The sequence below is a fragment of the Arvicola amphibius genome, chromosome 7 (genome assembly GCF_903992535.2).
Source record: "Arvicola amphibius chromosome 7, mArvAmp1.2, whole genome shotgun sequence".
Taxonomy (NCBI): domain Eukaryota; kingdom Metazoa; phylum Chordata; class Mammalia; order Rodentia; family Cricetidae; genus Arvicola; species Arvicola amphibius.
The window spans coordinates 114,415,156-114,559,334 of record NC_052053.1 but is presented as its reverse complement, the minus strand read 5'-3'; the positions used below and the strand labels follow the sequence as shown (position 1 = coordinate 114,559,334).

General features: G+C 35.1%; 1 protein-coding gene and 1 pseudogene across 1 annotated transcript; both read left to right on the top strand.

Annotated features, from left to right (window-relative positions):
* Positions 1 to 18,029: 18,029 nt before the first annotated feature.
* LOC119819322 lies at positions 18,030 to 18,563 on the top strand (annotated as a pseudogene).
* Positions 18,564 to 33,362: 14,799 nt separating this feature from the next.
* Lrfn5 (leucine rich repeat and fibronectin type III domain containing 5) lies at positions 33,363 to 130,406 on the top strand. Its single transcript, XM_038338130.1, has 4 exons — positions 33,363 to 33,414; positions 120,858 to 122,262; positions 124,801 to 125,513; positions 130,300 to 130,406. Exons 2-4 carry the CDS (start codon positions 120,878 to 120,880, stop codon positions 130,404 to 130,406), a joined length of 2,205 nt encoding a protein of 734 aa, XP_038194058.1. The 5' UTR covers positions 33,363 to 33,414; positions 120,858 to 120,877.
* The last annotated feature ends 13,773 nt before the right edge of the window (positions 130,407 to 144,179 follow it).

Genomic DNA, 144,179 nt, shown 5'->3' with positions numbered 1-144,179 from the left:
TATGACTTCATGACACTTCAGTCTGTTTGTCTGGTTTATTCTTGAGTATTGTTATTCTGTGCTATAGACTGCCCATTTGGATCATGACAATAAGACTGTGGGTATTTGTTGTTGTTTTTCAGGCTTTTTATAGCTTCCCAGCTGCACTACTTTGTTCTTTAAAAATGACACACTGCTATTTTTATCTCTTCATTTTTCCCCTGGGAGAATACCTATTTGTCAATACTTATCTAGAACACTGTGAACATTATCCAGAGAAAATGTTGCATATTAGATGATCAATTAGTGTTAATAATCTTTGAAAGGAAACATACTTCTAAATATTTGATACTGCTAGGTTATATAATAGATAACAATTCTTTTATTAGATCTGCTACAAAAATTGTTTCCATTAATTACTGGATAAAGGCTCTCTGATGACAGCTGGGGTAGTCATCAATCTGATGACAGGAGACGGTCAGTACAGGCTACATATCACTACTGTTAGGAGTCTTAGCTGTTGTCATCCTTGTAGCTTCTTAAGAGCTTCCCTTGTATCATGTTTCTAACTGACCCTCAAAAGCCCCCATTTCTAGTTATCTCTTTCAGTACTCTTCCCTCTCCACCCCCCAAACTCAATCCCTTAAGTTTCCATCCCCCACCTACATACTGCCAGTCTACTCAGGAGATCTCTTCTATTTCCCCTTCCTAGGGAGATCCTTGAGTTCCATCTTTTTCTATTTCCCATGTTGATTAGATCCATGTATGTCTCTCTTAGGGTCCTCATTATCATCTTGGTTCTCTGGGATTGTGAATTATAGGCTGTTTTTTTGTTTTTGTTTTATGTCTAAAAGCCACTTATTCATGGGGACAGTCTCAAAATAAGGGTCATGTAGATCTGCTGTGTCCTGACCATACATAAATTGCAGAGATCATCTGGCTATTAACCACCTCTGCTCCCAGTCTTCTGGGTGGAAAATATGTTCTTCATCTTTTTCTTGGAAGAGACCATTCTGTTGTTCAACATTATGGGTTTTCCTAGATTTTAAGTATGAGTACAGGTACCTACATGCCTGCTACAGACTTCTTCTTTCAAGATGTTGACAATACTAATGTCACTAAACAGTTCTGCCATTATTATCTGGATACAATAAAAAACTAATATGTGATCAAATTTCCACAGATGCTTCATTAATATTCTATTCATGCCAGTCTTCTTTCTAATCAAGATCCAAATGACCTGGCCTGGTGGTGAAGGCCTTTAATCCCAGCATTCATGGGTAAGGACGATGAATCTCTGAGTTTGAAGTCCCCCTGGTCTACAGACTGAGTTCAAGGATTATGCAGAAAGCCCCTGTCTCAAGAACTAAAAATTAAAAAAGATTTAAATGACTTTTATAAATTGCAATAAGTTACTGTTACTTAAATGTATTTCAACGTATGAACATTTATTATTATCTGTTTATGGCTTGCAAAAAATTCTTGAGAGAGGGAGTCTTTTTTGTTTTATATCAATCCACTCACACAAATTTTTATTCTTTTTATTTTGAAAGATTGTTGACTTTGTTTCTTACCGACTTATGTAGATTTATCCACTAATTAGACTAGACTCAGATTTGGATCAGCGTTGTTCACTGGTGGTATGCCAAGACCTGGATATCAGCATGCTTAATGAAGGAAATACATAGGAAAAAAATGTTCCATGTAGAGGGAGAAATAAACAACACATCATATTTGTAATTCATATGGGGCCTACATATCCCTCGCTATCTATCTGCCATCTTCTATATATCTGTCAATGTATCATCAATCTCTTGAGAAGTGGAAATAAATCTCAAGCTGATTATCTTATTGTGGTTTTGTGACCTGAACTGATGAGAGCAATGGTTCCACACAGTCACAGGTTGTAAACCACGTTTTTATTTAGCACCACATTTATACTGCATACAGGTAACTGCCAGAAGCAATCACACATTCATATTTTTCAAACTTTCTTAAATACTCAAATAATGCCTCCAAATGTAAAATTAAATGGCTATATCTACATAAGCTTATAAGTATATATTAGGAAACAGATTTAAAAGAGTGAGTATAAATGAACTTCATTCTAATGCAGAGATTTTGTTTCATTTTTTTACTTTGGTATTATGTCTTACTGTTTATTTTGCTTATTTGTTTTGCTATTTTTTGAGAGTTGGGAGGGAGGGAGAGAAGAAAAGCCTGAAGTTTGAGAAAGGAAGTAGGGAGGATCTAGAAGGAGTGTATGGAAAACATGATCAAAGTTTGTTTTGAGAATGTTTTTATTTTTTGTGAGTTTATTATTATCATTACTTAAAAATACCAATCCAAATTCCCACTCCCTCCCCTCCTCTCAGTCCCCTCCCTCTCTCTCCACAGACCCTCCAACCCCACCCCTCCAACCCTAAGGGAGTGCCATGCACCTCACCCTGTGGAAAGGCCAAGGTCCTCCCTCCTACATCTAGGTTGAGCAAGGTTTACATTCAAAGAGAATAAGATCCCATGAAGCTGGTATCTGCAGTAGAGACACATCCCAGTGTCACTATCAGTGGCCCCTCAGTCTGCCCCAGCTGTCAGCCCCCTTCAGAGGGGCTTGGTTGTTCCCATGCTCGTTCACTCACAGTCCAGTTAGAGTTGGTGAGCTCCCATTAGCTCAAGCAAACTGTCTCAGTGGCTGAACCCCTCATGGTCTTGAATTCCTTGCTCATACTCTCACTCCTTCCATTCTTCAACTGGATCTTGGGATCTCAGTCCAGTGCTCCAATGTGGGTCATTGCCTCTGTTCCAATCTATCATCATCCTTGTTGAATGAAGGTTCTATGGTGATATTTAAGATAATCATCAGCCTGACTACAGGGTAATGTCAGATCAGACACCCTCTCCTATATTGCTTAGGTTCATAGCTGGGGTCATCTCTGTGGGTTCTTGGGCATTTTTCTACAGCCAGTTTTCTTGCTAACTCCATAATGGCTCCCTCAATCAGGATATCTCTTTCCTTGCTCTCATATCTGTCCTTCCTCCATCTCAACTATTCCATTCCCTCAAGTTTTCCTCAACCCCCCTCTCCCCTTCTTTCTACCCCCTGCCTCCTGGCTCCCAAATTTTTGTCTGATTCCAATTTTCAGAGGAGTCTATATATGTTTTTCTTTGAGTCCACCTTATTACTTAGTTTCTCTAGGATCCTGACCTATAGGCTCATTGCCCTTTGTTTATGACTAGTATCCACTTATGAGTGAGTACATACCATATTTATTTTTTTGGATCTGGGTTACCTCACTCAGGATAATGTATTCTAATTCTGTCCAGTTGCATGCAAAATTCAAGATGTTATTATTTTTTACTGCTGAGTAGTACTCTAATGTGTAGATGGGCCACACTTTCTTTATCCATTCTTCAGTTGAGAGGCATCTAGGTTGTTTCCAGGTTCTGGCTATTACGATTACTGCTGCTATGAACATAGTTGAACCAATTCTCTTGTAGTATGATTGAGCTTCTTTTGGGTATATTCCTAAGCGTGGAATTGCTGGATCCTAAGTTAGGTTGATTTCCAGTTTTCGGAGAAACCGCCACACTGATTTCCAAAGTGGTTGCACAAGTTTGCATTCCCACCAGCAATGGATGAGTGTTTCCCTTGCTCCACAACCTCTCCATCATAAGCTATCATTAGTGTTTTTTGATCTTAGCCATTCTGAGAAGTGTAAGATGGTATCTCAAAGTTGTTTTGATTTGCATTTCCCTGATATCTAAGGAAGAAGAACATGTCCTTAAGTATCTTTTGTCCATTTGAAATTCTTCTGTTGAGAATTCTGCATTTATTTCAGTACACCACTTTTGATTTGGCTTATTTAGAATTTTAATGATGAGAATGTTTTTAAACAAGCTAAACCAAAAGCATAAATGATGTAAGACCAAAGGGAAGCCACAGAGACCAGAAGAAGGCTCAACACACTCATGATGCTATAATGCTAGAGAATATGAAACCAGTGCTTATTATACAAATGGAAACTGAATGAAGATGAGGGGTTGGTGACTGCAAAGCATTCATTTAGGTTAGGAAAGAAGGGAGTAGCGCTTAATGATGCAGTGGTGTGGGTGAGAAAAAGATGCCCTACTACCTCTGCCCTTTGCTACCCGTGGCAGGAGAAAGAGCTGGCCCCAGGTTCACAAGATTGAGAGAACTAGCCATGTGCTACCAGCCATAGCACACCCCACACCCCACCTGGGCAGCACACTAGAACTGACCCCGTTGTTGGGTTTCAGGTGAGCCAGCTCTGGGTGTGTGAGAGCAGGAACTCTGTACCTGAACCTCCTCCTCCGTGCCCTAGAGCAGTTAAGAGAGACGACCCTGCACCTTGGCTTAGCCAAACAGTACAATTGGTCCTGGTGATGAGGGGAAGCCAGAACTGAAGGCCTGAGAGCAGAAGGGTTGTCTCTGCTCCTTGCTGTAGGCTGCATTGGATAAAGTAGCTTAGGCAGTGCTGGAGTACTCACCCAAGTAACGAAGATGAAGGAAAGCTAGCAAGCTAACCAGCTCAGGTAACAGCCAGGATCAGAAGCAGGGCCATGGCCCACGCCAACATTCACCTGATCTATGAACTGTTGGAGCATATGAAGAGAACAAAATTTTGGATCAAAAACAACAGATTCTCCATGACACAGTAAAACAACAGGGTATTCAAGAGGGGCCCCAGAGAGGGATCATTATAGGTGGTATAGCAGAAACCAGAGGCCTCGAACCAGACCAATGATTCTAGGCAATGAATATTTGCACATGAAAATGAACAGAATAAGGATTAACTATGTGTCCCGACAAGCCACAATGCAACTTCCATAACAAGATTCCTTTTTCTTTTTTCTTTTTAGTTTTGTTTTGTTTCTTTGTTTTTGTTTTGTTTTTTCTTTTAAATTTAGTTGTTTTATGGGTGGGGGGTTGAGTTGTAAGGGCAGAGGGTGAATGTGGAAGGACAAGGGATGGGGAGATAAGTGGGATGCTAATGTGAAATCCACAGTAACTAATAAAAAAAGAACAAAAGAAAGGAAGAAAAGAAAAAAAAGAAAGTTAAAAGAACATGGGCAGAGAGCACAATAGCAAGTAGAGATCATTGATGTTTTCTGCCTCTAAATCCTGCTTCTGTTCTTTCCTTGAAGGCTCTCAGGGAAGGACTGTAATCTGTAAGGTGAAAATAAGACTTTTCCTGCAGTTAAAAAAGTTAGATAAACAATATGAAAGAAATAATTGATGAATTAAGGAAGCAGTCAAGAAATTTTGCAAAAAGCAGTGGAAATAAAAGGCATGCATGGCAGTTTGACAGACACAAAGGACTGTTTTACTCTAAAAAATGTAAACAATGCTATGTATACTCAACACATATTTTTCACACATTGCCTAATGTCCTACAAGACACTTAAACCTACAAAGTAGTATAAGTTTCTCCAAGAAAAATGTTTTAAAATTTGTATTGGATTTGTTTCTAGGTAACTTCGAAAATGGATCTGTAAATTGCATGCTATTATGAACAAATGTAATAGATTCTGGTTATGAAATTTGACAGCTAAAAATTGAAATAAGAAGATAAAAGATCATGAAATATCAATAAATCTTTAAAACTTGAGCAAAATTTCTAGTAATATGCTGTCTATTAACTCTTATCATCATGTAGCATTTGCAATGAAGAGGATGTGTTTGTCACAAGGCTTATATAACACATTTTATTAAAGGTTATTTGAGCTAGTATCAACTTATATTATCTCACATCCATACTACCATTTTATCTGTGTCCTTATGTTTTAGGTTAAAATATTTTCACCTTTAAAAAGATAAATGAATAATAATCAGGGTAGGAGGATAAATGAGTTGCAAAATATATTCATTATTATAGCTTGAATTAATAATTTCTTCATTTGCAGAAATTCAGGACATCAAATTATAATATCTAAATAGGGGGAAGCAGGGAGAGGAGCAGAGAAAAATATAGAGCTCAATAAAAATCAGCAAAAGATGGAAAAAAAAAAGAAGAAAGAAAAAAATGTTCTTCAACAATAAATATCCCAGCAGGGGTAGAATCGGAAAAAAAATCGAGTCATTGCGTCATTAAAAGGAACCAAAGAACATGATGAATGGATAGTATAATTGCAAAAAACAGTATGTGTGTACTGCATTGATATAGTCTCAGGAAAGTCCATCAAAAGAGAATAAAGAGTCTACACATTAACCTGCCAAAGGATAAAATTTCTGTAAGGTGGAGATGTTTTTCCTGAGTAATGGGGAGAAATGAAATATTAGGAAATCTGTAGGTAATAGATTGTCAAAAGAAAACAAACTCACCAGCATCTTTGGAGGTTATATATCTTACAATGTTGTGTCCGGGCTTTTAAATATATCTTTAAAATTTTTAATTTAAATTTTAATTTATTAAAATATTTATTATTTATTTATATTTTTACTATCCTTCTCCCTCTAAACTATAGGCCTTTTGCGTATATATTGTGGCTTCATTAATGTGCCTTTTCTTGGGCTGTTTTCCTTCTTTGTTGCCCTATTCATGTGTGTTAGTTCATATTTTATCTTACTATATTATATTAATTATAATCCCTTAGGAGCCTGTTTGCTTTTTAATGAGAGACAGGAAGAGTGTAGATAAAAATAGGACAGGAAGTGAGGAGGAACTTAGAGGAGTATAGGAAGCATAAGCCGTAATCACAATATATTCTATGATAAAAAGTCTATTTTCAATAAAAGGAAACAGAAAACATATAAAAAAAGAAGGCAGTAGGAAAGTCTGAAGAGAAGGCTCAGCCATTTATTGTATGTAGTGCTTTTAGAAAGGACTGAATTTTGTTCTTAGCACCAGTATTAGATCTTGAATCACAAATATGAGCATAATTACAAATAAAAATGAAATGAGATCTTTATAAAGAGAAATGTACTGATAGATTTACATCAACTCGATATAGGCCAAGATCAGCTGAGATGGGATGATGCTAATTTAAGGGATTGCCTCCATAAAATGGGGCTATAGGCAAGCGTGTAAGGCATTTTCTTGATTATTGATTTATGAAGGAGGGCCAATTGTGTGGCAGTTTTATCCCTGCGTTAACTGTCCTGTATTCTAAAAGAAAGCAGGGTGAGCAAGCTGGGGGTATCAAGTCAGTGAGCAGCACTTTATTGCCTCTGCGTCAGTTCCTGCATCCAGGTTCCTGCTTTGTTTGTGTTCTTATCCTGATTTCCTTCAATGATGGACTATGATGTGCAACTGTAAGTGGAGGAAAAAAAGGCCTTTCCTCCCCATCTTGCTTTTATCCTATAATCTATCAAAGCAATAGTAACCCCAACCAAGACAAGTAATCTGTACAAACAACTGATTATGCATGTAAAATATGTAAATGTTTGTTATTATACTATTTTTAAGTTATTTTCAGTTTTGGACTATTTATATGTACACATGTACAAATGTAATCCTTTAAGATTTCAAAACAAGTAATGCAAACTCCTTACTATCTAAGATAAAATTTTGGATAATACCTTAATAAATGACAAGAAATATGCATCTCAGTGTAACACCATTTGTACTTTTTATCTTATAGACCCAAGAGTTTAATAAATGCAAAGAATGATCATAAATTGATTTTCATTTGCAAACTTTAATATAAATACATATATATGATTGGCAAAGGATCAAATTAGTTAATAGATATGTAAAACTTCACATAGAAATATCTGCATAATCATATTGCAAATGAGAAAAGGTATATTTGGCAAAGTAAAATATAAAGCTGATCGACAAACTGTAAAGATATATTCAAAGGTATTGGTAATCCTGTAAATTAGGAGCAAAATAAGACTAGACATGACAGCTCAGCACTTGTTCCTGCAGAGAATCCTGATATGATAGACAGCACCCATAGCATTGCTTACAGTCATTTGAATTTTTAGTTACAGGGATTGTTGCCCTCCTGTAACTTCTGTAAGCACCAAACATACATGCTTATACCAATACGCGCAGGCAAAACCCTAATACACATTAAAAATTCTAAATTAAAAACAGACTTTAAACTTGAGATATCATCTCAAATATACCCACATTTCACAACCGAAATATCTATGTATGAATCAAATTATTTTTGATTACACTGAAAATATCATTATGCACATGACACAACAATGATTCTTCTTATCAGAATATAATAATCACATGGAAAATTCTTAATATGAATGGAGATGTTTGGATTCCACCACTACATTTGTATAGCATAAAAGTTAGAAACTCAAATACCCATGTGCAAATCAAGAAACATGTAAGTTAAGAAGTGTAATTATATAGGATAGTAGAACAGCAAAAATTAGTTATAATCAAATGACCCAATATATTTACTTATATTATTTAAAATAAATGAGATAAATTCTGTGAAGTTTGGTATAATAATTATATCCCAGTAAAGTTGGAAAAAAGTAGAGGGCACAAAATTCTAGAACATAGTTATATTTTGTGATTGGCAGACACAGAGGTCAGAATGTCAAATTTCCTCTTTTGGTGGAAGGTTGAGGTGCCCCTGCTGCTTTTGTGATCCTGATAATTTTGTCTATCCTTTGCCTCAACGAATTTAGTAATGAGCTTTACCAGAACAAGACCAAGGCCAAGGGATTTTGAAAGAATAAAAATAAAACCGTATCCATAAAACATTCCTCTAGCATAAAAGCATGGCTGTACCACCTTTGTAGATTCTCAAATACAACCTGTTCTCCACAGTCTGTGTGTTACCCATTTGTTTATCTCTAAAGCAGGGATCTTGTATTTTCATGTAGTGGTAATCCAAACACCATCACTTAACTGATATGAGTCATTTATTACTTCTAAAAGTCTCCATGGGTATTTACCTCAAATTATACTCACTGCTTTGCCTTCATGAATTATCTGTATGTTACTAAAATTAGAATTTATTTTGAACATCACTGATCTATTATTTTTTAATTTACAGACTGTACTATTATTTTTTTCATTAAACTGATAAAAACGATGAAACTCCAGTACATTTTGATCTGGTACATACTCATAAATTCTTGGACTATTTGTGTGTAATGTGAATTATGAGTGGAGAAAGGTCTGCAGAACCAGAAGTGTTTCCAGAATCCTCCTTTTTCCCCAATGAGTCACAAGCTTATTAAGAAAAAGAAATCCCATTTTGAACAATGCGATATAATAAAAATAAAATATATCATCCAAGTCTAGTGATTCCTCTAAGCATGTAACTTAGCGTTATTCTAAACTGATTTCTGAAAAATCAGAGGGATGCTAAGATCATATTAGGTATAATTTTAATTTTTTCTTTTATCCCTTCTTTGTATTGATTCTTAAAATTTTCTTCCATTAATAAATTTATCAGTAGGAAGATGGAAAAGATGATGGAGGAATAAATATGATCAAAATAATTATATAGATATATAAACTGTACTGAAACTGATGATTCTATTCAAATATTACACCAAAGTATTTTAAAAGCTCAAAAACATCATAAGCCTTAGTGCAATCATTTCCATAAAATTACTTTTCTTTGTCTAATTTCTCTTCCATTTTTTTAGTCTTTGCTTTATTTTCTCATCAAATCAATGTGTTTCCTAAATCCAATTTTTGTATTGCATTGAAAGCTCATGAGGGTATTTATCATTGTCTTACACTTTTTCTTTGTCTCCTAAGATTCTAAGTTTAGTATCTGAATGTGTCAATGCCTGTAAATTATCAAGGATGAAGCTTATGTCTATACCACATATCAGTTCTTGACACTGTGATTGTTATTTTTTTACTGTATGCTTATTTACCTGTATATTACGTTTAACCATGTCCGAGGCTTCTGGTGGCAAAAATACCTTTGCAGAAAGCTAAGACTTGACTTCTGAGGAGCAATGCATCTTGAAAACAGGCTTTGAAGCTATTTAGGAAACAAAGGGATGTGAGAATGTTAACCTGGTATGTTTTTAGCACACTCTGAATGCTAAATATTGTAGCACAGAAAGTATAGTTATCTACAAAGTGAGAGGAATAAAGTAATATAGTGAAATTAATACCGGATATTTGAAGAGATCTGGAAATTTGAATGTGTGACAGCATTTCAGATACTTGGCCTTCTCTTCTGGGAAATCAATACTGAACATTTTTTTTGCTCTTATATAACCCAATGATTTTTTCTTAGTACTTTATGCATGTTTCAAATGGGTTTTCTTTTACAATTAAATCTGTCTTAACTGTCACACCAGTTTTCACCTAGTATCTAGTATTTGACAATTCTTCAGGCTGATGTTTTCCACACATGAAATTCTCTTATGGACATTATCTACAAACATATTCTTTAAACCCCTTTAGTTCTACAAATTGCTTCAAAGGTAAAAGCTTCTTTTTATTTCTTCTGCCACAAACTTAACCCACCCACGAAGACAGTGACAGGCTCAACATCACTATAGACATTTCCAACACTTTATTCCAGAAATCCCTGCTTCTAGGCTCTTGCTCTTTATTTCAAAATATAAAAGTATTGTTACATCTCTTTTTCTTTCAGCTTATTGTTTGTATTCTAAATCAGAAGAACAAAATGTTACATTTAGCTCTTTTCATGTTAAATAAAATTTAGACATGCTAGTATGCATGTATGGGAAAGCAAACTAAATTAATGTTCACCACTATGAATAATTTAGGTTTAATTAAGTTAGTCACTTTGAGGAAGTAACCTCACATTAAAAATTATTATTATTTTATGCATCAAGTGTTTTACCTGGATGTGTCATGTGTACCATATGCACTGTGGTACCTGAGGAGGTCAGGAGGTGGTGTCTGGTGCTCTGGAATTAGAGTTACAGATGTTGTAAAGTGCAATATGGGTGCTGGGAATCTAACTCAGGTTTTCTAGAACAGTAGGCAGTGGCCTTAACTACCTAGATGTCTCTCCATACTAGAATGACCTTTTTGATTTCCAGTAAAGAAAAAATACAGTATCTGTTTTATTGAACTTGCATGAATGAAAAAGTGTAGATTAACAATAGGATGGTTGATGGATATAATTCTAAAGTATGAAGTTCACTGCCCTACAATTCAAAATATCACTGATATAAGTAGCCATTAAACTTATTAAATTTAGCCAACCATATCATTAAATGTCAAGTTAAATGCCTGTCTTTTGATTTGTTTGACACAGATTACTAAGAACAGAGACAAGCGTCCTTTAGCTAGTAATGAGCCAAAGTGCTCATTATTGTAACCATTTAATCTATATATTACCCATGCTTGCACATATCCTATATTTCATAGAATTATATAAAATATTTTCTCTTTAAAAGTTACATATTTAATCACTGATTATCAATTTAATTTAATGCAATATAGTCTCACAACATTTTACATACATAAATCAATAGGGAAGATTTCATCACTGAACTGAGCTGAAAAAAATAGACAATATCAACACAGTGTTTGCTTGATGTTTTACTAGATTTTAAAAGAGACCATCCTTTTACAGAGAACATACATGAAAGAATCAAAAACTTGCTACAGCCCCCTCTTCATAAGTTATTCATTTCTTGTATTAATTTGATGCATTTCTTTCAATGTATAAATTAAAAAAAATGAAATAAGTTGTAGATGGAAGTCTCTATCCTTCCTGGTCCTACAGCCATTGAGTCTCAAATAGACACATAAAGACTTATATTAATTATAAATTGTATTTTCTATTACTCAGGCTTGTTGCTAACTAGTCAACCCATAATTGTCATCTATATTTAGCCATGTGAATTGGTATCTTTTCTCAGTAAGGCATTCTCGACCTGCTTACTCTGCATCTGGCTGATGCCTTTCCTCCACAGTTTTCCTAGTCTGACTGTCCTGCCCCTACTTTCTGCCTGGATACTGGCCAATCAGCGTTTCTGCCTGGATACTGGCCAATCAGCGTTTCTGCCTGGATACTGGCCAATCAGCGTTTCAATCACCGCTACAAGAGAGAAACCTTAACAGTGCACAAAAGCAGTATTCCACAATAATAAGTTTTTTAATTAAAGCCCATTTAGGCTTTACTACGTTTTCTACAAATCTGTGTATGTTGAGATATCTGACCATCCTTTTTGGTGTCATGCTAAGGAGATTCACTGACCTATACACTGCCTGCACGCTGCATGACCTTTCCTCTCTCATTAACCTTGAAACCATTCGTCCTGTTACTGTCTTCATAGTTTTACCTTTTCTTGTATAAAATAGAATTGGAATGAAAACATAAGGTTTTTACACATACTGCTAAATACCTTGATTTCTTATAATTTGGTGATTAAAAACATTGCTGTGTGAGCTTTAGTAAGTATGTGAACGATCAACTTGTTTTGTAAATGCTTAAGCCCAAAGGCCCTCAATTTCTCATTGAATCTTAGGTTAACTGGTTAAAGCACAGGCAATTTGTTTGCTAAAGGGCTGAACTGTTTTTCCCACCTCAGAGTGACAGATGAGATTCTGAGTGTTTTCTATATTTATCAGTCTTTAGTTTTAGAATAGCCTTTAGCTATAGCTTTGTGCCACATTATTATGTGATTATATATACATATACACATGTGTATATGTATAGTATATATAATACTACATAAAATTAAACATGTATATGGCACTATCTTTTGTGTTTTTTTCCTTCCATATACATTTTCTGATGTCTATCCAGGTCTTTTCTCTATTTCAAAATATAATTAGTATATACTTACATGTTTGATCAAAGCAACCCTATTACATTCTCTCTAATTTCTTCTCTCTATTCACCCACCACTTTTCCCTCCCAATTTCATGTGCTTTCTCTTTATTAGTAATCTTGCTCTTTCAATCTTTCCACCCTTATTCTGCAATGAGAGATTCCTCAGCCTTGAGAGGATGATATAGATGTTCCATTTAAAACTGAACCTTACAAAGTCTCTTGTTTTCTGTATATTGACTGATTGTGGGTCTTTGTAATAATTCCATAGAAATTACTATTATAAAAACATCAGAAAGAAGTTTTTTTCTGGTGGTGGCTGAGAGATGTACTAACCTATGGTTATAAAGATAAGAACATTGGGGGGGAATTTATTATTATAATGTCATTTTTGCAGTAATATAGCACTACATTGTCACCTAGCCAGTTATGGATTTTTACTCAGGTAACGGTACAAGTATGGGTTCCATCTTGTGGAGCAGGATTTGATCCCAATTGGGAAATGGTTGAGTACTCACATAATATTCATGTCACTATTGCACCTGTGGGTATATCTTGCCAGGTTAGTTATTATTGTAGCTTTCAGGGTGCACAACTGGATAAAACTGTTGATGATTTTTTTAACCAGGTAGTATGCATAGAAATTTCTGGTATTATGAATGCCAGCCCAGTAGCTGTGAAGACTCCATATTGGTACCAGGTCAATTTATCCATGTACTATGACTCGGGTATTTGGTGCCTTCAGCAATATAATATTACTGTCAATTCCTATATTGTAGGCAAAGCAATGCCAATAACTTATAATATTTTGGAAAAGTCTATAAAATTCTTTAGATAAATCACTTGAAAAGTAATAACCCATTCCCAGCAATGCTTTTTATTTTATAACTCATGGTTTATTTAGAAAGTATTATTTTCCATTACAACTAACTTAGTTTTAACCTGTTTTATGTATGTAAATCTATATAATTTAGGCAGCTTCTATAGTAATAGGTTTCCACATAATATTTAGGGGATGGAGGGCACCAGAAGAATAGGGCCACCTGAATCAAATGAACAAGGTGTATATGAACTCACAAAGAGTGAAGCAGTAGGCACAGGGTCTACATGGGTCTGTACAGGGACCTCTGCATACATATTAGAGCTATTAGCTTAGTGTTTGGGGGTCATTAGTTTATTTTAAACTGAGTTTCTCTGTAGGTTTGGAGCCAGTCCTGGGACTAGCTCTTGTAGACTCAAAGAGATCCACCTGCTTCTGTCTTCCAAATGCTGGGATTAAAGGCATGCACCACCACTGCCTTGAGTAGCTTAGTATAGTTATGGTACTAACTGACCATGAAAATTAGTGTGTCTCTTACTCCTGTGCCTGTTCTAATGGGTCTTTTTCTTCTATTTGTTTGCTGTGCCAAACTTTGATATTATAGTTTTTGCTTTATCTTATTATAGTTTGTTTTATAATGTTTTCTTCTTATTTTTTCTCCGCTGGTTCTTTTATAAGGAGAAACAGAAATGGAGTGAATCCAGAGGGGAGGAGAGGTGGGAGAAAACTAAGAGGAGGAGAGGGAGGGGAAACTATACTCCATACCCATACTACATGCCACTGCTAGCCTATTAATCCACTTTCCCCTTCATGTGACCTGTGTTCTAGCTCCCTTTCCCATGGTCATAGGCTAGTTTCCTGCCTTCTCTGGGTACTTCAATTTAAGCACGTACATATCAAAAGATTCAAAGCTAGCATCCACACATGAGAATGAACATGAATGTTTGTCTTCCTGTGTCACCCTATCAAATGATTTTTCCATAAACATTTACATAATTTCATAATTTCTTTTTTATTTTTCTTTACAGATGAGTAATATTTTATTGCTACATGTATCTTTTTTCTATCATCATTATAAGTTGAGGAACATCTAGGTTGTTCTCTCTCACCTGAAATGATGGATTATATCCCCTTAAGCTATCATTCTAAATAACCCCATTCTCCCTAAAGTTGCTTCTTGTCACGTATTAGGTCACAGGAACAAAAACAGTAACTGTGGTAACTTTCTTACTTTGATTTGAATCTTGAAATCTTATAAAAGAGGTGAATGCATTTATTTATGGAAATGTTTGATGTTTTTCTTTCCTTTAAGCCTTTCTATTTCAGTCCAAGTATATCTTTAGTGAGGCTTTATTATTTTTAAGTTCACAGTCTTTAAAAACATTATTAATATACCCTCCTAAGTGCACAATATCCTTTTATAGTCACACTGTCTGGTAATTTTATATCTGACATTCATATGCATAGTTTGAAAATTGCTATGGAAATTATCCTATTATTGTAAGAGGTGTTATTCCATGTCACCCACATCAACCTTTATTCTTTACGACTGTTTTCACTGTGCTACCACCAGCCTATTAGTAATCGTATAACCTCCAGTTAACCTCCACTGAAACTCACTCTCTTTTGTCTTAACTTGAGTTTGTTTCTGATTTCTCTATACCTGTTGGATTATTTTATTCTTTATAGCCTTTGAAAGAGAAAAGAAGGGGGCAGGAAAATGAAAAGAGAAGAAGAGAGAAAATATACAATGGAAAATGAAACTAAGGAAAAACACTCTTGCAGAACACAGACACATTTTGTCTAAGTGTTTTTTAGAGAAATTCCAAATAAAAATGCCAGGTCTTATATCTTAGGAAAATGCAATGACCACTAGTCTAAAAGGAAATAATTTTTCTTTTTGAAGTCATTTTCAGATGATTGTCAAACACTGAAAGACATATCTAACTTGTCAGATTCAGCAAGATGAAAGGACTCTGTTTCGTTATTAGCATGTATTTTCAAGGCTAACAAAATTTAAAATTAGAAACTTTTTTTTTAGAATTAAATCTTGCTTCATTTTAGAACACATTTAGGTCTAGTTAGTTGTAATTTTTATTGATTTTTATTGATCTCTACATTTTTGTCTGCTCCCTCCCTGCCTATCCCACCCCCTTAAAACCTCCTCCAAGGTCCCCATATGCTCAATATGTTCATAGCAGCATTGTTTGTCATAGACAAAACCTGGAAACACCTAAATGCTCCTTGACCGAAGAATGGACAAGGAAAATGTGGTACATTTACATAATGGAGTACTACACAGCAGAAAAAATAATGACATCATTAATTTTGCAGGAAAATGGATGGAGCTAGAAAACATCATTTTGAGTGAGGTAACCCAGACACAGAAAGACAAGTGTCACATATACCCACTCTTAAGTGGTTTTTAAACATAAAGCAAAGAAAACCAGCCCAAAAATTACAATCCCAGAGAATGTAAACAGCATTGACGACACATACATAGATCTAATCTACATGGAAAATAGAAACTTTTGAAACATGTTAAAATTCACAGTTTTATTACTTTCCTGATATTTGTAGCTTAATTGTATTAATATGCTACAACAAAATCTGAAATAATGTACACTTAAATTAGATAAATAAAAATAGTGTTCATAAACTCAGATCAATGAGTTAATATTATTTAAAAGTATTAAGCCATATTGTTGGCACTTTAATTTGGAAATAGCTAGTAAAAATTTGAAAATGTATATTATAATGAATGTAAACACTCAATAAAAAATAAGTTATTTTTTAATTGCTGAGCATACATACACTTCAAGTAAATGTTATAAAAGAATTGCAGTCATAATCATATTTTCATGAACATGTACTCGAAATATATATAATAAGTATATATTAATCTAAACATAGAAAATTCTGTATGATTATTAATTTCACCTGCACATACAACCTTAGTAACATAGTATTACCATTGCAAGTCTCAAGTTATTTTTTCTTGAAATCATAACTAAGTTTTTAACTTATTTTTCTAGTATTTGGAAATTCCACAACACATTTTGATTCTTAGTAGAGCTCTTGGGAGCCTGCATTTGTGTGGGTTTCTGTTCTTGTGATAAAACATAATGATCAAGAGCAATGTAAGGCAGAAAGGGTTTCTTTCAGCTTCTAGTTGCCCACTACTGTCTATCATTGAGGGAAGTCAGGAAAGGAACTTAAACAGGTCAATAGTCCTGTGCCAACTGCAAATGGAGTACTGCTGCTTATAGACTTGCTCCTCGTGGCTTGCTTAGCCTGCCCCCAATAAGTTGGGCCCTCCCACATCTATCATCAATCAAGAAAAAAAGCGCCACATCCTCGCTCACAAGCCAGTCTGGAGAGGATATTTTTCTAGATTGAAGTTAACTCTTTCCATATGACTCTAGCTTGTGTCAGGCTGACATAAAACAAGTCAGAAAAAAAGCCCTTGAATTGCCTTCATTTTTTTGTCAAGTTATTGCTTCTTTTTTTTTTTCTTTTTTTTTTTTTCCTGGTTTTTCGAGACAGGGTTTCTCTGTGGCTTTGGAGCCTGTCCTGGAACTAGCTCTTGTAGACCAGGCTGGTCTCGAACTCACAGAGATCTGCCTGCCTCTGCCTCCCGAGTGCTGGGATTAAAGGCGTGCGCCACCACCGCCCGGCAAGTTATTGCTTCTTTAATAGCTCTAAATTGTTGCTTCAGTGGCTGAATTTGCTTTGTGGCTCTGCCTTGTCCTTATTTCTTAGCAAGAATGAGTCTAGCAGTAGTAATAGACTTATTGATCCAATCTCTGACATCTTTTCAGCATTCAAATTTTACAACCAATTTAACACACTGCCCAAAATTAACATTCTCAGATTAGATATTAAATGGGGGATTAAGAAAATTAATCTCTCCAGGGGAGATTATAATTAAGATTTGGAATCAGAAGAGGAAGCTGGCTGTTTGCAAGTCACACCTTAGCTATCACGCTTTCTCCTTATTAACTTGCATGGCTTCATCTGCTGTTTGCAGACAGTTGACATTTTACTTCATTGTGATTCACAAGTTTCATCCTAGCATGTCGTATGGCAACTATGCAAGGCTCATAGAGACAGAATACTGTGTTTTCTACTCCTTATGGGTGTATTTTCATTGATTTACAGGTGGGACCTAGTCCACTGTCTCAAAACGAAAACCTACAATCTTTCCTTAATGACAAGGTTTCTGTGCTGTGCTTCTGGAAATTAACATTAAGTTTTACCTTTCTTAACCTCCACCCAATGCACTAGTTTGCTAAAATGTGCCAGGATTGATGTAAATGCTAACTTTAGAGTTTCCCTGGTCAAATACCATTTCTTGGTATCAACTGCACCACATTCCTGTGCTGGAACAATTTAGGATGTTCCAGGGAATGCATGTCTACTCCATACTCCATAAGGCTGACCAGAAACTGGCATTAAGAGTTGGCACTAAGCTCTTCCTGTTATCGGCCAGAGGTGACCAGTGAAAATGGTTCGCTACTTTCTTGACCCAGAAAACCCTACAAAATCATGCAAATCGAGAGGATCAAACCTTCAGGTTCACTTTAAGAGCACCCGTGAAATGGCCCAGGCCATCAAGGGTATGCATATCCGAAAAGCCGCCAAGTATCTAAAAGATGTCACTTTGAAGAAGCAGTGTGTGCCATTCTGACGGTACAATGGTGGAGTCGGTAGGTGCGCCCAGGCCAAACAGGGTCTGTGGCCAAAAAAGAGTGTGGAATTTTTGCTGCACATCCTTAAAAATGCAGAGAGCAATGCTGAACTGTTTAGATGTAGACTCTCTGATCATTGAGCACATCCAGGTGAACAAGGCCCTAAGATGCGCCGACGAATTTACAGAGCTCACGGCAGGATTAACCCATACATGAGCTCCCCCTGCCACATCGAGATGATCCTCACTGAAAAGGAACAGATTGTTCCAAAGCCAGAAGAGGAGGTTTCACAGAAGAAAAAGATATCCCAGAAGAAACTGAAGAAACAAAAACTTCTGGCACGGGAATAAATTCAACATGAAATAAATGCAGATAAAAGTAAAAAAAAAAAAAAGAATTGGCACTAAGAGTTAGGAACAGCATTAAAAAATCTACCCCTAGTGATCTATTTTTACTAGCCAGACCCTAATTCCTAGTGCCAAAACAGGAGCCATTGTATTGGAGAGAAACTCAAACGATCCCACTAATGTAGGAACTAGACAAGGTTGTCCACGCTCTCCGTATCTATTTATTACAGTTCTGATATTCTAGCTAAAACAATAAGACAACAAATGGAGATCAAGGGGATACAAATTGGAAAAGAAGACATCAAACTCTCACTATTTGCAGATGATATGATTGTATACTGAAGAACAAAGTAGATTCATATTGCAAGTCATTTTCCATTTAACGTGATTATTTTAGGATAAGGTTATTAGGATAAGGGCATTCCATCCTGGATCTTAAAAACTTGCATACTATGTTAGTCTTCAGTGAAACACTCTGATACTTATGGAATCAAAAAAAATACTTCTGATTCACTGTGGCCTATTAAGTAGCTTTTGCAGAAACAAAATATTTTGTTTTTTCTTTAATATTAATGATTTTACAGAAGCGTGGGTTGCGATATTATTCATGATAATTGTTAAATTCATTTCTAAGATAAAATTGTAAGGTGTTCATAATATCTATTTATCAAAATAACTTTTGAAAACTAAAATCCGTATTGTTTATACATAAGAGATTGTGAACGGAGGCAGAGCAATGGAAGCTTGAAATAACAGGGAACAAACAAAACAACAACAACACCTATCAACAGTTTTAGTATTCTGATTCGAAGTTAAAAGAAAATAAAGTGTACATGAATCAGGTTTCAAGCGTACAACTCTAGGTACAAGTTTGATTAAGACACAAAACACTTTCATTCTGTCACACACTGTAGTGGAAATGCTCTACACAGTGCAGCTGGAATAAATTTGAGCCTCCATTAAGTATGTAAATATCTGTTTTCTAGTAATAGAGGGAATGGTCACCCGAAAGTTAGATGTGGTCAGGGAGAGGTCATGGCAAAACAGTTGGCTTGTTGTTGCTATTGTACAATTGGCTGTTAAGGGTTTGTGTGTAGGAGCCACACAAGCTACTTCGCTGATTTCTGTGATGTAAACGACTGGCCTTTCTGTGGACTCTTTTGGAGGGTATTTTCTTAAAACATTTAAGGTTTTTTTTTTGTGGATCTAGAAAATGTTTTGGTAAATAACTACTTGAATCCAATTCATATTTTTTTTTTGGAGTTTAACCTTTGACCTTTTCCCTTAGAGAATCATTTTTTAAACATATTTTACATCCCGACCACAGTTTTCTCTCCCTCCTCTCCTTCCAGTCCCTCACCAACACCTCCTGTCTGCCACTCCTACCCTCAATCTTTTCCACCTCTATTTATATTCAGTAAAGGGCAGACCTTTCATGGATTTCAACAAAACATGGCACATGAAGTTGCAGTAAGATTAAGCAACTCACTTTTTATTTAGGCTTGGCAAGGCAACCCAATATGAGGAATAGGTATGGAAAAGCCAAGAAAAGAGTCAAAGACAGTTCTTCCTCCTACTATTAGGTGTCCCACAAAAAGACAAAACTATGTAACTGTCACATACATTCGCAGGCCTTAGATCAGTTTCATGCAGGCTCCCTGGTTGTCAGTTCAGTCACTGTGGGCAGCTATGTGCCTAGCTTGGTTGATTCTGTGAGCTTTCTTGTCATGTCCTTGATCTTTCTGGTTCCTGCAATCCTTCCTCCCTGTCTTCCACAGTATTCCTCTAGTTCTGCCTAATGTTTGGCTGTGGGTCTCTGCATCCGATTCCATAAGCTGCTGGATGAAGCCTCTCTGATGACCAGGGCTAAACATCAATCTATGAGTACAGCAGAATACCGTTAAGCATACATTTTTATTTTTATTTTGTCAGTCCTGTTAGGTTCTATTCCAGGTCTCTAGGTGATCTAGCCTCTCTCGCTTCTGGTGTCACAGGCAGTGTCAGAAGTGGGCACACTCTTGTAGCTTGGGTCTGTGGCTGAACTAGTATATGGCCGTTCTCTCCCACAATTTTGCACCAGCACAATCCATATAACAGGACAGGCTATAGATCTGACAAAGATTATCTGGCTGGGTTGTTATCCCATTTTCTCCACTAGAAGGCTTCCTGGACACAGGAGATTATTAGTTCAAGTTATGTATCCCCTTCTGCTTGGAGTCTTAGCTCAACTCATCCTTGGAGATTCTTGAGAGAGCCCTTGCAGGTCTACATCACCCCAAATAGACCCCTTTTCCAGTCATCTCTTTCAGTATTCTCCACCTGTGTTCTTCCCCATCTGATCCCTCGTGTTCCCATTTTCTTTTGTGTGCTGAGACTTGTTTTGTGACCAAGTATGTGGTCAACTTTGGAGAATGTTGTGAAGTGTTTCAAAGAAAGTGCATCCTTTTTCTGTTTGAGTGACATTGTCTGTAAATATCTCTTAGGTCCATTTAGGTCATAGCATCTATTGGCTCCAGTATTTCTCTCTTTAGTTTTTGTCTGGATGATCTGTCCATTGATATGAGTGGGTTATTGATGCCTCCCACAATTACTGTGTAAGGTTTGATGTGTTGGTTAAGCTTGAGGAGAATTTCCTTTGCATATTTGGATGTCCTTATGTTTGGGCTTAGTAAATGAGAACTGAGACATCATCCTGTTGGATTTTTTTTTCCTTTGATGAATAAGAAGTACCCTTCCCCATATCTTTTGATTAATTTCATTTAATGTATATTTTGTTAGATATTAGAATAGCTTCACTGGCTTATTACTTGGTGCTATTTGCTTAGAAAATCTTTTTTTTAACCCCTTATCCTGAGGTAATGTCTATCGTTGATATTAAGGTGTATTTCTTGAATGCAGTAGAATCATGGATCTTGTTTTCAAGTTCATTCATTTAGTCGGAGTCTTCTTATTAGGGGATTGAGTTCATTGTTATTAAGAGATAACAATTTCCAATAATTTTTAATTCCTGTTATTTTGTTGCAAGTATTGATGGTTGTAGTCTCTCTCTGTCTCTCTTTCTCTGTCTGTCTCTCTTTCTCTCTCTGTCTCTGTCTCTCCCTCTGTCTCTCTCTCTCCCTCCCTCCCTCCCTCCCTCCCTGTGTGTGTGTGTGTGTGTGTGTGTGTGTGTGTGTGTGTGTGTGTGTGTATGTTCTTCTTTGGGTTATGTTGATGCAAGATTATTTATTGTAGGACTTGATTTATGAATAGGTATTGTTTATCTTTGGCTTTATCATGGAATATCTTGTTTCTCTGTCTAAGGTGATTGAAAGTTTTTCTGATTAGAGTAGTCCGGACTGGCACCTGTTGTCTCTTAGAGTCTGTAACACAGCTTTCCAGGCCCCTTTCACATTTAAAATCTCCACTGAAAAGTTGGTAATTCTAAAATATCTTCCTTTATATGTTATCTGACTTTTTTCTCTTGCAGCTTTTAATATTTCTTATTTGTTCTGTGCATCTAATGTTTTGATTATTATGTGACAGGGTCTTTCTTTTCTGCACCAACCTATTTGGTGTTTTGTAAGCATATTGCACCTTTATAGGCATGTCCTTCTTAGGTTAGGAACATTTTCTTCTAAAATTTTGTTAAATTTTTCTGGGCTTTTGAACTGGGAATTTTCTCCTTCCTCTATTCTGATTATTCTTAGACTAGGTTTTTTATAGTGTTCCAGAATTTCTGGATTTTTTGTGTCAGGAATTTTTTAGATTTGACATTTTTTATCAATGAATCTATTTATTGTATTGTATATTCAATGCCTGAGAATCTGTCTTTCATCTCTCGTATTCTGTTGGCGATGATCGCATCTGTAGCTCCTTTTAGCTTACATAGATTTTTCATTTCCAGAATCTCACAGGTTATGTTTTCTTGTTGCTTCATTTTCCATTTTCAAGTACTGAACAGATTTATTCATTTCCTTCAATTGTTCGGGTTTTTTTATTCTTGATTTTCTTGATGTTCTCTAAGGGTTATTGATTCCTTCCAATTTTTTAATTGTCCCTTCCATGATTTCTCATCATCATCATAAAATTGGATTTAAGGTTGCCTTTGTTTTTTGGCTCAGCTGTGTTGGATTATTTAGGGCTTGCTACACTGAGATTGCATGACTCTGGTGGTGAAATATATACTGATTATTGTTGTTCATGTTCTTGCACTTACATTTAAACAGCTGAATTTGGAGTGAATACCATTATGCATGCCAATGTTTGAATTTGTCTTTGTTCTTTGGAGTTTTCCTTTTTTGGTTTCTGTGTCCTATCTTGTCTTCTGGTTGCCATTGACTGTTGCTTAGTAGGGTGACTCTGCTTACGTTTAGGTCTGGACACCCAATTGCCTGAATAGCTTCTCATCCAGCAGAGGGATGATGTCCAAATTTGGAGCTGTAATTCTCACTTTTTCTGACCTATCCAGGGGTACTCTGATGTTTAAGATCTTGAAGGTTACGCCTCACAGGCTTAGGAAGGGCAGGAGATGGTGCAGGAGTGGCTTACTTCGTTTTAGGAGAATTGGCCTGGCCTCTGATGGCCTAGAAAGCTTCTGCCAAAGTTGTGGGCTTCAATATGGTGATGAGAAGAAGATGAGCAGTCGGAGTTTTGCTGGGAGAGCAAAGGCTGTGTGTGCGACAGTCGTATATGGGCTTTAGAATGCTGCCTGGCTTCTGGTGGAAGAGGAGGTTCTGCCAGGATATGGTTAGAGAATCGCTTAGTTTCTTCATAGAAATATTTAGCCATAAAAATAACAGGAATAAGAATAAAAGAACAAAATAAAAGAAAAAATAAATAAATAACCACTATCACCATGTACCAAAATGTCAGTTACCTAGATTCTCCCTGGGTTTGATTTGGCTGTGCTAATTTATTTCTTGTTATTTCAGATACACTACCTGCTCTGTTTTCGTGGTCTGACAGTAACAAGGATATAGGCTAAGGCTTTCTTTCAGAACTCTGCTCAGTCAATGGAAAGATTCTGGTGGTGATGCTGGCAGCATCTCTCTTGTGTGTATGACTTTTAAACATCTAGAGGGCTGTACTTCCCTGGGCAATCTCCTATTAGTCAAACTTATTGAATAAATTTGCAGGGTCAGCCATCACTAAATGCACACACAGACAAAATTAGTTGATGTTGCTGTTTTTAAAAAAGAATCACAAGCACAATTGTTTGTAACTACCTCCCAGAGAGTTCACATGAACAGCTCAAACAGAATGTAATGCAAACAGAAAGAATTGGGGAAAATATAGTCAGTAAGCAAAAGTTTATAACTGTGACTTATGTAGGCAGATCATTTTAATGAGTCCAAGATTCTAAAGAAAAGTGCATTTTACCACTTCAAATAATGATGAAAAATCACTATCAATTATGAAATGTATTTTAGAAAAGAATAATTAAATTAAATACATTTTATGATGCTTATAAATGTGGACATGTCTGTTCATTCTCAATTACCATATATAATCAATCATTACCTTAATTCTTTATTTATAAATGGTATGCATTCATAAATACCATAAATGCTATTCTTCATTTTAGAAGAATCCATCCATCAAGCCTACTGGATGAGGTATGGGTAGCATGCAGATTTTGCTGCTGACGTCTATAAAAAAAATTTACAAGAGCTTTTTCCAGGACAGGATCCAAAGCCACAGAGAAACCCTGTCTCAAAAAACAAAAACAGAACAAAACAAAAATCTCACGAGTGTTTGGATTCTAATGTTCTTAACTCAGTTGAGGGTCTGAGTATTTTAAATAGGAGATATTCTTATTGCTGTGAAAAACTGGATCTTTAATTTTAATGGCTCTATCAAAAATTGATCAACTATGTTGTTTTTTGAGGTGTTTTAAACATTAATTTACTAACCAATGATTTTAAGAATCCATCTATTTGGGTTTTATAAACAACCATTTAGTTCAATCCATGGAACAGCCATTAATTCACATATGGCATTAGCTAAAAACAAATCTTAATTGTGTTTTCAAATCTAGAACTGGGATTCACCATTGAGATTGCTTTCATTAATTAATCAAACATTAAATTATATCATAATACTATGTGTTACCTGTCATCAGTTATTAAAACAATTTCTTATGAAATAAAAAAGAATACCTGAGTGAGAACATTTGCAATTTTAGCATTTCGTACCTGTATTAAAAGTTCTTCCACATACTCTGATTTACATAGGATATGGCATCTATTAAGCTGAAGATATTCTTTTCAGTTTATGCACCCTACTTTTAGTTCAGCTGAATAGATAAAAATTTACAACTTCCAAAGTTATAAAGGTCATTAAAAGATTTTGATCTAAATATAGCAATTACGTTGAAATATTAAATATTGTAAACATCACTATTTATCATGGAGCAGTTAACAAAAGCAGCTTTATGATCAATCATGTGAACAATGTCTCATTTAAATATATAATTTTCTGGGTCTGGAGAGTTAAGAGGACTGGTATTTTTCCTATAGTCTTCCAGGGCGCCTGTGTTTTTTTCTCATACCCATGTCGAAGCTCATAACTATATATAACTTCAGTCAGAGGATTATCACTCTTTTTGGTTCAAGCAAGTACTGCATTAATGAGGTATACATCCATCCAGGTACTCATATATATGAACCAAAAATAAACAAAATATCAGATAATTGAAAAGATAAGAGTATTCTGGAGGAATTAATGTCAAAATAATTACTGAGACCAAAATACATGAAATATATGATTTTAAATATGGAAATAATATTCGTAAAATCTATTATTTTTCTCATCAATATTCTGTCATATTGAATATTATAGCGAATAGAACATTTAAGAAACAAAGGCTAATCTCTTTCAAACTTAAAAAAGACAGTACAGGAGGGAACACACTGTAATTTGTCCTTATGATATCATAATAATCTTGATTTTCCTACCAGACAAGTACATTAGTAGGATGGAGAAGTGGCTCAGTCAATAAAGTGTTTATACAAGAATGTACACAAAAATGGAGCTCCCTGGTATTCACAAAAAAAGAAAAAGGCCAGGTAAGGAGAGGAACATTTGTATATCCAGGTCTAGGTAAGTAGAGACAGAAGGAATTCAGGAATTCAGTGATCCATCAGGGTAACCAATCAGAGAACTTCAGGTTCACTGAGAGCCCATGACTTGAAATAATTAAGTAAATGATTAAAGAAAGAAGAGAGATGTTGAAGCCTCCACTTGTGAGTATGCACCTGAACATCCCTGTGCACATGCAAGAACACATACAGGAGGGATTGTGTGTTATGAACACTTATCGTCATAGAAACAAAAATTTATCAAATATAATTTGGTGTAAAAATTATTACAGAAAATTATTGATTGCTATTTATTTTTGGAATAAGGGTTAATTATTGGAAAATCAGTCAATGCAATATAGACCATAGACAAATATAGAAAATTCAAAACTTTATTATGAATATTCTCAATAACCTGTGAATCAAAGGAATTTACCTCAAAAGTATAAAAATTGTGCATGGAAAGAAACAAAGCAAAACAAAACATAGATACCATCATGCTCAATGGTGAATAACTGGACTAGTAGCCCAAACAATTAGGTAAGAAATGTTTTTGGGTAGCCATGCTTTCCTTGGGTGTGAATCTCCAGAAATCCTAATGGAGTTCAGAATGATACACTGAAGTTGAGACAAATATGTGATTTCAAAACTTTTAACTTGAAAAAAGATTTCATTTCTATGTAGCAAAACAGAAACAAATTTCCAGAAACCTTAGCTAATTACCTTTAAATTATATGATTATAATTTGAAGCATTTAAAAAATACTTTTTTATTTTAAGTCCTGTCATTTGTTAAACATTAGTCACATGGGTCAAAATACTCCATTATCTCTGTAGTCTTTTTGTACCTATTTTACGTTCAACTCTTTTTTATTTGTTTTATAATTTATAGTCATTTCCTAATGTGAGAATAGCTTTTTCTAAAAAATACCTTTTATGTTCTGAAACTGAACTTTTGACAGAGCTTGCAACCATATTAAAGATATGTCTTAAGATCATTTAACTCTATGTACTCAATCTGTTTTTCAAATGTGGACTCAGCCTGTTTAAATTTTACTTGCCTTCCTGGAAAAAACTAGTCTTACTATGCTTTGTACTTCCCATGTAATCAACTTCTTCATGCCAAATGAACTGTCTGCCAACTCAAAGTGAGCTATCTTAAATTATTCACTCTTCTTTTCTCCTGATGCAGAGCAATGCCTGTGTGTGTGTGTGGGGGGGAGTATTGTGCATGAACATGCACATAATAAGTAAATATAATATCATCTACTTAGAAGCAACCTATTAATAAAGGTTGATGACATCTGTTCCCAGTTCTGAGTGGTCTTCTAGCTCACTAAAACAATTTTTCCTTTATAATCTATTTAAAATATCAATTAAGATAATATTTTTATTACTTTCTTTTACTAAAAGCTGTGTGTGTATGAATGTGGGGGTGGGGTGGAGGAGTTGCCAATAAATATAGAGCAAAACCTTTTATTAGAGACAGATGGAAGACACAAGTGGAGAAGCAGGGATTTTAAATTTGGGCTCACACTCTTTCTTTCTTTCTTTCTTTCTTTCTTTCTTTCCTTCCTTCCTTCCTTCCTTCCTTCCTTCCTTCCTTCCTTCCTTCTTTCTTTCTTTCTTTCTTTCTTTCTTTCTTTCTTTCTTTCTTTCTTTCTTTTTTTCTTTCTTGTTAATATAGCATATGCATATCCAGAACACAGAGTTTTTATAGTTAAAGTCCAATTCTGGTGACAGATTTTATTTCTTCACTAAGCTAATGGTGAATTTAATGCTTTTTTTTTGTGCCTAGCATTCATTATTTGGGGACTAGCATGAAATTTAGTGAATGATTTAACTGTGAAACCAATGTAGATCTGTCAGCTCTTACTGTTGTCTGACTGCAAAGTCCTTCACCTTGGCTAGTGGGTTACTAAGCAACAGCATCGCTAAGTTACTACGAGCGTGTTCACAGGAAATTACAAGTACAGCAATACAATTTTTAGGTCATCGAGATTTATGTTTTATTGAACTGCTGAACTCTTGCTGATAGAGGGAAGGGATGATGAGTTGTGCTAATTTTCATGTGACATTTACATCAGTATATGCTCCAGCAGGAGCACTAATTTATTTGTCATTGGATCTTGGATGTGGGCTATTATTTGTAAACATTTTCCCGCAGCAAATATTTTGTGCTGTTTTTATTCACTAACACAAGATTATTTCCATTTTTAATCAGTGTCTCTAATTTAATTTTAAAAGCACCTAGGTTTAGCAGTGTTCTTGCTGAGAACGTATGTTTTAATAATAGTGTTTATGCAAATCTTGATGATCATTTTTGGCTGGAAAAACTAACTCACATAAAAGAATTTTCAAAGTAATTTTGTCTCCTGTTTGAATTATTTTAGATTATCTTCCTTTCTTTTTTCTGACATACAAATTTGCTGTACTGATGGCTGAACTAAGGCCATTTAGTGAATGCTGGTTATAAGTATATATTTTATTTTATTTTACCCTCTCTTTAAGTGCTGGGATTATAAACATAGGGCATTACAGTTGAATAAACCAAGTCTTGAGTTTGAATAGTCCACCAAAGATAATGGCTATATGAAAATTGTACTTCCATAATATTTTCAGTAAGCAGTTGAAAGACAGTGAGAGGTTGTGATTCCATTGTTCATAGGTTTAAAAAGCTGGCTTTGTGCAGCAAGAAGATTAAACATCCGAATAAACAAATGTTCACTTTTTAATTAACAGGAATAAGCTTACCGTTGCTACTAGCATAGGCAAATCAACTTCATGTCAATTATAATATGAATGTCCAGTGTGCTGGGCTCATGAAGGTTCAGATTTGGTGACTTTAAAGGAAGTGGATAGTAAAGAGTATGTCATTGTTGTCCTTATAGATTCCAATGGGCTTCTTGTTTGCTAATGTGTTATAGTTATATAGTCTTAAGAAAAAAATATTATGAGCTCTGAAAGGCACAGTTTCATAACTATAATACTTTGAAATAATTAATCATTTATATATATATATATGTATAACAGCAATGATTAAAAGGAGACTGTGTATATGGAAAGAAAAGGGATTGATGTAAATAAATTTTTATTAAATAAAAATTATAAATAAGTATAAATGAATAGTGACTATTGTAGTTTTACCCATTATTTTAGGTTAAATCAGGATTTAGACCCCACTGCCACTAATAATAGACTCAAGTCAGTCTGTAGTTTCAGGGAACTAATGATCATTTAGTGATGGTATTTTAGACTCATAATGTAATTAAGGATGCTCACTTTGGAAGTATGTATCCTAATAACTTCTAATGCATTTCACAAGTTTTGTAAGTTCTTCCAGAATTTATTGTTATTGAAAATGATTATTAGATGGGGATCCCTGTTTCTTGAGGATACATGAATATAATAGGTGTCAAATTTTGTAAGACTGTCAAATGATCAAAGCTACAGGAGAGTGGAATAGAAACTAAGTGATCAGAATTCATTACAAGATATTTAATTTCAATATACACTCGAGGAATAAAGGGAAACGTTACATGATAATGTAGTAATGTGACAGTTTCATACTCACAAACTCAATTACTTCTTTTTACTACTGCATTTATCTGTATATGTGAATATTACAGTAGAATCTATGTAAATTTTGTATTATGACAGAGAAATACCTTAGGCTGCTAACAATACTAAAGATAATGTCTGTAAAATCACAATTTGGAGGTGAGAAGATGACTGAACAGGGAAGAATACTTACTGCTCTTCTAGAGGACCTGGATTTATTTCTGGAACCCACATCATATAGTTAATAACTTCCCGTAATTCCATTTCCAAGGGATCTGACACCTTCCTTCCTCTATAGTCAAATGCACATACAGCATGCACATAAAAATATATAGTCACACACCCTTGCACAAAATATACATAATAAATGATGTTCTTTAGGTTTATGTATTAAATTGGGTAATACCATTGTTTTAGACCAATGATGACATTGGAAGATATATGTGAAAAAATGTGTAAATTTCTAGGAGGTAAGGAAAGAGGGGAAGAAAGAGAGTTGCAGTGTAGATATCATTGGTATATCCCAACAAATTTGTGAACTCATTCCAGTACCCATCTCCAGATGGTCCATGGCAGTTTCCAGGAGTACAAACCCATTCACTGAAACTAAAATATGGAACTCTGTAGAGTGTTCATCCAAACTAAACCACAATCCTTTAACAGTTTAACAGAATCTTTCTTTACATCATGTTATAAAAGCCATCTTGTGTGTAAGCAGAGACTGTTCGTTTCCCAGCCGCCCAGACCCAAATAATAACATAGAAACTATATTAATTACAACACTGTTTGGCCAATAGCTTAATCATATTTTTAGCTGACTCTTTCATCTTAAACTAACTCATAATAATTATCTGTGTAAGCCACATGGCTTGGTTCCTTATATCAGTGAGGCATTCTCATCTTGCTTCTGCAGTATCTGGGTGATGACTGCAGACTGAGCTATTCCTCTTCCCGAGAATTCTCCTCTTTTGGTCACCCTGCCTATACTTCATGCCTTGAAACTGACCAATCAGTATTTTATTAAACCAATACAAGTGACAAATCTGTACAGGATAGAAGGCCATTGTCCAATAGTACTTGTGGAGGAAGTTGGTCCTAGGGGAAAGACATGATTCATTAGTTACTTATCATGTGACCTTGACCAAGTAAATTCAGCATTTACTTTATGTAGCAGTCAAAGAAGAACATGCAATCACCTAGTGTGATTCTTGAAAACCTGAGGAAACATATGTTTTATGATCTGGGGAACATAGTAAAATCTTAATACAATTTATTGCAGGAAAAAATGCTTATCCCACATAAATGGATCTTTCCCTTCAGAACTGGAGTTTGATGGAGCAGTATGACCTTTCCTGAGTTGGTTGTAGACATTTTGAGAAAACAGAATGCTGTTGACCTTCGTAAATTCCTCCCTTTAGATTAGGATAACAATCTGAGGCATCTATACTTGTCACATTCGTGAAAGGCTATACCATAGAATGACATAACTTGAATTTCATTTTATTGTATACCATATCTTTACAGAAGAGGCAGAGCCATGATTAGAACATCAGGGACAAGGTTACTCTATGCCATAAGCATTTTATTTCTGAGGTTTATGCATGCATTCACAGACATGTATGAAATACATGCACACAGCATAAAGTGTATCATTTCTAGGACAACAATCTGGGAAGCCTTAATATCTTTTAAACAATTGCCTTTTTAGTGAATGGATTTATTTACATGAATAAAATATTAAGTTAACTATGTAAAACAAAATGGATTATTGTTCTCTAAGACATTAAAGGGAGCAGGCAAAATTTGTTGCATTGTCTGCCTGTATATGTCAGAATCTACATACACTGAGAATTATGTTTTGCTTTGCAGGGAGAGTCACTTTTAAGTTATTTTAATTGCTTTTTTTATCAATAAAGCATGTATGTATATAAAATTAACTTAAAATATCTATGGAAACTAATAAATGAGTAAACACATAAGAAGTAATTTATGGTTGTTGGGATATAATTGACTTGGAGTTATATAGGTGGTACTTCCTAGCTATTATATAATTCCAAAAATTCATATTTATTATATTAATTTGAAAAGATACTGAATATTTTAATGGTTCATAAAATATTAAAATAAGCTAGATTTACTATTATATGGTTTTATAGTAAAGCATTTTTTATTTTGAATTTTTCGGAAATTTCAATATTAAAATAGAAAATTTCACTATTGAAAACCCTGATGTAGATAGGAATTTTATTCATTTCGTGTTGTTTGTTATGTGAGAAACAATAGCAGTGCTATGATAGTCTCTGCATTCACTAGTTTATCTTACAGAGTTTTGATGTTTTCATAACTTTCCCATTATATCCATGAATGCATATAGGTTGCTTTAATTATATCCATCCCTGATTTCCTCCCTCCAATTTCTCCCCTATTCCATCATGATTTTTCCCTTCTATCTCCATGTTCTCATTTTGTAAACACAACATGTCTACTTTATTCTACTATTAATAGCGATGGATGTAGAATCATCTATTAGCTCCTGGCTGGCCTCTCAGGGGTGAAACTACTGAAGAATGCTGACTCTCTCTTACTCACTTGGAAGTCATCATTGGATAAAATGTCTCATAGAGGTGTGGGGCTTCATACTCTATCCTTGTTAAAATTGTCTGACTTAATCTTGTAACAGTCTTGTGCAAGAAGGCAAACCTGGGGGCCATCTGAGTACCTATAGTAAAACAATGGAATCACTCTCTTAAGTTGAGATTTATACTTAGGCATGGTAAGATTTGTTTATAATCCTAGCACCAAGGAGGCTGAAATGGGAGAATCAAGGTTTTACAGCCAGCCAGGGCTTTATACCAGGGTCCTGACTAAAACAAACTCAAAACAGAAAACTTAAAAATTGTTCCATTTATCAAAGCTTTAATATTGGCTTCATATAAACATCATATAAGTGAATTTAAATCATATTTTCATCTTATATTCATTTTTATTATAGTTTTAAAATAATCTGTGTTTATGCTTCTTTGGATATTTATCAGAGTCTAAGTCAAATTAAAATTTTAAAGATATTTTAAAAATCAATTGGTCTACTTTAACAGTCTTAGGTTTAAATATTAGCTGAAACTTTATTTATTTTTATTTTGGTTTTTCAAGACAGGATTTATCTGTGTAGCTCTGACTGTCATGGAACTCTGTTCAACAGGCTGGCTTCGAACTTACAGAGATCCTCCCGTCTATGCCTCTTGAGTGCTGGGATTAAAGGCATGCATTACCACAGCCCGGTTAGCTGGAACTTTTATACAGTTCTTAGGCAAGAAAAATTTAAATGTTGCATCCCACACAGGGTGACAGTCAATCCTCTGAAAGGCTAAGACATCGTCACACAAAAGACACTTTAAAAGTACAAATATGGGGGAGGGGAGGGAAGGGGGAGAAGGGAGGGCAGGGAAGAGGGAGGAGGAGGGGAGGGAACGGGGAGGAGGAGGAGGGAAGGAAATGGAAATTTTTAAATATAAAAAAAAATAAACCATGAGGAAAAAAAAAGTACAAATATGAACTTAAAAATGCAATGTATATGAGATGTTTATATGTAAGTTTTTTCCAGACATGAATGTACTGCAATATTGATTTTGCCCTGGAAAATAATGCAGTTAACAATTAAGTCTGTTGTTCTCTATGACCAGACAGGGCTATGATAGATTTGTTCCTTGCTATATCTAATGCTATATGTATGTATTTACGTGGTACATAGCAGGACATTATTAAAGATGGGTGAGTTATATAGCAAAATGAATTAATTCAAAGATAAAGAATAGTATGTGGGATATAATCATTTAAGCTACCTACAGTTTTGAGACTCGCCTTCCAAATTAAAGGCAGAGTGTTGACATATTTATTGGATTGAGAACATATTGCACAATTCATTTTTATGCAAGTATATTTGAGTTCTAATTAGTGAACGTCCTAATATGAGTCGTGATTGAACACACAATTAACAGCAAATATTTCCAGGTACTCTAAAAGCTTTTTTGATGCCTTTTCTTTGTTCTGCTTGCCTCCTCTGAAGAGTTCCTGTATCCTTTCAGCCAGTTGTTGAGGAGAGATGTAGCAGCTGACCACCCTTCCCTCTGACACCATTCTCAGCACCAGCTTTGGAGATGCGTTCACCCTGTTGGTCTTCTGCAGTAGCCAGGCCGAGTGCTGACTCCATGGTAGTGAGGAACTCTTCAGGCTCCAGAAGTAAGTTGCAGAATTCAGTCTCATCATTACCAGTAAAGCATAAAGATACTTTTGGATGTTTAATTAGAAATTTTGCAAATTGACAGGCAAAATGAAGTCAGAATTATTCATTATTGATTGCAAATATTTTTTTCTCTTTGTTTTGAGTCCAATATTTCTGGTTATGAAAAGTCTACTTGTTTTTGTTGCTATTTAAATGCTTATAAGATTTACAGTTTTGTTTTCATATTTGCAATTTGTATGCATTTCAAGATACATTTCCTCCTCATGTCACATAGACAGTGTAAAGGTTAAAATAATTTTGTTACTAAACAAACATATTCTCAATGGCCAGGTACTGCACCAAACTTGCTTCAGTGAGTTATGAAGACAAGAGGCTATGGGTAGAGCAATGGGCTGGTATTGTGAATAATAATTTGCCTGATTGGCTGGCTTATGGAATGCAAAGATCTCTGTCTCTTCCAGAGCTTAGGAAAGCCTATGAAAATGCACATTAGAATTTTTAAAAATATGAAAATTACATATAGGAATACGAATTGTAAATAAAATATTTGAACACTTGGCAAACTATAGAACACAAAATCTTCATATATCAACCAAAGAAGTTTCCTACTCTAGAATTGTATATGATTTTTCTAAATTCTAAAGAAAAAAAAAACAAGTAAAGACATTGTTTTATTGATTATGTTTATAGGATTTAAAATTTTAGAAATTTTTTTCTGGAAAAATAAATCTTTTCTAAACCATTGATTTGCCATTTTTCAAACTTTATTGTTTTATTTGAGATATTTTCCAGTCTTTTAAATACTATATATATGTGTGTGTGTGTGTGTGTGTGTGTGTGTGTGTGTGTGTATGACACATATATGTTTTTCAAATAATATATATGTCCTTGAAGTAATTTATAATAAAATACATATACACAACACATAAATATCTATTATTGCTCTAGGAAATGTATCTTTCCCAATGTCCAATCACAGAAAATATTTGTGAGTGTATTTTTATAAAAAGCTAAGGTTTGTTAAAGCAATTACCTGTATTGTTATATTATTAAATACAACTCGGGAGTCAGATATTGAAGTATAAATCTAAAATATCCACAGAGTAACAAAAAAGGATCAGTTGACCCTACATTTCCCCCTTCCCAGATTTAAAAGGCTGTGAACCTCAGTCCCTCCATATTCCTGCCTGTGTCTCTCTCTATCCTAATCTGGTTCTGCCTAAAACTCTAAAGCTGATTCTTGCTGGATGAATGTTGATTCTGCCCTCTGATTCAAGGTTTAGTTCTATTGGTAGTGTCGGGAGTGTCCAAATGTGATCAAAATATCCCACAACAGTTTGACATATTTTCAGCTGTTACCAGCTATTGTGTGTTTACCAAGTAAAATTATCATGAAGAAAGTGAGAATGAGATGCTTCATAAGCATAGGTTAACTTAGCAATGTATTGCAATGCCAGAATGACTCAATTCAAATATCTATTTCATTAGTGGCAAATAAAGATTAGCGTTAATAATTTCTGTCTTTATTATGCTACTAATTATGCAAGATGAAAGCAGTCAGTAAGAAGTCTGTTATTGCTTTCATAACCAAAGTAGTTAGAGAACTACATTTAAGATCTAAAAAGAACATTTCTATATTGGAAAAAAATAAAAAGATTTGTTATAACTAGTTATAACACAGAATATGCAGTTGACAAATTAAAGATCATTTTTGTAGCATTTTGCTTTGTATATTTGATTTATTCATTTACCACTAATGCATGCTTTATTTGTTTATTTTGATGCTTGTATTTGTTTTTTAATTGCTGACCCTTTTATTGAATAGACCACTATGAGAAAGATATCCCCAATTTTTACCTTTTATAAATGCAAGATCATATCTGTACCTGAGGTAATATCACAGATTTAAGAAAAAACAACAAAATAGTTAATTATTTCATTTAAATTTTCTACTGATAAGTTGCTCTTGTTCTCCAGGAAAGCATTTAAGTTTAGAAAAATTGTTAGCTAAGGAAATATATTTATGAATGTGATTCCCTAGTATTAATCACAGAAGAATAAATTCAAACATATTTTCATATACTAGCAGAAACGTAAGACCAAAACTTCTATTTAATTAATGGGGGTGGAATGCTACAGGGGAATGTTTTATATACTGAAAACAATAATTTTAAGTTAATACTTAATACAGTTTTTTTTCTATTTGTTTTTAAGTTACAAGGCTGTTACTTTTAAGACTGGAAACCTCTTTTTTCTTTCTTCTTTTTTTTAATCTCTTTTTTCTTTCCTTCCTTCTTTTTTTTACTTTTCATGATTCTTCTTGAAATAAGGAAAATGTTAGCCTGAAAGTCCTGCATTGAATTTAGTATCTTGTAAAAAAAAAATGCATTCCTAGTTAAGAGCTAATATTAAATGGTGTCTTGAAAATTCATACATCTTGCTAGTATTTTTCCTTAAAACAAGTAGAATTGTTTGAATAGGAGCTCAAGAATTATGTAGGAAATGCAGACGTGGAAAGTAAAAGCAATGGAATTCTTTTGTAGTGTAATACAATGCAACCCAGAGTGGCTGAGGTGACCACTGTTGTTCTAGTGATATTTTTCTCTGTCATTTTAGATTTTTTTTTCTGCCAGCAAAAGCACATTTTGTTCATTCCACCTCTTCCTAATTTATTTCTGAAATAAAAGAGGCTTGATAAAACTCAAAGTTAAACATAATCATTTTTAATAGAAGGTGTTCTTATGTAACTACACTTATGTTCGTACATGTATATGTAACAGTGACTGTTAAAATGTTCCATGAATGCATAATACCAATTATATCTCCATAATCTATTATACCTTCTAAATATTAAGACTACTTTAATGATAATACTTTCGAAACAAACTACACATTTAAATTTGTTAATTATACCCTACAATGATATTGATGCTTCTATGTATATGTGGTGTAATGTGATGAATATTTCTATTTAGTAGAGCTATTTAATGAACAGAAGTACCACTCTGCAATTTATTTGTTTTGTTTTGTTTTGTTTTGTTGGTTTTCAAGACAGGGTTTCTCTATAGTTTTGGATCCTGTCCTGGAACTAGCTCCTGTAGACCATGCTGTCCTCGAATTCACAGCTATCCACCTGCCTCTACCTCCTGAGTGCTAGGATTAAAGGTGTGCTCCACCACCACCTGGCTCATTTTTTTCTTTTAATAATTTTTTATGAGACTATAAACAAGGAATATGCTCAATGAGATAGATGCTATTTTTGCATGTTTTATATATATATATATATATATATATATAAAACATATGATCGGCATAAACAAACAAAATTACGATTATCAATAAGACAACTTTAATACTATAATTTGGGAAGCTTACCTAATTCTATGAAGTGAAGATCAATTAGATTCAGTAATTTCCTAATTAAGAGCAGAATAAGAACATGTTAAATCATGCATTTCTCAGTACAAAAGAAAAAAAACAGATTCTCAAAGAAAGCCAACCTAAATCAGACTCTATCAATGGTATGTTCACTATATATCTTCCCAGTTACTTTCAATAACATACAGCTAATTACTCAAGTGGTTTGGACCAAAAGCTTTAGAGGAATCTTAGTTACTTTCCAAGTAGAGCCATTTTAGATCTTGGCCTGTCTCTGAAAGGCAATGACAGAGTCATGCTCTTATGAAGCAAGTTTGGGTACATGGTGCCAATCTCTGAAGGGACGAGGGAAGCAGAGATGGACACTCACTAACCTAAGGGATCAGCAAGTAGCAGGTGCAAACCTCAAGACAGAGAATTCCATTTGGCAAAACATGACACTTCTTTGCATTTGACAAATGGCACCTCTCACCTACCCAATCTGGTCCGATTTTTCTACAAAAAACAAGAGTCTGAAGCAGGTACAAAAGAATATAATTCAAAATTCTCATTATACCACAAGTATACACTTGTAGGGGAATGAAGACAACACCGCAGAGAGGCAGCTACCATGGGGTAAATAGGAAGCGAGAAGTAGAAATTGTCATGTGCCTTCCATGTGGGAAATAGCATCACCCAAGATAATAGAAATTGATCCATTGTCAATTGAATTTGTCTGGCTTGCAGATAGATTTAAACCCTAGACTGTTGTTAATGAGTTGATGTGTTGTCCTTTTGAGATAAAAACCCCAGAAGCTGGAATGACAATGCACTGTCTTCCAAAAGCCCACAAGGGTTGAAAGTAGAACTGAATGTGTCTTGGCTAGCAGATTTTGATACAGGAGTCTCCTGTTTTCTGTGCCTCTGGTTTGTGTTGGCCTGCAGCACTGCTATTGCTGGATTTCCTACAAAGCAGTGCCCTGTGGAGAGGTCTGCACAGATGCTCTGCCTTTGCAGACGACTTAACTTTTAGGGCCAGAAGAATTTAATACACTAGAGGATTACTCCCAACACCGGGCATTCAGTGAGTGGAAGCAATCCTTATTGTCAGATATTGGCATTGAAATAAATGAGGAAAAGCCAATTTATACCAATTCAACCTAAGGCTATGTCTGTTACCCTGACAACCACCCTGTCCCTATAGTTAACTCCCATGTATCAGTGTGGGGAACTGTGGAGCATATGTCAGATTTAGAATATTCTGGGTAAATGGATGCATCTCTCATCAACATAAAACAGAGTGTGGGAGGCATTGCATCAAGAACATTGACAGTCTAACCAAGGACTACTTTTAGTGAAAATCCTTGCCTTACCATGAGCAAAAATTCAGAATAAAAGAATCTGAATGGTATATTGATTAAAACCTCCAGCACTTCCAGTGATTTCTGCCATGAAGGGATAGACATAGAATCACCAACTGAAAACATTAAGAATATTTTAAAAAATTGAATACTTGATTTTGAAGTGTTAAGTTGAATGGCACAGTTAGATTCAGTAATAGAGTTCTGACGCAAACATCTTTCTAGAATTGTTAAAGAGACGGTAATGAAAGAAGGCAATACAACATGCCGTCACGCTTGCTGACATGTGGGCCCTGTTTGGGCTGTTCGCCAATGATACCACCTCTGTCACTGCTGAACACCCACACATCCTGGATAGCTGTAACATTGTATGGTGGTAATTTGATTTCATGTCCAATTAACCTCACTTTTGGACTTGGTAATATACCAAAAGTAATTGAATTGGCATAAGAATAAATCTGCATGATATATTTGACATCCCCAAGCCAGGGGCATTAGCTTTGGCTGTAGAGATGATGTCTCAGTGTTATTCTCTGTTCATCTATCTTTCAGAAGCTTTGTTTTTGTTTTGATTGTTTTGCTTGTTTTTGGGTGTGTGTGTGTGTGTGTGTGTGTGTGTGTGTGTGTGTGTGTGTGTGTTTTGTTTTGTTTTCTGGCTCTTTTTTGTCTTCCTCCTGATGCCAGGTAAGCTTAAATATGTATTAAGATAAGCCTTCCTTTTAATAACTTGCATGCACATAGAGATTACTGTGGTAAATTTTGAATCTATAGCAAGTTGTTTAAATATCTGAAAACAAATAATATTTTAAAATCTACTTATTTATGACTTGAGGATAGAGTGCCCTTAAACAAATAAACATTATTTCAATGATATCTATGGTTGTAATTCTAGCACAGAAATAATTCACAATTTAAAAACCTGACTTCAATATTTATGAAGTAAAGATAAATGCTAACATAGCAATAGCTTTCTCTGTCAAAAGAGAACTTGTAATGTAGTCCTCACTACATTACATGAAATTATAAAATGAAGTTTCTGTTTTGTCCAGTTTACATGGTTAGACCTTTCCAGTGTGTCTTATATTCATGTTTAAATAAAACAGTGGGTTTCACAAAGTTTGGATTGGGTTCATTAAAGAATGATTCTGTATGACATACACAGATATAATGAGAACACATCTCTGGCACTGATGAATGTTCTTTATGTAGTAAGATGGATATTCTTGCTTGGGAAAAATAGCATCAGAAAAAAGGTCATCAGATATAGTGATTCACAGTGAACCATGATAGATATCTGAATTGGTGGGTAGGTCTGTGTTTCTCTATCTATCTTAACACAAGCTATGATTTTATTCAAAACATAGAATGTTCAGAATGTTTAGTATGTCTTAGGAATGCTTTTAGACTAGGCATCTAGCTGGCTGTCTAGAGACAATATTCAGAAATGTGGGCAGTTAAAGCTATTGCGCTCACAAATTTAATAAAACCTCGGTATGGAAAGCGAAGACTGGTGATGAAAATGTTGAAGGAAATGTCATGCAAGATTGCCAAATATATCTGATTCACTTTTAATCTTTCTTTATAATACCATTATAATTTATTTTTGAAGACAATGTCTATGAGAATTAAGTAGATTTTTCTGTTCTTGTATATTTTAAAGCACAAAATTGTTTCTTCTATATATTTGAATATATGTTTTATATAAATAAGAAAATATGGATTCACAGCTCTTAGAGTGATGATATTTTCTGATTCACCTTCATTAATCAGTTTCATTATGAAAAACTCACCTTGATACATATGGTTCTTTGTATTTGTATCTTTAAAATATCAACAAGGAAAAGAGCAAGTAAATAGCAGATTTACTATAAAAGTTTTGACATCCTTCAACAGATGGGTAGACAAAGCAGTATGGTATGTATACAAAATGAAATAATATTAAGCTCTACATAAGAAATAGTCAAAGCTGTTGCAAGAGCTAATAAGATAGAGAAAAGAAGTTGTCGTGTTAAATGAAATAGGTTGGGCTAACCATGTGATCTCACTGATATGTAGAATTGCTGAATTGTGAATGCGAGAAAAGCAGTAAGTAGGATGATGAAAATCTGGAGTCTGAGAGAAAAAAAAACAGCAGAAATAGCAAATATTAATTATTAAGTACTGAGATTTCATTGTATAGATGTAGAAAATTACACTCCATTACTATAGAGCATGGTTACTGTGCACAGCTGAAGATTATTTTCATTTCAGATTTCAGATCTGAGTTACCAAAATTTGAAAGTTTTCATTATGGAGAAATGACAAAAGTTTACGGCCATAGCATAAATTAAATTGAACGTTATGCAACATCTTAGCAGAAACATCACAGGGAATCTGATATTCATGCAGTCTTGTACTTTTATGCATTAGAAAAGCAAATTGATAGTGCTTATAAGATCACTCTGCAGGTAAAGTGTTCACACCTAGTGACGCAAATTGTATCCCGCATTGAAAGGAGAGAGTGACCTAGGTGTAGTGACACATGCCTTTAATCCTAGCACTTGTGAGGCAGAAGCAGGCAGATCTCTGAGTCTGAAGCTAACCTGTTTTTTTTTTTTACTTCCTTCTCTTTATTTCATTTCTTTTTTTATGGTTTATTTTTTTTTATATTTAAAATTTCCATCTCCTCCCCTCCTCCTCCCCCTTCCCTCCCCTCCCCTCCACCCATACCCACCCTCCCTCCCTCTCCAGGCCAAGGAGCCATCAGGGTTCCCTACTCTATCTGTTTTTTTTTTTAAGAATGAGAAAAGTCAGAGATTCTCATCTTCCGAATGTTAAATGCGTTGTTAAATGCTCCTGGCATACAAGTCTTTTCACCTGAATGTTAATTATAAATGAAGCATTTCTGTAATTATGAATGAATAGATGTTTACTGAAATTTGAAACAAACAGAAATGTGGAAATAAGCTTCACTGGAATTATACACTTACCACACATATACAAACATCTAAATGACTACATTTTATGATCTAAAAATTGTAAATGTTCTGGCTTAAAGGATAGCTTCATTCAAATGCAAACTAAAGACATTATTCAATGCTTCCATTGTTCTATTGTTGCATTTTATTTGTTTCATATTTTAAATAAATCTTTATACTATTTGAAATACTACTACATGTATGTTTTTACTTCCTTTATTAGATTGAAACCTGTTTGTCATTCCTTTATTAATCAATTTACTTGACTCTTAGTAAGACTGAAATTTTTGTAAGACTGATTTATTTTTCCCTCAGATGTCATTTTTGGTCCAATCCTAAGCTAGTTCGAATTTTAGGTATCATTCCTACAGACTCATGGGAACTTGTTGAAAAGATACATAATTTTTTTTTCATTCTAAACTCTTTGTGGATTTGTTTGGTCCCACATGTTCTTCTTAGTCAATAGTTATTGTTTTAATTTTAGAAATGTACAGTATTATTAAGCATTACATTTCATATTTGTGGATGGTGATAAAATTCTTTACACCTAAATGACTCAGGCTGGTAAGATACAGGTAACAGACAAGACAATTTCTGTGATAACCACTGACAGGAGTCACCATAGATGAGGTGAGAAGAGGAGGACTAGATGCCAGAGCCTCTCCCCATCCCACAGTGGTTCACACACAGTATAGTTAGAGTGGGCCTTGGGACATATTTCTTCCGAGTTTTAAATCTCCAAGAATCCTTCATTATCTGTTGAGGGGTGCCCATGCTCCTGGGAGAGACTCCAGGTGTTCTGTGTGAAACAATGTCACCTTGTACTCTATCGCTGTGATGGCCATAGAGTGCTCTTTCCCTGGCATTGTGTTCCTTTCCCTGGGCAGTGTTCCTGACACTTAAAAGTGTTGTGGCTCTGTGGGCTTCGGTTACCTGTATCAGTAAACTAGTGAGACCATTTAAGACTCTGCACTGGCACGGTAATCATTTTGTAAACAGTATTGATGTAATCATTAATTTTTCATTATTATGTCATGAAATGTTTTAAGAGACAATACAGTGACAATGGCAGTCTTGTTACTTATAAAATATGACTTACTAATAAGAACCTGTGTGGCAAAAAAAAAAACCAGTCAAGATTTTAGGAAAAGTCCATTTAAAGCAGAAAAGCTGTTGACTGCTTCATTTTGTATTTCTTTAATATATGCATGTTTGTGTGAGTGTGTGTGTATACATCTGAGCACACTCTTGTTATTGTGAATTAATTGAGCTGCCCTTCTTTAACACAGAAGAAATACATTTTGCAACACAGTGACTATTTTAAACTTTTTTCATTCATTGTGCAATATACAGATTAAATTGGATTTAGTATAGTTCAGTTCTGTTTCATTGTTTCTATCCTAGTAACTTATAGTCTCAATATTGTTTATTGAAGAATCCATCCTTTTTTAATTAAGCTGAAATTTAAATTGTGACATGCACATTTTTCATATATGCATGAACATATCCTAGTCTGTTATTCTATTTCATTGCACTGTTTATCACATCTACATAAATAGCATGTAACAATGCAAGAATTCTATTAGTCATGTATGTTTCCATTGATTATAAAATGAATAATCTGTCCCTTTTGTTTATTTTTGGCACTGATCAACTAGTACTGAGCATTTAGTCTTTCCTTTCAGTTTTCATAGTAGACAAGAGTATTTAAAATTGAATTTTAAATTACCGGAGTCATGTGTTTTCCTTACTTACATTCATTTGTGACGGGATATTTTATTATTTTCAAAGTAATAGTACCTCATTGATCTTCTTCATGGCCTATAATGAGCCTTATCCCCTACTGTAGCTGGCATTCCTGTTGCATTTTGTCATATGTATAGCTAATTGATGTTTTGTGACTGGGCTTTTATAATGAGGCTATCTTTTGGGACTAATGAGTCCCGGCCTTCAGCTGGATGTTGGGACTAGTGAGTCCTGGCCTTAGCTGCCCTTCCCTGCTAGAACCTTCTAATTGAAGTTACTAGAAGCTGTGCCTAGCTTAGAGGAACAGAGGATGGGATTTTCACCTGTTGGCCATTGACTGCAGTGTATTTAAGCCTCCATGGTGCTATTGAAGAGGGACTTTGGTACCAGTGTTTAATGGTCTGAGTGTCAGTCTGTCTCTGCGTGTGTATCCTCAACCGCCAGCACCTTTCCCGAAGCTCGCTAACTGGGGTCTAACACATAGAGTGCAGACGGGGGCCATGGTGCAGGGCAGCTGTATTCTGAGACTGTGTCTGACAAGCTATTCTAACTTTTGTCACTATGTCTTCTAAAGAGTTCCACATGGCATTACTACTTCCAATAATTTCTAGTTTACCCACGAAACAGCCACGTGTAATGAAACATCATGCCTCGCTTTCATGTGTATAGTCATATACAGTTATATCCCAGCTAAGACACATTTAAATGAAATTCATTGCATGTGCATTTAGTTGTATGTGAAAAAGCTATGATGACATTTTTCAGTGGGATATCATCACTATTGAATAGGAGCTCTACTAAAATGATAAACATAAATAAGCCAAATAGTAACCAAGATGACTCAAGTTTTCAATAACTTTTCTCTTTTTTTTTGCTATTAATTAATTAATTAATTTGAGTTGAGCCTGTGTTAAATAGACTTACCTACCGAGGAATTTACTAAGAAGCCCAAACAAGTCTAAAATATACTCCGCCTCCTTATGTCTGGTTTAAATTTTCTATTTTTTTTTTGTTTTGTTTTAAATTCTGGTTTAAGCCTATGGCCCCACACATGTTAAATAAGAATTCTAACTCTGAGCTTTACCTCCAATCATTCTGTGGCTTTAAATGAGCTAGTTTTGTGTTTTGACATCATTCATTGCTTGTGGAAGTAATCTGTTGCTAAGAACCAATGTTATTGTTATGTAAGCCACCTTGTCCCATGAGTCATCTCTTACATAGTGAATGTTGTGCTGTAATGATTTCAGTGGCCAGCTTCCACTTTTATGGCATCTAATGTTGGAATTCTGCCACCGAACTCTTTTTCTATGTCACTAAAAGTTCCTCCCAGCTCTACTGCAGCCAACATGAAACCAGGATGATAGAAATTCACAGGCTCTACTCTTAGGAAGGGGTGTCATAGATAGTTTAGTGCCTCAGGACAGGATGGTATTTGTTTTAATTCACTTTCCGTAAGTCATGACTGTACTCTGTTCTTTAGAAAAAAGTTTTCTTGGTAATTAAATTGAATCTATAATAAATTAAAATAGCATGATCTGTTTCCGTTGTAGTCTAATTCTAGAAGGAAATAGGAAATATTTTAATAAGCAATTACATATATAAATGTACTTTTTAATTAAATAAAATTTCAGAAAACCATGCATTTTCTTTGCAATTAGAGGACTGGAGGCTAAGCAAAGACTATTTCTATAACTATTTTCTAGCTCACGTTGCTCTTTATTGGAATTTATTTTTCTTCAAGGCTGCAACTTTCCAAACTTATTACTGTTTGGGACTAACTTTTTATATTTGAAATGCCTTGCTTTTATTTATTTGGTCTTATTTCTCCTTATATAGCTGTCTATTCACAACAGCAGGTGCTTATTTTTGTGGTTTCATGCATTAGACAAACTTTCAGTGTGCTTATTTTATTGCCACATATAATAAGAAAGATTTATGAAGCTCATGCACATGTTAGAAACTATAATGTGAACAGATATTCAGCCATCACTCAGCAGATGATTATCATAAGGCCTTGCTCTTCAATCTTCATTTTTCTTCTTCTCTAAAGCTAAATGTTTAATAATGGTTTCTGATAGAGAATATCTTGTTCCCTTTTAGAATTTTTTATAAGACTACTTTTATGACTAATATATATCTGTTGCATGCTGGTGTGATTAATTATATTGTTTTTATTCAAAATTCATATTAGCCTTGTATGCATGGAACATATTCACTTGGTGATAGGATAATTTTTTGTATGCATTCAGTTTTCCACTGATAATTATCTTAATGAGAGGATAAATATAGATCTCAGTGCATCCTGGCCAAGTGTATGACAACAAACTATATCTTGAGATCCTATGCATGGATTTAGGAATATGGTAAGACTGCCATATAGAATAAAGTATTTAGAAATTTTTCTTAATTTAATTTTTCTCTCATTCTAGATGGAAGTCCTACTTTGTTCAAAAATAAGATATGCTTTCATGGTCTGGATTCTTTCCATATTTTTGCTTTACGTTTGTTTCCCTATAGTTTGTGTATTGTATGTTATATAGGTAAAGTTTCATTTTCTTTCTTATTGACCTTGATTCGTGAAGACTGCTGAACTTAAAGCATCTGTCATTTGGTGATTAATTAAAAATAAAAAACACTCTGCTACATGTTTCTTATTTACTTTTGCTTCATATAGTTCTATTTACAAAGTGTTTATTCGTGATACTATTTCTCAGTACTCATATAATCTTCTTAGCTTGTATTTCATCATCTGAATAGTTTATCTTAATATAATGTTTTTATTGACCTATTTTATGTTTAATAATTATGCCAAGTACTATGTCCAGTTGATTCAATCAAAGACATTCCTTTTCATTATTCCCTTATTTTTAAAATTCTCTTCTTATTAGTTTCTTTTTGTTTTATCTTCTCCATGTTGCAGGGACCATAGCACATTAATCCTAGTTACTTAGATTTTTTTCCACGATAACATCAAAAACCTAAACTATTTTTTCTCATTCGCACATTGTCTCTTAGATCCTTTCTCTTGCCTTTCTCATGAATATTGTTGTTTATTTTTAATATCAGATGTTTCGTCTGTAGTAACCTTTAAGGTGATATATTTTGTTCAATTAGTTACATATAGGTTCTGGTTAAAATATTCTGTCATTTTACTAATGACTAATGAATCTGAGTGACTGCATGATTAGTGATATTTTGGTTTTTTTTTTTTAATTGAATGTTCTTTAAAGCATTTGCCAAATTTTTCAAACAATAACATTTTTACTGATATATAAAAATTTGAGTGTATTTTGATATAGGTGTCAAAAATGTCATATCTTACTCAGGAGTGCTTTCAAATTAATCAGCAGAAGTCCCTAGATTTTTTCCAATTTCTGTTTATCGGTGTGTGTGTGTGTGTGTGTGTGTGTGTGTGTGTGTGTGTGTGTGTATAGCTGAAGTATACAATGTGTATGTCGACTAGATGACCACATAAGGGTCATCAAGAGTAACATTACCCATGTCTTTTGTTTTGTTTTGGTTTTGGTTTTGTGTGTTTTTTTTTGAGACAGGGTTTTTTTCTGCAGGTTTGGAGCCAGTCCTGGAACTACCTCTTGTAGACCAGGTTGGTCTGGAACTCACAGAGGTCCGCCTGCCTCTGCCTCCCAAGTGATAGGATTAAGGGCATGCGCCACCACCGCCTGGCCTTGCCCATATCTTTGATACAGGGTCTATCATTGGCCTGAAGTTCAGACAGCAGCCTAGACTGACTTTCAGTCAAGCTTCAGGAATCCTCCTGTCCCTGCCTCCCTAAGGCTTAAATTATTAACCTACCACTGACTGAGTTTTTACATAGGTATAAATCTATAGCGATGCATTTCTCAGTCATTGTTTTTTTTTTAAATTTACATTCATTTCAACATTATCTGTAGATACCCTTTGGGGCATGCCTTTTTAATGCCATCCTTCCTATGTGGTGTGTTGAGAGCCTGACATTCCTGTTATGATGATGCAGCACATGATGGTATGTATAGGTAGGCTTTTTTAAAAACCTTTGTTGACATTATTTCCTTATAGTTATTATGCAGAAGATAATGTTGTGTCTTGGCTAATTTTTCTAATTATTTAACTGAGAGCTTGTTAAATTTCAATCATGCATCTCTTGGTTTGTGACGGTTTAAACTGTTTTCAGCTATTGAAGCCATAATTACTTCAATGCTGTTCTTGCTCCTTTCTTCTGTAGGGCACTAGTGACAAGTATGGTTCTTTGACAGCTTTGCACCACACTGACAGGCACAGCGTTGTGCAGCTTTGTTTTTGTTCATTTAATCTCTCTGTTTTTGTTTCTCTCATTGTCTCATTTTGGATCACTTTCACTACTATCTTGCTGTTGTCACAAAATATTTTTTATTCTGTCTAATTTGCATTATATTTCATCTTGTGTGCTATTCATTCTGTGTATGTACATTGTTCACATGTAGTTTCTTTTGGTCAGGTCTCTCCATTTGGTAATCATGCTTCCTCCTCCCATCACCTCATATCTGCTTGCTACTGTGGCTCTCATATCTTCATCCTTAAATATTGTGAGTCCCCATTTGCAGTAGTAGTTTCTTAATTCTTGCATCCTTGGTCTTTTTTAGCAAGACACCATGCATAATAAATTAAATAAAGACTAAATTCTGGGAGATTTTCCAGTACATCTATCTTCATGCCTGCTTAAAGCTCCCTGTATCCACTTCTATCAGTTGTTGGTTGAAGGGTCTATGATGATAATTAAGGTAGTCATCAATCTCATTACAGGGGAATGCCAGTTTAGGCACCCTCTCCACTGTTGCTTAGAGTCTTAGCTGGGAACCTCCTTTTGGATTCCTGGGAATTTCCCTAGTGCCATGTTTCTCGCTAGCCCTGTTCTGGCTCCCTCAATCAAGATCTTTCCCTTTTCTCCCTCACTGTCCTTCTGCCTTCTGAGCCATCTACCTCACTTCCTTTTTCCTGTTCTGTCTACTCCACCTATCTAAATCTTGCCCTATCAAAAAGCCAAGGCAGTTTGTTTATTAGCCAATGAGAATCCTCCATCAGTTAGGTTCATTTTAAACATAATATAGTAGAAATTCATGATGGGCAACAGGTTTTCCTGACCCTGCCAGCTTTAAATGGTTAGTAGTGATTGAATAATTTTCTCTGGTGAGAATGAGAGCATTGTTTAAAATCCACAGGAAGAAAACAGCATTTGCTGTTGAGTGGAAGGAAGAATTAAAATGGTCAATTTCTTTACATTCTCAATCAATTTTTAGCTCTGATGAGACTGTGGAAAACTGGGTGTGTTAGACAGCATTAGAGGGTCCTCACTAAGATGTACTAAGGACAGGAGAATGGGTGTGTACAAAGTGGGAAGAAAAAGAAATCATATGAAGTTGCGATTAAGAACTGGGGAAATGGCTCATTAAGTAAAGTTCTTACTGTGTAACTATGAGGACTTGAGTTTGTATCCAAAACATCATCAAATAAACAGGGCATTGTAAGGCAGGTTTACAATTCACACCTGTGGGAGAGTTCCTTGGAAGTTCCTGCCCTAACATTGGTTGAGTATCCAGCCTACCTGGAATAGTAGGCTATGGGGTGAGTGAGCAGCCTGCCCTGGAATGAATAAATGGAGATGTGACTCTCACTCCACATCAACCATTGTGGATGATTGCACCAGTACATGGGGAACACATGCATATATCACAAACACAAAAAGAATGTTGGGACTAATTCATATATTATAGATTTATTCATACACCTTTGCAAATCATGTAAATTATCTCTTAACATTGTCAAGTGCTGGTAACCACCTTAACATACACAAATAAAAAAAACAGTGCTAAATGAGAGTAGTATTAAAAGCAGAATATAAGCAAGGTGTGTTAGAAGAAAGGAAAAGACATCCATTTATAGGACTAAGCTTAAACCAGCATACTGGGAGCTAATAGGGATTTTGCAGTCAAGTAGCTTTCTGGAAGTAGTAGAGATTGGGATAGAGATGCACCAGTGGATGGAGGATTTGAGCTAAACTGACCCAATTTATTCTTGTTGAAAAGACAAAGGTTAGTTAGTTGTCTGGTTAACTATAAGTAATGAACAAATGTTGCTAGCATAGCATGTGTCTTAGTGTTGGTGTCAGGATAACCTCAGTCTTTACCCTTTTAGCTTCCTAATGAATAATAATCAAAGTAGTAAAAATATAATAATAGAATGAAAATGTTTGTATTCCGTCTGCAATTCTGGGTTTTAATAATCAGTCACCTTAAGAAATTATTTTAAAACCAATGACTTATCAGTAGAACAAATAACTTAAGCATTCATTGATTGTTTTGGCAGCCAGTAGGTTTGTATTTTTGTTTTATATATAAAGTTCTTCAAACCTATATGAAATAGCAATCAGCTGAAATTATAATCAAACACAAACAACAGAGCAGATGCATGAATTGCTTTTAATCATATTCTTGCCTTATGTGCCAATTCTGCCAATATATTTTTGAAGACTACTAGAACATGGGAATTTTCAAAATGTATATTTGTTAAATAAATAAATGAAATACTGTTTTGTTTCTGTTTAATTTTTAATTATCTTACAATGTTTTGAAACAGAAAATGAAACTTGATATAACAGCAGCAACCTAATACAGAGCTATGCATTTCCTTTTGGAAATGTCAAATCATTAATTTTAAAATTATCATTATCTTAGCTATTATAGTAAATATCTTTAGGCCATTAGTTCTGGTAATGGTTTCATTGTGGAATGTGGAAGGAAGAAAAATCAATGTGAACCATGAAGCAACTGAAGGATAGCATTTCTAAAATTAGCTCGGGAAAAAAATGCAATAAATAGCCAATGTATTTTAATTTAAATAAAAATTAGATTACAGCATAGTTCTTTGCCTGCTTTGTTCCTACAGGAGGGTTTTGTATGTCAGCAAATGTTTCATATATGTGTATATATGTGCATACATATAAATATATACTTATATTTATTGACAGGAGAAAGAAGTTGGCCGGTGTTACCATTATGAATGAAAAGGGAGTATGGGGAATATTAGATATAAACTTTTATATCAAAACACAGATTAAAATGTAGTAAGACAAGTGTATTCGCTTTATGTATGTCAGGTAATTGAAAGCCCTTGTGGGGCTCCTCAGAGCAGTGTTCTCTGTGCTTTATTTAAATTTAGTGTACACAGTCTAGAATAAAGAAGGTGGAAGAAAACAGGACCTGGTATATGTCCCACCAAGAAATTCTTGGAAAATTTAGAAAATTGTGTGTGAGGGGGCATGAATGTACATGTCTGTATATGTCTTTATGTATTTGTGTGCATCTGTGCATGCATGTCTGTGTGTATGTGTCTGTACATATTTGTGTATGTATGTGCATGAATGTATGCATGTATGTGTATATGTGCATGTGTGTATTGACGGTGTGCTGATGAATGTGTGTACATGTTTATATAATTGTGTGTTTACCTCTGTGTATGTACTTCTGTGTATACATGTGCTTGCATTCTGGTTTGAATGAGAATGGCTTCCTTAGGCTTATGTAGTGTAAGCTTACCAGGTATTGGAACATTTTGAGAATGATTACAAAGTTTGGGCTTGCTGGTGTAGGTTTAGCCTTGTTGGAAGAAGTGTCACTGGCTTTGAACAGTGCTTCTCAATGTGTTGGTCATGTCCCCTTTGGGGTAGCATATCAGAATTTTATATTATGATTCACAAAGCAGTAGAAAAATTACAGTTATGAAGTAGCAATGGAATAATTTTATGATTTGGGGTAACCATATCATAAGAAACTTCACTCAAGGGACATAGCATTAGCAAGGTTGAGAACCATTAACTTTGTGGTTTCAAAAGTCCATGCCAGTCCCAGTATCTCTCTTTTTGCCCGTTGCCTTCAGATCGGATGTAAACCTATCAGTTACTGCTAAAGAACTATCTAGGTCTGCGTCACACTAAGATGATCCACGAAGTAGCCCCCTAAAACTCTAGATATCACCAAATTAATGCTTTATTCTATCCTTTGCCTTGGTAATGCTATCTCCTCACAGCAATAGAACAATAAGACAGTGTATGTGTATTTTTGTGTGTGAATGTGAATGTGTAGATGTGCATGCATGTGGAGACCATGGCATATTGGGTGTCCTCCTTTATCATTTATCTTGTTTTATTTTATTCAGGCAGACAGGGAACATATTGAATATAAAGCTTGTTTTTTTTATAGATAGACTATTGGCCATTGAGGTCACAATATCTGGCAATCTTCAGTCTTGTTATAGAACAGGGTTACAGATATATGATCTATATACCTCTTTTTACATGCATGCTTGGGTATGCTCGTGTGGCGAACACTTTCCCTCTGAGCCATTTGCCAAGCCCCTTTAATAACTTTTAATTGCACAGCACGATGTTGATATTGTTTTCAGCTCATGAATTTCTTCATGAAGATATTATAAATATATATGATATAAGATATTATATAATCATATAGTACTCAGATAAGCCAGTCAGGTATAAGTCCCACTATCTATATCCTTAAAGAATGTAGACAGATTCTCTGGGTGCCCATAATGGAATGTGAACTTTAAACAGTACATTAAGTCAGTCCCTGGATCATTTTAGTCATGCTCTCATTTGCGAAATTCACTTCCGTGCATCACAGAGATGAGTACCGGATCCAGGAGATCTAGAAGATAAGCCCCCAGTGAGCTGAAAGATAGCCCGCTGTGTTAATGCTGCTAGCTCATGCAGGAGCCTTCCTGCCATTGCAGGTAACAGGGACATTTCAAAACTGGACAATTTTCCTTCTCTTCAGCATGCAGAGAACCTATATTCAAGAGCCTCCACTCTGCCTAGACAGTTTACCACTCTTCCACAGGGAAGGTAATGTATCAGCTGTATTCTGCATTGAAGGGAAAGTACATCGGCCTATTTGTGGTGCATAGTGCTGGAACAGCCAGTTGATCTCCATGAAAACATTGCAATAACCACGCTATTAGCTTGGAAAACTCTTTTCAAACTTAACTTTCACAGATAAAACTTCAGAAGACAGGAATTTCGGTCTTTTCCAAAGCCTTGCCCTTATTCTATTAAATGTATATATAGTCCAAGTCCTGTAGTTAGTTATTTTTGGCTCCAGAAATGTTACTCCCCAACCCCTTACTGATTACTCAGATAAAAGTGCTGATGATACAAGATTCAAACAAGTTACTTTTTTATTGTTTATTTTTCAAATTAAAATAATAAAATGTATGGTAGTGCTCATTTTCATACATATTTATTTTTAAATTAACTCTCTTTTTAAAATAAAAATAGTGTCCATCTTATTTTGGTAAACTTTATAGTACAAAAAGACAACAATTTTAAAGTACTCAGTCATTTAGCATACTGATAATGTTGTAAAACCATCACTTTAATGTAGTTCCCAAATTGTTATTGTCACCCACAAAAGGCATTAAGATATAAATTCCCTCCTAGGTGAGGGAGAGTCTGTTTTCTTTTTCTTTTTGAAATTATAATATAATTCTATTTTTCTTTTTCCTCTCCTCCCTACAAATCCTTTAAAACATGCCATATCTTTCTTCACTAAATATCACACACACACACACACACACACACACACACATGTATATATGGATATACACATGTGTTTCTAAATATAACATGTCCAATCTGAATAATACTATTTTATATATGTTTTCAAGCTGACCATGTGACAGTGGGCAATCTACTGGCATACTTGAATCATTTTTCTTACTTTCTCTTCCTTCCTCCAACCCTTCCCACAAAATCTATTATTTTTCAGATTCATGGTCTACGTTCTTTTAATTGTAAATATACAATTATTTGTATTTAGACATCCAATTGGCATCCTCTGACCATGGGAAGATGTTTTCTTCCCTGTTCTCAGCACGCCACAGTTTCCTGTATTTGATTTTCTAGGGATGAGACATTATGAATTTTCCCCCTTTCGTGTTCACACGTCTATTGGTGTGGTCCTGGCAACACGGCTGCTAAATATGTTTGTTTTTGTTGATCTTCTTTCCGTTTCATCTCCACCATTCCTCTATCCTTTGCTCTTTAGCACCCCATCAGTACCAAGTCTGCAGTCATGCTGCATGTGATCTATCACTTCTGCTCTTCCTTCAATGTCCTCTCCAGTTTATATCTTTCACACTCACAGACTTCATATTAAAGGTTAGTATCTGCATTTGACAGCGAACATGTGATATTTATTTTTGTAAACTATTTTCCTAATATAACAATTTCTCCAGCCATCTATTTTTCTTTATTTCTTGTTGAACATAATTTCATTTTGTATATGGACTATGTTTAACTCAGCCATTCTTATTTTGATTTACATCTAATTCTGTTTCCTTTCTATTGAGGATAAAGCAGCAGCCAACACAAGTGTGCAGATATCACTGTGATAGCATATGCACTCCTTTGGATATGTCTCAGGGGTTGTGTAGCTTCTATGGATCATAGTTCTGCTTTAAATGTCTTTTGGAACCTCTACACGGATTTCGATGGGGCTACCTGTAGTAATTTATGCTCACATCAGCAGTGAATAAAGGTTCCTCTCCAAATACCAGTGCTTGTTGAGAAGACAAAAAGTGTAACCAGTATGGCTGTTGAGGAAGTTTATGTTGTCAAATAGGTCAAAAAGAGAATTAACTAGAGATTGAATATATAATCTCTTCATATTCATGTAACATTACACAGAAGGGAGACCAGAAAGGAAAACTGATAAGAGACAGGGAAATGGAGAATGGAGAGAGAAGAAAGTATAGGTAGCATATATTTAAGGTATAAGATCTTTTTGCAAAATATTGTCTTTATGAAACTCATATTAATATAAAATTGGTTCATTGAAAACTGAAGTACTAAATTCATCAAGCATTATAACTAGCACTATACTTTAGAACAACTATTCTCAACCTGAAGGTCATGACCACTTTGGGGTCGAACCACCCTTTCATCGAGTTGCCTAAGACCATCAAAAACATATCAGTAGCAAAATGACATTCTATAGTAGCAGTGAAAATAATATTATGGTTGGGGTCACGACAACATGAGAAACTATATAAAACTCTATATATTCCTCGGCATTAGGAAGTTTGAGAACCACTGTTTTAGCAGAAAAAATATGATATTAAATTTGATTTATGTAAAACAGGAACTAATTTTGTTTTCTCCAACTCTGCTACCTTTGTAAATGAGAATCCAAACTCATAGCAGAGTCTTTTGTTTTATTTCAGGTCTGTAGGTGTTTTACTTACATTCAGTGCCGTCTACAGAGGTTAGAAAAGGAGGCTAGATTACCTGGAACTGGAGTTGCAGATATTTGTGAGATATGGTGTGCACAGGGACTCGAACCTGGGTCCATTGGAAAAGAAGCCAGTGCTATTCTCCAGCCCAGGTGCCCAGGTTCCATTTTTAAATTTCTTGTCTTCATTTTTTTGTGTGTTTTAGATGTTTTGTAAACTCTGGATATTTACTCTCCATGAGCTTTGTTTATGAAAGATTGTCACTGTGTGAGCTCTGCTGATTTTATATTTTTATTTATTTAACCTTCTTGTAAATAGTTTTTTAACTTTATGAGTTCTCACTTGATTGTTAATTATTGTCCTTAATTATGGGTGATAGAGCCCTAGTCAGAAAATTCTTCCCTAAACTTGTATCTTGTAGGGTATTGCTTTATTCCCCTTAGAAGTTTCTGTGTTTCAGGTTTCCCATTGAATTCTTTATTCAAGCTCAAGTTGATTTTTGTTCAGAGTGATAGATATGTCTCTACTTTCATTATTGTACCTGTGTATGTATGGTTTTCTTTGTTGAATTTGCTATACTTTTCATAGTGTGTATTTTTGGTATCTGATGGGTCTAATTAGATTCAGTCATATTTTGATCTTCTATTGATCTACATGTCTGTTTTCATACCACTACCATGGTAGTTTTTTTTAAGTGGTCCTAACATAGCTGGATCTGTTATGCCAATCCTTGTTTGATGATTTTTGGACTCAGAATTATTATGGCTATCCAGGGTCTTCTAAGCTGTTATATAAATTTTTGGACCAATTTTTTTTCTTTCTGTGATGAATTAGATGGGGATTGTGTAGGAATTTCACTGAATCTGCAAATAGCTTTTAATTATGATCGTTGTCACGATAATAATACTACCAATGATAAGCATAGAGGTCTTTTCATTTCTAGTGTTTTCCTCAATCTCTTTCTTCATAGATTTCAGATGTTCATGATCACTTTTTGTGCCCTCCTTGGTTAGGTTTATTTACTGATGGCCTTTGAGGCTAATATATATTGGACTCTTTTGTGATCTCACCTCAGCATCTGCCTTATGACTTTATAGAAAGGATACTGATATTGGTAAGTTGTTTTGTATCTTGACATTTTGTTATAAGAGTTGATCATTTTAAGATGCTACCTGATGGAATTTGAATGTTTGGAATGAATAAGGTAAACTCATCTATAAATAGAGATTTTTGACATCTTTTCCTATTTGCATCTTGTAGTGAGGAGCAGCAGGCTGGGTTCCTGCCGCCCAGCTCCCAGCCACCTGGCTCGCTTATGCTCCAAAATAACAACACACAAACTGTATTCATTTAAACACTGCCTGGCCCATTAGTTTCAGCCTGTTATTAGCTAATTCTCATATCTTGCTTAACCTATTTCTAATAATGTGTGTAGCACCACAAGGTGGTGGCTTACCGGGAAAGATTCAGCATGTTGGACCTGGTGGCTGGCTTCATGGCGACTGTCTCAAGGAGGAGAGGCATGGTGTCTGACTAACTTCCCTTCATCCCAGCATTCTCTTCTGTCTACTCCACCTATCTAAATCCTGCCCTATCAAAAAGCCAAGGAAGTTTCTATATTAACCAATGAGAGTCCTCTATCAGCATCTCTTTAATATCCTTCTCTTATCACACTGTTCTAACTATGCTGCAAGGACTAACTATATCAAAAAAGAATGGGGAAAATGCACATCCTTATCCCTCATTTTCCTGGGATATATTTGAATTTTTCTTAATTTAGTATGATATTGGCTATGATTTTACCATACATATATCTATTTGTGGTGAAGTATATGTTACCTCCCTCTATTCTTATTATCCATAAAACTTTCATTATGTAGGATTTTGTAAAATCAGTTTTCTACATCTACTGGAGTGATTAAATGACTTTTGTCTTTAAGTTCGTTTATATGAATCATTTAATGACTTAAGTGTGTTGAATAATTTCTGCATCTATGAGATACAGCTACCTTGATTGTGGAGGGTGATTTTTTCTATATACACCTATATTAACTTGCATATATTTTATTGATGGCTTTTCTGACTATGTTCATTATGGATGCTGACCTGTCACTGCTTTTTTGTTATTAGTGAATTTATTCCTGGTTTTTATATGAGAGTAATACTAGATTTGTAAAAGAAGTTTGGAGCTGTTTTTTTTATGGAAAATATTTTATATTGATTGTAATTCCATCTGATTGTGGGCTTGGGTGTATTTATTCACCAAGCTTTATATTCCTCTTTTTATGGGTATGTGTAAGTTGTTGCTATCTTTTTAGATTAACTTTGTGTTTCAGATGAATGTAGAAATCCATCCATTTTTATTTAGATACTCTATTCTAATGGAGGCTATGAGGTTATGTAGTCCCTTAAAACATTCTGAAGTTCATGTTGTTTTTTAAAGCTTCCCTTTTCAGGTCTATCTCTGATTTTGTTAATTTGGATCTTCTTTTATTTATGTTTTTTCTTTTTCTTTTTAACTGAGCTAAAAGTTTGTGTTCTTTGTCTCTTCACAGAACCAGTCCATAGATTGGTTGATTCCTTGTCTTGTTTTATTTTCTTTATTTCATTAGTTTCTGCCTTTGTTTTTATAATTGTTACTATTTTTTCTGAATTTTTTCTTAATTTTTTTTCTTATTTTCCTGTCCTTCAGTTGTTTAGAATCCTTTCTTTGTACTTTTTCTGGTTACTTTTAAATATAGGCACTTAGAGCTATGTATTTGCCTCTTAGGATTGCATTTAATGTGTCCCAGAGGTTTTACTATATTGTGTTTTCATTTTCATAATAATTCCAGTATGCTTTTTTTATTTCTTTCTGGATGTCTTTGACTCATTCATCATTTACTAATGTATTGTTTATTCTCCATGAGTACGTGCAATTACAGGGGTTTGATTACTATTGAATTTGAGCTTTATTGCCTTGTGGTCAGACAGGAAACAGAGAGCTATTTCAATCAAGATTTGTTTTCTGTCCCAATATGTGTTCTATTTTAAAGACACTTCCATGGGTTATTGAGTAGAAAGTTAATGTGTGTGTGTGTGTGTGTGTGTGTGTGTGTGTGTGTGTGTGTGTGTGTGATTCATGCCCATGTCTATCAAACCCACAATTACAATGCCACTTATACATACTCTTAGCTTTGGTCTTTGATCATTTATAGAAGTCTGCCAGAATATATGTTTCCTATTGGAATTTTTTATTTATTCTCCATGTTTATTCCATCATCTAAAACAGTATGTTTTTTTACAGAAGGCTCTAGATTTTTTTTAATTTTCTTGGTAAGACATGTTTTCCACAGTGACTGGGAATGACTGGACCACTTTTGAATTGGCCCCCACCATGGAGTTTTCTGATGGTATTGGATTGTCTTGTCTGTCTTTTGGTGATCTGCATTCATTAGTCCAATGTCCTGAGCCACTTTGGTTTTTTTCACCTTGGTGCAGGTAAAATACTGAGAAATATGCTTTGCTTGACAAATTATAAGCAATTAAATCAATTCTGTACATGGAGCAAGAAGCCCAGAACTCACAGGCCAGGAGAACAAACAGGAAGCTACACAAGTTGCCATGTGGCAAAGCATTTGGCAAAGCATTTGGCAGTGGGGGAGGGGATGTTTGCAAGCTTGGCAAATTGCCAAGTTTCTGCAGGCAGTGAGCTCCACTGTGGCAGAGGTAAAAAAGTAAGGCAAGCAGGCAGGGTTGGGAGACTGGTTAGCCAGTCCACCCACTAGGTGTGGAGTCCAGATCCAGGTGGGCACCAGATGAAGAAGCACACTTAAAAGAAATCCCACACTAGCTTAGAATTGAATATAATAGAGGGCTATTTATTTAGGGGTAGACTCACAGATCCCAATCCTCTGTTGGAATGGGGAACAGCAACCAAATCTCACATTCAGAAAAGAGGCCAGATACGCGCTTTACATCAGCATATCTAGTATAAGAGGCTGTGCCCAAGTGGGTGGGTAACTTAGAGGCTACGGGCAGTAGGAATTCCTACATCATAACTATTAGCAAATTATTTTCAAACTTAAGACAGTGGCAGATTTACTTGTCCTTCTAAGAATCTCAGTCTTTATTCACTGCTCATCAATAAATGATTCTCTCCATTTCCATTTCCTGAGTTTTACCCCATTTTCAGTTTGTTTTCTATTATTTGTTTTCAAAGAAATAATCATGTGTCTCACCTACAATAAAATTAGATACCTCTGGACTTTCCATATTCTACTTAACATAATTTCATAATTGTTATTATCTTCAAACTTACAATATATAAAATGAATGGGGTATAAGGATAGTCAAAAATTTGTTAAATAACATTAATATAATGAAAATATTCTTTGATATTTATATTCAGAACATTTTCCTACTTAATACTAATCACGTAAACACTGGAAGAATCATGGAAATATTCATTAGGAGAATGGACCTAATCTAGGAAATGAAGGGAATTGAAAAAAAGAACCACCTCTCACAGTATAAAGAAGCAGGTGTTCAGTACCTGTAAATTGTGAATGAAGAAAGAAAACATAGTATCAAAGCAAAAGAACAGATAGGAAATCAATTTGTAATCTCTAAAGTGGCTCTATTCCTTGTACTAATATACAAATAGTAATTGAAAGTGATTGGAGAGGTAGAAGCTACAGTTACTAAATAGTCTACCTAAGTAGGTCTACAAATCACCTACAAACCCCTCATGTTTACAATTTAATCCCTCTGGGTTAAAATAGAGCTTACATAACAAATACTACAAAGTATATCTAAATATTTCTTGCTGTATTCCCTTAGTCTGGTCCAAAAAAAAAAAAAAAGGCTACTTTTTATGCTAAAGTTTTTCTTCTGAAATTCAATAAGCATTAATTGGGTATTAGTTTTAAATTAAATGGTGGAAATATCAACATATGCTTTTCTCTAAAAAAAAAACCTTCAACTGGCGAGACATGCAGTGCACATAGGGAAAGCCTATACAAAGGTATTTATAGAATCTACTTAACTGGAAAACTCAGTTCTGAAAACTAAATGCACTTAAGGAGGTTGTCAGCAGGGAAATAGATCAATGGATTCTCAAATACATCAGGAAAGGCAGTCTTGCTATGAACCAAGGGCTCTGCATCTTTCTTGACTGCCTCACAAAGTAAAACGCCTCATTGGCCTAGAAGCCGAATTCCTCCAGTCTCAGGCTGATGCCATTAGCACACAAAAATCAATACGGCTCAAGTAGTTCAAGGCAGAAAAGTCTGAGACTAGACTTTGTGACTCTACATTTCAAAGTGCTATGATTGACTGTTTATTTTCATAATTTAATGACTATGGGAAGTTATTTTTCAATTGACATTTGGAACATAAATCAAATATTAAGGGAAGAAAAGGTATTGCTAGTGGGCAGAACCATGAACAGTTAACATCTGGCCTCAAACTCTGGATGTCTGACAATTAACTTTTAGCCCTAGGATCTTTTGTCTCCTGAGTGCTAGCATTTCAGGTGTGTGCTACCACACCCAGATTCTATACAGTGTTAGGAATCAAATCAGAGATGTCATGAATGCTATACATATACTCTACCAAGAGATCTACACCCTAGCTCACCTTAGACAAACTTCAAAGGAGGTAAAGCTGTTCTTCAGTGCTCCAGACTCCAAGAACTGGATTGGTACTGTTGAGACATAGCTCCTCAAGAACTACACAGCTATTGAATTCTCATCTCTCCAGTGTGAGATAACTTGTGTTGGGCAAGTTGGATCACATTCTGTAAATCAACCTTGTGTGTGTGTGTGTGTGTGTGTGTGTGTGTGTGTGTGTGTGTAAATATATAGTCCCATTCTTCCAATTTAAAGATTTCTATGGGTGACCCTGAAGAGAATATTCTTTCCAGCAGTCACAGAGTTAAAGTTGTCTAACATCAAATCCAAGAAACCACGCTCTCATTATAAGATAGGCTGTTCTATAATGGAACTTCAATTCCCCGCTCGAAGAATATTTAAATAAAAGGAACTGAATGGAAAATCACGGGATCCTGGAACTTGTGATAGAGGCATGTGAAGGGCTGTGAGGAGCCTGGGGATTCTCACATCTCAAGAGTTTATCTCACTCAAGGATGCAGTCTTCCAACAATTAGCAGAAGAAGGATTAAATAATAAATTAGATAAGGTGGTGTATTCGGTGGATAGTTACCATCTTTCTCCAGCCATCTGTCAATGCAAAATGTGCCCATGAACAAAGGGCCAATGGTGGCAGAGAGGAGGTTATTTATGATCTCGACAATGTGAACTTCCATTCACTAAGGCTGACTTGGATATATCTCCTTCTTACTGACAGCTCCTCCAATAGTAGAGACCCAACCCTGAATTCTGAATATGACATCATTCCTCAGGGTAAATGACCAGTGACTTTGTGGCAAGTAGACTGCATTAAACTTCTTTCATGGATAGAGTAACATTTTGTCCTTTCCGGAATAGATACTTACTCTGGTTATGGAGTTGCCTTTCTTGCAGAATTGATTCTAACCAGGGAGCTCAGTTCATACTGAGAAGTGCAGCCAACCCAAGCTTCTAGAAAACATTAGTGTTCCCATGGTCCCCACAATCCTAAAGGAGCTGGCCTGAGAAAATAGTGGCACAGTCTTTTTCTTTTTCTTTTTCTTTTTGTTAATTAATCTTTTTCATTTATTTTGCACACTGACTTCAACTCCATCCCCCACGTCCAATTCCCTCCCCCCACCTCCCTCTGCCTCCCACCCCTCTGTCACCACTGTGCAGAAAGGGGAAGGCCTCCCATAGGTACCAACAAAGCCTGGCATATCAAAGTGAGGTAGGACTAAGCTCCTCTCATTGCAACCCAGAATTAGAAACAGGTTCCAAAAGCTAGGCAAGGCATTAGGGACAGACCCTGCTAGAAGGACAGTCTATAATTACATCATCAGTTAGATGGCTTTAGCCTGTAGGACTAGAAAGGCATTCTCCAGAGGTGATACATGCTTTGATTCAATATCCTATAAAGTGGTTTTCTTATTGCAAGATTCATGGATCTAAAAATCAAGGATATAAAGTTGTGATGATTCTGCTATCATTTTGAAATTACTACTAGCCAATTTTGTGCTTCCTGATTCCATGATCTTATGCTGTGTTGGCTGAGAAGCTTTTTGTCCAAGAGGGTGGGATACTCCTGCCAAGATGTGGAACAAATATTCTATTGGGCTAGAAGTAAAGACTTCTCCTTGGCCACTTAGGAAGTCTCATGATCTAGGTCAATAAGCTTAGAAATGAATAACAGTTTTAGAAGGAGTGTTTGATCCATAGTACCTAGAGGAAATTAAGTTGTTTCTTCAAACAGAAGTAAGGAAGATTATCTTTGAAGTTCAAGAGATTCTTGAGGGTATCTTTTGCTATGATGTCTTGTGATTAAAATTAATATGAAACTGTAACAACACAATGTAGGCAGAATGACAAACAGCCAAAACCCAATATAGTTGGGTTTGAACGTTTTGTTCTTATGTGTTGACTCTGTTTCTGCAGACTTGGAAGGCGCAACAGTGCTGTGTTGCTGAAGTCTGCATGCCACTGGGGGGAGGGGTAAGATTATATAGCCTTAGCCTACTTCCAGTAATTTTTCCTCTCATTCACGTTTGCATGTAGGGATGTTCGCTCTCAGATTACTGCTTCTTACATCATGCCTGTTGCTTGCTGCTGTGCCTCCCTGACTTGATGGACACTCTCTCTGAAACAGTAATCCCAAACAAACTCCTAATTCTGTAAGTTGCTTCTGCACATGGTGTTTTAAGGAAACAGAAAATCAACTAATACAGGTGAAGAATTAAATAGATGGACACTAATTGTGAAACCATGGTCCTCATCATGACATTATTTGAAGATGATAAAACTTTTTAACAGGCCTGTATCCTTGGGGATTTAGATCATTGGTGACCTTGGCTCCAAACAGAAATTGTGGGAAATGGGACTGTTGCTCTTTCTGCTTTCAACCTGTCCTTGTGTCACAAAATCCTATGATAGTGCTTTGTGCTACTGTATAGGCCTACAGCAATGGAATCAAAAGGTCATAGACCAAACTCCCCAAACTTGCAAACCAAATAGTTTTGTTCTGCATAAGAATATCACTTCAGGTTACCTTCACTATAAAAAAAAAATAGCTGGCAAATGACCTTCTGTAGTACATCTAATAAAATCCCAGAGACGGTTATTGGAATTCAACCTGAAGGTCACAAAAACAAAACAGTCAGTCACTGGCTCTTACCTCTACCTCAGTCTGCAATGGCGATCTTGCCTCCAGGAATGCTCAGAATAAGACAATGCCTAAGAGCTTTCTCCTCCCATTTTATATTCTTCTCTAGTGTTGGGATTAAAGGTGTGCACCACTACTGCCTTTTTTCTATGGCAAGCTAGTGTGTGTCAACACTGCCTGGTCTGTAAGGCTGACCAGGGTGGCTGTTTTACTCTCTTATCTTCAGGCAGGCTTTTTATTTAAAATACAAATGAAATATTACTACGACCTTCTTCCTATTTGTGATCCATTTTTTGTGTGTGCTACAGTTTTCCGTATATTGTATGATTCTGATTTTTCTTTACTTTATTGACAATTATAACTTTATTATAATTCTCATTTCCCTGTCCTGTTTGTTGTGTTGTAATAGGTGACATTATTTCTCTTATATTAACACATACTATTGAGCATAATTTTCCATAGTAATTTTGGATAAAATTATATGTTAGGACAATTAAAAATGAAGAATCATAAGAGACCTATCATTGTTTTCTCAGTTGTGCTCATTCATTATAGTGGCCCATGTTTCTGATTTTTATCTTTTCCCTATCCTATCAAATTTTCTGTTTGCCAGTGATTCAAGGCAGGTCTGCTGGCAACCAAATAACTCAATGTTTTAATGTGAAAATCAAAACCAAAACTTTCATTCTTTTTCACATTTAAAAGCTAATTTCCCACAAGGAGAGGTGAATTTCACTTCCACGCTTGAGAAGATATACCTCCATGTTGATGGTTTTCTTATTTCTCCTCAGACTTTTATATAACTCTCTCTACTAAATCAAATACAATTCTTTAATTTCCTCATCTAAAACTGTTGGTTTCTGTCATGCTTCCTTCAGGATGGTTTCTTTATCTTTGTTTTTCTGCATATTTAAGTTGATAGGCCTAGGTGTACTTTCTGATCTTTTAGTGGTTTATCAGATTCCCAGGTCTGTGATTTTATAGCTTATAGTAATTTAGGAAATAGTTCTGTGAACACTTAAATATGTGCCTAATCCTTTCTCCATTTACCCTTCTCTCACATTTGTATTTTGCATATATTCTAGGTTGCTGTTCCACAGTTTTTGAATTTTTTCTTTTGTTTTCCTGTGTTGTTGCTGTCAGTATTTATTTTGTTTGAGTTTCGTTTTTAAAAACATTTATTGGACTGTTTTTAAATACAAAAAAGTTTGTTTCAGACTGGGCACAGTCTGCTATTAAACCTATTACAGCCATTTTCATTTATGTAAAGGGCTCTAACCTTTTAAGGCCTTTAACTTAATTGGTGGTCTTTGATTTTTCATCTCTCTGTTAATGTCCAGCTGTTCTCTCATGGTTTCTCTTTGTTTAGCAGAGATTTTATTAACATCTTAAGTAGATTGTATTTTTTTATTTTAATTTAATTCCAATCCTTGCTTTCATCCAACTTGTAATTTGTTGTTTTCTTCCTTTTCTGGAGCTTTGTAATTTCTGCTTGACAACGAGTCAAGAAACACTTGATGCATGAATACACTGTGAACAGATCTGAGCAAAATTCAGCAGCAAGGCATTACATCTTGGGAAGGAGAAGCTCTCTCTAACCCTGTGGATAGTCATTAGTGTATAGTGATCACAAAACCCTACATTGTGAAGTTCAAATGCAATCCTTTGTCTCTCCCAACCTTGAAGACAAGTGCCAAGAGTAGTTCATAGCTGTGCCTTTTGCTTCCATCAGGTCAATTTGACTGAAAAAAATTTCAAGAATTTAAGGTTTGATTTAATTCTTGCAAGGAAGAACAGAATGACTCTAATTAAATTAATTTTAAAGTGATTATTTTTCTCTTGTTATTCCTGGCAGAATGAGGAAGTATGTATGTATATATGTATGTATGTATTATAAAATTAACTTTGAGTCAAAATCACCTTTTCTTTTTAGTCAATGGGTTATCTCAAGTGTTAAGAGAACACTAGATAACAAATACCACTGCTGTTTCCACTATATTTTATCTTTCCTGTGTGTGTGTGTGTGTGTGTCTGTGTGTGTCTGTGTGTGTGTGTGTTTCTGGTTCTCTAGGGGGAAAGAAAGGTTAAAAACTTAGATTATACACATTCCCAATGAGTAAGTTTAGTAGAAATTTAAAACTCTCTTAAGTTTATCTGAGCTAAGAATCCAACAATGAACTAAGCAGCTACAGCTGACTTGCCTCTGGCTAGGTACACATTCTCTTTGAGTTCTATGCTCTATCAAACTAGGTTTCTCTGCATGAACTAGTTTTCTTGTGGCTATTTGACTACACCTCTACATAACCTATGAATTGGTATTGACTTTTGTGTTGTATGTTTTTACTTGTTCAGATGGAATGACAACTGACAAGCTTTTCTAAACAAGACTGGAATTCAAAGTTCAATATCATTTTGATTTGGGAATCAAACATCATGTTGTCACTAAATCATTTTCTGTACATTCATGCACTGTAGCATAAAGTTGGTTCAATTTCTTCTTTGTGAAATTTATTTATTCTTATAATTTCTTCATCTTTTTAAATTTTTTTTTTCTTTTTGTAGTTTTTTGAGACAGGGTTTCTCTGTGTAGCTTTGGTGCCTACCTTTCAACCACCTCTTGTAGACCAGGCCTACAGAGTTCGTGGGCCTCTGCCTCCTGAAGTTTCTTCTATTCTTTACATCATTATGCCATATAATGAATAGTTCTTTGACTATCTTATTCCTCTCTTGTTGATAACTGCTTTATTACTATTTTGTTTTATGTTTTATTTTTTATTTGATACCCATCTTTATTCTTGTGTCTCTTTTTCACATCTTTTAGTTTTAACTATATTAATTTTCATCCCTGGTATTATTTTGTTTCCAATTTCTTTTGTACATCAGCTTCAACTATGGTGAGAAAGCTCCCAAGCCTTGGGCAATAAAGGATGTGTTTCCCTACCCCTATGTTAGGTCTGGGGAAAGACTTTGAACGGCTCCATTTTGTTTAGAAGACTAATGGTTGAAACTTGCTTTATGATTCTTTGCTATTTCAATTAATATGTGCCAATATATTTGAAATGTTCCTTAATCTCTGGGTACACCAATTAGTTATACTCTTACAATCTTTCCAATCAAATGTGGTATCTTGTATTATTCAAGCAATAACTGATATGTGAAATATTTGGATTTTATTGGTTTTCTTTAAATTAGGTTGTAGTTTTTGTTAATTCCTTTCTTCATCTGTTGATGTGAGAAAAAATATGAATTGAAGAAAATGCTTTAAAATTAATTAACATATCATAGCTAATACCATTTCAGATCTTTTTTTACAGTAGTGATGATTATGCATTTATCTTAAAAATCACTCTCCTTCATATCTAAACCATTGTGGTTCTATATTCTCAAGTGGATGTTGTTATCATTCAAACTGACTTCATTAATAAATGCTCTTGTATTGTTTCTTTTTTTTTTTTTTTTTTTTTTGAATTTTCGAGACAGGGTTTCTCTGTGGCTTTGGAGCCTGTCCTGGAACTAGCTCTTGTAGACCAGGCTGGCCTCAAACTCACAGAGATCCACCTGCCTCTGCCTCACGAGTGCTGGGATTAAAGGCGTGCACCACCACCGCCCTGCTCTTGTATTGTTTCTTAACAATGAATACCTTCTCTTCCTCATATCAAAATCTTAACTTTCACCCAATTAGAGAAGCCTGTCACAGTCAGCACTCTACCTGATACAGCCACTAGTGAACATTTAGATGATGCTCAGTTTGTCTCTCCAAAGCTTCATTGCATATTCTTTAATAAAAATAGTATTTGCTGTGGTACTCGCTAGATAAATCATTTCAGTGTGTTTACTAATGTTGTACAAGTCATAAAATCTTATGGAGTGGTTATATACATGAAATTGAGTGCCAGATTTTTTGTATCTTGGTTTAACTAATACATAGTCATTTCTTGCACATATCATGTGACTAAGTATGCAGGTCTCTTCATTCATAACTATGAAAACCATAGTGAGTAACTAGTCGTTTTGATATCAATTAAATTAGTAAATGTCCTTAAGACATCTATATACGACATACTACCAGAGTTGTGATAGTTAAAAAAAACAAACTGAGTTTATACAGATGTAATCCAATGTTGAAGAGATGATTTTCTATCATCTTACAAATAGTTATGTAAACATTAATTAGCCTAACCTAGTTTGCAAATGTTAAATTAAAACCCAAATAATCAGAACACGGTGATACCCATGTATGACACGGGGATTAATTAAAAGTAACATAAAGCTTATTGATGTTGCCTAGGAGTTTGTTTCTTGTCTAGAGCTATGAGACTGGAGCTTATTTTGAAGCTTTCATTTTTGGTTGTCAGACTGGTATTTTCTGTAAAAGAACTGATATCTGAGGGCATTAGCACATAAGAGCACTTTGATATTTATGCCTCACAGTAGAATCTTCACATTTATTTCCAATTTAATAATTAAATTATAGGTAGTTCAAGAATATGAATTTAAATGCATAAGACATAAAATAGAACATATTTCCCAAAATATTGCCTCTCTGATTACAAAGTACAAATATCTAGCGAGTGTATGTTTACATGATACAGAGGATATCCAGCTAGATATCTTACAAAAAAGACAGTAGAATAATGCTTCAATAAATATTTCTGATGAAAATAAATGGCAAATGGAAATCTGACTGGCACATTCATTGAATGTTCTCTGATATCCCAGGCATGATCCATTTCAGCATTTTTCCTTCAGATACACTTCTAATACCATGGTATCAAAATAGTAGCCTACGTCTGTGTTTGACAGAATACAACTTCGCTGATTATATTTTAGTGACATCACATTATTCCCCCATCTCAAATTTAGAAATTTTTGTAAGTATTTATTACTTTTTATAAAATTAATAATTAATAAATATTAATAATTATTTTTGGATACACCAATATATTTTTATGTTTCTAAGTTTAGGCCCTAGTTTCATTTTTGGCTGTATTTTTATGCTTTATTTGAACAGTAAAAGGAAACATAAGGCTTGGTCTTGTTTGCTAGCCATATGTGCTTTCATCCGAAGTTTCAACTATTGCCCTTTAGACTTGCCCTGGCTTCAAGGTTGTGCTTCATGTGGAGAACTGGCTCATGCCACAAGGGGACTATATCTGTTCACAGTATAAAGAAATAAGTACCATTTTATCATGATCTAAAGTAAGTCAAAGGGAAATATGTAGGTCAACCTCTTCGGCCACAAACTTTTGTCAGATGAGATGGCAGATTTTAGATATAGAAAATTACTTCAGACTGAGAAATATTTTTTTGGATTACTTTTATCAACTTTCAACTTTTTGCTCTGCATTTTTTCGTTATTCTCGACTATTAATCAATCCATTAAGCTGTGTTGCCTTAAATAAATTATTATCACAGTTCATAACTTGAATTTTCAATAAATATTGTTTTTTTAGGTGCCAGATGTTGACTGAGGTTTATGTCCCACCAGGTCCCACATCCATTCAGTCCTAAAGAAATACACAGAGGTCTACATTAATTATAAACTGGATGGCCTAGTAGCTCCAGGTTCTTATTAACTCTTCTAACTTATATTAGCCTGTAATTCTTGTCTGTGTTAGCCACAAGCTTGGAGGCATTCTCATTCAGCAGGGAGGCATTCTCATCTGTTTCTTCTATGTCTGGGTGACAACTGCAGATTGACTCTTTCTCTTCCCAGAATTCTCCTGTTCTCATTGCCCCACTTATACTTCCTGCCTGGCTACTGGCTAATCAGCATTTATTAAACAAGTACAAGAAACAAATCCTTACTGGGTAAAAACCATTGTCCCACAGCAGCCAGATATTGAGTTAATAATAAAGGAATAGATATTATTTTCATTCTCCATAATTTCTGTCCGAAAGCAGTAGATCTTGTAGTGGTAAGGAATGTTACATTCTTAAGTTCTGGATGCATATTCACACTGCAAAATGAAGTAGAACAATGCTTACATTTCAACCTTCATATCATATATCCACTAGATATTGTAAGATACAGTAAGTCTGTGTCTTCATGATCACATTTCCATTTTTGCCTGACAGCCTGCTTTGCGCCAAGTATCATTTGAGTGATCATCGAGTGAAAGGCACTCACATTCACTCTCTTCCCTTGGTCTACTTTTTCACCCAGTGAGTTCAATAATTCCCTACCAAACACACACGTGTACCCCCATAACTCATGCTATTTGTTTTGAAACCCCCTTCTTCTTGGTGTTTCTCATGTCAGAAACTAAGTGTAACCAATAACATCCTCCTGCAACTAAATGCATTTGAGTTTACACTCAGTGGGCTATATTGGTGCTTCATAATTCATCAGGCTTTATCTTTATTATTGTAAACATTGACATCAGCATTTCTCACTGTGATAATTAATACCATACCTTTATATGAAGTTAAATTAATGACAAAATCATTTTTCTTACAGTTCACTTTAATTGCTATAAATGTCATCTATGACTTGCATAAAAGTAATTCTTGAATTTTTTCCACACACACAATTTCCTTACACCTTTTCATGAAATTTCAACTTACTCTAAAATTCTTTCCTGAAACACAACTTCATAAGAAAGTTTGTTCTCATATATCGTAAATTCCCTTTTCTCATCATCTACTCTTCGCACACATTTCATGAATTAATGTGACACATTCCCTTGCTCAGGTTCATTACATGAGTCTCTTCTTAGTTATCTAATAATAGAATCATTCCCTGTTTTCTCATCTTAAGTCATTCTGCATTTTTCTCTTATATTAATAATTTGCATGATTAAATAGTAAAATTTACTACTATTGTTTACTATTATCTATTACTATTATATATTTATATATACATAATATATGTATATAAAATATATTTATATATGGCATTTGATGCTTGGTGATTATGTTATATTCTATATAGAAAATATTTAAATGACCAATAATTTTATGTTCATTCAAGTTTTTAGAATTATAATGTATATACTTTTGAAAAAATGCCCTTCCTTTTAAATAAAATTAATCATACAGGACATTTTAAATTGATATTAATTTTAGGTACTGCTTGATTTTTTTCTATCTATGTATTTTACTTAATTGAGCAGTTACTACATTTAAGTAAGAATAAATTTTAGTCACAATTTGCAATACAGTGCACTTTTAACTTTAAAAGCTACCTGAAGTGGTTATATTGCTTTATTTGTTTACCTTTGCTTTAAGTTCTGTAAAGGTTTTATGTGTCTTGTTTGTTTGTTTTATTTTTTTGCATTCTTTTTATTTTTTTTTAAAAATTATTTTTACATACCTATCCCAGTTCCCTCTCCCTCCTGTCCTTCTGCTCCCTCCTCCTTCCCTCCATCCCACCAGCAATCACTCCTCAGAGAGGTAAGGCTTCCCAGGGGGAGGCAACAAAGTCTGTCACAACACTGGAGGCAGGACCAAGGCTCTCCACCCTGTATCTAGGCTGAACAAGGTATTGCTCCACAGGGAATGGGCTCCAAAAACCTGTTCAGGCACTAGGGATGAATACTAGTTTCACTGTTAGTGGGTCCACAAACTGTCCAAGTCACACAAATGTCACTCATATTCAGAGGACCTAGTTTGATCATATGCAGATTCCCTAGGTGTCAGTCAGTCCCGAGTCAGTGAGTTTCCACTTGCTCAGGTCAGCTGTTTCTATGGGTATCCCCAATTATGGTCTTGAATCCTTTGTTCATATTATTGCTCCTCATCCCTAATTTTTTTTTAAAAAAAAAAAAAAAACAGGTAGAGTGATCCTGTCTCATTTAGCCCAAAATGGCCTGAATTCACTATGTATTCTGGGTAACTTCAACCTCTTTTTTCTCCTTCTGCCTGCCAAGTCCAGCCTTGTTCATAGAATATTTTCCCATCTCAAAAATAGTTATCTATGCATCTTTAACAGTGTATCTATTAGAATGATTAATTTATTATATTTTAATATTTGCTATGCAACTCTTCTTAGTTCTATATTGTCTCAAATTCCATCTATCACTAGATTAATCTGTCTTTGTATATGTATATGTATGTATCTTTATTTACTTGTGTATTCATGAGAGACTGGGCATGCACTGTGTGCACATGTTTATCAATGCCAAAGTTCAGCTTCAGGTATTGTTCCTCCTGGGCTGTTCGTTTTAGTTTGAGACAGAATGTCTCAGTAATTTGGGAGTTAACCATTTAACTGGCTGGTAAATATGATGGATCTGTGTGTTTATCTCCTCAGTACTGGGATTATAAGCACTTTTATTCAGATTTTTCTAACATCCTATTTCCCATCATTTTTTGTATCTTTTTACTTAATATTTAGACTTATTTTCAAACTTTTACTCAATATATAGATTCTTATAAAAGTTTATTTTTACTGATTTTTATTTTCACTAGGAAACACAACCTTTCTATGTCATTGAGTATTTGAGCAGGAAAGCAGGGTTGCTGTGCTCATTGAGAAATAAAGGACATATCAGGGTAGTGAGATACAGGCTGAGCAGTGGGAAGTCAAATACCATTTCCGTCCATCAGTCAGCAGTTGCTCTATTGGTAAGTAAGCCTGAGCTTTAGAAGGACCAGGGAGAAAGTCTCCCAGCAGCAGCCAGGAATGTTAGTCAACCCCTGGAAGAAGGCTGTTGATGTTTGATTTGATGTTGGTGTATAGAAAAACAACCACATAAATTGGAAAGAAGGACTGAACATAACCTAAAGGAAGTAAATAAAATGTGGCTCTTGCTAGCACCTCTGAGTTCTCTTTCCTGTACTTTGAATTCTAATAGGTCTTAATAATAAAAACCTGGAGTCAAATATGGGGTGAAAGCTGAAAGATCAGAGAAGCAGAGCAGCCAAGCACTAGTTCTTATCTCTACGTAATCCTCAGAACCAAAGGGCAGGATCCTGTCTCCTTGAACCCTCAGATTGATTTGCCTTACGTCCTATCTCCTCCCACCTTACATTCCTTTCCCTGCCTAGCTGTATCCCTTCCTGTTTCCACCTCTCTAGTGTTGGAATTAAAGACACGTGACTCCCACTTATTGGGATTCAAGTTGAGAGCCACCACCACCTGACTCTATTTCTCTTTCAAGCTGGATCAATGAGTGTAGCCCACAGTGGCCTTGAACTCACAGAGATCTGCCTGCCTCTGCCTCCCAAGTGCTAGGATTAAAGGTGTGTGCCATCATTGCCTGGCTTCTATGGCTAACTAGTGTGACTAGCTCCGCATTCTGATTGTCAAGCAAGCTTTATTTGTTATAGCACAAACAAATTATCACCACACTCTCCCTTCATCCTTCCATGAGCACACTCACCCTTATTTCCAAAGGTAAGAATAATGACTCTCCCTGAACTCACTTCTGAATATTATTGGGTTTTTTTTGTTTGTTTTGTTTTGTTTTGTTTGTTTTTCGAGACAGGGTTTCTCTGCAGCTTTTTTAGAGCCTGTCCTGGACCTAGCTCTTGTAGACCAGGCTGGCCTCGAACTCACAGAGATCCTCCTGCCTCTGCCTCCCGAGTGCTGGGATTAAAGGCGTGCGCCACCACCGCCCGGCCTGAATATTATTGTTAGACATGAATATTTAACATAAGAATTTGGGTGAGGCGCAAAATGAAGACTATTTGAATGTTTAAGATACTGTTGGGCTCCTGCTTAGTTAGTTACCCAGAATTTAATTGTCAGTCCCATACAAATTGCTTTCCTGACTTTCTGTCACATGGCTTCTTTGGTCTGTATTGGATTGCAGCAGTTTCTGTCGGCTCATCATAGAACAGAAAAGAGGGGAGGCAGGAGTTTGCCTCCATCCTAGAAATGAACCTTTTAAGTCCGCACTGCACTGCTAATTCACGTTGCCCTCATGATGAGGATAATAGGCCTTTTGTGGACAGGCTGGCTCTCATGCATGAGGTGTTCAAAGTGACCAGGAGGCACTTTCATTTTCCAATTTAATGAAATCATTGCTGGGTCCCGAGGTAGAAATTGTCTTCCCTCTCAAGCCAAGATTCTTGGAATAGCAGAGTCAGAGCTTCAATAATGAGAAGCAAAGTTTCCACCGGAGGATCATTAGATGCACTAATGGAGGGAGCGCCTCACCTTTGCTCAAAATGGCTCCTGGATGTGTTGATGCTGCTTATGTGAGGAACAGCTCTGTGCCTTCTCCACTTTTCAGAACTTTCTCAATTCTGTCCTCCTCCGGAAGGCATTGCCCCAGACCCACAATATATTACCAGTAATATGGTAATTAGCTCTTCAAAATGTCAGTTCATTTTCCTCTGTCTCCACTGATTCAAAGGGCTGACAACCATAATAGTACAGCCTAATTCCGAAGGGGAAAGGCTTTTCCATCAACTCTATGATATTAATTTTTTGAAATTACTAATAATTTTAAATGAGCATTCAAAATAAAAGGCTTCTCTGTGGCACTTTCACATATATTTTCTATTGATGAATTCCCCTGTCCCCAATGCTCCACCTACCTCCTGCCTGCACTCTATATTCCTCCTTGAAAGCCTCATTTTTGTGTCTCAAGGGCCCCTTTCTAGTTTTCTGACCTCAAGTCAACTTTAGGTTTTGTTCTAAGTAAGCATCATGAACATGGATGCCTGAATAATATCCAGAAGGAATTGCTACTCCTCTAACATCAATATGCTGCTGGTTCTGTTTCAAAGGTAGGTTAACATGGTCAGCCCAGGCAATAAGCTTTTCCAATTCACATCGTCATACTGTATCAATGCTTCTGGGTTAAAATGTTCCTGCTGGCTTTTTATAGTTATTTTTAAGGCAATTTTTTTCAACAGGCATGTGAAAAGGAAAGTGCTTTAGAATGATTGGTTATTATTTATATCCATATATTCTGATCCATGTATAATTTATATTGTATATTTATCTTTTCATAAAATATTTAATTAAATATAGACATCTTCACACTATATATTCTGATTATGGTTCCCCTCCCCCAACTCCTTTCATATCCTCCCTAACTTCTCATCCATCCAAATCCATACATTTTTTTGCTCTCGCTCTCTCTCATAAGAAAATATTCATCAAAAATAAACGAAAAAGGAAAAAGAGCCAAAGAAAAAAGCCCATGAAAACCCACATATAGACAAGAGGCACACATTCACATGCATAGTAATCCCATAAAGTCATAAATCAGAAACGATAATATATAAGCAAATGACAAACATGTAAAATATGCACTTACAAGGCATTGTGAGAGAGTAAAACCTTCCACACTATCATTGAGTTTACTTTGTGTTGGGCATCTATTGCTTGGCATGGGATCTGCCCTTAAGCATAGTTTGTATATCCAGTGAGACTCCACTGTAGAAAGATGATTCTTCATTTGAGAATGGTTGTCACTGGGGATAGCTTCCGACTTTAGGGAAAGGGGCTTGTGTCCACTTCTCATCTCAGCACTGGGACCCCATCTGGCTTAGACCTGTGCAGATCTTGAGAGCGCTTTCAGTTTCTATCCGTTCACGAGCCATCAGTCCTGCGGTGTCTAGAAGGACTTGTTTCCTCGATGTCCTTCATGCTCTCTGGCTCTTACAATCTCTTGCTTTGCTCTTCTCCAGAGGCTGCTTGTTCATTCCCAGCTTCCCAGATATGAAATAACCACACAGAAACTGTATTAATTAAATCACTGCTTGGTCTATTAGCTCTAGCTTCTTATTGGCTAGCTCTTCTCTGACCAGGACTGCTTCTTAAATGTGACATGGCTAGGACTAAGGCTGATTTCATTTTTGACTCAGTCCAGACCAGCATGGTGGAGTTCCATTAACTGCCTCTGAGACTGCTGAGTGGAAGCCATCTTCTCTGTATTTGTTCCACATACTGTAGGAGGAAGTGTCATTGATGAAGGCAGAGCAAGGCACTGACCTCTGACTATAGCAGAATGTCATTAGGAGTCATGAAAAGTAATTTTTGATTTTCTTTGACTCGAGAGCTCAGACTAAAGATGAGAAAAAAATGAAACTATTTATACTTGCATTTGGGAATAATCCAATAAGTAACTGTGATAAAAAAATCTTTTCCAATTCTTGGTACTAGCCAGAATATTTAGCCATTTGCTTATTTTGCAGATATTTTCTTTTCCTTGAGTTGAATAAATTCTTGTATCGAGACATCTTTTTTGTAGAGTAAGAAATTACTAAGAGATGGGTCTTTTGTTCCCTCTTTTTGATAGATAGCCCTTTAGCTTATGTTTAAATGGCTATATTGTCAATATTTTTTCGGTTTGACTAGCGTCTTCCTGAGGGGGACCATAGCAACATCAAGGGACAGAAATGAAATGGAAACAAGCAGTGTGTTGCTCCCTGAGTAACAGGGCTAGAATGAGGGAGTATTCGTTCAGGCTCATAATCACTTGGGAAAGTAATTAGGCTTGAGTGAGTTTATCAATTTCTCACTCCTTACCCAGAAACACTGCTGTGGAAAAAAGAAACTCAAGCCAAGAATCTCTTGAGAGTTGAGTGATGGAATAGTAGAAAGCAATTGGTTACCCAAATTAGAGAACTGGGAAGTTGCTCTTTCTAACAGGACTTTGAGGAATTGTCAGTCCCATTTTGCAAAATCCCTGAAAACTTGAAAAGAGACCTAGGTAGAAGCTTGAGTACTAAATTGAAAAGATATGGAGAGAGTGGACTTTTCTTCTGGGAGCCAGCTACCATAAAGTACTGTTTTGTTGCTGTTCATTTTAACATTTCTCTTTTGCCTCTGTATTTCTGTGAGCCAATGCTGAGTACCTTTTGTCCTTTCTGAATATTCTTGGAGGCCCCAGTGTGTTTTCTAAGCACTATTTAACAGAGTTTAAATTTTATAAATTAATCACAGTGTCAATCACTTTCATAATTTTAATTATCTCAGTGAGTTGTTTTACTCAATGCAACTTCCCCCCCTTAGTGTGTTAAACAAAACAACCCTTTTACGTGGAAACCTATGTGAATAAGTTTAGTATTTAATATATGTAATATGTAATACACCAGTATGTTTGCTAAACATTCTCTTGATGGCAAGGATAGACATTTTGGAAAGAAGGGATTTGTTATGAAAATAAAGTTTTCTAATATAATTTTTGCAGTACTCTATGAATATCTGACTCATGACTTTCACAATAACTTCGGTAACATGGTTGCTGTGATCTATATTTCTTTTTATGTATATTACTCTGATTCCTTTTTCTTAGTCACCTGCTAACTTATCACCAGTCATCAAAATGAATTACAGCCAGCTCCCTATTATCTGGTAATTGTGAGGTACACTTTTTTATTAAAGGAATTTTAAGTGTATCCCATAGAAAACATGTTCTTAAAGGTAAGACTAGAGTTTTAGAAAAAATATAAAGTCATTATTTACCTTTATAAGAACAGCTGTAAATTTTGCTGAGAGTGCTGAACACTAACGCTACTTCTGCAGAGAGCCCTTGAAAATCTTCAGCTTTGTTCTTGTTGATCTAAAGGCCCTGTGAAAATACTGCTCTACCGCTGAAGAGGAAGCCTGTCTATTGAACTCCCCTGGCATCAGCTCTTTCGATTCCTAACCAGCAGGCATTGCTAAAGCATGCTGTGTGCTCATATTCCCAGCTTTGATAATGCAGAGGGGAAGAGGCAAAGAATCTCCAGGTCCAGACAGACATGCTGTTCTTGCCAGAAATAGTACTAATATCCTGGCTTGCTGGTTTATTATTAACTCTGGTTTTCTCTTATTCACCCATATAATCTCAATCTTTAATTCAATTTTATGATTAGCTAGGAGGGTAATGTGGGCATATGGATTAAATAGGCATAGTAATTTGAAAAGTCATTTTATTATAAAATATCGGTTTTTACCAAATAGAATTGTAGAGTAGCTTATTAAATTATGTACTATTATCAGAAAAGCCATATTCTAAACTTGACCAATGTGACAGAAAGCAGTTATCAAATGTCTACATGATTTCTTTCTTATGTATTTAAAATAATTGCTGTTACTATGCAACTCATGTATCATATATGTAAATTATTGACTATCCTTATATATCATCCTTCTCTTATAAGATGTTTATAAAATCACTGTTAATATATTGTGATCAAGATGGTGTTGGGTAAGATTCCTGGGAATCAAACAATTCACCAAAGAAAGAAGAAAACAAAATGTTGCTTATTCACCAAACTACTATCATAAGAGCTCAAATAACCAGAGAGAAACTATATCACCTGGAATTAGTATAACAATGTTAGAAGACACATTCATGATGACAGGAGGGGGTTATTTGCTTCCCTTTCCTCCATAGCAACCAATGCAGCATGGAGAATCAGGAATAGAGTAAACACGGCTTTTGCAATTGGGCTCCTTTCTACAGCAAAACACCCATTAGAGAAATTTGAGCCTCTAGACCTCTGGAAAATCAGACACCTGCTCTCATGTTTCAGCCTGTAATACCCCAACTAAAACATGAGTAGAGCCCTCTTGAGACACTTCCCATCATTATTCCTGGGAGACTGAGATATAGAAGCATAGCAACTGCCTATATAATAAGATTAGTTTATTATCCTTCTCCCAGTAAATGGCCACAATAAACAATAAAACTTCCCAACAACCATGGAATGGAAGGAAAGAAATACTGTCCTGGTACACATTGAGGACTAAGCATACCTAAAACTGGGAAGATCCTAATGGCCCAGTCTCTAGGCTGTGCCCAGAAATTGATCTTCTAGATATGCGCTGGAGCCAAGTGGAGATCTGCAGTTTCAACCAGCTCAGCCAGAAAAATGTATGGTTGCTTGCAACAGTCTGGGCCACAGTTTCCACTTAATGCAAAAGATACCCATAGAAGCATGGACTTTTGTCTATTCCAGTGCTGTCTTGGTTTAGGCATGAATCATTTTCTAGCTGCATCACATTTTTCTCCACCCATTTCCATCCTAGCCAGCACAATAGTGAAAAAGTAAAGTAAGCTTAGAACAGAGGACTAAGCCTTCCCTGTTTAGGTACTCCTACCAATGAAATTTTCTGATGCCCTAGCCCAACGTGGTGACTCTTTCCTGATGTTTTTAACGCATTGTTTAAAAATTTTAATAAGATTACATCATTTGTCCAAGTGTTTCCATGCTCCCTTTCTCACTCTCTTTCAAGTTTTAGTCTTTTTTTTTAATTATTGTTATATATGATTTTTCTCTTGGTGTGTCCACAGATAGGGGCTTCTAGAGTTTAAGCTTTTTATGGTCCTTTTCCATCTTATTCTGAAGAACATACCAAGGTGGACCAGGCATCAGCTTGATCTTAGTATATGCAGCAGCACTTAAAGGGTGAGAACACCAGCTTTGGGCTTGGCATAGATTTGGACTTGAAGATCAACTAATGCTGAAACGGTGAAAGTGTCCATAGTCTTAGATGGACTAAACATGCAGTTTAGAAGTGTAAAAACGATAGTCTTCCAGTCTCATTTAAAAGACCAAATACATACCAGTTCTTATTATAATACCCTAGGTAAAAAAGCATCAACCCTGGGAACCATGATCTTTCTTAATGGTTAAAATAAGGCTTTCAGAAAGCATCCATCCAGCATTCCATATGTGTAACTGATCAGAGAACTCAAAATAGCTAACTTAAGGAAATTTATTGAAATTTAAGAAAACAGAGAGAAATCATTCAAGATTTTTTTTTTAAAAAAAATCCCAATATCCTATTTACCATGAACTGACCTGTTCCTGCTATGGTTAGGGGAGGGTGCTTGTTCATTTACCAGTCACTCAGACTCCCAAAATAATTACACAGAAATCTGTACTAATTGCAATATTATTTGGCCAATAGCTTAAGCATGTTTCTAGCTAACTCTTATATCTTAAATCAACCATTTTCTATCAATCTGTGTGTTGACATATGACTGTGGTTTACTTGCAAAGTTCAGTTGGGCTCCAGTAGAGGTGTCTGTCTCCTGCAGGTGGCAACATGGCTTCTCCTCTGACTCCCCCAAATCTCTCTCTACATCTCTGTTTGAGTTTCCCTTCTGGATTTACTCTGCTAGGCCATTGTCTGAAAGCAGCTTTATTCATTAACCAATGAAAGCAATACATATACAGAAGGACTTCCCACACCATACTACCACCCTCCTCAAAACTGTACCAAACACCTATTCAAAGTACATACAACGAACTCACCTACAATCTAAGGAGTCTATACTAAAAGAAAATCATGAAAAAACATACCACACTGAAGATACAGAAAAGAAGGTAGGAATTATCATATTATGCCACATTACAAAAAGGTTGAAGTCAAAATAATTACATAAAAAGTACTAAGGAAAACCATTCTTTCATGACATAGGCATCAATTTTGTAAGAAGATGCAACTGACACTATTAAAGTAAAGCTTATATAAACAAGCAAATTGGACTAGAATTGAAAAGAGATCTTGCTGCAATAAAAATAGGTGACCCTTTACTTAATCTTGGTCAATAAACTGATATCCAAAAAGAATGTAATAAAGAAACTTATGGTTGTTCTAAGTTCAATGGCATCCTAAATCATGTTATAAAAAAAAAACCTAGCAGAAATTCTTAATTAAATATTTTTAAAAAGCAAAGATGAGAAGAGGAGATTTTCCCCATATTTATCATATGGTGAACATTCCACTGATAACAAAACCAATCTATGACAAAAATATAAGCGGAAAAATTTTTAAAGTTAAAAGCATATATTCTTGATGAAGATGGATACAAAATTCCATAGAACATTATCCACAGACAAAGCAGTTAGCAAATTAAAAAGGTAATTAGTTAAGATTCAACTCAAAGGTTCAATGATGGTCCCTAGGGAAATGTCTATATACAGTGTATCTACAGTTGAGTTTCTTCAACTTTCTAGATAATCAACCTCTTATCAGGCATATATGTGTGATATTCCACTCTGTAATCTGACTCTGCACTCTATCAATTATTTTTCCTTTATTTTCAGGAACATTTTTACTTATTTGTAATTTCATTTGTCCATTTTGATGTATTGTCCTTTATTTTAGAGTTATTTTAAAAAAGTCTTCCTAATATTGTTTTCATATTTCTTTATACTGTTTTCTTAAGTTCAGTTTTTATTTTAAATAATTTAACCTATTTTAATTACCTTTCATAGAGGATTATATTTCTTCTTCCTATACCTATCAATGTCTCTATCATTTTTATTGAAAATTATCAAGAAACTCAACTAAATGACAAAATACATTCTAAAAAATCTGATAAAATGTTCAGTTTTACTTGACATTTATCAAAGGAAAATATTCATATTGTCCCAAAGCATACTCAGCAGTGAGAATGACAATGTATTGAATGAACTCTGCATTCCCAATTTTATTTTAGCATTAGACTGAATAACATAATGATGTATGTATCTGTTAGCTCATGAATGAGTTGAGACAAAGTAGAGTCCAATTCAATATAATCTATTTACTTATCATAAAGGTGTCAAATTCAATTATTTGCAGTGGGGCACATGGAGTTTGATAGTATTTTATTAAGGGACTATGTGAGGCACAGAAAGACAAATATTGCATGGACTCAGTCATGTGGTTTCTAACAAAGTTGGTGTCATAAAGGTTGATTGCAGAATGATAGATCAGGGACTAGGAAGAGAACATGAAGTGGGGTATCTGGAGAGTATGATTAACAGGTACTAAATTATAGTTTTATGACAGAAACATATTCTCGCATATATTTTGCATATCAAGGAGTCTAAAGGTAATGAAAACATATTTATAACATATGTCAATATAATTTATATATTATATAATCACTTTAAGGAAATGATATATACATAGGTATAATGTATACATGTTATGTATTTACGAAATAAATGTTTATGGAGTTAAATAAATTTATCCTGATTTGAATAACGCCAAAGTTTATTTATATCAAAGCAGGGTAATTTTTGTCATTACAGTGTAAATTTTAATGTGTCAATTAAAAATGTTAGGATAGAAATGTTAAAACCCCTAGTAGTTAAGTTTATTTTATGCTTATCTTCAGATATGCTATTCCTAAATGACATTTGACAAGGAGCCACAAAATGACGTCAATTATTATTTAATCATATCTCTTAAATATTTTAGTATAGCATGCATGAAATCTCAAAACTAAAGATGTAGAATGTAAAATCTTTTACTGGGGCTTAAGTGCAATTTAAAATAGCCCTTAACAATTATAAAGCCTCTGGTATAGCACTCCCACACATAAATATTTTCTGTGCTCATCAATAATGAATACTGTTTTCCATCCTCATTCCCTAAGTGGCAAAAGTTGTAACCCTGCCATTGCATTATCGTGTACTCCAGCTGAGAGAGCCCAAAGAGCCATTTCTTTCACTGGAAGGCAAATAAAATATTTCTTAGTGAAAAACACTGTTATTTTATTTTACACAATTAGCTCTTATTGATATTAAATGTTGCAATACTGTGGAGTTGATTTGATATACTAAGCCTGAGGTAGAATTATTTGGGATTCAATTAAGAAATGAATCCACATAATGTTGAGAGGCATTTTGAATTGTAATACAAACAGGAAGAAATGTTCAAATCACTTATTCGATATTAAGGTTTATATTTTATTTAACATTTTTGTTATTTTTAAATATTTTTAACAAGGTGCAGAGACAACCTAAAATATAGAAGAACATATCACCACACTTTAATTTTAACAATGAGCTCATGTCTAAAATACAGAAGAAATACCAAGAATGTAATATAAACAATAAACAAATAAAAATGGTCTAATTTTATAATAGGCAAAAGAGAGTTTTCTAAATAGAAACAAGTTTTGGACTATCATTTACAGCTACTGAACTGTAATATGCAAATCCAAAAACACAGAAATAAGTGTTTTCCTTCACAATAACAAATATGTAAATGCTTCAATAATATATAATCACACAGCAATGAATAAACAAAGGATCCAAAATACATAAATTTATTCCTGAAATCATATAGTATTATTAGATGCTAGAGAAAGCATACAATAATGCTTTATCATAATGTCCTTATTGAAAACCTGACCTGAAAAATTTATTCCTAGAAAGATGATTACTAAACATTACATAAGTATCGTAGTCACTGATGAAAACAGCCTACTTTTAGAGCAAAAGAGTCATCATTTCATGTCTCCTTTTCAGACTCTTTTACAAATCTTACTGCTTTAAATGTTTGTGTGTGTGTGTGTGTGATATGCACATGTGTATACAGTGTTAGAGGGTTTGAATGTTTATATGTCTGGTTTCTTCCAGCCAAGAAATATTTTAAGAATTTATACATATATTAAATATGCCATATTTTGTATATTTGTATATACATTTTGTATATTTGTCCTAATATACACGTACTACTAATACATGTTAATTAACCTTATGAATATAGCAAAACTCCCAAACCATTCCTCTTGGTGATAGTGAATATTTTTACTGCACTGGCCTTTAGGTAGTCTTGTACTTATCTTTTTAGATACTGTGAAATCTCTTCAGATGAGTTTTGAAAGAGTAGAGTTTCTAATTAAACTTTCATTTTTGTCTCAAAGACTAATGAATGGTAGTTCACAATGATCTGTAGTGAAAACTGGTGCCTCTTCTGGTGTGTAAGATAGATGCAGGCAGAACACTGTATACATAATAAATAAATATTTTTTAAAAATTTCCCAAATATCATATTTATATATTTGTGTGCATGAACTGTTACACAGTACATGTGTAGACTACAGGATACATCTGTGGAGGTCAGAGGACAACATATAAGATTTGATTCTTCCTTCCATTATGTAAGTCTCAATCAAACTCAGGACATCAATTTTGACAGGTGCTTTTACATGCTGAAAGAATTTTGAAAGTTGATGTGGGTTTCCCTTTGTATTCTGTGAATAACATTGGTTAATAAAGAAACTGTCTTAGGCCTGCACAGGGAATAGAGTAGGCAGGGGAAACTAAACTGAATGCTGGGAGAAGAAGGAGGAGTTAGGGAGAAGCCATGAAGCCCCACAGGAGACAGACTCCAGAACTTTACCTGGTAAGCCACTGCCTTTTGGAAATACACAGATTAATGGAGATGGGTTACATTTATATGTAAGAGTTAGTCAATAATAATCTAGAGCTAATTGGCCAAGCAGTGATTTAAATAATACAGTTTCTGTGTGATTATTTCAGGGCTAAACCAACAAGTGGACTCCTCCAACAGAAAGTCCTTGTCCTTAATATTTGACCATAGCCATTTAGTCTGAAGTGCAGTATGTGTTAAAATTCTAATTTTCTGATGAATGGTACTGTTGAGTTTACTTTTCCACCATAAGTTAGTCATTTGTATCCCTTCATTTGAAATATTTTGCTTGTATTTATTGAGATTTCAATGGGTATATATATATATATATATATATATATATATTATAAAATATTTATTCATTTATTTTGTGTATATGGGTGATTTTCATGCATGTACATTTGTGCACCATGTTTTTTCCTGGTATCTGATGAGGCCAGAAGAACACCTTGGGATTTGAATTACATCAGTTTATTTATGCTTACAGAAAATCAAGGTACTCAGTTTTTATTTTCATCTACTTTGCATGCATTTAACTGTTAAGCAGTGAGAAATATGATATCAACAGGTTTAAAAGATAAAAATATCAGAAGCATTTGAATCTCAATAACATTAAATTTGTAACAGTTCTGATTCTGGAAGATAACATATTTGCAAGTGGGTTCCGTACCCCTTCATTAATTAATATGCTTACAAGTCTTAAGGATTGAAATGTGTTTTAGCTGCATGGTTCACTGACTTTGACACTATTGAAAACTACCAAGCTCCAAACCATACCTACATACATATAAATAGTGGACAAACTAATATACAAATACTGCAAGACAGCTTCACTATTAACAAAAGTTGTGTTTGTCTACACACACATTTACACACATAAAAGCAAACACATGCTCATTACTACTCAACAATAACACTCATAAATTCAATCATGTTATATATATATATATTTAACAAAGAAATGTATAAAGATTATTAAAATGATACAATTTGAAATCACCAAAGGCTTTGGAGTCTTCTCAAGAATGGAATATTTAAATTAATCATGTAATAGTAATACATTGCAATATTCTATAATAATGCAAATTAAACATTAATGGCCCTTACTGAAACTTGAGGAAAAGCAGTCAAACTTAAAAGATTATTAACTGTATGCCACAGATATTCAAATTCAAAACTTGATTAAAAGAATTATTTTCAAGATTAAGAGGTGAAATTGAAAGAGGTAATATCTATAGTTTGGTCAGTATGCAGACAACAACAGTTTCTGTGTGGAAATGCAGCAAGTAAAAAATTTAATTTACTACATGTCTCCTTATGGATTATTCTGCATTGATTGTAGTGATATTTCATTTGTATTTTAATAAAGCTGCCTGAAGATCAGAGAATAAACAGCTGTCCTGGTCAATCTTACAGACAAGGCAGTGGTGACACAACTTTTAATCCCAGAGCCACACTAGTTTGACATGGAAACCAGGTGGTAGTGGTGCGCACCTTCAGTCCCAGCAGTAGAGAAGAATACAAGGCAGGAGGGGACAGCTCTCAGGCTCTCCCATTCTGAGGATTTCTGGAGGCAGGATCATGATTTGGGGCTGAGGTAGAGGTAAGAGCCAGTGACTGAATGTTTTGCTTTTCTGATCTTCAGGTTGAACCCCAATATCTATCTCTGGGTTTTTATTAATCATGCTACAGGTAATTAAATAATTTTCTTTAAAATATTTTTTGTCTTTTTAGTAGGCTCTAGGAAAGAATTAATCTTCCTGTTTCTTTGGATAGTTGGCAAAAATCCTTTTCATAAGTTGTAAAACTAAGGTCATCAATTATTCTTTTTCTTTTTCTGAATGTCAAGTGAATCTCACTACGACTCCTGGGTAAACTCATATTCTTGTTTTGTAATCCTCTACTGCCATCTTAAAATTCAGTATGTTTATGATATCTCGTGCTTCAAACGTCTCCTGGTACTTCTGGCAATGTCCCAATTGTCTCTGGTCTATCATCCTGTCTTTCTTTTAGATTTTTAAGAGCAGGAGATTCTATTAATCTCATGTACACTTTCAATGATAATCTCTTTTAAAGTCCATATTTTAATTCCATTTCCAATTTCCTTTTATCATGTAAAGTAATGGAGTTTATGGGTTTCAACAACTATGCTATGCCATTTTTAGGGGTATCATTATTCTGTCTATTGTTACATTATACTTTACATTAAAATGTTTCTAGGAAATATTTTAAAAGCAAATCAATCCAGAGTACTTCAAAAGAAGATACTTTTCCATAGAGCTTTTCCTAGAACCATATGTTTTCCTTCTTACTCACCTAAAAGGATAAGCTACCAAATCCTGTTCACAATTTCCACTAAATGGAGCCAGCTGGTGGTAGTTCATGCCTTTATTCCCAGAACCTAGGGGAGGCAAAGGCAGGTGCATCTCAGTGAGTTCAAGGTCAGTCTGCTCTACAGAGTGAGTTTCAAGACAGCCAGGACTGTTACACAGAGTAACCATGTTCAAAAAAAAAAAATAAATAAAAATAAAATAAAATAAAAAGAAAAGAAAAGAAAAAAGTCTCCCCAAGAAAATACTGAATGCAGTTTAACAAACCTGTTTCCTCGCAAAGGAGATAAAACTTCAAATTAACATTGAAAGGATCTAAGACATTCTCCAATAATGAAATTTCTATAATTCAATTAGTTAAACTAGCCCAGTGTTTCCTAAATATACCTGAACGAGAAAGTTAAAGAAACTAGTGTCTTGTAAAAGCTATTAACACTGCTGATTAATGATTTTTCTTGGCATAAATATTAAATGTAGCATATCTCACATTGTTTCCTATCATATTCTTTTGTTACGGCCTTAATTTCTTTTGCTTTACTGAATAATATTTTTGAGGGTGAAAACAATTAAAAACAACTTGGGACTAACAAATAAACATGATGAGTGTTTTGTATAAGATCCAGGTTCAGTTCTTAGCACTCAAATGATGGTTCTAACCATTTGTAATTCTGGTTCTAGGGATCTGATGCCCCTTTATGGCCTCGACAAACATCAAGCACACATGTGATTGTAGTTGCAATCTGCTCATTCATTTTCCAGCTGCTCAGACCCGAAATAACCATACAGAAACTGTATTAATTACAATACTGTTTGACCAATACCTTAAGTTTATTTCTGGATAACTCTTATATCTTAAATTAATCCATTTCCATTTTATAATATTTTACTATGAGGCTTGTGGTTTACTGGCAAGCTCCAGTGTGTATATCTCCTGCTGCGGGTGCATGGCATCCCACTGACTCTGCCTTCTTTCTCCCAGCATTCAGTTTAGGTTTCCTACCTAGCTCGACTCTGTCCTATCAAAGGCAAAATAGCTTCTTTATTCATTAATCAATAAAAGAAGCACATAAACAGAAGGACTTCCCACATCATGTGATAATAGACATATATGTAGGCAAAACACCTAAGCACATAAAATATTTAAAAATCAAATAAAATGCCGTTAGCACTTTCATTAGGGTTTTATAGACATAGAGAAGATGTAGGAGTGAATCCACAAAGATGTAATATATAATAGGCATACAAAATTTAAAATATATGTTCAAGAATTATTGAGTCTTTTTTGTTAGCTGACATACCTTTCTTTCTTTCTTTCTTTCTTTCTTTCTTTCTTTCTTTCTTTCTTTCTTTCTTTCTGTCTGTCTGTCTGTCTGTCTGTCTGTCTGTCTGTTCTTTCTTTTTAAAACAACATTTTTTTTTACATTTTAAAAATCAATCCCAGTTCCCACTCCCTTCCCTCTTCCCACTCCCTCTACCTTCCCTCCCTTACCAACCTCCATCCACTACTCAGACAGGCTAAAATCTTCCTGTGTAATATAGTCTAAGTTGTGTCAAAATGACATTTAAAATCAACCTCCAAATTCAAGCCCTTGAGAAACTTGAAATACAAACATTCCACTTTAAAAACTATAACTCCCACCTATTTCCAGTCTTATACTAATTTCATGTTGTAAAACACAATTCAACTTTAAAAGGTTCAACTTTCCCCTGGAAATAAGCACTGGTCACCACCCACAATACAACAGTGTAATAATGGAGGGCTATCTAGGATTTCTCCAGGTCGTTGCACTGGCCTGGGACTCATGGTTGGTATCTTGTGGCAGATTTGACACTCAGTTTCAGTTATAGCAAGCTTGTTTTTCATAATTAGAAATACATGTTATTGGGCCATATATATGCATCTTCTATCTTTGCCATCATGGACACTTTTTTATTGGCCTATTAGACAGTGACACGAGAGGCTGAGGAAAGAGACTATTTGCTGAATGGATCATGCTGTCGACTTGGTTACTGAACTCCTCTCCTGAAATTACCTTTTGGTTAACAGTTACATGAGACACAAGGATCTCAAGTATCTTCATATCCTTTGCCCATTTGGATAGATCTATCCACGTGCTTTCCAAATGTCTTTCTGGCTAATCATAAATTTGGTCACTTAACCTTGCAAAAAGAAAGAAAGACAGAAAGAAAGAAAGAAAGAAAGAAAGAAAGAAAGAAAGAAAGGAAGGAAGGAAGGAAGGAAGGAAGGAAGGAAGGAAGGAAGGAAAGAAAGAAAGAAAGAAAAAGAAAAGGCTCCTGTGGATATGAGCACTGCCACAAGTCACAGAAAAAAAAGTCTTTCTTTAATGTTGCAGTTGTCTACTAGCCAGTACCTAAATAATGTTCAGAAACATGCAAATCAGGCTTTTTTCATCTCTTCCCCAATCATCCAAACATATGGAACACTCCTTAAGAACAAAAATGGATTCTTAGAGACAGAGGCTTTGTAAAAGAAAGAATAACCTACTAACCATAGGAATTCCGGCAAAATCTTTTGTAAACTTACCTACTGGGGAACAATGATGTATATACCACCTCAATTTTATGATGCTTTGCTCCTATGTACATATAATTTTATGAAATGGTACTTTAGATAATACCCACTAATGATGGGTAGCTAAGATCTCATGGTACCTGAGTATCCCATCATCAAACATTCAGTCCACTAAAGTGCAGTAGTATGAAAGCTATGTCATGGGAAATGTCTTTGTATACTGTAAAGATGTGTCTCTGTCACCTTCTGATGGTTTAATAAAGAACTGAATAGCCAATAGCTAGGCAGGTGAGGATAAGGAGGGGCTTCCAGGAAGAGACAGAAACTCTGGGAAGAAGAAAGGCTAGATTCATCATTCATACACAGAGGAAGTGGGACGGATGGTACTGAGCAGTAGTAAAGAGCTATGTGGCAGAATGTAAATTAATATTAATGGATTAATTTAAGTTTTAAGAGAGAGTTTGGAATAAACCTCAGCTGAGGCCAAACTCTCATACATAATAAGAAGTCTCCATGTCATTATGTGGGAGCTAGTCATAAAAAAAAAAAGACTGACTGCAGAGACTCTCTATCAAAGGGAGACTAGTTATCTACAGAAGGTAGGACCTATCTCAAAAGTCCAAAGGACCTATATTATGGTTAGTATATGGAGGCCTGCTACAGATTCCAAGCAATGTCCCCATATGCCACTGACACTTGGAATATCATGAGCTCTGCTGAATCATTTGTCTCAAATGGCAGGACAGACTGGATAGCCGCCTGAAACGATTAAAGAGCCTTATTCTGTTCCAGGCCCCTCTGTTGGGGACCAGCCCCAACAAAAAACATTTCTTACCAGCATAAAGACATGAGGAAAATAAACAATTCACACAACAATATCGGGAAGGGAGGAGTTTTCAAGGATTATTCGGATCCCTAAATCACCCGCATTTATTTTTCCAACAGCTTTTATATCAATGTAAACTGGGAAAGCAGGTAACAAAAAGCTTCATTAACATTCTGTTGCCAAGGTAGCAGGAATGACTCAAGTCACATTTTATTTCCATCCACTTGGTCATGTAGGCAGAAAACATCTCTTTCCCAAGTGACCTCATAGTTACAATGGAAGGAGCAGAATTACATTAGCATGTCCTGCCACCTCAGGATGGCAAGGAGTTTGCTTTACTTCAAAAGAGCCAGTAGAACCCCTCCTGTGTGGAAGGTGCAAATTGTGCCTGTAAGTCCCTCAGATTCTCTGACCCCGACAATGTGGGATATGGACCTGCATTTCTCGGCCCTACACCCCTCTTAAAACCATCACTATTCTGAATCATTTGGTGTATGGGCCAGATCCAAAGTGAGGAATATGCTGCTTCCAAAATCCATGGAGGCTCAGTGAACAATGAGACTATTTCCTTGTGGTGGAATGGACCAGGTACAGAACCTTATTTCCACTTTGCACGTAATGTTTCTACATGCTTCACACCACTGGATACCTAGAAATATCACTGTGCTAGAAGGGCATTTAATTTTGGTTGAGTTTATTTTCTATCCTCTGATTCACACATGTTTTATCAATAAGTCAAGAGTATCTGCTGCATCCTGCCCATTTGGCCTACCCAGCATAGCATCATTAATGTAGGGGACTAGTGTGGTACTTGTTTAAGATGCAGATAAACAAGATCCCTTGAAAATCATTTTTGACAGAAGGGTGAGAAATTTATATATCCCTGAGGTTAAAATGTGAGGTTTCACATCTCACATATGATGTATCAGGATATGTGTTAATCTTCTCTAGTATGGAAACTGCATCTGAGACAAGAGCTGCATTTGGAGTCACTACTTGATTAAATTTGTGATAGTCAGCTAAGTTATTGCTACTCATGGTCCCTCTTCTCCTTAAGTCAAATAGGAGAACTAAACAGAGAAGTGGAAAGGAACATCAACTCTATTGCACGAGATAGTTCTGATAATAATAATAATACAGATCTGCAGGTTCTGTCCCTTCTGCATAAGCCAAATAGGAGGACTAAACAGATGCAGTGGTGACCATCAACTACAGCACTACATCTTCCATGTCTTTGGCTGTGGCACTTATATTCTATGATCCTTCCAGGGATATGATATTATTTGGGACTCACTATTTTCCTTATATGAGTCAATTTTGATTGCTCCCATTTGCCTTTCCTAACCATAATAATCGTCACTCTACCAGTCAGGATATCGATGTGAAGATTCTCTAAATTCTAGGGTTTTCTGACTTCAGGATGAATTTGGTACACACAGGACCCACGATGTATCAGACTAGCCAAGGTGCCATTGATCACCTGAGCTCAGAAGCCCTAGTTTAATTGGAAGGAAACAATGCTTTAGAGGTCTCTTGGAATCAGTCTCAATTTAGAAGTAATGTCAAAGAGTCCCCAGAAATTCTGATTATCTCCTTTTTCCAAATGCACAGTTATCACAGACAAAGAACTTAGGTCTCTCTGTAAAAGAAGAAAAGACAGGTTAATAGTAAAATTATTGTAACACGTATTTCCTAACAGGGACTTGGCCTTTCCTTCATTAAAGAAGGTCTGAATCTGAAACCTGAATCAAGTCTCAAAATTGGTCAATGGGCCATGATTCCCTGTTGTTCTGGTCAAATATAGCTTTCTTTCATTTATTGCAAGGTTTTTTTTTTTTTTTGGCTTATGAAGATCAAAGAGAAACTTAGTAGTCTTCTTATCTATTTCTATTTCATTCAGGAAATACCATGCTTAACTATCAGGTACCAGAAGCAGGCTATTACAGATGTTACTTCCCCATACTTCACACTAGGATAAATGTATTCTTCTCACGTTTGGTGATTCACTACTGTCTTTTGTCTCCCACTACTCAGAAATTTACTACACACCAAATTCATTAGATTCAGTTTATCCATTTCTGTAGTCAATGTCCCAAACTAGGTCTGGAACAAAGGAAATGAAAGAAAAGAAAAGAAAAAAAAGTAAGCTCTTTGCATGTTCTGGTGCTTTGTCCTCCATTTTTTCCCTCAGTAAAGAGTATTTCTTCTGCACTCTTGCATTAGGGATGGATAAGTTTTGAACAGAGTCCACTCCAGCATTTCAATCTCCCTCTGAGCAATAAAATCTCTTCATCAAATCTAAGCCAAGGAATAACATTCTCTTCATCTTCTTCTCAAAAGCCCTTCTTTTTACAAAGCTAACCAAATAAACTCTAGGCATGCTTTTTTCTTTTAACTCTGTGAACTTCCAATTCAAAATTACAATCTTTGTTTAATATTCCTACAACAATATATACAGCCTGATCCATTTTTTTTTTTCTCATGGTTTATTTTTTTTTATATTTAAAAATTTCCATCTCCTTCCCTCCTCCTCCCCCCTCCCTCCCCTCCTTCTCCCCTTTCTCTCCCCTCCTTCTCCCCCTTCCCTCCCCTCCCCTCCACCCATACCTCCCCTCCCTCCCTCTCAAGGCCAAGGAGCCATCAGGGTTCCCCACTCTATGCTAAGACCAAGGTCCTCCCAACTCCCCCCAGGTCCAGGAAGGTGATCGACCAAGCTGAGAAGGCTCCCACAGAGCCCGTCCATGAAGAACAATCAGAGCCCAGAGCCATTGTCCTTTGCTTCTCAGTCAGCCCCCGCTGTTGGCCACACTCAGAGAGACGGGTTTGGTCGCATGATCCATCAGTCCCATTCCAACTGGAGTTGGTGATCTCCCATTAGTTCTGTCCCACCGTCCCACATCCTTAAAATAAATTTCTCACACCTTCCCCAGAATTCCATTTGAATTAGTTTGAAAAAAAACTTAAATTCTTCAGATTTTTTTTGCCTTATCTTTTGGAGCTTGCTTAGCATTGAGGCCAGTTACAGGTCTAGAAACAATGTGAGAACCCTGAGGGAAATCAACATTGTATTGCCTGATACCTTCTTCAGGTTGAAAAACACAATACTGCAAGATATGAATAAGGGACTTCATCCTTTATTAAGGGTGGGAACACTATTTTTTTCATAGGTACTGCTCTCAGAATCTAAGAGCTCAATGCCCTGTTCCTCATTTGTATACCCCCACACATCTGCATCGTAAGTTATCAGATTCCATTGTTTTGCAATCAATGACTTAACTTTAACTGCTGATGCCCTTCAAGGTTGGGAATTAAACTTGCTTTGCAAGGCAAATAATCACTTAATGAAGGCTTACTTAGGTATTTTTTTTTTCTTTCTACAACTTGAGCTCTGTGGCTGCTAGGCAAAATATTCTCTTCAGGGCATATTTAGAAACCTTTAAATTATTTACATGCATCTGGAGCTACTCAGTTTTATCACTGAATTCATTCTCTCTTGCTGCACTGTCCAAAGATGCTAAAAGGAAGTATCCAGCATTATTATTTTCCTATACATGCTAAAACTATTGTATAGAGATTGTCTAAATTATGTTCTCACTAGAAGGAAATCAGGAGCACCAAATGCATTTATCTTGATAAAAATTTTAATATTTTACTCTGTAGATTTTTCAGTGCTCTCCTACAACAGAAGATTCTTCATTAACTATATGCTTCATCATGGAGGAGACCTAGCTGGCAATATCACCAAGAGCATTGTGTGTGTGTGTGTGTGTGTGTGTGTGTGTGTGTCTGTGTGTATGTTAGAAAAAAGAATATATATCAGATGATGAGACCAGAACGTTTTATGCTATTAATTGAACCATAAACAGCATTAAGAAAGGGTATTGAAATGCCATACCCTACATAGTTTATAGTGTAACATTTCTGAAATAAGACTCCACTCATGAGAAAGGTAGAATAATTGAAATAACAGTATAAAAATATTATCAAATGGACTGAGAGACATAAGAGGAGACCGAGCTAAATGAAGAGGCTGATGAATGGTAGGCATACAATAAATATGCCCATATGTAGGTAAGCAAACAACATAAAACACATAATAAAAATAAGAAATAGAATTAAAAATGCAACAAATGTCATATAACAGTATTATATTAATTATACTAATTTAGCAGTATTATTTTACCTGTCCAGTTGTCAGAGGTTTAAAATACTGCTACTGTTAACAAGGAAGTAATGAAAACTAAATATAGTGGTGAGAAGAATATTGTTTGCTGAACTAGCATTCCTGAAAAAAGATTATCACAATCTATAATTGTTAAGTCATCATTCCCATTCCCAAATAATTCTGATAGTTTATCAGAAAACATCACTATGATGAACAATAAGAATAGTCACTGAAGTTTTTTTGTTTTTGTTTTTCTTTTCGTTTCTTTTTTATCAAGTCTGAGACATCAGTTCATTGATAGCACTGTATATTTTCTGAATGAGTTTTTCTTTCTTAGCTAAACTTCTTTGGAAATTTCCTACAAACACACCTAGAGACGTGGTTTTTAGTTGAATCAGCGTCCAGTCAAATTGACAACAGAAGTTAAAATTTAGAATTATTTAGTGATATAGCCGACAATACCATTTATGTACATATATTCCATGATATGCATAATAAAAAGTGTATTTTTAAAAGGATTTATTGAATCCGTTTACATATTACAGTGGACACGGTCCAACTTGCTCAGTCTCTGAGGGTGGGCGTCTTAGCAGTCATAACCTGGTACAAAGGTCCAGAGGGTTCCTGGATAGCCACTGGTATTCAGTCTATGTTGGAAGTTCAGAAAGTCTGTTTAAACTAATAGGGAAGAGAGAAGAAGCAACAGAAAACAAAGTAAATTAATTCAGCAGCAAGAGGTGAGGACAAGTTAGCGAAACGGTAAATAATTGTCATCCTTTGTTTCTTTTGTTAGACTCTGGACAGAGTTGTGTCTTTTAGTTCTGATTAAGGCATTCAATCATATTTCCCACAGATTTGGTCACAAATCAACCTGATACGTTTTTAAAATATCCAGAATTCAGGCTACTGCTCAGATGACTTTATTTTCTTATTTATTTATTTATTTATTTATTTATTTCATTGATTTTTTTTATTGAGTTCTACATTTTTCTCTCTGATCCCCTCCCTACCTCCTCTCCCCCCTTCAACCCTCCCCCAAAGTCCCCATGCTCCCAATTTACTCAGGAGTTCTTTCTTTTTTCTACTTCCCATGATGTAGAGACACAGAAAGACAGTTATCACATGTACTCACTCATAAGTGGTTTTCAAACAGAAAGTAAAGAAAACCAACCTACACATCACAAGCCCAAAGAACTTAGACAACAGTGAGGACACTAAGAGAGATTTACACAGATGACTTTGTTTTATGATGAGATGACATTTAAAAGCAACCATCAAAGAAACTTTATCTCATTTTTGCTGTTATTTAGTCAGATAGATTAAATAACTTTTCACAGATGAGATAAACAAGGTGAATTAAATTTCCCAAGCTAGTAATTAGTAGAGAACCCTGAGTCTTGTTATAGATAATCTATCCTAAAACCAAATTTGGCTTTGTTACTTAAACTATTTCCTACACTTTTTCTTGGCTGCTCACTGTCACTTCTGATATACTCAGTGTATTAAAGAGGAGCCAATCCTAAAACTCTCTGGCTTCTAACTATCTACTAGATTACTCCTTGTATCGCCTTAAAAATAGTGGATTGCTGACCAACTTCTGAAACTAAGCTTCTCTGTATGTTTGTTTCCTTTTCTCTATCATGGAAAAACTACTATTCATTTTAAAGAATCCCTTCTGATACCTCTATCCAATGGAATGTTTCTGGCTCTTATTGAGAAAATGCACTCCTTCTCACATCCAGAATTGTAATTGTAATGGATGGTGTGGTGGTGGTGGTGGTGGTGGTGGTGGTGCTGGTGGTGGTGGTGGTGGTGGTGGTGGTGCTGGTGGTTTGTGTGAAATTCAGTTGTTCATAGAGAATTACTGTATAGTCTGAAAAATTTAATCCATCCTATCAGTCAACTCTTTATTGCAGTACTTAGCATGGGCAGCTAAATTTGATGTTACTTTTAGTTAAAGTGATAAAGACTTCTACTCTTTTATATAGCAGTCAACCAATTTAATAATAGTTTAGTGAGATGATCATAATTGTGTTCACTTTGCAGTTCTTTTTAGTACACTTTTTGAGTTATGGACTTTCCTGAGTGTGAGGAGATACACAAAGGGTAAACTGTGCCTTTATCTTCAGATCTCAGGAGTAAGTGTCTAAATAAATTTGGTGACTAGAATGGAGATAGGGTTTATTTATTAAGTAAGTGGATCTGGCAACAAAAATAGGTCCCTAAACTGAAGATTTTTTTTCTTAATAAAAAACAAACTAAACAAACCATGATAAAATAATTTAAGGTTCATGCTTTATTGTTTCTGTAAGGACATTAGAGTATTTATGACAGAGTGCTTTAGTACTGTTTACTATATAATATACCTATTCTTATTTAGAACAAAATGATAAAGTTGAACCACAAAACACTAAGAACATCATTTGACCCATCTCTGATTCATAATCACTTCTATTGCTAAGATGAAGCACCTAAGGTGCTTGGATACGGGGATTTGAGATGATCTCTTTAGGTAAAATAAATGCATTGTTTTGCAACAAAAGAAAAGGAAAATCAGAACCCAACTGTGAAATAAGAGACAAAGCTAACTGTAACCAGAGGTGCACTGTGGTAGAAAGTGGGCATCCAAATTATTTGACATACTGTCTTCATAATCTTTTAAATAAATTAACATGGTTCATCTCTTCAGCTGGATGTATTGTCTGGAGCTTTTCTGGATGAGTATTGCATGTTCTTGGCACCCCTCCTTTCCTTGGGTCTCCACTGAAGCTTTACTTGAATCTAATAGCCCCTCACATAATGTTGTTCGAAGCATCTCTAGGTATTACGATCATGTAACTGTTGAAGGAGGGCCGCTTGTTCGTTCCAGCCATTTAGCCCCGAAATAATCTAACAGAAACTATATTAATTAAGTCACTGCTTGGTCCCTTAGTTCTAGCTTCTTATTGGCTAACTCTTACATATTAATTTAACCCATTTCTATTATTCTGTGTATCACCACATGGCTGTGGTTTATCAGCTAAAGTTCTGGTCTCAGGTGGGGCTACATGGCTTCTCTCTGACTCCACCTCTTTTCTTCCAGAATTCTGTTTTGCTTTTCCTACCTAACTCTGTTGTACCCTCTCAGGCCACCCCAGTTTCTTTCTTTATTAACCAATAAAAGAAACACATAGACAGAAGGACTTCCCACACCATGTAACATATTAATTTGCCATCTTAGTTTTCCTATGAAATCCTAGGGGAAAGCACTGTGATCTCATAACTCATTCTTCATGCTTACAAAACAATACCATATCATTAATAATACATCTTAGACCAGAGTTAGGTATAGATTAGTCATCTTTAGCCATGGGTGCTAGTCTTTCATCACTATTACAAAATATATAATAAAAAACAAAGGCTTTATTGTGGCGTGCACTTTTAGTTATTGGAGCCCAGCAGAGCCTCTTTGTAACTCATTTGTGTAACTCTGATGCTGCTTAGGTATTTGTGAACACGATACAACTTTTATCAGTTCAGGGGCCACCAAAACTGCCCAGAGACACTCAGTTTTGTAGTTTTGTTCCTCGAATTCAAAAAAATTCACAAGCCAGGGAAGGTACATTTTAGGAAAGTTTTTACAGATTCATGGGTAGATGTTTAAGAAGCAGATAGTTCGTGTACACTAAAATAGTTCTCTTTGTGGGGATGCTATAATCATTGAAGTTCTAATCTGAGACTTTTTGAGAAGACTTGTGGAAGAAGCTGAAATGAGGAGTCTGGAGGGTGATGAACTGGTTAATCCAGTTGCTCCTACAGGAAACTGGCCATTGCCTCCTATCCACTCCATTAATGTCCCGACCTATAGCTTCCAGGTTGGAAATAACAAAGCATACTTGGTGGCATTCCTGACCTCCATCAAGGACATTCTCAGAACTGTTGTTTTGCCAGCTGTGCTCTACTGACCGGTTTCTATTTCTTGTTTCCATCATCATCATCATGATGGAAGGGCATTATGATCGCTCTACCTTGAACTAGCAAATGCCTTCAGTTTCTACTCCCTCCAGCTAGACTCGATTTTCTATTATCTCTCCATTTCCCTGTGTCCCATTAAAAATTCAAAGTCATCAGATAAAATTCTAAACCCGCAGGATAGTAAGGATGGTATAGATTAAAATTGAAAATCCTTAAACAGGTTAAACATTAATGAAGCCAAATAACTCATGATCTATTCATCAATAGATACACTCTCACAGATATGCTCAGAGATGTGTTTTAGGCACCCCCGTGTGTCCATCAATCCAATTCAGTTGACAATCAAGATTAATCATCACACCATGACAAAGATGGCTTATGTGTGCCTAAATAAAATAAAGCAGTCTTTGGAATTCAATGTACCTATCAACTTCTCTCCTCTCCAAACTGATTCAACTCTAAACGTTATTTAAAACAAAATCCCTGTCCCACCTTTCTAAGACTGATGGGTAGAATTGTCTTGTTGGCTTTAGAAATGCCCCAGCTATTTTTCCTCTAGACTTCTGTGAAGAATTGTCTTCGATAGATCAGTGTTAGCAATTGCACCCTCCAGATCTCTCTTTTATGTAACTTTTTGAAGTATTTTTTTTCTCTGCTTCGCTGATCTGAATCCTACTGTAAATTTTCAAAATATAGCTGGTAGTACCCATTCCATAGACAGAACGTTATACTACTATGAAATTTTCTCTCACAGAATAAAGTTCATGGGTTTTTTTTTTTTGTGTGTGTGTATGTGTGTGTGTGTGCCTTATGATTTCTTTCTTTCTTGTTTTTCTAAAGAGATCTTGCTATGTAACATTGACTGACGATATTCAGTGGGCAGTTCAAGTTGGCCCTGTCTTCATTCTTAGCTTTGGAAGTGCTGGAATCATAGACATATATTACCATGCCTAGTTCACTTCTCCAATCTTTTAGGTTAAGTATTTCACAAGGTCTCAGACACACTGTAGTTAAAATATTTGCTTTGATGACACAATGGTGGCCTTTGCTGTTCCAAACAATATCTTCATTTCCATCTGAAAGCCCAAAACTTTTATATTAATTATGTTTGTATATTCTTATTTTCTTAATAAAATTCTGTTTTTACCTAATGACCTCCTTTTACAGTATTGGATGCTTTTCTTTAACATGATGCTCAAAATCTTTTATTTCTTTCTCTATTAAATTTCAAAATGCTTTTGGCAAAATACTGAATGGTCCCACAACTTGGCACAATTTTCTACTTCCTGTTACTATAATAAAATACTTAAAATATGCTGTCATGAATAAATACTTGGACTTCATTAATTACATTTCCTTGTGAATATGTCTAATGAGAGCGGCAGAGATTGGATGGCAGAGTAAATAACTTATATCACAAGCCAGGAAGCAAAAATGGAAAAGATCAAGTCCTACAATCTCCATCAAAGGTAAAGATGTTTGGACCTAAGTCCACCTAACTAGGCTGTGCTTGCAAGTTTCCACCCTTATGGACAAGAGTATGCCGGAAAGTAGTCAATAGAAAGTGGACCTTTCCTATGGGACATATCACTACATGGCAGTTCATATTGCTCTTCTTGTCAGCTGGAATCATCACAGTGAGTACTTTCAGTCTCATAATCTTCATGCCCTTTCATTGTTATGATGTAAACCCTTAATCCTTTTGTTTACAGTACAATGTTAAAAAAAAATGTTTGCTAACTTTTAGAATATGCCTTCTCCACACTAGAGACCATTTTCCAAATTATTGTTTCAATCTCTGAAAACAATTCATAACTCTGTTTCTCCTACATTGCAATATTACCTCTTCAGAAGCATATCCAACCAAGTATGAAGCACTAAAATATTTTGGGATGGCAACAGCTAACACTTCGAGCTAGGAAAACTTGGTTTGAAAAACTATCCATTTATTGCTATCACACTTAGCAATAATGAATGAGTTATTAAACTTTGTGTACAATGAGAACTTGTTTTACTTATCCAAACCCAATTAGTATAATTTAAGGAACTGTGCAGTTTTATAAATAACAGTATTGGAATCCACCATGTTTACTACTCTAAGGAAACATTATCCTGATGCATAGTACTCTGGTGTACCTACTGTCTGTAATTAAACTGTGAAAATTGGCACCTGTGTACAGATGCTAGCATTCTGTATAAAACAATACAATTAGAGAACTCTTCTTGCCAGGGACTTTTCAGAGCAGGCTGCGAATATTAACATATGAATTGAATTATGTAAAACTCACTATTTAGTTTACATGGAAAGTGTTTTAAATATGATTACTGTAAAAATGGCATATATAAACTGATCTCAAAGCCAAATTTCACTTTAAATATAGCAGTGCAAAGCTGGGCTTTGGATGACACTACATATGGTGTTTAGATCCATGCTTAAAATGCTCCTACAGAGTTCTCCAGTGAGAAAACACAATTTGTTAAAAAATAAAATATGGAAAGCATGTCGGAGGTACTTTTTTACATCAATAAATTTAAATTAAAGAGCTAGGTACATCTGTTTCAACATAGAAATTTATGATGTTTCTTTCCTTTGCTGAAGCTGTTCAAAACAACGATTGTTTAATAAAAACATTGTAATTGTAATTTTCAGCTGAATTTTTGCATGCAAATTGGGTGCCGTAGTAAAACTGATTTTAAAAATCAAATCCCGTTACATGAGTAGCTTATTCGAATGTTATACTTTAGTCCAGGCATTTTAGTCTCAGGACTTTCACAAGTACAAATAAACTCACCTTAACCAGTCTGTTGTACTTAAAAAGAAAGGCAAAAATTAGTTGCTTTATTAACTATTGGGTTTCAACATGCGAATAAATGCTTAGTTTGATGGTTGTTCTCTAACAGTGTGAATCATATTGGTTCTTCTGGAAGTGATTGCAGGTAAGGAAAGCATGTATTGTGAAAGTCAGGTATCTTCACTCAAAACTAGTTGTACTGGGTGGTGGTGGTGCATGCCTTTAATCCCAGCACTAGGGAGGCAGAGGCAGGCGGATCTCTGTGAGTTCAAGGCCAGCCTGGTCTACAAGAGCTAGTTTCAGGACAGGCTCTAGAAACTACAGGGAAACTCTGTCTCGAAAAACCAAAACCAAACAAACAAACAAAAAAAAACTTAGTTGTACTGCATTTCTCTGCTCATTAGCAGAGAAATTAGTATCTGTGTATGTAATCTCTTTAACTGCCTCTTACTCTGAATGAAAATAATTGATATGCCATTCTCTCTACTTCTCTTTATATATCATTGTCAGTGTAACCCTGCTATAAATATACTCTGAGCCATAACAAGTTCAGTCTCTGAGGTAGACAACTGATATCGGGATCAAATGAATCTGTTCTTATTTTATATTCAAGCCATCAGTGCCATCAAAAAAAAAAAAAAGGAATGCAAACTGTTAATGATTAATCAGAAACAAAATTTCAGTCCATCATGGATGTATTCCTTACACATAATAGTTCTCATTTGTTTGTAGGTTGAACAACAAAATATGCGTTGTATATATCCTAAGTTAGAGTAAAAAAATTTAAAATATCTACAGCTAGTCTAAAATATTAATCATTTCAAATATTAAGGCATAAATACTTTAATACATAAATACATAAGACATATTTTGACATAAATGCTTTACTGTTTCTTAGAGTTCTTCTTTGACACACACTTTAACCTTTTCATTGAAGTTATTTTATTTTTCTTGAAAATCAGTATTTAGGATTAACAAAAGCTTTCAATATTTTGTTGTGAACTCCTTGCCTTCACTTTGTTTATTTTAATTCAATTTTTTTCAGACAGTTCAATACCACCTTTTTCTGTTTTTGCTTTTTGCTTTTGATTGTTTGTGCAGTACTGAGTGATCATTGTCTGGGACCCTTTATGTTTTTGCTGTCCCCTGTGAGGGCTAACTGAGGAGATCTGCAAGCCTTGTGTTCCTCCTTATATTCTAGTCGCCTTCTTTATGCTTGCTTCGGTTTGTTGTTGCTGTCATTTTTGTGAAGACGGTCAAAGAGGATCGATTTACTGAAAGGAGTCTGATTATCCTATAATCTTTAGCGACTGCTTTCAGCAAGTCACCTTTGCAGTCAGTGAAGCAAAAGCTTTTGAGTAATGTACATTCATATCTATCTATAGCAGGAATTGCCGGGGCTCTCCACACAACAAAATACAATAGCACATAACTTAGTTAAACTGGACAGATGAAAGATTGATACAATTCTATAAAGTCTCAAATATTCTGTGTTTAAACCCAATGACCATGAAAATGTTTCATGGAGAATACATTTCACCAGCACTCCTAGAGTGAATGGGATTTTGATGGATAAACTTTTACAAAAGGCATTCTAGATGGAGTTGGCAGTCAGGAAACACATGATTGGAAGTACTAACACTGATGCATATTAAAGTAAATGTATACAGTGTGATATGATTTATACAAAACCCCAGGGGCATGTTTTCAAGAGTTTTGAATATCAAGTTATGTCTTGATTTACTCTGCAATAATCTGGGTGATGCAGAAGATTTAGAAGCAGTAGGATGGCAAAATATATATTTGGAAACAGATAGTATGTCATACTTCACTATAGCAGAGACTATATCTTTTAATACCAATAATATATTGGAATAATATTCCATCTTCTTGCCTTTTTCACTGTAAGTTATGGACAGCACATTAGGACAATGGTTCTTTGTGGGTTTATAACTATGTATTAGATAAGTTTTGAATGGAGTATCTACTGCATTCTAGCAAATTATTCTAACCACTTTAGCATTCTATACAAATTTCCACTTTAAAAAAATGTTGCTCGAAAAATGATCCTTGCTTTCTGAGAAAACTCTTGTCTACTGCTAGCAACCTGAAAATCATTCCTATAAATGTTAAAATAAAATTTATTTTCACCTGTATCAATCCAAAGGTTAAATATAACAGATATTCACAGTGTAAAAACATTCTTCTTCTAAGGATATAATCAACAATCTTTTTTAAATTTTTTTGAATGTGTACATCAGTATAGATGTTTTTATAGAATACAGTGACCTGGGAAATAAAAGTTAGAAACTGTTTTCCATTAGTAATAGGTCAGACATAAACCCTTCTCTTTTGTCCCATATTTTGCCAATCTGTCTACATATGTCCAAATATTCCATTCTGTTCATAAGGGAATTTCTCTTCAGATAAAGTATCAAATGGAGATATTAAAATTGAACCTTCCTTTTATTATAAGTGAAAGTCAAACATATGTGATATTTCAGAAAAGGAATGTGGTAAGTGGTCATGAAGGTACTATAAATCTCATATTTTTATCATAACTTACTAAAAGTAATCTCCTATAAAAATATTATCAAAATTCAGATACTAAATATGCAATTTAATTCTATACATCAGACACACAATTCTGGAACATGTTTACCATCACACATTGCAACAGGTATGGAGATATAATTTTAATAAACATATCATCCTTTCCTTCAAAGAACTAAAGTTTTCACAGGGACATTACTAGAAGAAGGATTCCATAGGGAGTGTGTGACCCTTGAATACATTGTTTCTAACTCACTTTATGATGAAAATTTGAATAACTGACATGATGAGGCAGTAAACTTTTCTAGCTCTCCTAATGGATAATGTAAGTATTCTGAAAATCCTCCGAAAGTTTTTTAATGAACTTCTAGAGGTGACTAGAGATGGAGCCTGGACATTATGCATGCGGTGCATATACTCTACCACCAAGCTACACCCTTACACCCTTTCCCATAACCGATAATGATTAAGTGTAATGAGCTTTCACTCACTGTGTTCAAAGTCCTATAGAAGGACCCCCTGTGATCTCTTTGCTTTCATAATTTATCAAGTGGATTTTCCTATTCTTCTTAAGTTAATAAATCAAAAGGGAAAGATTTTAGAATATCAAGTGCCCCATAGCTTTGTGTAAATACAGCATCATTAATGGGGATTATAATTTACTGTATGAAATAATTTAATTATACTGTTCTTTTTAAACAGAATCATGACAGGTGACATTGATTTTATTTTCAAAGAGGTAAATAAATCTGTAAAGTAGAAAGAGTACCATGTAACTACTGTCTTTGTTGGTCTGCTCTAGCAGTATATGTAATATTCATTTGATGCCCAAATTACCATTATTTGGTAACATTATGCTTTTTATTTCAAATTCTTCTACATGTATAGTGAAGTGATGTCATTTTTAATAATTTATTATTGTATTCAAAATGTTAAACATACTCTGAATATAGTGATTAAAAAAAAACAACACTTACAAATTTTCCTTGTTTAATCCCAACTTTTTAAGAGTACAGATGGTTAGAAACAAATATTGTGTAATTTCTCAAATTCTCCAGTAAATATCTCTTAAACTGTGTCTAGGAAGGTAAGGAAATAGAATTTACACATCGTCGGAATATCAGTTATGGCATCAAGGAGACAGCAACAGAAATAGAATGTGAAGGTTGAGACTTTGTTCCCAGGAGAAGGGGAAATATGTATCTTTGTTTGTTTTAGGCACAGTTTCACTAGATAGCTCTGGTTGAACTGAAACTTGCATTCCAACTCTCGCCAAAACTCCAAAGTGTAAAATTAGATGTAGATTCTTTGCTTCTTATTTCAAACAGGAAGAAACAGGGCACATTTACAGTCCAGCTACACGCCATACCTGTCATTGTCCTTTATTGTAGTCTTATAGTGACATCTCCAAAATGCTCTGGTCTCCTTTGCAAAACCATGTTTGACCCTCACCAATAGTCATTCCTGGGTTGTCTTCAAAGACTCTGGTCTGGGCACATGGTATTAAGCCTCAACTTTTCTCCAATACCCCTTCCGTTTTGGGGCTTTTTACTATAACTGAGGTTGCTGCTTTACCAAGGGCTACTCCTAGTCTTTCACAGTGCCAACCCTCAGCTGTACACCCTGACCTTCAAAAACTGGTCCAACTTTTAAAATCTTTTAAAATTAGAAACTTTTAAAATCTACCGAGTTTTCCCACCAGCAAGAGGTAAAGCCTCATTTGGTGTAGGAGGTCCTTCTGTCTATGTGTTGCTTTCATTGGTTAATAAAGGAACTGCTTTGGGCCTAGAGCAGAGCTGTAGGGAAACAGAGCTAAGCAGGGAAAACTAAATGGAATTCTAGGAGGAAAAAGGCAGAGTCAGAGAGAGACACCATGAAGTCGCCAAGTCAGACATGCCAAATCTCTGCTGGTAAGCCACTGCCACATGGTGATTTACAGATTAATAGAAATGGGTTAAATTAATATGAGTTATTAAATAAGAAGCTAGAGCTAATGGGACAAGCAGTGTTTTAATTGATACAGTCTGTGTGATTATTTTGATTCTGCACAGCGGGTTCAAACAAGTGGCCCCCTGCAACAATTGGCACCAACCTGGGTAAATACATCCAGGTAAAACCTGATAGGACTACGCCCATATTCCCAAATATTGTTTATAATTGTTTGTTTACATTTAAAGGGTGGTATGCTATAGAGATGAATAATTTTAATTGGTATGGATCTTGGTTTATTGATACAAATTTAATGTCAATTTTCTTATATAAATATGTTATATGTACATTGATTAAGGTATAGTGTTTGTATAGCTCATTTAAAATGCAGAGTATCGAGTAGCTGTGCAACCTGGTGCCAGGAAGAGTCCTGAGCAGCTTTGGCTTTCTCACCTTACTGCAGGTTAAATATTGAGAAATATGCTTTGATTGCCAAATTAAAAGCAATTAAATCAATTCTGTACATGGAGCAAAAAGCTCAGAACTCATGGGCAGGAAGCATAAACTGGAAGCTGTTGCAGGAAATGCGGCAGTAGAAGTGGGGGCATCGCACTTGGAAAATTTCCAAATCACTGCATGCAGTAAGCTTTGCTGTGGAAGTGGTTCTACAAAAAACCACTTAGGTAAAAGCAAGCCAAGTTGTTGCGGTGGCGGAAGACTTTCTGGGCTGTGGACCTAGGTCTTTAAGCCAATCTACCCAGTAGGTATGGAGTCAGGCTCCACATTGGGCCAGGTGAAGAAGGATGCTAAAATATAAATCCCACACTAGCTCAGAATTGAGTATAATAAAAGGTTATTTATTTAGGGGTAGACTCACAGATCACAATCCTCTGCTCATATGGGGAACAGCAAATGAATCCCGTAGCCAGAAGAGAGGTTGGACTCACACTTTACATTGGCATATATAGTATAAGAGGCCACACCCAAGCAGGTGACTAACTTAAAGGCTACTGGTGGTATTAATTCCTACAGCAATAAGATACTTGAAAGTTTTGAAAATTTATAAATTAAAACATTTCATGGCATACATAGTTTATTGGAAAAAGTATGTATTTACATATATAGTATATATACTTAAGTGCTACAATAAGTAATTATTTAGATATTGTCCACATAAAGCATCTCACCAACTGAATACCACAATAACCCAATAAGAGACTACATGCAAGATTGATAAACTACCAATTCCTTTGGAAATATATATCATTTGAACTTTTACAATAATCATTTGAATTATTTTTACTCAAAGGTTGTGTTATAATCTTTTCAATTATGATTTTGTACTTTTGAGATTTTTATTTTTGTATAAAATTAAAGACAAATATACCCAACACCATTTCCTTCTCCAATTTCTCCAGTATCATCTATAATAGATCCCACTTTCCATTTTTTTTTTTTTTTTTTTTTTTTTTTTTTTTTTTTTGGTTTTTCGAGACAGGGTTTCTCTGTGGCTTTGGAGCCTGTCCTGGAACTAGCTCTTGTAGACCAGGCTGGTCTCGAACTCACAGAGATCCGCCTGCCTCTGCCTCCCGAGTGCTGGGATTAAAGGCGTGCGCCACCACCGCCCGGCCCACTTTCCATTTTATTTCTTCTTTTTCTTTTTGTGATAACCCACTAAGTCCAACCAGAGGTGCCACTACAAGCCTGTATCGGGGCCATGCATGAGAGTACAGTGATTGTATCAAGTTGCCCAGCATCTAATGAATCCTTCCTCTTCTTCCCACAAATATCACCTGCTAGTAACTCTTCATTAAGGGATAGAGGCTGATGATTTACTGTTATAGTATTTCCTTATAAAAATATTGTTCAATTTGCCAACTTATGCCTTCCTTCTATCTGCTTTGAGTAGATTATCTGTCTGTTTCTAGCTTGAGGTCCTTACAAATAACGCTACTGATAAAAATGTCTCATGTCTCCTGTGCATAATAACAAGCTTGTTTTAAATTCTCTAATTTCATCAACAGAAAAAGCTATCCAATTAAAATTATCATTGATATTTAAGTTCATAGTCATAATGGGGTCTTTTGTTTCTTAGAAATTAAGTAGATAGTCTTCATAATGCTAACTTCATGCAATATTTGAAAGTATTCCCATTCCCATTTCATCAAATTAAAAGAGAATCTAAATATTCTTGTAAAAAGCAAAAAAAAAATCTATGAAGCAGCAACGTAATATTAACTTTTGTGTAGCTGATACAAACAAACATGCTTGGGCACATACATGCATTTCTTACACTTATGATGATAGTGAAAAAGAATATGACAAATCTCTTTTTGTTTAAATACTTTATGTAAGTTTTCTATTTATGTCAAATTAGCATAAATTTGGTAGCTTACCCTGTCTCTCTATATTATCTGAAAGTTCTTGTAGATTGATACTCTAAGCACAAGCTAGTGGGGTTTCTACGCTAAATTGCAAGAAGAGTGTTGGACTAGTTGAATTTTCTGAGCACTTGAATTGGTGCAAACTGATTTCCAAGCCTCCTCTAATTATTAGAAAAATTTATTTCCTCACATTAGTATATTGAAAATTAGCAGTGGGAACAGAGAAATTCTGTTCTGTGCTGTCTAAGACCAGGGAAAGCTTGAGCCCTCTTTTAAAGGCCTTCACTGATATATAATACCCTCAGGGTAACTATATGCATATTCAAGGTCAAATTAATGGTTTCTCTTGGCTCTGTAAAATTCTTCTACTTTTGATGTATTTATCAGAGCGGATTGCACCATGCAATCCAATAGGAGAAGATTAGACACTAGAGAGTGGAATGATAAAAACACGTAATTACATCTAACACAATATATTTTCTTCATATTTTTATTATAGTGACTTTTTGCAAGATATATTCCAACATTAATTGGGCTGTCATTCACTTGAGAGCTACATTTTTAATAAACATCTAGGCTGTGTATGCTGGGGTTTGAGACTGAAAAGCTGGGCTTTTGCTTTCTTATTTATAAGTCAATGATTTACAGAATTTGGAACAAGATGAAAATTGGGAACATGACTTATAAGGGATAAAGTGTCTGGCTCTGTTTTCTAATCCCTAGAGATAAATAATGGGTATTAGATTTCTCTCATTTAAAAATCAAACTCTCAGGAGCCTTGGTACTTGACAAGTAAAAAACAGTCATTTACTTAAAAGTGGCCATTACTTTATGCAATAACAAATAACTGTGAAGATGCTTCCAAGTTTATATAACAGAAGCAGCCAAGAAACGTAAAGCAACCATTTTGTTGCCTGAAAGCCACCCATGTCCTTCCTGTCCTTCAGAGTTTGCACTCCCAGTGACTTCATATTAGTCAGTGACTAATTGTGTCTTTATCTATCCCTTAAACGGTACACATTCCTTGAAAATACTGCAGCCCAACCAAACTCAGCAACTTCTAAGAGGCTCTAATCATTTGTATATATTAATTAATTTCATTCTATTGATTTAAAAAAGCCTAATTTAATTAAGCCAACCAGCTCTTTTGAGTATCCTGTATAATTTTTTATGAAATTAGAAATCTTTTTCCTCTCTTTAACCCTACTTTCCCACAGTCAGAAAATATAGGTTCTTGAAACAATGAGTTTTTTGTTTTTTTTTTTTTTTTTTTGGTTTTTCGAGACAGGGTTTCCTGTAGTTTCTAGAGCCTGTCCTGGAACTAGCTCTTGTAGACCAGATGGCCTCGAACTCAGAGATCCCCCGCCTCTGCCTCCCTAGTGCTGGGATTAAAGGCGTGCCCCACCACCGCCCGGCTAATGAGTAATTTTTTATAAAACTTTCTTTCCTTAGCTAAAATAACAAATGGATTTCCTAACTTACTATCAAAAAGTGCCCGAGGGTATATGCTTAGTATGCTTACTCATTTCAATATCATAAAACATTCGTTTTTTTGTTTTTCAATTGAATTGTAGCCCAGAGCAATAACTGTCAAAATATTGTCAATTAGTACACAATTTTTACTTTTATTACTTAAAGCTAACACCAAAAAGTTAGTCTGAAAGAAATTTAATTATTTTTAACTTTTGAACATTTTTTGAAAATATGCTTTTTTACATACATATTGGAGATTCTGTAACTGTATAGAATTGTACATTGTGTATTCATTATAATCTATAATTATTTATATTTTGTGTTCTAATACTTTTGAAATCATTCTGATATTCAATTTGTACTAGCTTGTATGCGAGTAGAAGGCATTTTTCAAAATAATAATTTAAATAATTTTCGAGAAAATTCAGGTTGCTAGAACAACCCCCCAACAAACTGAAATGCTTCTTTTTCTAGCCAGGTGGGAAATACATCTTCAACCTTTTTATTCAGGACATTAAGCCAAATAGGTTGGGATTTTAGGCCAGCCTGGGCTATGTATATAAACTCGGTAAGAAGGAATAAAAGAAGGAACAAAGGAAAGAAGAAGAGAAGTAAATAGAAATAGCCTTCATCAGGCCTCCACCTAACTTTGATCCTCAAGGTCACCTTCATGTCCAAGGTGGCTGCTAATGTTTCAGGGATCATATCTAACAGAGAAAGGATAGACGGAATGTCTCATGTCTCTATTATCTTTCTTCAAGCCTTCTCTGAAGTTCTCAACATTTTTTTGCACATTGTTGGAGGTAATGGTTTGCATGACTTTATCTATCTCCCAAAGAAAGCAGAGAATAAATATGCTGGGAACAGCAATCCATGCAGCTGGAAAAGTGGAGCATGGATTTAGGAATGGAAACCAGCACTTTTCTGTGCTCACATATCTTTGTTTACACACACAGACACAGATACACACTCACACATGCACACAATAGGTGTACATGTGGACTTATATTTGTAAAAAGTTCATGGTTATTTGCTTTCTCACTAAGTCCATGTCTGGCTTCAACTACTTTGTGATTCATAAATAAATATGTCACAGCTTCACTAAAATTTTACCAAGAGAAGCAGCAGACTCCACCCTAACCTTGACCGTGAGGATGCAGCTGTCAGTTGTCACTGGTACTGCATCCATCCTTGGTAAGCAGTTTAAGTAAGGGCTCAAGTGCATAAGTGCATGCTGGGCAAATAAATCTCTCTCTTACTCTTTTTTTTTTTTTTTGTTTTTTTTTGTTTTTTTTTTTTTTGTTTTTGTTTTTCGAGACAGGGTTTCTCTGTAGCTTTGGAGCCTGTCCTGGAACTAGCTCTTGTAGACCAGGCTGGCCTCGAACTCACAGAGATCCGCCTGCCTCTGCCTCCCGAGTGCTGGGATTAAAGGCGTGCGCCACCACCGCCCGGCTTCTCTCTTACTCTTAATTTCCATCCTTGGTTAGAGTACTGTTGGATTTCAAGGACACAAAAGTTTGAGTTTTAGTCCCAGACATATACAAATCATACATATTTTACTGAAAGCCTTTTTTTTCCAAGAAAAAAAGTACCTTACCCCAAATACAGCATTATCTTCTACATGCTCATATGTTCTTTATGTCCTTAATATTTAAGAGTTTGGAGAGAGAAAGGGAGAGGGAAATGGAGAGTAAGAGAGAGAGAGAGACAGAGAGAGAGAGAGAGAGAGAGAGAGAGAGAGAGAGAGAGAGAGAGAGAGAGGGAGAGAGAGAGAGAGAGAGAGAGAGAGAGAGAGAGAGAGAGAGAGAGAGAGAGAGAAGGGGGGGTTAACACATTCCCATCAGTGCTATGAGAGCTTCCATATGGTATTAGTTTGTCAAAATATTTCTGTAGGCGTGCTGCCGGAACTTTCTGCCCACACACATATTTAGTAGTTAAACCATCAGTAATTCCACTGGTTCCTTTGAGGAGTGAGCATCTTTCTTTCCTACTCAAACCCATTTTTTAAAAAAAATTATCACTTTAGTGGGTCCATTTTAGTCAGCTAGTTTCACTTGGAAGTATGTAGACTACTACAGCACCTAAGATTTACCAAGCTACAGCTTTAGCTACTTTTATTCTTCCACAGAATTTCTATATTTCTAATTATCTGAATTCTCTCATACAATGTCTTCAGGATTGACATCTTTCTGTTTTACTCTGAAACTGTCCTTCTATAGTTGTTTTGGCAACAGCACAACAAAGCCTACATCACCAAGAGACCATAATTTGAAGAAATCCTTACCATCAGAGGGAAATTGGGGCTTGATGTATAACAGGACATCAGAAATGCTCAGTAATTTCATTATGAGAATTTCATAAAAGTAGGTAAAGAACTAATTTGATGTGTTATTAATTGATATGATAAAGTAGAATCTTAATTTACTATTATAAATATTAAATTCCATTTAGTTGAAATTTTGAAAACTGTTTTTTAAGTGGGTTCCATATGATTTTTACATGCACATCACACCTGTCTTCCCAACCATTATTTCTTTGTGTTGAAAACTTTGGATATGGAGAGATGATTAGAAGTTAAGGATAATGTTGTAGTCTAGAGAGATGGCACAGTAGTTAAGAGCACTGGCTGCTATTCCCGGGGTCGTGAGTTCAATTACTAGCAACCACATGGTGGCTCACAACCATCTGTAATGAGATCTGATGCCCTTTTTGAGACCGTGGGCATACAAGCAGGCTGAACACTGTATACATAATAAATAAGTAAATAAATACTTTTTAAAAGAGAAATATATTTATAAAAAGAATAATGTTCCTACAGAGAACCCAAGTTCATTTCCTAGGTCACCATCAGGTAGCTCACAATTGCACACATCATCTTATGTTTAGCTTCTAATTTCAATGTTTTTATCTGTTTGGCGGGGGTGGGGATAGGGACAGTTTTTACCTGCCCTTTGAGAATTTCATGCTATGTATTTTGGACATATTCATCCCTCAGCCTAACCTATTCACACTTCTTTGTGTCTCATTAATTGGCTTTCAACTCCAATTTGTGCTGCCCCTAAACACTTGGATGTGTAGCCTTGAATGGGAACTTACATGGACCTAGTGGGGACCACACCCTTAAAGAAAAATAACTCCCCTCCCAGAAGCTACCGATTACCAATAGCTCCTAAGCTAGGGGGGTATACTCTGCACACCTTTCCTCTCCATGTGAGGATCTTGTTTTGCCTGAGCTGAGCTTGCTTTGGTCTTGTCAGACTGTCACAACCACTTTGAGTCCTTAGGTGCAACTGCCCTGCTGTGTCTCATAAACCTTGATTCCTTATAGTCATCCTCCACCTCTGGCTCTTAGAGTCTTTTTGCATCCTCTTTCTCACTGATCCCTGAGATTTCGAAGGAAGAGAAGTAATGTAAATGTCCCATTTAGGACAGAATAATCCACAGTTTCTTGTCTTCTGCACTTTTATCAGCCATGAATCTTGTTGAAATTCATTATCTATTGAAGCTTCTCGGATAAGGAATGGGAGTTGCAATAATCAGTAGGTGTAATGATGGGTCATTGGGAATCAATTTAGTACTATGTCCACTTAGACTAATAATAGCAGGTGCTTTTCTATGGTATATTGACTTGTCTTAGGCTTTTTTTGTAGGTTCTTGGCACGGATAAAGGTGACAAGAAAAGCTATGAGGATTTATTTTATATCAATCAGATTGGCTAAGCTCAGAACAACGAATGCTGATAAATGCTAGCATAGATGCAGGGGGGAAATTATTCAACGCGGGCGAGTACAAAATTAATGGTGCCGCTATTGAAACTGTATGGAGGCTTCCCACAAGACAGACGTGGGACCACGAAAACTCTTGAGAACAAGCCCAAAGGACTCTATGTCTTTCTATGAATATGTATCCTCATCCATATTTATTGTTACTCCACTCATACTATCCAGAATATGTAAACAACATGCAAGCCCATCAGTCGATGAAGGGATAATCAAAAAGTGATACATTTCCATGATGGAACATTCATTACATAGCTTTTTAAATTGAAAATAGGACATTATTAAATAAACGGATATTGCTGGAAATAACCATTCTGCTACTGATATCTTCTATAATGTTTTCAACCTTATTTACTGTATTTTTGGTTCAAGGATTTGGCTTGATTCCTAGAACTACTTTCATCTTTCTGTTAACTTTCCTAGTTAAAATGGTGAATAATTCCTGATTTCTATAAGTTCATTGAATCTCTTAAAAGAGTAAATAATTTTTTTCTGATTTATGAGTGCTGGCTGATTGTATCGTTTTCCTGGTTTATCTGTTGGACCATTAGGTAAGACCATGGTTCCCTCTCCATTCTTGACAATTATGGGTATGCAGCATTATTTGGATAGGAAAAGTTCAATATTTATTTAAATCTTAATGTTACTTTTGATCTACCCATCTTTCCAGAAATTCTTATCTGACTGCTAAGTCTATAGTCACATCACTTAATTTGGCACTAGATGGCACCCTAAGTCCAAGTTTATAATGATTCTTCAAGGTATGTTAACACCAGTCCTACACTAGAGGGTAATCCAAGTGCATGTCTGTTTAAAGTCTGCAGTTGAGGTGTTGTTTCACATGAAAAGAATGGATAACTAAAGAGGGCTGTCCATCCCTGCAAACCTCTCCTGGCGCCAGTGCGTTCTCATGCCTTGTCCACGTTCACCGGTATTACGGTCAGGCACATGGATTTCTAATGTTGGGCAGAAGAATTGCTGAAGTACCAGCTTCGGATTCTTAGGTCTTTCCCATAGCTACCAGTAGGTACAAACATGCAATACTGCTCTATGCAATCAGTTCATAGTTTGGCCAGACCAACAAAACTCTGAGCTAGGACAAAGAACCACAAGGCTCTTGGCGCTTGTTGATTAGAGTCACGTGGCCAATTTCATTGCAATCAGTCTCAGGTGATTCTGGAAAGGAAAATCTAAGAACCACATCTCTTTAGCAATACATAAGCTTTTCTGTTTTTGTTTGTTTGTTTGTTTTGTTTTTCATGGGCCTGAGCAGGGGGAATACAAGATTGTATTCAGTTTAAGATTTCGACAGCCTACCACAGTGTCCTAAAGCAAAGGCGCTATACTAAGTTCTACCCCCCAAGTGAGCAGACACTCACACCATCCTTTGTTATCAAAACTGTGAGAGGTATGAAGGGAAGCAGAGTGCTAATTTGAGATTTGTATACACAATTTCCTATATAGTTTTTGGAAGGCGTAAGCTGTAGGTCCACTCTAAGACTGAAATTAGGCTGATGAAACATGGGCCTGAAAATGAAACACAATCCCCACTTGGTATGAGTGGACATTCAAAGTCTTTGTTTCTGATCCCTTGCCTGTGTACAATGTTGTCCCTTCTCTGGTGTGACTGTCATCACATGACCTAGAATTGAACTTCAAAGTGTCACAGTGCTGTGGCGATCCATGCGTTTATCGAGTTCTTTTCTCCCTGAGGTTGGAGAAGAGTTTGCAATTGCAATCCTGATGATACCTGGATATTGCTTCTCAAGGGACACAAACTGTGGGCACTGGCCTGGGCTTCTGGTCATGAGACACTGTCGTGCATTAGGTCACACTGTGTAAGCCTTGCTACTCGGTTCAGCTCTGAGACAAATCCTCTTCTTTTGCCAAGCTGAAAGCATATCTCTAGCTACTTAGAGTTTTATTCGGGGTTTAGGAAAACAGCCATTTCTTATTTGCTTCTTAAATATGATTTATGATTTTACTAAAACCAGTTACTTTCTCAGTTCTCATCCAGCTTGATTTGATCTGAGCAGGGTACTTTGGTGTGTGACTAGTTGCACAAATTTGTATACTGGTAAGGAGACAACTGGTAGAGTATTATATTCAGATTATTTCTTATTGTAGCTTTTCTTTGAAAAATGTAAATAACATGCAATTGTGTTAATTATATACAACATTGTGTTTTAATTTATATGCACCTTTGGAAATATAAATATGTATTAATTAATAATAAAAATTAAGATAATAAATATATTAACTAATAATAAAACTGACTATAGTTATATATAAAACTCATTACTCTAAGTAATTATCAATTATATGTGAATATTTAGAAGTCAGTCTCTTCATTTTTCAAAAATACAATGTCACACAAATATTAGAGTCCCCTTTATCTATACCTTTTATTAAAATTTTTAACATTTTATACCCTCTCAAGTTGTCTTAACCAAGGTGACATCTATGAATTAAACTTCTACATTCTCACAACTTGAAATGACACAAATGCATTGCATGGCAATTTAATTGAAATACATTTTTGCACACTGCTTTATGATGTATCTTCCTGCATCTTGTGTCCACTGGTAACTAATTTTCTTGTGTAGAAATGCAATAGAAAAAGAAACTCTTTTATTAAGTATGAGTTGTAATCTTAGAAATCTAAAAATGTTTAGTTCTTCACACAGATTCAGAAAATACATCATTCTATGAGAAAGAATCCAAGTTCTTTTGATTCTGTTGCTTCCTGACAGGCACTGGTTATTGAAAAAATGTTTCACATGTGTGGGGAGAGAGTATCTGCTAATATCGCAGAAAAATATGTGTTCTCTTAAGATCCTACAGACCAACAGTTCTACATCTGAAGACCACCCACCTGTGACCATTTTACAAGGAAGCTTTCTCTTCCTTCACCATCATCCACAATTTTCCCCACATGCCATTTTTTATATAAGAAAAATAATATGATGTTCCCTTACCTCACTATAAAACTTAAAATCTATAAATTGGGAAATGCATTGTCATATATAAAGTACTATCAAATTATGTAACTATTTATTTTCTCACCAGATTTTTTATGCTGAGACATTACTGGCTTAATTACTACAAATTTTAGGTATAATTTTCTTTTTCTACACACATCAACTCCTTTACAAAACACTTCACTTATTTCTGAAAAATCCATGTGCAGAACTTGCAGTTCACAGAAATTAAATTGAAGGAAACACTTGAAACCTGTTCCAGCTGACTGCTGTTACTATTCTAAATTACTGATGTCACAGCACTGTTGGGAATCTTAAATTCTTCTGTACTAGGCTGCCCTTTCCACAGACAATTTTCTGTGAGGAAATGCGTTCATCTCAGTTACTGGTGGTTTTTCTCAAGATTGATATATTTCTGATGAAATTATAAATTCACAGTGAGGGACAAAGTTCCAAGCGAAAACAGGGGACATCTGATCCCACGACTGAGAGAACAGTGATGGGTGTTTTGGTACAGAAACCAGTATTGTTTTATTAGCAAATCAATGTGTTTTTTAAGGAATACATAGGATTTAGGATAGGACCATTTGGCGAGACACAGAAATATCTTGTAAAGGAAAATCATAGATGGTATTTAAACATACAATTTGTGTTGCTATCCAAGTAGTTTTCAATTCCATCATAAATACAATATACATAGAGATCTGAAATTCTCTGAATCAATTATGTTAAAATTTTAAATCATAAAAATCAGTATCCTCTTTCACGTTACAGATTATATTCATAACCTAACATTCTAGCTGTGTCCTCAATTTTTTAAAAAGCTTACAATTTGTTCACCTCTTCTTTGTTTACTTATATTACCTGGAGTGAATTAATATATCTACGTTTGAGTTTATTTTTGAAATGAAAAGTATATATTTTATGTGTCATCACATGAGGATTAAAAACCATTTGAAGGAACTCTTCAAGCTACCAGAAGAGAAAAGTAATTAGCAATAAAACCCAGCTACAAACTCTGGGACCTACAAGAGTGAACTGCCTGTAAGATAAACTAATAAAATAGCACAAACATAAAAGTAACAAATCCCTTTTTGGAATTCATTTGAGATCCATTCTATAAGATTGAAGCAATATCTGACACTGCTAAATAGGCAACGAACTTGAGATTAGGCAGCTTGTGGACCTAAGGAAATTCCTATTATTCTGCTGAAGGAGCAGAGTAATAATGATTCTTAAGGTCATGGACAAGAGCATCACCCAATCCTTCTAAGACAGGATTATTCTTGCAGTAGATGATAATCAACACAGATACCCGTAACTGGACAATGCATAAAGAGTGACTGATTTTGGACCACTAAGTCTTAAATGGAATGTCTTCATTACATTCAGGGGTCAATGCAAAAGAAGAGGTAGAAATATTTTTAAGAACTAGAGATGGCAGCTGATTCCAAGGAAACAGTGCCATCCAGATACCACAAGACCGGTGCACATATGAATTCACAGAGACTATAACAGCATGCACAGGATCTGGACAGGTTCCAGCCAGACAAAACTGGGAAGGAGAAGGAGACACAAAGTTCCACCCCTAAACAAGAATTTCTTTGCAATTGGCATCCAATGGAGAAAGGGAAAATTAATTTTTCTCAAAGGAGTGTCAGTGGCTATATTAAACACACTGTTTTATAGGTCTAGTACTCGGAAATCGTTGGCCAACATAAAGAAGATTCCACTTTATTTTTATGTTGTTTGTTTCATTTTGGTAATTTTTGTCTTATTGGGTTTTATTTGTTTAATTGTCTTGATTTTTGCTTTTGAGATGGGGAGTGGAGAGAGAACATAAAATTGTACGAGTAGGATGGTAAGGAAGACCTTGGGAGAGTTGGGGAGAGGGTAGTAGGTGATAAAAGTATACTATATGAAAAAATGCTTTAGAAAGCAAATTCTCATTGATGTGAGGTCAGACAGAACATAACAAACTCCTTTGGACAAATTTGACTTTTTTTTACTATCCTCATGTCAACTTAAGATTCCTCATTTTCAAATAGATCACCTTTTCATGTTGTGGTCAATAAATGATAACTATGGTTTTATTATTTTATTTTTATGATTATCCAGTTTTTCATAATGCACATCTACAATAATTTGCTTATGTGGATATATTATGGTAAAATGTATGTTCACATTAATCAGTCATGAGAATATCATATAATGGGGTACTAAAATTCAAGGACCTATTGAACAATCCAAATTTATATATCAAAAGGTACGTTAAGTCAGAAATTTTTCTTTTCCTCCTTTTGTTTTAATTGTGTTTTTTTCTTATAAAGATGTTACTTTTCTAGGGTTCAATTTGCTTAGCATTGCAGGAATGTTTTGATGGATTTTAACTATTCATTTCCAATATGATAATTTCAAACAATTGAGCATCAGGAGACCATTTGTATGTTGGATTTTGACACCTAGGTGTGACAGGTATACTCATAACATCTTTGGTATGCCATTTATGGAGACAGTGGTTATAATTATTTGTGTTTGGTAGGAAGAGCTATTTCAGTTGTTATGGGCACTTTGCCTTACAAAGTACCTAAGTTTGGTTCTTAGCACCAGTGTAAGGAGGTTAAGCATAAACAACATCCAGGAATCAATGCTCTTTAATGCCCGCCACAGGCACTCACTCACACAGACCCACAAACATTAATGTAAGCAAATAAATACATTTTAAGTTCTTTAAGTAAAAATAAGTAGGTAGAAAACCAAAAAGAGTGTTTAACATTAAACAGCTAATTCTGTTTCACTGAATAAAATACTCTCGTCAGGATTTTAAACACTTCAATTTCTCCTGCAGTGAGTCATCAGCGTCAGTGGACATCATGTTTTTTGCCTCTGGGTAGCAACCTGAACAATCCTACACTAGCTGGCACATTAGAACGCTCCTGAAAGGAGTCAAGCAGCTGAATGGGAAATCAGCAGCTTAACTGCTGCCATATTGGTTTCTCCAGTAAATATATTATAATCTGTGTTGCTTATAAAATCTGAATTTACTTTGAAGTCTCACTCTAGTTGCCAAATAAACACTAGCTCTTCAGCATGTGTTTATAACAACCGCAAGCAGAGAGTTGTAAGAAAAATCATTTTGCAGTGTATGTGGCATTTTCTTCTTTGATTATATGTGAGTAACTGTGTCTGAGAAGAATTTTCTTGAAAGGACTTGTAATGCAGAGATGTGCAGAAATTATCCAAAGTGCTACAATGATGTCCCTACTTGAAGTGCTACATCCCTTCTAAAATTCTTAGCAAAACCGCTTTGTGCAATTTAGATTCTGCTATTTCTAGAGAGCAAGAGACAAATGTTTGTAAATTTTGTTTGCCTAGATTAAACATCAGTGTGTTGTAAAGTTTATAATTTTTAAAATGATTATTACAGAAATGCAGACGTAATGAGGTCCCCATTTTATTTCTCCAAATGGTTATCTCTAGGTGTAATGATAAAATTTATTAATTATTAGTCGTGGTGCTTGATAAGTAGATGAAAGCGCTTCCTCATAGGATCCCTTATCAATTTTGAAACCTAAGTGTAGTGTTCACCTTCAGCTAATAACATTAGGATACTCATTAACACAATTCATTTTTATTGATGCTTGGAAATGTTAGACAGAAATTAGAGACAATGGTTAGAGATTTTTCATGTCTATTCTGAATTTACTCTGACTTTTAAACAATCAAAATTTCAGTGTCTTGTCTACGTTGTTACTTGCTACAACAAAAGGTCATGCTATGAAATGGGAAGCAAAATTTAAGTTCGATATAGAAAGGAACTAAGGAACTAGTTCTTTAAAAATCATTCCTCATTTCTTATTAAACTACTGTGTACCATTGTACGCACTTTTCATCAGTGTTCTCAAAAGTGGCAATAAGTGCATGGGGAGTTTCTGTGCAACTTCTACAAATATTCATAGATCGCCCCATGAGTACAGCCCCCTACAAGACTCTATCTCCCTATATGATCATATATAACATGCTATATGTTTAAATTATGATTCTTGACTGCACTGATTATCATTTTGACCTAGAACAATTTTGTGGTTTCTTGAATACAGCTTGCTTCTAGAATGTGATATTTTTCAGGGGCATTATCTAAGCATATTGTATTTTACTTTGAATTTGTATTTTCTTTAAGGTATAACAATTATTGGCATTATAGAACTTATTAAGTGCCATTGTCTTTCAAATGCTTGTAGTATATCTTTATATTTCCTCTCTTGTTCCCTTTATTAGAAATCCTGTTATGTTGCAGTTTTCAGTGGCAAGTTTTTTATTAATTCTACAGTACTTTCTAAAAACATACTTTGATCTCTTTTCTATTTTTCTAATATGTAACTTGCTCTGTGTGCTCTCACATGTGTTCTCTTTACATGTGGTCTTTTTTCCTTATCTAGATTTTTATAGTTCATACTAAATTGATAGGATTTAATTGTGTTTTCACTCTGAGGTATGCATCTACTCTACCATAGGAATCCAAATAGACTATTTCTTTAAATCACAAGACTTAAATTACTTTGTTTTTCTATAATGGTCATATTATGATGCTATTATCTTAAAGTGAGCTTTCCAACTCTTGATAGTCAGGGAGGCAATAATGGTTTCTTGTCACTTTAAAAAATACATCCATTATTCATATATATCACAATGATACTTTTGTTCTTACCCAGAAAGGTTTCTTATCTGTGGTTCTCCACTCACTTTATAAGGATTTAAGTTTCCAAAACTAGACAAAGCTTTCCTCCATTCTGAAGAGAATATCCAGCTTATTTTCTCACAGCTAATTTTCTTGTTTGTTGGCAAAAAATCTATTTGCTTCTTTGGTGATGATTTTCTTTATTTTCTTGTTTTACAAAGACATTACTTTGCCCAATTTAAAATGTTTCCCTTTATATTACAGCCCCTTTGAGACATTCTCATTCTTCCTCATCCTTTATTCATGTTGATGGCTCACTGAATAAACAGTATTGTTATTTTGTTCACTTTACATTATGTAATATATTACTACACGTCTTCATTTCTAGGAAGGATTTTAAGGTCCTCTCCACTCAGATGATTTGCCACTAGATTATGAAATTTCTTTGTATGGCTTCTTTATGTTCAGTTCAGACTGAATGTTATTTTTTTTTAAAGAAACCTTTAGAAAATGGCTTACCTATATTGTATTGCTGCCTTCCTGTCTTCTTCTGAACTCCAATTATGCTTGTCTTTGTGTTTTTTGTATTGTTCCACCCATCACTTGATTTTTGTTTACTTCTCTAGCAACCTCTTATGATGCACTTTGCAAGATCCTACATGTCTGCCCCTGACACAGGCTGTATATCGATCAGAAGCTCTTTATTTGACCCCTCCCTCTGCTAGGCTGTTCATGAGCCTCATGCTTTATTTCCCTCATGCTGTGGTTTTCGATAATGTCTTCTAGAAAGATCAGACTTCACTTTTTAAGTCTGCTACTTCACTTATTATAGCTGCATGCATCATGACTGGGAGTCTGAAAATTGTGGGTTCTTTTTTTTCTTTCTTTTTTTCTATTCTTGCACTTTTTTTGCCCCGTGGAAGGATGATTCAGTATTAGTAATTATCAAGAAAGGAAGGCTTTATCACTTGAGAATAGTAATTGTTAGTAATTATATTCACATTTAATAATACATATATTGAAAATATTATGACATAATACTTTTTGGAAAAAATATGTGATGTGTCTAGAAAAATCTACATATCTTATTTACACTCCACTAAAATTTGGGTGATATCCCGAATTTTTCTTCTGTTATATTAAATTATGAGAAATTATAATCACAATTTTATTGCTATTTTTACTTTTCATGATTACTTTCATGCCATACATTCAAGGTAAAAATGTGAAGGGAAAGATAATGTCATATTTTTGGATTCAGTGTTTGGTATATTAATAATTATTTTTTCAAATAGTTTTTAAAAGTCTATATTCATAGCTCATCAAATATTTTATAGTGTATGGAGTTGGAGATTTTGTGATTAATTTACAGTCTCCTTACTTTTGAGAAGAAGATCCTGTTTTCTGGCCAGAATGTCAAGGTTCAACAGTGTAATGCAGTTTCTAATAATGAATATAATGTAACCAATAATCTCCTTTAAGTGATCGCCACAGAAAAATTCAATAGCAAACCTTACACTGCCCTTGTGCATCAACCAGGAAGTGAATACGCTCATATGTTTGAACTCACTTGTGGAGTAAAGGGTTTTCAGAATTCAGATTTTTTTTTCTGAATGTTTATCTTTCCTGTCCCTTAGATCTATTACAGGCACAAATCCCAAGGTTTGTTGTTGTTATTGTTCTTTTGTTTGTTTGCTTTTTTGTTTTTTGCTTTGTTTGGTTGGTTGGGGTTTTCTTTGAATTTGTATATATCTTTTTGAAGTATCTTGAACACATTTTTAAAATGGCCCTTACTTTGCAGAATGATAGTAATCTTTTGACACTTTCTCCCATTTATTCTCAAATCCTGTGAAGAGTTAAATTATTCTAAGTGCCTACCACAGATTCTACTAGAGAAGGTATACTTAAAACTCATTTGCTATCTAAACCAATACTACTGTTTCTCCATTCCCATCAATATAAACCATCCTAGTGTGGGTAGTAAATATACAAAACAACTGGATTTTAAACTGTCCTTTATATCTTTTTGTTTCTTTTCTGCAGGCTCTTAAACCTAATCTACAATGGAAAAATTCCTTTTTTACCTGTTTCTCATTGGCATAGCTGTGCGAGCTCAGATCTGTCCAAAGCGTTGTGTCTGTCAGATTTTGTCTCCTAATCTTGCAACCCTTTGTGCCAAGAAAGGGCTTCTCTTTGTTCCACCAAACATTGACAGAAGAACTGTGGAATTACGACTGGCAGACAATTTTGTTACCAATATCAAAAGGAAAGATTTTGCCAATATGACCAGCTTGGTGGACCTGACTCTATCCAGGAATACAATAAGTTTTATTACACCCCATGCTTTTGCCGATCTACGAAATTTGAGAGCATTGCATTTGAATAGCAACAGATTGACTAAGATTACAAACGACATGTTCAGCGGGCTTTCCAATCTCCATCATCTGATCCTAAACAACAATCAGCTGACTTTAATTTCTTCCACAGCGTTTGATGATGTTTTCGCTCTTGAAGAGCTGGACCTGTCCTATAACAATCTAGAAACGATTCCCTGGGATGCTGTAGAGAAGATGGTGAGCTTGCATACTCTTAGTTTGGATCACAACATGATTGACAACATTCCTAAGGGAACGTTCTCCCACTTGCACAAGATGACTCGGCTAGATGTAACATCAAACAAATTGCAAAAGCTGCCCCCTGACCCTCTCTTTCAGCGAGCGCAGGTGCTGGCCACCTCAGGAATCATAAGCCCATCGACTTTTGCATTGAGTTTTGGTGGAAACCCCTTGCATTGCAATTGTGAGTTGTTGTGGCTGAGGCGGTTGTCCAGAGAGGATGACCTTGAGACCTGTGCTTCTCCTCCACTGTTAACTGGCCGCTATTTCTGGTCAATTCCCGAGGAAGAGTTTTTGTGTGAGCCTCCACTCATAACTCGGCATACACATGAGATGAGAGTCCTGGAGGGTCAAAGGGCAACACTGAGGTGCAAAGCTAGAGGGGACCCTGAACCTGCAATTCACTGGATTTCTCCTGAAGGGAAGCTTATTTCAAACGCAACAAGATCTCTGGTGTATGATAACGGAACACTTGACATCCTTATAACAACTGTAAAAGATACAGGTGCTTTTACCTGTATTGCTTCCAATCCTGCAGGGGAAGCAACACAAACCGTGGATCTTCACATAATTAAACTCCCTCACCTACTGAACAGTACCAATCATATCCATGAGCCTGATCCTGGCTCTTCAGATATCTCCACGTCTACTAAGTCAGGTTCAAATGCTAGCAGTAGCAATGGTGATACTAAAATGAGTCAAGACAAAATTGTGGTAGCAGAAGCAACTTCGTCAACAGCGCTACTTAAATTTAATTTTCAAAGAAATATTCCAGGAATCCGTATGTTTCAGATCCAATACAATGGTACTTATGATGACACCCTTGTTTACAGGTAAGAAAAATATAGCTATGTTGGATCATTGCTGACCATGATAATACAGGGTTTAGAAAGCACTACTGCTTTGTTCTGTTTCTAAATTGACAGCACTATTCTGTGCTGTAATTGCAGCAATTTTGACTTTATATTGCATAATGTAATATATGAAATGGTGAATTATTGTGATTGACATTATTTTAAACAGTACACATTTATATTTAATATTATGCTTCTTTTTTTTAACCTCACATGAGGGATGTGACTCTCAGACAATAAGACAGATAATTTAACATTTCAAAAACATACCAGAATTTACACATCCACATGAGTATTCTTTCCTTCAAGGAAGTCACGGTGGGAGGCTATCCCATTACCCCAATGATGCTGCCACTGCTCAAAGCAGTTTTGGAATTATCTTTAGAACCTTCGGCATACTATTTTGAATATCCTCAGTGGTGGCAAATCTTCGACTTTTGAGGGTGAGTTTCAATTTTGGAAACAAGCCTATGGAGTCAAGTCTTATCAATAAGGTGGGTGATCAAGATGGTTGCTGCCACTTTTGATCAAAAATAAACTGGACGTCACTATAAAGTAATGAGACTGATTCTTTGAGTGATTGAGTTATGTGTGTGTGTGTGTGTGTGTGCTATCTCATGTGCATGGGTTCTTAAGACACTTCCAAAGAGGATGTTCATTGTTTTTTGAACAGTAAAAATATCACTGGGCATTAGTATGAAAATACTCAGACAGAACAGTGATGGAGTACTTGTATCTGCTAATGGATTTCTGGTATGTTTTTCTAAAGTTCAGCCTCATTGATTTGTAGTCACATTTGACCAATTTCCATTTGGAAATTCACATTTTTTATTTAATATAATTTTACTCTTGACAGATTATTATTACCGCCAGGAAACAATGTAAAGTCACCATTTTGCGAAAAAGAAATAACATTTTTAGATGAGTTTAGTTCCTGTATAGAGTACTTAAATTTTTGAAAATAATTTCCTTTTCATTCATGTCTGAAAATGAGATTAATTTCTTAAAATAAGTGTGAACTCGTGAAGAAAATAAAAAGCATCCTAGCTAGCTATGTAATCAATCCTGGGCCAGGTTCTACCTGGTTGAGTTTTAATTTCCTATCTTTAAAAAGAACGATTAGGCTAAGTGGATTCTAATATCCCTCTCATCAGTAAATGGATGTGGTGGCATACGATGACATATGAGCATTAGCGGAATGTAGTTTACTCCTGTCTCCCAGGCTCTCCACAGGCTCCACAGATGAGACTCAATCCGTGCTCCATGAGCAACACTCAATTCCCTACACTTCCTTGTACTAACTATACTTTCTAGGTGCTAACTCTGTGATAAACTGCAGTATGCTTTCGAAATCCCAAAATTGTAATCCTGTTGTGAGAAATAAATTGTTCATAATCCCGAGAACTTTGGTGAGTTCCTGAAATGAGTGGTTTTCTTCCCTAAAATGTTTATATCCGTTCCATTGGGCTTTATAGGCAATCAACATTGATGTGATTAAGTGCTTAGTGAGAGCCAACAGTTAGAATACACTCACTGAATGGCAGTAGTGACTTTTGGTTATGGGTATAAGCTCTTATAAGTTTTCTGGCACACTCAGAACACACTGTCTAGCTTATATCCAAGTTTTTTTCCATGGTTTGAAATTTCTATAACTCATTTTTGGAAGAAATTATAGTTCCACCCTTTACTTCCAAATTAATTTTACTTTAAATTGTATTTGGTTGCACCTTAGGAAGAAATCTAGCAACAAACAGGAATGCAGAAAAGTAGAAGGAATTCCGAGATATCTCTAAACCTAAAAAGTGTTTCTTGATGGAGATTCTCACCTGAATATGGTAGCTGGATGAATTCACACTCTTATCAAGAGCTTGATTTCATCATGTGTCCTGGTTACTGCTCACACATGCACACCACACTCATTAAAACGTATGGGGAGCTAAGGCGTAAGAAATCACGATGTCTGTAAATAAAATCTGTTTATCCTTTTAACAGTAGAAGTTATTAAAGCTATCCTTAGTAGGTACCATTCCATAGCTTGCTTATTACTGATTTGGAAAGCAAATGCTCAGAATTGCTGTTTCATTCTCGTCGCTAATGTGACTGTCAGTGTTTTCTCTTTCTTCAAATTGCCTTGCAGTCATAGAGGTGTTATAAGTGCTAAATGGATTTGTTTAGTAGTCAGATAATGTCACAGTCACACCTTTCAAAAGCAATTTGTCATAAATGATTTTTTAGCAATGGCTTTTATTAGGAGTTCTGCTTTGCCAAGCAGTGTAATTAGAAAGCTTGTCAAGGCATGGTGCAGGCACCATTAATATAATGCAGACTGTAACAATGAGCTTTCAACTATTCTAACTGGGTAAATATAACATCAGATCGCTTTTCCATATTTCATATCTGTTATAAATGTGCTTATCTTGATGCGTTCTGAAGGAGACAGAACTAAAGCCATAATAACTTTTTGTATATGTGTCTTGTTCTGTTTTTAATATTAACATATATTCCATTGTCCCTCAGAATGATACCTCCTACAAGCAAAACGTTTCTGGTCAATAATCTGGCTTCTGGAACTATGTACGACTTGTGTGTGTTGGCCATATATGATGATGGCATCACCTCCCTCACTGCCACAAGAGTCGTGGGTTGCATCCAGTTTACTACCGAACAGGATTATGTCCGTTGCCACTTTATGCAGTCCCAGTTTTTGGGCGGCACCATGATTATTATCATTGGTGGAATCATTGTTGCATCTGTGCTGGTTTTCATCATCATACTAATGATCCGGTATAAGGTTTGTAACAATAACGGGCAGCACAAGGTCACCAAGGTTAGCAACGTTTATTCTCAAACTAATGGGGCTCAGACGCAAGGCTGCACTGTCACGCTGCCCCAGTCCATGTCCAAACAAGCCATGGGCCATGAAGAGAATGCCCAGTGCTGTAAAGTCACCAGTGACAATGTGATTCAGTCTTCAGAAACATGTTCGAGTCAGGACTCTTCCACCACTACCTCTGCTTTGCCTCCTACCTGGACTTCAAGTGCATCTGCCTCTCAAAAGCAGAAACGAAAGACTGGCACGAAGCCAAGTGCTGAGCCGCAGAGTGAAGCTGTCACAAAAGTTGAGTCCCAAAACACTAACAGGAACAACTCAACTGCCTTGCAGTTAGCTAGCTGCCCTCCTGCTTCTGTCACAGAGGGGCCCACATCTCAAAGAGCACAAACCAAGCCAAGTAAGTTTCTCACCATGCCTGTTGAGAGAGCTAGAGCCAGGCATGGGTCCTCTCTCAGTGGAGGATTAAAGGAATATTATCACTATGGTAACTCACTGAAATTATATGAGCAGTCTCCTAAGAGAAACATGTGCATGAATGGGATGTGGACTGAGCCCTGCATTTCTGATCTTTGCTATGAAAAAGTAACTATTTCAAATGTGGCGTACATATAAGAAAGCTTTATATAATCTGTTATTTCTCTATGAAAAGAATCAGTGAAAACTAAAATTTGAAATTCTTGTCTTGTCTCTGATACTTGGACTTCAGGTTTCTTTAAAACCTCCTAAGGATGAGGCAGCGACTATAATACCTCCCTTTACATACATGAAGATCACATAAATAAATTGACAAGTGTGGTGGTAAGCAAGAGACAGGCACAGTGCATTCCCCGACACCAAGGCTAATATTGAGACCCCGTGTCAGCAAATCATATTTGAAAAGTGATCACAGGGCCAAGAGGTGTTTCGGTCTGTAAAGCACCAAGCCTGCTAACTCTGACCACTTAATGAATAGAACCCCAAAGTGGAAAGAGATGACCAAGTTCTTCAAGTTGTCCTCTGACAGTGATGCCAGTGCCCCCACAGTCCACACAAAATAAACATTTGTTATGGTAAATGTTCTCACAGGAAATGTCTTACATAAAAATTAGATTTCTAGTAGTTTAAAGAGAGGTCTGTACATAAAGAATTGACATCTTAAAATGAAGGCACTGTATTACTTTCAGTGGTAATTTTGTTGTAAAGAACAACTCAATGTTTAAATTTATTACTCCAAATAAGTGCTTCCAGAAATGCTAAAGTAAGTAACCTTCTAAGAACACTCTTCGTTTTGCGGCTAAAATTGTTGTAAGCTACTTCTCATTCATAACCCAGATTTTTTTCAGTGCAAAAGTTATAAAAGGAATTCATTTTGAATCCATCATATGTACTAATCCATAGAAATATAAAGGTGATCACATTTATTCTACACACAATTGTTGAATGAATGTGATTTATATTTTCTTAACACAGGTTAAAGAATCAGAAAAATGTAAGCCTGCTTTTACAAACAGGCGCTTGTCTTTGTCACTAAGTGAAAACAGGACTCCTAAAGGGGGAATTATCACCTTAACAAATGGTAGAAAATTCTCTTTTTCTCTTCTTTGCTATAACTCTGCTTCTCAATGTTTGTCTCTTAATGTAAATGCATTTTTTGAAGCCAAAGACTGTGGTAAATGTAATCATAACTCATTCAGCATAGGGAAAATGCAATATTTTAAAGAATATAAAATTGGTTCTGTTTCCTTGAAAATACATTCGTGGAGATTCTTTGAAGTCATGATGATTCACATATATTTAACTCTGTGCTGCTGTTAAGAAATAATAGGCATGGTTTTATTTTTTTTCCTTCTATTTTTATTTTCTTTGAGACTATACGTTTCTAAAAACTTAGACCCTTTACTTGGCATAGAACATCATTCTAGGCATACTATAAGTGGGTGCTTTATATATGATAATAAATCGCAGGGAAAATGAGCTTAGCATAAAAGTTGATGGTATTTGTTTTGGGTTTGGTTTTCTTATTATTGCTTGTTTGTTTTTTTGTTTTCATATGACACAAGTTATCATGTTTCCTAAGGTGACCCCAGACCCACTGTGTAATTAAGAATACCTTGAAGGTTTTCCCATACTCTTGATTCCACTGCCCAGGTGGTAGGGTTAGAGATTTGCCCATCACATCTGCCTCAAAATGATAGTATACTAACTCACAATGTTCAAACATTACTTACAGCTGAACTTTCAAATCATTAGCTTTATTTTTGCCTCTATGCATACGCAAAACATTCAACTAATTTTTATTTGTCAGAGGTGCATCTTATATGTGCTTTCTCTTGATGCTCTTAAATGAGAGGTCAAGGAGAGGCAATTGGATATAACTACAGTGCCCTTCTCAAGATTTTTTTAGAGGTTGCCCACTGGTTCTACTTTCTAAATCACATTTCTTCCTTAATTACTTTTTATTAAGCAAGCCTCATCCTCCTTCAGTGTTCCTGTAGATAGCTCCTTGGGGAAAATATAAGGTCACCTATGTGGTTTTTGTTCATGAAAGCAAGGCACCTCTCAAGGTGGCTTGACTTTCAGCAAAGTTGAAGTACTAGCATCTAACTCCAACTCTGCATTTTGAATTCACTCTGCTCACATTATTTCTAATGAGCTACTGATTGGCAACAGCATGTTAATAATCTCCCAATTCCGAGATTTGCCACTATCATACTAAACTCTTGAGTGGGCCAAAGTTTCCTAGTCTTCACAAGGAAATGGTTTCTGGAGGACAAAAAGACCATGAAATTATACAATACAAAACAGGCAAACCTGCATGAATGCTCTAAATTACTGGAAAACTTAGATTTTACAATTTCTTTGGTTTTAAAAATGGTCATCTTGCTTATGCTTCTCGTGGAAACATGATTGGGAATATTTCATTTCTGATAGAAATTTAAAAATATGCAAGACAAGCATATGGATATTATTTTAACTAAAGTCAATAAGTAATTAGTATTTTAGTATTTTCATGAGACTAAGGGTATATTTACCGAATCCTTGAATGCTTATCTCTTAAACATAAATAGCTAAGCCTGTGTTTTAACCTGTTTTAACCTTTTGCAGAAGTTTTTATTTTGAGAAATCAACAAAGACTAGGCTATCAGGAAAGTCATCTGGTCTTCATGGGCATTTACATGAGAGCAGTTTTGCTTATGAAGATAATTAATGCTGTTTATTCCAATGACAGACTCAGAATAAACGCTTGCTTGATTAAAAGAGTAAATGAATAAATACATGAGTAGCTCTAGAGATGGAGGTATTATTATTACCATAAACAACAGTTTTGACTAACATTGTGATGATTGTGGTCCACAAATTGTTACCACAGCAGAGATTCTGTATTCTCCTTGCTTTCATTTTGCCATGTAATACTTTGTTTACCTAATCTATCATATATTGAACATGCTGTTTCCTTTTTATTCTTTCTGACTATAAGCAAAACGAATATATTATTTTTACTTCCTTTTTCTGGAATATTTAAATTTAATTTTAGTCATATAACCTTATCAGCTTGTTATATGCAAAAACATACATATGCTCTTTTACCTTTTACAGCATATTTTAAAAAGTATATGCCCTGAATGTTTAGACAAAACATTATGTATTCCTCTCTAAATGGTTTTGGTTCTTTGTGAATAGCTGAATTTGATTTGAATATTCCAAAGCATAATTCACATGGTATCATGGAGGGGGAATACAACCTTCAAAGTTTTCACAGTGTTCTCAGAAATAACAGGTTGTTTCAATGACTGTTGTAGCTTGAACCTCCAAATTGATTAATATGTAAATAAGATGTTTAAAACTGTTGAAATTAGATGCAGTGATGAGTAACCCTAACATGGTTCAGTTTATTTTTTATTGACTTTTTAAAAGAGGTCTTACTAATACATTAAACCAGTTGATTTTATCTATTTTAAGGTAGAGTTTGACAAATTTTAGAACATAATTTTGAAGTATTCAGTGCTATCCAGTAACACAGAAATATATCCAATAAAATATTTGTATTGTTTCTGAAATAATTCACTTTCAAAACTTTAACATAGTTTTCCCCTCTCTAAAATATTTTCACTTCAGTATTTAGCACTCATACAGTACTTGCTGTTAGTATAATTTCAGTCATTTTTATTTGGTGAATGCTATGCTCACAAATGCCAGAAACAAAAAAAGAAAAAACATTATTTCTAATATGTTCCAGAGAAAACCATGAGTCTGTTGTTCTTTTAAATGTACTTATTTTGGGAGTGTGGTTACACACCTTTTCTCATTTTACACATATGCTATGCAATTGATGTAATTATCCTCTACATCATACCAAGTAAATTAATATTTGTATATTTGATTAAATTGAAGGAATTATTAAATATATTTTGACTCTACCATAATCAAATTCTCTAAACATATTTCTCTCTGTACCTTTCATGGAAATCTTAATCTTTAGGGATTATTGTAAATTTAAATAAATATTTGTGCTCATTGTGTATATATATAAAAGCTTATATATAAAAATAAATTAATATTTCATCTTTTCTAATATACTTTACACAATCTGATAGCCATCCTAATAGACTATTAACCCTTTCATTCTCAAATAATTAAGTTTTTTCATAATAACACATTATCAAAGAAATAGAATATAACCAACCAGGGTTGAGTTAAGATATTGAACATTTACAATCAAGTGGTATGTATTCATAAGTATTAATGTAGTATTTTATTCTTACTTTCACTTAGAAATCGATCACATAAGAGTAGTTGAAGACTAAATATTAACAAATGTTTAAGACCATTTTTTATCTTTATGTGCTAATTATAGATGAGTTCTGTTAACTTTGAACTCTGTGGTTTCTGTGTTTTCATAGACAGTTCTGCAGCTGAAATGCTAATTAAGGGATAAATAGAAATAGAACCCCAACTGTCTTATTGAATTGGATTGATCCTATATTAAGAAACATATTTATATGCTAGAATAAATGTTTTGAAACTAATTGTTACACTATTAAATATTTGATATCGCTATAGAAAACCATAAAAATAGAAAATCAAATTACTATCACACAAGTGACTGTTCATCTCAGTAACCAAAGTGAGTAGAGTATTAGTGCCGGAACTTATGGAAGAAAAAAGTAAAGAATTGCTCATAACATTGAAAATTTCATTCCCAGATGCTTCGCTGACTAATGTTGACCAGAATGTCCAGGAAACACAGGTGAGAATCTTATTAATTGCTATTCATTTCAAAAACCAGAGAGACATGCTATTGTATGCATGAAATTTTGAACTGCTCATGTATCAGTACCCTGTCTTGAGACTGCCCATTAAATGAAGTGCTTATCGGTACAAACTTAAGTATGCCTGAATTCAGTGAATTTTCAAATCACATCTGGATCTACTCCTGATGAACTGGAATGTTGTCGGGATGAAACATAGCTCTAATTATGCTGTTAGTGTGATCCTGAAGTGACTCTTATGGTCATTCCTGATTCATTCCTGATTTAAATCACTTTAAGAACTATTTCTGTACACAGGGATATCTCAGTATGAATAGATGATCCATGGATACATGTGTGACATATGCCTGACATCATCTTTGAAAGGGCATACCAAGCCATGTCTCTCGTTTTGTCTTAGTCTGGATGGAGATGACACGTTTTGCCCTGTTGAAAAAAGATGGTTTTCACTGATCTGTAAAATGAATGAAACCGTTTGACAGGGAAGCGATTCTTTGCACATGCCTTACTTGTGGCATTATTTTTTATCAGCCACCAATTACTCTTCTTGAGAGATTTTTTTTTCAAATGAGAATTTGATTTCTACAATTTTAATTGGATCAGAGCGTGTGTTTCCAGAATGGGGGAGCACCGAAGCAATCTGTTCAAACAGCTGGAAGTGTCAGCCGTTTGCCGAGGTTTGGAACAGGGAGAAAAATCTGTTTTTAAAAACTGAAAACAGCAACAACAAAAAACTACGTGCTTTCATTGTCAAAGGCATTTTTTTGTCCCGTCTAACATCATATACATGAAAACAGTATTACTTTTCTCAGTGTGTCACAGTTTTCCCTAGTAAATTCCATCGCTAAGCCAGAGCAAACGTTCTAAGTATCACTTCATCCCTCGCCCTATTATTGAGTGTCTTAGAGAACAGATGTCTCAGGAGAAACCAAGAGCAGCAAGTCTGAGTGCCGCAGACGGCGCTGGCCTGAAGAGGGCGCATTGCCTCTCCACATCGTTTCTCTTTCAGTTCAATTTCCCTACTCTGCACATCCCCCCCTCCCCCTTCTCTGTCTCTTTCATTTCCTGGGTGCTCATGGAGCTCCCCTCTCCCTCCTCCTGCCTCCTCTTCTTTCTTCTCTTTTTTTCTCCCTGCTCTATGTATCTTCCTGTCTTTCTCTTACTTTTTTTTTTATGTGAAGTCATTTTATTAGTGATGTACAAGCAGCAATTAAGTACACGAAACAACTGTTTTATTTCAGAATACTTAAGGAAATGCCATGAAATATACAGTGAAATGTCACAGTACACTTAGTGAAATACACACACGAAGTAGAGGACAATCTTAGAGGGTTACCATTGTGGCATGCACACCAGGATGGAAAGGGGCAGCCACTTTCACATACCTCTGGCAAGAACGCAAAAGGGAGTTAACACATCAGAGCTGGGAATTCGTAATGTTTCTTAAAATATTCATCCATACCTATGGTGTCACAACTGACGTTATTAACACAAGATGGTTATATGTATAGCCAAATAAAACCTGAAATACTCACTTACTTTTAAAAGTTTATTTATTGTTGAGGATTGGGCATCCAGTTTACCTAAACAATTAGGTCGCTCAAATAAGGGTTTAGGTGCAGGTAATTTCTATAGCAAAAAACATTTCAAAGTGGTGCTAAGTGTGATGCTACAGAGAGAAGCATAAGAGCGAATACTCAAGGCGTATTAAAATTGCCAAATACAAGTTGCAAACACATTAAAACGGCATTACACATCATCGTGATAGTAGTGGAATTTAGAACTTAGGTTTTGTCCTCAATCTGGAAAATTTTTGCCCTGCTTCAGAAAATAAAACTTAGTCAATGCGATAGATTCATAAGAGTATTAACAATGTGTTTTCATCGCACAGGATATAGTGTTCTTTATAGAAATTTTGAGCATGTGATTCGAACAAAATGTCCGCCACTATCTACTGCCAATATACATATTATAACAATCCAGAACATCACTCAGTCATTTGTCTTTTGCTACGAAATTTCCATGTGGGTTCTGTTTCTTATTTGAGTGAGGGGAACATAATGGAATATATCAGTCTTTAAAATTCTTTTTTTGTTTGTTTTTGTGGTTCTTTTTTTTTTGTATTAATTCTTGATGATAAACTTTAGGGTTTTTTTTTTTTTTTTTGGTTTTTCAAGACAGGGTTTTGCTGTAGTTTTAGAGCCTGTCCTGGAACTGGACAAGACTAATACATTAATGTCAAAGAACTATTTTATTTTCAATTTTTCTATGATATCTTCACTATAATCATTATCAAGAAATTCCATATGGAAAAAAGAAAAAAGGATGTTGATCAAATCAGTGTCAAAATCTCATTCATTCATTTTCCAGTTCTCATTCAGTTTATGTGTGTGTGCATGTATTTTTAAGTTGCTCTGTGACCTCACTATAGTATTATTGGAACATGTAAGTTATTTTGGCTATTGTGGGCCTTTGATTTCCACAGTGGTCAGCAAGATCAAGGCAATGACTTTCTGAAAAGGTTGTGACCTTCACTCTCTCACACTTGCCCTGTCTGAGTGCTCTATTACTAGTGCAGGAGGGGCCCCAGAGCAGAACAGAGCTTTGGAGCACAGATTCACAGCTAGGGCCCGTCTCAGGTCTTCCACACTCATGGCATGTGTTAAAAGGAATTTTTATCATACATGGAGTGTTTGAAGCAGAAGTTTATTTTACAAAGTGCTCTGTTCTGTTTTTATTGTCCTTAAGGACCCTTTTTAACTTAATGTAGAAATAAAAGAAGCCTAAAATAGTTTTATGAAATATATAAAATTATTTTCTTTCTAATTAAATTTGTTCTACTTTATTATATTTTATTATTACATAAGTTAATTTTAAAATTTAGATGTTTTCATAACTTCTCTACTAATGGACAACACCAGTTATTTTTTCCAGGTTTTCTGTATAAAGGATCTGAAACATAAATAAGTTTCATTAAATGTGCAACTACTCTTTGTTATAATCAAACTATGTGGGGAAAGTCCAGATTTTAGCATATGAGTGTGTCCCTATGCAGTTCACATGAGTGATATTTTACCTACAGTCAGTTGTTTGTTCAACTGAGAAGAATTAGTACAAAGTTTGAACTCTGAATAGCTCTTATTTCCTATGTAAGTTTGCTTGAAGTGTGTTTGTGTGTGTGTGTGTACGTGTGTGTGTGATCTTGTATTTGCCTGTTCATATTTTGTAATGAATACAGTAGAATAATCACATACTATGTTTGTAAACAATATTTAGCTTAATTTATCATGATCTATCTTCATGCTATTTGGAAATATCTGTACAGAAGAAAATACAGAACTCCAGGATCTACAGATAACCTGTAAGAATTACCTCCTTTGCTTAGAGGGCATAACGACTCTATAGAAATTCTCCCATCTCACTTAAAGACACTCAGAATAAAGACAGTGATAGGAGTTTTTGAATAACCCATTCAAATTTCCTCTCTATTGGAGTATATGGCACTTCCTTTTAATATTTTTACATTAAAAGAGTAGTTGTCCATAATTGTTCTGCATTACACCCTTTCTTTGTAAAATTTTGTCCATCACCTAATTATCTTGACATCAGAATTTTAATATTTTTTCTTTTTGCTTCATGAGTTTTTGCTTTTATTAAATTTCTTTAACTTAATATTTAGTATAATTCCATCTTGTTTATTATAAAATATTTACTAATAAAATATGAACAATAATTTTGCTATTTAATTTTACTGATATGAACTATGCTATGAACCTGAGATATTATAAGCAAAAGATATAACGTATTTCAAAGTACTTTAAGCATTTATGGTTTACTTTAGGTAAAATGTATATGATAATAATATCTGAATTTACTTAGATCCTCTGGTTCTTCAACTATCTTGAGTTATTGAATACATCACTTTAAACACATTTAAGCATTCATTGTACCAAATCAAGCTAAAGTATTTATACTTCAGTATAAGAATATCTCCAGTCCTAATAGATTTTTGGAGATGTTTAAAAATTCTACAATGACAAATATTTGAGATACATATTCTTCAATACCGGACTCTAAAGGATTTTCTCTATTGCATAAAAGAACAAGCTTCCAAGTGTCAATGCATAAGCTTTTAATACATCATTGACAGGTACTATGAATTATAGATTAATATTTCTTACACAGTATAACAACCTAAAATTTGTGCCCCCAAATAATCCACATATGTAGGTAATTAAGTATTTTGAAACAGTTTATTTATGTTTATTTAAGTGTTTAGCAATTTCATGGATATGCAAGATGTGTCATAATAATTTTCCTCTACACTGTGCTCCCTTATCCACTCCCAATCCTGAGGACCTGAACACCTTTCTTTCCTCCCCTTCCCCCCGTCTCCATCACTTTTATGGCCATTGATTTAGACTCAGCTTTCTAACATAAATATAAGAAGGGGTTTATTGACTGATATGGCCAACTTTTCAGTTGCTAAAATACCATAGAAAATGAAGAATGCCTCCCCACAGGAAAATGTTAAGGGCCAATGGCGTGTCAGAAAAAGGTAGGGCCTCATGAGCAACCCCGCAATCCATGGTACAATGTTGATGGCCCCATTCCAGTCTGGTCTTACACAAGAGGCATATATGGTTGCTATGAGTTTAAATAGTGCAGCATGAAATATACACTTAAACAAAATAATATAATTTAATCTTTATTGCAGTCATAAAATTAACTTTAATAACTTTAACACATAAGTTGTCTCGGTATGTTTTATTATCAGTTTGGTATAAGATATTCAGTAAATTGAAAGTTTTCTTTCAATTATGCTGTTCATTTTAAAATCCTTAAATTGAACCTTTTACAGAGTGAGGTAACCCAGACTCATAAAGACAAATGTAGTACGTATTACTCAAAAGTGGATATTAGATGTAAAGATAAGGATAATCAAGCTACAAACAACAATCCCAGAGAAGCTAGGAAACATGGGAGACACTGAGAGGGGCAGACGTGGAGGGTCCCAGGAAGGAAAATAATTAAGTTCTCCTGGTTAAACTTGGAGGGAGTTATGGAAGGGAGGTGACGTGGGATGGGAACATGAGGGATCAAGAAGACCTAGATGGGGAAGGGATGGATGGGGAGAGCAATGAAAGAGGTATCTTGATAGACAAAGCTGTTATGGGTTTAGAGAGAAACCTGGTATTAGAGAATTTCTCAGAAATCCCCAAGAATGATGACCCCAGTCAGCTAAGACTCCTTGCAGTAATAGAGAAGGTGTCTGAAGCCCTTTCATCAAATTAGTGACTACCCTAATTGTCATCATTAAACCTATATCCAGCAACTGATAGAACAAATGCAGTGACCCCCAGCCAAGTGCTGGGCTGAGCTCCTGGAGTTCCCTTGAAGAGAGGGAGGAGGAATCATATGAAAAAGGGGGGTCAAGAGCATGATGGGAAAAAATTGCAGAGACAGTTACCTGAGCTAGTGGAAGCTTATGAACTCTGGACTGACAGCTAGGGAATCTGTATGGGACCGAACTAGACCCTTGGAATGTGGGTGAGAGTTTTGTGGCTTGATCTGTTGGGGGACCCCTGGAAGTGGCACCAGGAACATCCCAGGTGCATGACCTGACTTTTTGGAGCCCATTCCTTATGGTTGGATACTTTTCTCAGCCTTGATATGATGGGGGGGGGGGGGGGGGGGGGTGGATAGAGGTGCTCGGTTCTGCTTCAACTTTATTAACTCACCTAAGAAGGCCTTACTTACTATGAGGAGTACATGTTCTTGAGAAGGGAGGGAGGTGGTGAGGAGAAGAGGAGGGAGGGGGACAGGACTTGTATGTAAAATGACAAGTAATTTTTTAAATAAAAATATTAAAAATCATTTGTATTTTATGTCCTTGAAAATGCATGCTTCTTTAACATTTCCCTTCTTTTCTTTAAAAAGAAAATTGCAAAATTTTGTGTGTGTGTGTGTGTGTGTGTGTGTGTGTGTGTGTGTGTGTGTGTGTGATTGTATATGTGCTATGAGATTTTTCTGTGGAGGTCAGAGGACAACTTGCAGGAGTCGATCACCCTTAATCATACAGATTCCATATCTAAAGTCAGGTCATTGGGCTGATTGTCTACCATCTTTTCCTGTGAGTTACATCCTTGGTTACATCGCTGTCCCCTCTTTCTTTGTCAAGAATGAAACCTAAATATATTCTAAGTCCAAGTGAAGTTTGAAGCAATACTGGATGAAATTAAATCATAGTTTGATGTTTAAGTATTTTTTAAAAAGTAACTGTTTATATATGTAAACAATTTATTTATAAATTAACCATGTAGTGTTTTCCTTGTGCATATACTTATTCACACTTTATTTTTTTTTTTTGTGAGTGAAGAACTAATTAGTAAAAGTGAACACCATTCTTCATTATCATTAAGGGTACAACAAAATCTCATGACATCTTGGTACAAAACTCTTTGCACAAGATAAAATCACTTAAATTTTAGAAATGTTGAACGAGTTTGGTCAAAGATGCCCATTATTTTTTAAAAAAGCAGCAGAGGCATATGTTATAGCAAATGGCATGGATCAATGAATACAATCTTTTTATTTTACCTGGGGACTGTTGAGAAAACGAAGTAAGAGAAATTCTAATCTACAAATTAGGTTTGATTCAAATAAATATGAAGGAATAATGCAGTTAGATTTTTTGAAATGGTGGTTATTATTATAGATTTGCTAACTTTTAAATGATAAGGTAGTATTTTTCATATTGATGTGGGTGTCTGTGTCTGTTTTGTACATTGTGTCTGGAGTCTTCTGTCTGGATTTCGCAGCTCAGCAATTTCGGGGTTTCTACACTTACTTGTTTTATGTTTTCTTTCTTTTCTGTGCTTGCAGAGGCTGGAGTCAATATGAAGAGCACCACTCTCTCTCCCTTGAAAACAGTTGCCCCTGATATTTTTACTGGATAAAATTTGAAAATGTTTCAGTTCACAAGAGCAGATTAGTGAACTGCTATCCCTGGAAGATTTGCTCATGGGAGCCAAAGTGACGACATCTCTGGTACGGTGGAACTGGCTCTCTCACACCATGATTCATCCCCTTTTCAAACCAAATTTTTTTCTTCTGATCTACAAATATTTTTTTTAAGAAAGGAAAGAGAACAAAGCCTTCATTGGCATCAAGTTCTGTATCAATCCATCCTACATTGCCATCCATGATTTAACAGACTGTAGAATCTTGAATACTCTATATCACTTTAACAAATAAATGTTTTACTATGACACAATTTGCACATTGCCTTATTTTTGGAGATACCTTTTGCTTGAAGCCTGAATGATGGTGTGATTTTTGTAATAAATAATATGTTTTAATAATAAATTTCTTTTATACCTAAGAGGTGAAAATATTAAGGAATTCCAAGTTGTGTAATAATAGTAGAACAAACTTTTTCTTTAGAGTGTACCCAGGTCTAACAGGGGGCAACACAACTATTTGAGCTCACTTATAGAAGCTGCAGATTTTGTTCGAGACACATGGTAATGATGACTCAATTCCTCTAATGGATATTCAGAAAATGAGCAGAATGGGGAAATTACTAATAGTGCGGTTTGGCTTTGGCTTTCTCCGAGAACCAAGGAAGAAGGAAAGTTTAATAACTTTGTTAGGTGTGTGTTCGCCATGCTCAGGGTCTTTTCATGGTACAGGTCTTTTGTCCATTTTTTCCAAATTTCAGAGTAAATTACTTTACTTTGATACCAGAATATATAGAAATGAAATATCTTTGATGGTTACAAATATGAAGGAAGCTACACTCAGATAGTGTCCAACCTTAGTCTACTAGAGTTTTCTTGGACTGAAGCATCAGGAGCAATTTCTGCATTTCATCTCTTAAACTGTCAAAAATATTTGAGTAAAATTTGAAATGACACATAAACTGTCCTGTTCATGGTATGAGATGTAGGCTTAATGAACCTTAGGTAGTATTCTTTTTACTATATGAAATTGGGTTTTTTTCAAGACTGGCAAATTATACGTATATTCCTTGATCATCCTGGTAGTTCATTACAAACAGGAGCTCAATACACTAGGCAGTAAGAACATTTGCATAAACTTACCAGTCATGCCAAATACGTGGTTGAGCTGAGATTTTAGTGATGATTTCTGACATTAGCAATTGTCTTAATACTCTAATTTTGACAACTTTAATAACTTGGGAAATGTGGTGTGTGTGTGTGTGTGTGTGTGTGCGCATGTGTGTGTGTGTGTGCGCGCACGCGCACGCACACATGCACATGCATACCATCAAATTATTATATAAAAGAAATTGGTATACATTAAACAACTTGCACTGGCCCCGAAGATTTCTTCTACAATTTTTATTTTCCCCTCCAATGTGCAAATGTTCAGGACAGCGGTGTTCTGGATCAGAGCCCAGATTAGTATTTCAAGAACTATTGTGGAAATTGTCTCATTCGCCTCCTTACTCCTTGGACTCCGATTCTCACTTTCCTTGGTATTGATGATCAATTGGTGTTTTCAGCCTGGTTTGTCATCTACATTATATTAGGAAGAGTTTCATTATATGAATATTAAGGTATGCAATAATGCAAAACTTTATGCAAAGATATACATGGTTATATTTTGAAATTTATTATATTTACATATTTATTTGCATATATACATATGTTTATATGTATGTATATATGTGCACATGTTGTATGGGTGTGTATATGCCATGTTATGCATGTGGAACTGAGGAGGAAATTTGTAGGTTCTCTCTTTCTATCATATATATCCTGGAGTTGGAACGTAAATCATCAGAGTTGTTGGTAGGCACCTGTACTGTATTAGCCATCTCAATGGACCCAAATTTCCATACAGTAAGGATATGCAAGAGAAAACAAATGTATAACAAAGTGAGATTAATGATCGTTCACAAAGTTCTCAATGAATTTATAAAAGATAATTTGAAATAAGTGGTCACAATAAATTTATTTCATTATTTAGGGAGGGGAGGTATGGGTGGAGGGGAGGGGAGGGAAGGGGGAGAAGGAGGGGAGAGAAGGGGGAGAAGGAGGGGAGGGAGGGGGGAGGAGGAGGGAAGGAGATGGAAATTTTTAAATATAAAAAAAATAAACCATGAGAAAAAGGAAAAAAAAATGTCAACCACAAAATTATTGACTGCATGCAGAAGTCATCTCTATATTTTTTAATTTTTGTGTAATTTTGCATTTTTGTGTGTACTAAAGTGAATGTTATAGATGTGGATGCCCACAGAAGCTCCTAGGCAGCATCTTAGATAGAGTCTAAGACATTGTAGGCACATGAATAGGATTCAGATAAGGAATGTTGTTACATGTGTTCCTCATGCAGGGCTTGTGAATTGTTTGGCAGACTGGCTGCGATAGCTCCAGCTATAAATTTTTATAATCATAATCCGAAGAACTGAGAGTGACTAATAAAATATAATATTGCTCAAAAATAATAACATAAATATGGTTTGGTTTTACAAAGGATAGGTAGTATCTTATAGTAATTTTGATTTTCAGTGTACTAAGATAATATGCAATATTTATGTAGAATGTTTCAGAATTGGTTGCTTTTCCAAATATACTTATATACTCAGATTGTTTCATTTTGTGTTTTCCTACTTTCAGTTCATTTGTCATTACATTATTTTAAATCTTTATTTCAAAATAAAGATTAAAATTAATGTATTTATATTAGCAATTGTTTGATTTGCTGGTGAAATATATGTTCAAAATATGTGGAAACACTGATTATACTAATGATGCAAACTCGTTCATCCAGAGACAAACATCTCCAGTGTTGGAAAGCTCTATTGCACGTGCAAATATGAACATTGGGAAGAACTCTACTTTGCCTTTCAAAAAATGTTTTCATTGTGGAAAACATATTTAACACAATAGGGGGCACAATGACAAATTTCAGTGTCTCTCACAGTATTCAGCAAGGCTTTTCGACCCTAAATGCTCTTGACATTTATGTAGTAATGATACTCATGTCTCGCTCCCTTGTTCCTTATGAGCTCATCAACCTTTACACACTGTGAATTTGTTGAGTGTAGATATTTCACCTAAGTAAGGTCTTGTAATATTTGTCCCATTGTGCTTGGTTTATTCCAATTACAAACGTGTAAGGTTAATTCACATTGAAGCATGAAGAACATCTTTATTGCTTTATATATACACATATATGTGTGTATACATATATTTATATGTTATATTGTTTTAACCATTCAGTTTTATAGACTTCCACTTTTTGGCAATGTTAATTATGTCAAAATGTACATTATGTTCAAGTATCATTTGGTTTTCAGTTTTCAAGTCTTTACATTTGTGTTTAGATATTGAGCCACTAGGTTTTGTGAAGATTTTTTAATCCTTCTTTTCTTTAAAAAACTCATTTTTAATAAACTGCTTTATTGATGTCCACTATACCTACATTGTTTTACTTTCTCCTAAGCAATGTATGTGACTTATATTTTTACAATTATAATATTGGAATAAGTCTAAATTATAGCCACAAGATGTTTAACCAAAAAGGTACAGTTGAAGAATTGTATCGCTATGTGATTTTTTTTTCATTCTAATGAGTTCAAAATGTATATTTACCAAAATGAGAAAGGTACAAAGGCACTAGATTATGTAAACATAGGGGGTCAACATCATACAAGGTATCATTCATTGAAATGTTAAGTAATGATTTTTTTTCAGTAAATTTGACTTTCATTTCCCCGATGTCTATTGGTGTACTTATTGGACCTTGGACCTTTAAAACTTCTCTGCTGAATTGTACACTCAATTTCCTTGTCTCTTTAAACATGATACTCTCTCTCTCTCTCTCTCTCTCTCTCTCTCTCTCTCTCTCTCTCTCTCTCTCTCTCTCCTTTCTCCTCTTTCTTTCTCTTTTCCTCTCAGCTGTATTTGTATTTGAAATGTTTAGATATTTGTTACTGGATTTATGATTTTTGAATTTTCTCCCATATTATAAATTATCTTCCCACAGTCTTTTCTCAAAATTTCTTATTACATCCATTTTTGTAGGGTGTGACTATGTATACAACAGGATGTGTGCTAGGTCAAAGAAATTCTTTTTAAAAGTTTTTCCCTTTTGACATATGGGTTATGGGAGTTGAATTTGGTTTGCCAGGTTTGTCCTCTATTATAGTCCCACATTTTTTATATTCTTTAAGGAAGAAAAAATCAATATTATGAAGTCAGTATGTGTTTCCTTTCTATTATTGCTTATCAGTTTAGAGTTAAACAATTTTTCTCCAACCCAAGGAAATAGTGTTTTTTTTTCTTTACAATTTTACCATTTGATCTAAAGTAAGTTTGTACACAGCGTGAAGTGGACAAGAAACCCACTATTATTATTATTTTTGGCTGAGAAATCCAGTCAGGGAAGGACCATTAGAATACACCGTTTATTTTTTTTCTTTTATGGGACTAAGTATCCTTGCAAAAGATCACTTGATCCTCATAATGGAGTATTTCTGGTATCTCTCTCTGCTACTTTCCACTAGACCTCATGTTTGTCTTACAAGAGTACCACAGTACTGTAATTAATAGGGTTCAATTAGCTTGTGAAGGGATCCTGCAAGTACACAGTTTTCTCTTTTTTTACCTTTTTATCAATATTATTTTCAATATTTAGGAAATAATGAAATTCAACAGTCATTTGTCGTTCAAATTTCCATTTCTATAAAAAACTAATTCATGTTGAAATTTTCAAGAGATTCTAAGAAACAGGAGACTATGATGTATAATATGAAGAAGTTCCCAACATTAGGGCTTCCAATTCCTGAGCATGAAGTGCTTTCACAGTTGCTCTGTTATCCTTAATTGCTTTCAACAGTTTTTATTGTTATTCTAAGAACTGATCATCTCATGACTACACTCAGGGTCTTTCATTAGGTCTTGTAGCTTTTGATTTATTTTCTGGAATATTATACATATAAAACGTTGCTGTATGTGGAGAATTTTTCTAATTTTCTATTAGGAGTCCATTTGATTTTTATTTTATTTTGCATAATTTTTCTGACTGCACAAAGCAGAAATGAAAATGTACATCTCTGTCCTGTCTCTGTTATTAGAGAAAAGCTCCTAGACTTTCATAGCAAGTATTTGTAATTCCTGTGTTATCTATATATTTCATTATGTTAAGAAATGTCCATTTGTTACTATGTGTCTGTTATTAGCATGAAAATGTGTTAGATTTACCAAATTCCCTTTCTTGAGTCAAATAAGATGAATGTGCATAATTTGTTTTTACAAATGCATTCATTTAGTATTTTTCATTGACATATCTTTTTCTCTTCCCTTACCATAGCAATCCTAACCTAAAATCTCTGTGTCCGTTGTCTGTTATACTTTTAAAACTTTACTGCTTTTTATTTGCTACTATTTTCTTGAGTATTTAAGCTTAGGTATAAAATACACCGCTGCATAATTTTATGTCCTTCTAATATTTCCATATGTCTCTGTCATTGGGTAATAGAAAGAATGAAAACTAACTTATTACCTTTATGTTAGAATTCATGAGCGATCCATTTGGGTTTTGGTTTTCATTTTTTTGGTGGGGTGGGGGGGGACTTTAGATTATAGGTTGGTTGACTCAATTGTAAGTCTATAGAAACTTTATATTTCTTTTACATTTCAGTTCTTTCTAGGCTGGTAAACATGCCAGTATATATTTATTCTTGATATTACCAGAATTATTGTTGTTGCAGTATTGTCACCTGTTGTAAGTCTGCTATTGTGGTATATGCAAAAACCTCCAACTTTTATTGTAGACCTGCTTATTATTCTTTGTACTCTGCCAACATTTGTTTCAGGTATGGTTGGACTTTATTTTTGTACAGGTAAGTTATTAACCACTATGCCTTCTTGATTAAGTATCCCTTCTATCAACTACAGTGCTTCTTTTCTATAACCATTTTCAGTTCTGTCTAGGTCCTCTAATGTTAGCTCACTCCTCTCTTTTTGTTCTTTGTTTGCAATGAAGTAATCTTTCAGTCTCAGACCAATTGTTTTCTTAAACACTGGACCAGCATAAAGCCTTTGTTTATTTGTTTCTTGTTTTTTTTTCTGTAATTATCTGCTTTTTATTAAAATGTTTTCAATTTATATTTCAACTGATTGATGAGAAGTTACACAAATGTTCATTTTATTCAATTTTGTCTGTCTTATGTCTTGCATAAAACAAGCCATGAATTGCTCTGAGTACCTAAGTGACTCTTTGTTGCAAATTGTGATATATATCTTTCTAGGATTAAGAGAGTTTGTTATATTATAATCTCACTTCAAACATTGAAAGGTTATTAGTTTCTCTTGCTGAACTTTAGAACAAGCAATGTCTGCAATATCTGTTCTCAGAGAACTAATTTAGGGAAAACACAGGTAATTATTTAACCACACTCCGTCAGATAGTTCTCAAACAGAACTGGGACAGGCAGGCATCATAATAGTTGTGTTAAGCAAGCGCAAGGCCCTGGGTTCGGTCCTCAGCTTCAGAAAAAAAAAAAGACAAAATAATAGTTGTGTTAGGTCCTCTGCTCTCTAGGATAGGAAACAGTGTGTAGATAGATACAGAAGCTGATCCTGTGTCAATATTTCTGTTGTTCAAGCTGGAGCCGGAAAACACACAACTGAAAATGCCATCCTGGTGTTCTGTCATCTCAGGTTTTCTCCCTTTAACCTCTCTGAGTTGCTGCAACCATTGGAGCTTTTTTTTAGAGATGTGGGCACACTGGCTCTGACTTGTTTTATTTCCTTTAATATGTCTTGGAGAGCTAAAGC

Bases quoted from the DNA above. Each gene is read 5' to 3' on its own strand.
- Lrfn5 (XM_038338130.1), top strand. From the start codon at position 120,878: ATGGAAAAATTCCTTTTTTACCTGTTTCTCATTGGCATAGCTGTGCGA. The intron at 122,263-124,800 runs GTAAGAAAAATA...ATTGTCCCTCAG, and splicing joins GATGACACCCTTGTTTACAG to AATGATACCTCCTACAAGCA. The intron at 125,514-130,299 runs GTAAGTTTCTCA...TTTCATTCCCAG, and splicing joins AAGAGCACAAACCAAGCCAA to ATGCTTCGCTGACTAATGTT.